Source organism: Pantherophis guttatus, chromosome 1 (genome assembly GCF_059756535.1).
Source record: "Pantherophis guttatus breed Tessera chromosome 1, ASM5975653v1, whole genome shotgun sequence".
In the NCBI taxonomy this organism is placed as follows: domain Eukaryota; kingdom Metazoa; phylum Chordata; class Lepidosauria; order Squamata; family Colubridae; genus Pantherophis; species Pantherophis guttatus.
Genome location: NC_142063.1, coordinates 34801504 through 34929398, shown reverse-complemented (window position 1 = coordinate 34929398; position 127895 = coordinate 34801504). Strand labels below are relative to the sequence as shown.

The window sequence follows — 127895 nt, the reverse complement described above, 5'->3', positions numbered from 1 at the left end:
TATATGTGTTGGGGGAGGGGGGATTTAAACTGACCCGCTTCTGGAACAAGATCTCTTATTGGGATGGGGGAGTGCCTGCAAATGACAAATACAGAAAAACCGGCAAATAAACAACTCTGCCCTTTAACATCTCTCATTTGTCTCTAGATACCGGAGTAAGGAAAAAGAGAACTTCTGCATCTAAAAATCCCATTCATTATACAGAAGAGCACATCAAATTCCTGTCCTTCCCCAAATAAAATAGTGGTACTCTGATGTCCTTTGTTTGGAAGTAGGAGTTTCTATGGGGAGAGATCAAAAAGGTGAAGAGGACAGCTGCAACTGTGTGATTGAAGAGCTACCTTTTTATGCATATTGTGCAACACATGGACAAGGGGGGGTGGAGCTTTAAGCATAGGCCACCATCTTGACTTTGAGCATAGGCCACCTGCCCTTACGCCAACATACATCCCACACAAGCTCCTAGTTAGACATTTGGAGAGACATTTTTATTCATCTATTTATTTACTCATCAATTTCTACATCTCACCTAGACAACTGACTTTTTACAATAAAAAGATATAATAGGAAAGTATAAATAGGAAATTCAACACAAAATGTAAGCGATTATGATTAAAATATTAACAGTTAAGTTGAAAAGTGGCGAGAACATCCTCATGACACCAGCTGTCCCCAAGGTTGCATATTACTCTCTGACACCAATGCCAGTTGGCAAAGCCAGGCCAGAAGGGTGGGGGGGCTGCTGTCTATGGGGGTAAAGAGTCGGGGCAATGACAGAGAAGATACTCTTTCTGGATCCTATCGTTGAAATGCTTTAAAAATCCACAAGGTATCCTCCCTGCCTGACCAGGTAGGGCAGGACAATATAATTAAGATGAGATGTTCCTCAAGTAATCAGATCCCATTCCATGAAGGCATGTTGATGTCAAAACTGGGGAAGAAGGAAAGTGCAAAATGCTCATAGAATAGGCAGTTGCTAAAAGAAAAGTAGCTGACCAGTGTCTGGGGTGGAGTATGCCTGTGTCTGCCAACATATCGTCTAATAATAAGTTACTTTAGTGGGTTAACATTAACTTATATATTATATTATTATATGTATTAAATAGTGTAAGCTGATGTACCTGATAGTCTGGGAACAAGATGAAAACATTGCATGCCAGATTATGATTCTACACTGGTGAAATGCAAGCAGGGAAAGATTTTAGATTCAGTCCTAATCAGGCGTCTGAATCTTCCAGACAGCAAGCCATTTTCATAGGGGAACAACAAATATTCCACAATCTGGGAGGGTCTGGCAAGCACAGTCCTGCCCTCTGTCACGTATTTGAGTCCCACTGTATAAATGCATGCCCAAATAGAGTTCTGGTCTGACCTTAAACCCTTTTGAGGGGTGCAAAAAAGTTTCTCCAACCTAAATAGGAAAAGCATCTGCAGAGGTGCGGAAATTCAGAAAATATGAAAGAAGGAATGCCTGGTATATTTATGATAAGTCCCAGAGATCTGCTTGTGTGTTTAAACTTCCAGTTCTGTTCTGAAGATAAATGAGAGCAATGATTGGGGAGGAGCTGCCTTGATCTGCTTTGTAAAAACGTAGCAATTTTGCATGGAGGTAAAGTTATTCAAAGCACAGATATTAGTATGTGTGGAATTTATAATGCAATGTATAACATATGCATGTTATATGGGCAGCCTTCCCATTTTGTTCTCTAGTGTGCCCTACTAGCATCAAATATTAAATGGAGGTATTAGTGAAGTTTGAATTTCTGCATTTAATCTCTAAATCCCATATTACTTTATTTCTGGTGTCTGCGTGTGTGTGTGTGTGTGTGTGTGTGTGTGTGTGTGTGTTAAATTTAACTGGGTTGGCTGACTCCATATTTTAAACTGTTTATGCACAGTACTGGTAATTAGATTTTAAAATGCCACTTTTTGGTCTACCAATTCATTCTAAACCAAAACATTGAAGATAAGTGCAATGCACAAAATGTGCAAGGAAGGGTGGAGCCATGCTTTTATATTTTTTATTGCTTTTATTGTAATATATATTATAGCATTATCAAAAGTTGTTCTTTTGTTTTATGACTCCTGAGCAAAGCAGGAGACTCATATAATAAGCTTGTGAAAAGAATTTTACTCCTGACTCATTTTCTCCTGTTAGAAGGATGATTCATTCTCAGATGGAACCTGACCTCAGCAAGTTACATGCTTCTACAAGAATGGTATACCCATGTTAGGAGCTAAAACTTCACTTTCCTGAAGATAACATAGCTTTGCCCCTGAGCAAAGCTTTAGTTTAGCTGAGGAACTTTGATAAACAGCCACTCTTGCCTTTATATATACAGAGCCACATTTTAATTATAAATTTTAAGCTTCTCTTTTTCCACTTTCGTCCATATTCCGAGCTGCCTATACTGCCTAGCAAATTTTAAATGATTTGGCAGAGACAAGAAAACTACAATTTTGCCAATTTCATATTGATTTCAGTAGCAACTCCTAGTTAGCAAATCTTCCACAGCTGCTTGCTATGCATATTGTAAACATCCTTTTCTAAGAGGTTGTAGATTAAATGCATTTGTACAAATACAATAAGGCAGGCATTATTCTTTATCCCCAAATAATGCTCTAAACCAATATGAATGTTTCATTCCATAGATTCCATCCTTGACTGACTTTAAACAGATTGCGTGACTGAAACATTTTGCCTAAATTTTGGACTTCCTTGCGTCTTCCTCAGCCATTTCTTTTTGCACCATCTTGTTTGTCCCACAACTGTGAAGAACATGATGATACTACACTCTCTTGCACAATTTTCATTAATGTCAGTCGAATTATTGATGAACTATAGATGTTCATCATTTTTTCCCTCTGGAATAAACAGGATTGCTTTCATTTATTTAATACTTTGATCATTGAATTCATTAGGGTAGATTCATTGCTTGAAGGGTTTTTTATTGTATACAATCTATTATTCCAACTGGCACAGTTTTTCCATATTTTCTCTCTCCATTTCAAGTTGGGCATACAGTATTATAGATCAACACCGTAACCTTTTGAGCCCATCTATTGCCATCCATGCGTAACATGGATTTCATGCACATCATATCATCTCACGCACCTATGTATTTTGGAGTTGTGCTACTTTAATGGCATCTTTAAAATTGGGTCTGCAACAAATTTCTGCATTTGATTTAATCTCCGAGATGAGTAATTTTGATCTCATTGTCCACTGTGTTGTTCAAAGCTGCTCTACTTCTTATTTTCTTAGGTTCCATAATTAGCAGCTGTAGATCATCATTGTAGAACTATGCCACGGGGGTGGGGGGTGCATTTGCTTTGGTATTTCCCATCTGTTGTAGGATAGGTTTTATGTTGTTAAAGCAGTGGTGAAATCCAATTTTTTTCACTATCAGTTCTGTGGGCGTGGCTTGGTGGATATGGCTTGGTGGGAGTGGCAGGGGAAGAATACTGCAAAGTCTCCATTCCCACCCCACTCCAGGGGAAGGATACTGCAAAATCCCAATTCCTTCCCCATTCCTGGAGGAAGGATATTGCAAAATCTCCATTCCCACCCCACTCTGGGGCCAGCCAGAGGTGGTATTTGCCGGTTCGCCAAACTACTCAAAATTTCCGCTACCGGTTCTCCAGAATCTGTCAGAACCTGCTGGATTTCTCCCCTGAGTTAAAGCACAACATATACTATCACTTTTGGTCCTGATTTTTCACCTCCATTTCTGCATTGCCCAAAGCTGCCTTGAGGACCTGTTCAAGGCTCATCATGGTGTAAGGCTGAGGAAAATGCCTGGAACTGTTTGGCTGAGTTTGCACAATATACTGAGCTACGAAGTATCCTATTGCATTATATTTAGCAGGTTATGCAAGCTCAACCGGTATAGTTGGCTTTCAGTTCACTGCATCGTAAAGGCCCAGAAAATTAGGTTGAGTAAATCATGATTTAAGTTAACCATGCTTTTATGCTATCCTGATAGTACACTTACCATAACACTCCCTCTTGGATTTTCTCCCCACCTCCTCATAGGATTATTTCACACAAAATAGAAGTAATAGGCAAACAGTGGCAGATCACAGAATGCCGCCCAAATATTATTATGTTCTGCTATTTTCTGTAGCAGATGCCAGTTGAAAAAAAAACCTTTCTTGGTTGGCATCAGTACCCCTTGCTTATTTTTAGTAATTTTTCATCCATGCAGCTCTTTGTAAGAATTCACACATCATCTGGTCCATATTTCTTACATCAACTCTTTAAGGCAGAATAGACAACTTGAATCCCTGAATCAGATGTCCTTGGTTTAAAGCCCTTCCTATCTCTGGCAATAGTAATCATCTGTTCCTTTGATATCATAAAGCAAGGAGTCCCGAAGGTACTTTTTTTCAAAAGACAATTGGACTTTCTTTGTTTTTTCTTGAAGACATTTTGCTTCTCATCCAAGAAGCTTCTTCAGTTCTGACTAAATGGTGGGGAATGGAAGTCAAAACTGAAGAAGCTTCTTGGATGAGAAAGTACAGTTGCCTCTTGAAAAAGCACCTTTGGGACAACCATGACCTGGATGACTGAGAATCTAGACAGGCACTAAAGCAAGGAGGAAAAAGGAAGGGGAGAATGGATCTATCCACTTTTGTTTGGTCCTACCCACCTCCAGCAGGCAGCCTCTACACAGTGCCCCAGAAAAAACAATGTGTTCAGCAAAAAATACTTTCCTTACTTGATATGAGTGTTTTTAAATTGACTAACTAACTAACTAACTAACATGGCCCTTAATATCTCTGGATTACAGGTTTTTTTAGTAACTCGCATTGGTACTAATATATTCCCAACATTAACTGGTCCTTCATAATTCTAAAGGCATCATTCTTCCTACATCTCTATATGCATCTTGTAAAAAACTGTAACATTTTAACGTAATCACAAAGGACATCTGTCCTATCCTTCATGTCTGGAAGACAATCAGGAGCTGATTCTTCTAGTATAGATATTGCAAAACCAATACATTCTGCATAGTGATTCTAGAGAATGTTTTTATATCTCTTCAGAGAAAAATCAGCTGATACATCCAGCCAGCACAGACTGATTTGGACAAACATGAAAGAGGATTATTAATCAATTAAACCTTTGCTAGCTGATTAACCAAGTAAGATTTAGTCAAATAGCTAATTAATTAGTTCATTCTGCATTTCTTCCACATTGTGCCATAGAGGATAGAAAGCAGATCTTTCTGTTAGATCATTTGAAGCCAATGGCTATTGTAGCTCCTTCTTTCTCGCAACTGACTGCAGCTATCATTTATAATTTATCAAATTTTCAAAATTGCTATCTGGATTTGCTTTTTCTTTCCCTTTCCCATGTATTCTTCACTGCATCACATCTATTAAACTGGGGCCCACGGATAGGAAATAGCCTTTTTTAAAATCTCTGTACATATAATTTGAAGAATGTAGCTTCTTTTATAAATTAATGATGCAATACATTTGAGATATATACTCGAAGTTTCATTTAAATGTACTTTTTTTCTATGTTCATTAAAAACTATTAACTATTAAATGTACAGCATAGATGACTTAGAAAAATGCAATTCCCTCATATAAAAGGGAATGTGTCTGTAATTCCCACTGTAATGGTCTTGTTGGAAGAAATCTCCTTCTAGGTTCTGCTCCAAGTGGGAAAACAGACACTGGAAACATGGAGACTGCTTGGAAAGATGGTTTAATGGTGGACAGGATCACATGGCTTGAGTTCCTGAACAGAAAAAGGAGCAGATACAGTAAATCTTCGGGTTTTTATGCTCTCTCTGGCTCTGCACTTCCTGGGGCCCAGAAAGAGTACTCCGATTGGTTGTCAGATTCCCAGGGGGTGGGGGTCTTGCTGGCTGATAGTCACATGTGCTTCCCAGGTCACATGTGGTGAGTTTCTGCTGCTATTGTGTAGAGGGCTAATCCTATCTTTGTTGGATCTTTGGCAATTCCTACTATGGCTCTGCCTGAAGGAGGCAGATCTTTGTTATGTAGAATAGACTGGCCCAGGCCTTAATGGCCCATTGACAAAGGGTGGGGGGCAGGAAGGTGGGAGCTGCTTTGTCTGTAAAATATGCTTCTCCATTTCTCATCCAGGGAAATATAATATTCTGCCTTTTTCATATTTCCTAAACTATTTCACTCTTCCAGGAAAGGGGTGGGTGCTAACTTCCTACAGTCTCCTAGAAAACCTGACTCTTTCCCAGGATCTGGAATAGAGAATAGTTGTTGAGCCCATCAGGTGTATTTCCTGGAATGTTTCCAGACATGTATACTTTTCTGTTTATTACTGTCTTTTAAAACTGTATCTATATTCTTTATAGTGTGTGATGGAATGTAGTGGGCTGGATTCCCAGAAGGGAGTGGGGCATTCCAGAGGAATAAGAGGCAGCTCAGCCCAGATAGTTTGTGTGAGACAAACAGGGTAAAGAAGACAAGTCCTCCCTAGTAGTTCCCAAAATATATGTTTGATGTAGCTAGTAGAGTGCTTCAGTTTGGCAAGATTCTGCCTATACTGTGGAACAATAAAGAAATCGACCTGAAGGAATCGCCATGTTTCTTTCTTGGTTTGGGGGCCTGACAGTAAGCCAAGTAAAGTCACTCTGGAATCAAACAGCCTTAAATTATCAACCAGTAAATGAAATAAGTAAATAAGATAGCATTTACCAGGGGCAGGGTTTGTTTTAAAAATAAGCAATTATATTGAAATAGAGGATTATATATATACTGAGTAGGAACATGCATTCTGTGTACTATCGATTGTCTAAGTAAACCAAACACAAGGTTCCTTATATTTACAGGCCCAGACAGTCTAAAGATGGATTATGCTACTTTCAAGTAACCAAGTAGCTGTGCTGAACTATAGTTTAGCAAATAAAACTATTCCCTGCTTTCATACAACACTTTGATCTATAAAATAATCAGTACAGATAATTTAGATTCCTGTACTCACAAGGTGATTAAAATGTCATTACTTAATGCCCCCTTCTAACTCTGGGATTTGAAACTAGGATAAAATTAACTTTACAAGATAAAGCAAGCACACAAACAAAAGTGCCATCCATAGAATCTGAATAATGTAGGAATAGAGCATTAACAGAGGGATACAATCAAGATCAAGTGAGGTACTAATACCACACTATAAAGCCTTAGTAAGAACACACCTAGAATACCAGTTTTGGTCACCACACTATAAAAAAAAGATGTTGAGACTCTAGAAAAAGTGCAGAGAAGAGCAACCAGAATGATTAGGGGACTGGAAACTGAAAAATATGAAGAATGGTTACAGGAACTGGGCATGGCTAGTCTAGTGAAGAGAAGGACCAGGGGAGACATGATAGCAGTGTTCTAATATTTGAGGGGTTGTCACAGAGAGGAAGGGGTCAAGCTATTTTCCAAGGCACCTGAAGGCCAGACAAGGAATAATGGATGGAAACTGATCAAGGAGAGATTCAATCTAGAAATAAGGAGAAATTTTCCAACAGTGAGAACAATCAACCAATGGAACAGCTTGCCTTCAGACATTGTGGGAGCTTCATCACTGGAGGCTTTCAAGAAGAGATTGGACTGCCATTTGTTAGAAATGGTGTAAGGTCTCCTGCTTGGACGGGGGGTTGGACTAGATCAGCGGTGTCAAACTCAAGGCCTGGAGGCCGGATCCGGCCCACGGAATGCTTAGAGCTGGCCTGTGGGTCCACCCTGGAAACAGTGAAGGACCGGCCTGTGGTGCCTCTGCCAGCAAAAACAGAGTTCGGAAGAGCCACACCCAACTCTCCCAAGCTCCCTTTTCGGCTGCCATGGTTTCCTGCAACCCTCTGCAAGTGAAAACGAAGATCGAGAGGGCCGCACACTTCGTTTTTGCTGGCAGAGGGTTCGGATCACCACAGGCGCCATCAACATAAGTGGCATTGAGCTGGCCACACACCCTGTCCATGCCCCCCCCCAAAGGTCAAACACAACCCTAATGCGGCCCTCAATGAAATCAAGTTTGACACCCCTGGACTAGATGACCTACAAGGTCCCTTCCAACTCTGTTAATCTGTTAAAAATAGCTGACTATCAGATCATGTCTATGATTGCAGATGAGCTGCCTTCAGCATGCCAAAAGCAGTGGATAGGAACCAGGGATGGGTTCTACTTACCTTTACTACCTTTACCGATTCGCAACAGGATCGCGTAAAAGACACTCTGAGTAAAAGACACTCTTTTACTCAGTAAAAGAGTGTCTTGCTACATTTGTATTGAACACAACAGAACCGAATAACAGAATTAGAAGGGATGTTGGGGGTCTTCGACCCCCTGCTCAAGCAGGAGACCCTACACTATTCCAGACAAGTGGCTGTCTAGTCTCTTCTTACACATTACGTCATTACACATTGTCTTCCACATTAAATAACACTCCTGTCTAAAGTAGGTATCCTCTTGCCTATGTCTCTTACGATTTTAATATAGATACTTTTACCTGTTTGAAAACCATACCGTTACATTCCATTGAAATATTTTTTAAAATTGCAAAACCAGTACGTCAACAGAAACTTTAAATGTGTCTGATTGAAGCAATTGAGTCAGTTGGACTAAAGCAAACCATGGTTTAACAGACATAATTTACAAACTTAGTCTATATGAGTAGCCAAAGTTCCAGTTTAAACTGCTTTATTAGTCATAAATAATTCATGCATGAGTAGAAATACCTTCAGATATTCAAATTACAAATACTTAAAGTTAGTTCCCAGCATTTTTGGGCTGAATACCTATAGCAGTTAAACTGGTACAAACGAAACATGTGTTTATAATATTTGTCCTCATGAGGATTTTTCATTTATTATTTTGGGCAGCACTATGACATTTAATAGTATTAAACTGGCCATATTTTCTCAGGCATGAATAATGGATAAAATCAAAAGCTGATTAGAAAGCTGCCAAGAGATTTAATACATGGGCATTGTATCCCTCATACTAGCATGTATTACTGGGGATTTTCAATATAGTCTCCTTCAGTCGTAGCCCGTGAAACTGCCACAGATTGGTGACTGGCACTGCTTTGAACAGCCCTGCTAGAGCCTGTGGTTATTTCTTGTGACAATTCTGAAGAGACACTTCCTTCGAGATGCTCTCCATTTTCCTTCTCATCCTCCGTGCTTCCAATTGGTAAAAGTGTATGCGGGACAAACTTGGTGCGTTGAGACCCAATAATGCCAATCCTGTTGCAGGAGAAAAGACAGGGATGTTAAATACACTCAAGAGTTTAATATGCAATCTTCAACTCATTGGAGGAAAGCAACTATAAATGTAGTGAAGTATATGAAAATAAAGCAAGTTAATTAGGTAGAAGAGAGGCAAGAATCTTCTCATCACTCAAATAGGATTGGCAAAACTTTGTAATATCTGTTTCATCATAACTGAAAACTGGATTGAATAAATAAAAAAATAGCCACTTAAGGGATCTAAGCAGTTGAGTAGTTGATAAGAACATTAGAATATGACAAGGGAGATACAAGTTTAAATTTGTGCTTAGGCACAAATTCAGAGACTTAAGACAATCAACATCTTTTGGAATATCTCACACGAAGTGCTATGAAGATCAAAGGAGAAAGAGGATGGGAGAAAGCATATAAATTGTCCTGGGCTTCTTAAAGAAAGGTTGGCATAAAAACAGAGATACATGAGAAGTGGTTGAGTTTCTGGCTTTTTCCACATGCTCTTAGTAAAACTCATCAAAATGAGAAATATATCACAAAAGCCAAGCTGTTCAGTTGACTGAACATTTCTAGCCAAAATATATTTGATATTGAATATATCTACCTTGTTAGTATTTCTCCCAAACTAAGTATCAGCATGAAATGTGTTACTTTTTTCTTGATTTTCCTACCTCTACCATCTGTTCAAGATGAACTTAAAATGGGGAAAAGATTCTGGGAATTCCAGATAAATAGGAGAAAGGTGTTCTGAGAGCCATTTTTTTTTAACCAACCAAGAGCTTATTTGTCTACCATATTTTAAGCATAAGCCTACAAACATAATGTGTAAAAAAAATGAGTTTGAAAATATGAATCACGTAGATGTATTTATTGAAAATAAACCTATCTGCAGTTGTTCCATTTGGATGTGGAACCGGTAGCAGCACATGGATTGGCCATTGGCAGGAGTCTGGCTGGCAGTGCTGGTGAGAGGGCCTTTTTGCCTGTTGGGATTGTCTGGCCAGTATGCATTCTGTTGAGATATCTAGACTGCAATGGCAACAGCATTATGCAAACATCAGCAACTTGATGCCAATGTGGCTTATGCCAGAGATGGACAGCGTGGTGTGTGGTCTGTAATTTTGAATGCAGCCTGGAACTTGAAGTAATCTTGGATTTCCCCTTTTGGAGTGTTAGCCCTCTGGAAAGCCATTTAAACATGCTTTTTTCCACTGGCCTTGGAGATCCCAAGAGGTGCCTGCATGATGACTGTTCAAGATTAAGTGATGTTTCTTTTCCTGCTTTCTTTGGTTTTATTTGTTTATTTTACATATGTTTTATTTAGTTTTGATTGTCTTTAGATTGTTATGGTATGGAATTTTGTTGTGTTGTACGTCACCTGGAAACACATGAGATAGGTAGCTATATAAATATGCTAAATAAAATTAAATGAACAGGTTGACACTACATGTGTGATACTGAAGTTATTTCTTACTTGGTGCGTGACACAATAGAAAACAACTCTGGCAATTCTTCTGGGATATAACGTGGGGCAGTTTTGCTGGGACGAAGATAATGGTCCTGAAACAGATATTGAGCACTATCTTTAGCCAGAGGCAGTAAAGTACTAAGCACTGGTGATCGCTGATCCATGACACTTCTTATGGCTGGCTGCTTAACATCTGTTCTCCTATAAAAAAAATAACAACATCAGAAAAAAGTCATAATGGGAGTTGTCAAATAAGAAAGCAAATTTTTTTTTTTTCCCTAAGATCAATGGAGCCAGACATGGTAACATTGTCACATTCAACTAACAAGAGCAAAGCATACTTTTTCTATCCTGGAACAAATTGTCATATATATTTCAACATAGTTCAATATGGATTTGGAAAAACTGGGTGTGGCAAGCATATAGTGATTAGCAGACATGGTATCTCCTTCCAATCCCTGATGTAGTTTTATAACTTTGAAGAAGGTGTAAGTTAAAGAAACGATATTTAAGCAAACATGGCTACATTTTTTAAAAAATAAACAAAAACCAACCTAAAATATGAAGACAGAGGCAATATGCAGCCTATTCCAGCATTTTGAAATGTTATGCTTGTGTGAGCAAGCATGCATGTATGAAACTCTAGCTATAACATCTTTAATTTCTGTTATAAGTTTTCCCTGTTAAAATTGACAAAATGGTAGGTTGGGTCAGAGAGAAAGAGAATTTAAGACTTACTTGCGAAAGGCAAATGTGGCTTTCATGAATTGTTTGGTAATATCTGTTTTCATTTCCTTGCTAGATTTGGTTCTCTCTCTTAAAGCAGAATTGAATATGTTTGACCGGAGCAATCTACCAACTTCTTGCTGGATTTCCTTGAGATTTTTCTGTCTGAATGTCACAAAAGCTACGTAGGATGCGAAGTTGTACAAGCACTAAAAGCAAGCAGGAATATAACTCTTTTTCTCTACTTAAAGTACATTTACAAATAAAAATTACAACTATACTGAATGAACATAGAGCCTTGGTGGCGCAGCAGACTAAAGTGCTGTTAAGTAGCACCAGCTGCCTGCAATTATTGCAAGTTCACATCTCACCAGGCTCAAGGTTGACTCAGCCTTCCATCCTTTTGAGGTAGGTAAAATGAGGACCCGGATTGTGGGGGCAATAAGCTGACTTTGTATAAAAAAGAACACCGCTTTGGGGGGGGCAAAAGCCCTACTAAGCAGTATATACAAAAGTATGAAGGCTATTGCTTAACGCATTGTTAGCCGCCCTGAGTCTCTGGAGAAGGGAGGCATATAAATCGAACCAACCAACCAACCAACCAACCAACCAACCAACCAACCAATCAATCAATCAATCAATCAATCAATCAATAAATAAATAAATAAATAGGGAGGATAGCATTTTTAGTCTTTTCAGCATATAGAGACTAATAAAAACTTCTTTTTCAGTTTAAGACATGTTGGTCATAAATGGCTTTTATTATTCATTGACTTTCTAGTGGCATATGTGATACATTACAGCTCAAAACCTGCTCCATCTGATTTTCCCCCCTTTATAATCACACAAAATTTAAATACAATTAATTTTATCTTGGAGTATATGTTAGCCTCTACTTACTTCAAAGAATTCCCTGTCTTTTCGAGATGATGATATTTTCTTTCTAAAACAAGGAAAAGAAGTAGCAAAGTATTAATCATAAAACCCTCTCTCAATTTTCTGCAATTGTCTTGTACAAGAGTATATTACAGAAGTGCTTCTTTTATATTACACTTCTGTAATATACTTCAAGAGTATATTACAGAAGTGCTTCAACGACAGCAATTGGAACCAGAATTTCCATCACTAAGCAACACAGTTGTAAAGCATGATGTCACATGACTGAACTACTTAGCGAAGGAAATTCTGGCACTCCCAGTTGCCATCATTAAGCTAATCATTGTGAGTTACTAAGTGAGGACATCATGCCACCATTTGTGACCTTCCCCCAGCTTCCCCTTTGATTTTGCTTGAAGGAAGCTGGCAAAGAAGGTCACAAATGGCCACTGGGATGCTTCAGTGGCCATAAAGCAGGCACGCGGGGTGAAGCATCCCAGTGGCCATTTGTGGCCAGTCATTACTACCTCTCATTCAGCGCCATCACAAATTCGAAAGGTCTTTCAACAGAAGAACCACCTGTAATCTACTGCATCTGAAAGCAAGAGAAAGTTTTGATAGTCATATGCAAATATAAACAGTCCCTTGTTTCCTATTCCATATGTTCATATCTTCAGTACACTGAAACAAAGATTTTTCTTGGGGAGAGGAATTGTTCCAGCAATAGGAAGCATCCTATTGCCTTAAAAAGGGAGGATATGAAAGGGTCCCTGAAAGGATTAGAGCATATACAGTGGGTGCCTAACTTGACCTTTGATTCCCTGCTGAAGCTGAGCTCCATTGTAACCTAATGTGCCAACTGCAGAGATAAAGCCTCTAGGTGAATTGCCAAGTAGCTAAAATAACTTCTTATGAAATGCAAAATGTGGATTCTGCTTGTTTGCTGTAACTTAAAATGTGTATTCTCAGCAACCTAATGAGAGATAGCATTCCCTAACAAAACTTGAGTTATATGCCAGAAAATGTATTTCTTTCCCCTTCTAAGGTCCATTGTTTTCAGAATGCTGAGAAAAATCATGAGGTTTGCATAATATGAAATAATGTTGCTATAGCAATGGCTATTTGTGTAAGCTGTGCAAACTATAAGAAGTTTGGAAAAGTTTTTTTTTCCTCGCGCGCCTGCTTTTCTCTCTGCCTGCTGTTTTAGGGGGATGACTAAAAAGGGTCGCCCAGTTTTGCTTTCTGCATAAAATAAAAACTGATTATCAGTAGCCTCGTGTTCAGAGTTTCATTGGACTTATTAGGTTCTGAGATGCATTCAAAAACCTTACAGTATCCACTGCATCTGAAAGCAAGAGAAAGTTTTGATAGTCATATGCAAATATAAACATCCCCTTGTTTCCTATTCCATATGTTCATATCTTTAGTACACTGAAACAAAGATTTTCCTTGGGGAGAGGAGAACAATTGTTTTAAAATATTGTTTATCCCTTAATATTTTTATAAATTGTTTCTAGGCTTCACATACTGTACCTTTTCCTTTACCCATCAGACATCTATGGAGGTTCTCAATCATCCAGATCATGGTTGTCCAAAAGGTGCTGACTAAAGGGCAACTGGACTCTCTTGGTTTTTTCCTTAATAACGTTTCACTTCTCATCCAAGGAACGGAAGAGGCTTCTTGGATGAGAAGGTGAAATGTTTTTCAAGGGAAAAAAAATCAGGGAAGTCCAATTGCCTTTTGAACAGCAACCTTTGTGTTACCCATCAGACCACTACAAAGATCCCTTACTTCCTCAGGTGATTTATTTCAAGACACTCTTCACTTTTAACTTTCCCTTTTCTGTAACTATGTGGTGGGAGTGGATTGGGGTGGGGAAATAATTAAATCCCTGAAATCCATTCTTCAAAGCTAGACTTTCCAGCTAGGTCACTAAGCAACCTTACTCATGTAGCTTCTTGCATGGATAGCACTGGGATGGGCTTCCACCTAAAATTAACAACAGAGTCAGCATGCTTCTTTCAGCCTAATCAAGAAAAGGAAGAACACTCCCCAACCGCAAGCAATGAGGCTGGCTTAATCCAATGTTGCTGAATGTGCACCTGGGTAATATTTCCATGTAAAAGGTGTGGCATCCATTTTGTATATTTACAAATAATTAGATATACAATGTACGGAGGGGCTAGAATGGGATCTGGTTTTAAAAATAAAATCAATACATGGAAAGTTGCACCGAATGGTCTGGCAAGATGAGATTCTGATTGGATGAGACCCTGATTAGAATAAAATTATTGGGAAGAGAGGTTGCTGAAAGGAACAGTTCCTTTCACTTGCTGAGAACTCCCAACATTATTTCCCATTCAGTTACCTTCATTATAACCACTAACCAGCACCGAGTTTCCCTCATTTTGATGTGGAAAATGTATTAATATTGTTTAAAATCCAACTCCTTCATCGTTTCTGACAGCTGAAATTATTCTCTATGAAGCTTTCAACACCACACCTAGTTTGGCTTTGCAAATCTGCTGGGGTGCCTCTCACAAATAATCAAGCGGCTTTCTCATTCTAAACCAGTTCACACATGTAGCACAAACAATAGCACAATGAGATAATGAAATCTTAAGGTGACAAAACTAAATAGCACTGCTTCAGCTTCTTATGCTAAATACACATTCACATATCCTCCCCGTAGATAAAAACACCACTGAAGAATCCTATCACAACTTTCCCAAGGTCCCTTAGAGATATGGACTTCAACTCTCAGAATTCCCCAGAGGGAATTGCCATTGATAAGAATTCTAAGAACTAAACTCCACATATTTGGGAGAACAGAACGGGAATCCTAACATACCAGGGATGAATGGGATTAAAAGCTTCCTTACTATTGTGATATGATTTTATTGGACTATACTAAGACGTGTTAGTACTTGTTGACCAAAAGTTTCTTATAGCAGCCTAGACAAAAGGACAGAAAAGATCCGTACATATTTAGTAGATGTATACAGTAGTGGCCAAAACTGTGAAAACCTTTTGGGAAAAGTGTATTTTCTAAAACTAGCTAATAACACTACTTTTTTTTTAGTAGTACCATAAAATTATATATCAATGGAAAGATAATTTAATCAAGAATGTAATGCAATAACTTTTATGAAGAATTTGCTATTAGAATAGCAGTTACAGTATAAAGAAGAAAAGTGAAACATATAGAAAAAATGAAATATATAAAAATTATCACCACAGAGAAAACGAGATATACAAAAATTATCACATCAGTTAATACTTAGTTGGGTAACCTTTAGCATGAATGACGGCTTTACAATGTCTTCCCATGGATGAACCAAGTCTTTTAGTTCTGCAGCTGTTGTAATGTGAAACCAAGATTGAATGATTGCTTATATTAACTGGGTTTTATTGCTGGGTCGTTTCTGAATAACAAGTTTCTTTAGTTGGCTCCATAGATTTTCAATTGGGTTAAGGTCTGGGCTATTCCCAAGCCATTCCAGCAATGGAATATGATTATCTTGAAACTCCCCAAAAAAGTGGTGTTATTAGCCATCAAACCTCAAAAATACACTTTTCCAAAAAGGTTTCCACAATTTTGGCCACTACTGTAGATGAGAAATGAGCAAAGAGCGATCTGGGTTATATGCAATCCTGAAAGTCAGGGTTTGCAGACCAAAAAGGCTTCTTTAACCATGATTACTGAAAACTAACAACACAGATTTATACCACTTCATTTGGGAAACATGAATACTGCAGTTTTAAAATATAAAGTCAGCAAATAATAATAATAATAATAATAATAATAATAATAATAATAATAGTGAAAGAAAAGAAAAGTGAAGAACCAATGATTAAGGAAGTAAATAAAGGAGGCCTTTTAAAGACAACTAAAACAAAAGCAGAATATAAGAAAGAAGTAATTGAGCAGCGAGCCGAAAATTGGAAACACAAAGCTCTGCATGGCCAATACTTGAAAAGTATTGAAGGCAAAGCTGACCAGAAACTAACTTGGAACTGGTTAAGATCAGGAGTACTGAAAAAAGAAACAGAAAGCTTTATTTTGGCAGCTCAAGAACAAGCCCTAGCCACAAACTGTATGAAGGCAAAAATTCAACATGTTACCACCAACAGCAAATGCCGCCTCTGCAATGAAAAAGAAGAGACAGTTGACCACCTGATCAGTGGGTGCAGCAAAATTTCACAAACTGACTACCTACAACGCCATGACCGTGTTGCTAAAATCATTCACTGGAAATTGTGCCAGAAGTTTGGATTTGAGTACAGCAAAAACCACTGGGAACATCAGGTTGAGAAAGTTTTAGAGAATGAGAAACTCAAGATCTTGTGGGACTTTAGGATTCAGACTGACAGGCACTTGGTCCACAACACACCTGACATAACAATAGTTGAAAAGAAAAAAGTATGGTTCATTGACATTGCAATACCTGGTGATGCACGAATTGAAGATAAGCAGCAAGAAAAAATCACAAAGTACCGCGACTTACAAATTGAAGTTGAGCGACTGTGGAAAAAGAAATCGTGTGTTGTCCCAATTGTAATTGGAGCCCTCGGAGCAATACCCAAAGGGCTACCCCGCTATTTAGAAATTCTAAATTTGCCGGACTTGAACATTTTGACTCTACAAAAAACCACCTTACTCGGAACAGCTTACATCCTCCGACGATACCTTAACAGTTCCTAGGTCCTTGGTTAGGACTCGAGCTGCTGAGCTATTAACCAGCCTCAAAAGCTGTGAATCTCACTAAAGATTAACCAATAAATAATAAATAATAATGTGATTTCACCCATAGGAAGTCCTCACTGTGTAAAAAATAGTAAGGTTGCCCATCCTAGTCTTTATGAATAAATGATAAAAGGTCCAGGTAAGGAACCTGGATAGCTCAACAGACAGAGCTCTGTAATTTAACACCAGCTGTCTGCAATTAAAGTAAGATCGAATCTCAAGGTTGACTCAGCCTTCCATCCTTTCTAAGATAGGTAAATTGAGGACCCAGTTTGTGGGGGCAATAAGCTGACTTTGTATAAACATACAAAAGTATGAAGGCTATTGCTTAACGCACTGTAAGCCGCCCTGAGTCTCCGGAGAAGGGCGGCATATAAATCAAATTTAAAAAAAAAAATGGGTAGAATTACTTTTACATAAAGGAAAAATACTCACAAATGAAAGCCAATTTTTCATGTCTCAGGATAATGATGCGAGATCGAATTTGAGTCGATCACTGGGTCCAGACATTTACTCTTCCAAGCTTTCAGACTCATGCTGGGCTCCAGCATTAGTTCAAAAACCCAGAAGAGTAAATCTCAGGTCCTGGTAACCAACTCAAATTCGATCTCGCAGGAAAAATACTGCTCAGGACACCTGCATAATATTTCATTTGCTCAACTATTTCTATAGTATGCCCTTGAATCTTCCTCTCTTATCATTTTGTCTTGGAGGGCATTTTTTGTTTTGTTTTTTGCTGCTTTCCCATGCGTCCTCTACTGCTCTCTTTGGTCTTTCTGCTAATCATTGGCCTTGCTGACAATATTTGATTTGTGCCCCAAGCTTACACTGGCTAAGAGGGTATCTTTCCTGCCACACTAATCGTCATTAAAGACAGGAAAATGCATGTGAATGCATTAGAAAGGAGCTTAGTTCAGGGTATGCTTTTATTTTTATCCTCCTTTAGTAAAAATGAAGCAACTATTAGTACTTTAAAGATTAACCCATCTATAAGTTTTCATGGACAGGAATCCACTTCAAGATAGTCACAAATGATTAGCCTGAGTTATGTGTTATATATACATGAACCAATCTAGGGGAAGGAAGGAGGATGAACTATAAATGGTGAGATTTATGAAAAAATAACATGTAGTATATATAGGCAGTGATAATTTTCTCATTAATTGTGACCTTTCACAAAATTGTTGTTGAGAGATAACACAGATGTTCTTTCAGAGGTAATACATATCATGTGTTATTTAAAATAGCATTTCATGGGTTGAATAATTAAGTTCAGGTTAAGTATTTCCCAGACAGTCATAAAAGTTAAGGAAACTAATGAAAGGGCCTTTTCGTAGTACCAAGCCCCAATGCTAGTCCACACCCTTGAGCAGGTGGAAAATTGTCCTAACTTGATTTGCTATTTGCAATCTCTCATCTGTCTTTTTCCAAAGTAATGATTTCACAAATGCTGAAGCAGCTTTTGAATGGTATGAGGAAAAAAGGAGGAGGTTATTTAAGGGAGTCTAAAGTATACATTTCATTCATGGGTTGGGACCAGGTGAAAGCTATGTTAAGAGGATAAACTCACATTTATGCTGTAATTAAGTGCAAATGAGGATAAAGCTCTAAACATAAGCTGGTGGTATGCTGTCCAGAGTCAGATTCAGTGAGATGGGTGGCCATGTAAATTTGCTAAACAGTTTTGTCTTGGTTTTTTTTTTTGTTGTTTTTTTTTTTTTTTGCTAAAGCAGACACAGGTAGTCCTCAATTTACAAACACAATTGACCCCAAAATTTATGTTGCTAAATGAGAAATTTGTTAAGTGAGTTTTGCCCCATTTTACGACTTTTCTTGCCACATTTGTTAAGGGAATCACTGCAATTGTTAAGTTAGTTACACAGTGATTCACCGTTAAGTGAATCTGGCTTCCCCATTGACTTTGCTTGTCAGAAGGTCACAAAAGGTGACCCTGGGACACTGCAACTGTCATAACACCCAGGGGGAGGGCCTTCTCTGTGGGAGCCCCTGCCCTGTGGAATGAACTGCCCCCGGAAATGCGCAAGATCTCCAACCTCCGTGTATTTCACTGTGCCCTCAAGACCCTGCTGTTCCGCCAAGCCGGGCTATCAATTTAATGATTTTTAAATTGGGTTTTAAATTTTTGGGGTTTTAAATTTCAGCCGAATTATGTAATAATTTTAATTATTTTAACTGATGTTTGTCTTTGTGTTTTTTAATAGGCTGTACACCGCCCTGAGTCCTTCGGGAGAAGGGCGGTATAGAAATAAAATTATTTATTTATTTATTTATTTATTTATTTATTTATTTATTTATTTATTTATTTATTTATTTATAAATGGGAGTCAATTGTCAAGCATCCGAATGTAAATCACATGACCATGGGGATGCTGCAGGGGTCATAAGAATGAAAAATGGTCATAAGTCACTTTTTTCAGTGCTGACTTGGAATGACTTGGATGACTTGGAATGGTCACTAAGTGAACTGTTGTAAGTCAAGGACTACCTGTAATAGAACTACAATATGCACAACAACCCAGTAGGTTGGAAAGCAGCACCTAGCCAACTTTGACTAATCTCAAAAAGTTCAGTTGAATTGGACCTGTTTAGTGCTTCATTGGGAGACCAACAGGGGATCACAGTTCTGTAGGCTGTATTGGGAATCAAAGAGACTGGCTTGGAAGAAGATAATGACAAATCACTCCCATATTCCAGTCAAGAGAATTGTATGGAAATCCATAAAGTTAACATAAGTTGAATGTGACTCAAAAGAGACTTTTGTTTTTTCAGTCTAATACATAAGAAGAGTATGAACAACCTAGACAACTAACACTTTTTTTCCAAGTCCAAGGCTCTGAATGTTTTAAATGTTTTTACAATCTGATAGCAAAATGCTGCTAATAAACATGCCTGCACCTCTTCAGATCCTTACAATGCATTCACAATAAACAGGCTACCTGGCAGTTTCCCTCAGATCCTGACAGAAAAATCAGTGTTAAAGATTTTGGAGCTGTATTATGAAACACAAGACAGGAACCAAACTGAAAGGTTTGCCTACCCCTAACTGGAAGGCTCATTACCCATTGATTATCAGAAACTTATCCTTCAAAGAATAATGGGAAGGTTAGGCTTCAATCATTAATTTTCTTAAGAAAATCATTACTGCGTTTGTCCATTAAAAAACAAATATACTCTAGCTGGGTTCTACCTTTTCAACTTCTCTGAAAATGCCTGACCTTTGTTTAAATATTGCAAACTTTGGGGTTTTTTCCTGCTTGTTGTTGCTGGATTTGGGGCTACCTGGATTTGGGGCTACACGTCAGGACATTTGTCGCCTCAGGAAGCTGTTTTTAGACAAGAAAAACCAGTCTGGTGAAGCCAGACTGGTGGACTTACGGTCAAATAATATATTTTAACTTTGGTGATCCTATCCTTAGTCTAAGGAGGAGTTAGAATCAGAAAGACATGTCTGCCATTTGTTTACATATTTACAATTGAAAGAAAGATTTAAAGCAGACAAAAAGAGTTATGAGTTTGATTTTGTGAAAAATGAATTGGAATTGTGTGGTAGTCATGAATATATTATTGCTAAAGTTTATAAATTGTTATTGAATTTTAATTTGGAAAATGAACACATAAAGCACTGCATGATTCAGTGGGCAAGGAATTTTGAATATAATTTCATGCTTCAACAATGGGAAAATATGTGAATGAAAGGTTTAAAATTTACATTAAATTGTAACTTAAAATAAAATTTTTATAAGATGATGTATTGTTGGTATTTAACACTAGATAAGTTGTCAAGAACATATAAAGGTATTTCAAATAAATGTTGGAAGTGTAAAAGTAAAGAAGGGACCTTTTACTACTGATGGTGGACATGTGACAAAGCAAAGAAATGTTGGAGTAGGATTCAAATCTTAATACCGAAGATTCTCAAAGTGAATATAAAGATAAAACCAGAAACTTTTCTTTTGGGTTTAATGGAAAAAGACTTGGGGAAAAAAAATTGGTACTTTGATGTTATATATGTTGAAAGCAGCAAGATTACTTTACGCACAAAAATGGAAGGACACTTTGATTCCCACAATGGATGAATGGCTGCAGAAGTTGATGGAGTTAGCCGAGGTGGCCAAACTGACTGCTTTGATTAAAGACAAAAATACAACTACTTTTCAGGGGTGGGTTTTAAATTTTTTTACTACCGGTTCTGTGGGCGTGGCTTATTTTGTGGGGGTGGCTTGGTGGGGGGTAATGTGACTGGGGGGGTGGCCAACTTTTTTTTTTTTACTTTTAAAAGCATTTTTTTCTACAACCTTAAGAAGTTGCAGGAAAAAAATGCTTTTAAAAGCCTCTGACGATCAGGCAACTCAGCTGGGATTGCCAGAAGCTTTTAAAAGCACTTTTTCCCCCACAACCTCTTTGGCCGAAGAGGTTGCAGAAAAAAATGCTTTTAAAAGCCTCTGACGATCCCAGCTGAGCCGTGCGATCATCAGAGCCTTTTTTTTTACTTTTAAAAGCATTTTTTCGGCTGAAGAGGTTGTAGAAAAAATGCTTTTAAAAGAAAAAAAAGCCTCTGATGAAATGGGCGGGGTAAGTGAGCGGCGACCGGGCCGGGAACCGGTTCGGGGGCATGGCCAGCCAATGTTATTACCGGTTCTCCAAACTACTACAAATTTTTACTACCAGTTCTTGCGAACCGGTAGCAACCCACCACTGCTACTTTTGTTTGTACTTGGAAGCCGCTTCTGGACTTTGTTCTCGAGGTGGAAAAAAATGAAACTTTGACTTTGGGTTTTACCAGTTAGATCAGTTTGTTGTTATAGAAACGGCTAGTTTATGCTACTATGTAAAAGTAAAAAAGGTCTGATGTTATTATGTTATTCTACTGCACCAAAGGGAGTTGGAAGTCAATGCCTTTTCTTTCTTCTTCCCCTTTTTCCCACACTTTTCCCTCCCCTACCTTTTCTACTATTTTATTTTGTATTTTTGTATCTTATAGTATTAATAAATAAATAAACTAAATTGATGACAACCCTCATTGGTTGGCTGTGTATACTTCCTAGTAAGGGTCCCAAAAATTGGGACTTCACTTCACTTCACAAAACTGCCTGCTGTCATTTCTCTTTTCCATCCCTTCTTCCACTCAGAAAATAGTTTATCTGCCTTCAATTCTCGATTGCCTATAGCCATTTATACATAGTGCATATGACTTGACATCACATTTAGATCATAACATGACATCACATTTAGAACCACATTATTTCAGAAGGTCTATCCAGGGAAAGAGTTCAGCATGCAATTACCCACACACATTCATGAAATGTGGTGGTGGAGGTTGATTTATAACCCTTGTGCATTGTCTCACCACTTCTTTCATTCTTTCCACACAAAAAATATTCATGAGGAAAAGACAGAATAGGTGCAGGTCTTCTGATGGGCAATATGAGGAAACATCCATTTGGAATCACTCAGAGAAAATATTTTCTAGGCACAACCATTTCCTTACTTTCCACAAGCCATGTGATGCTGATCAGACATTCCCAGTCCAAGGATAAGCATACAGTACATTTCAGCAAGGTGCTTTTTGGTCACTGCGAGCTTTATTTGGTTTTCCTTCGTTTCTTTTTTTTCTAGGATGCTGGGCTTTCTGTTTGACAAAATATATATATAAAAATTAAAGGATTTTTTAATTTATTTCTGTTCTGGGGAACATTTTCTTGAAAGTATCTATACAAAGCTGAATACATATTGATAGATAGGTCTGATAGAACAAGCAAAAGGTGAGTTGAGCTACCCATTCTCTTCTTTTATGACACCTTTTCTCTTCATCTCTTCCTGATACTTTGTTCTTTCCCTCCACATGCGGTAGGCTGTAGCGGGAGAGATATATTGCTCTGAACTGATCATTTGCAGACACTTTTTCAAATCAAATAAAGACATAGAGTCAGATGTGGTCTAGGCTGTTCAACCCACGCTTAGTGCATTTCCAATCTTCTAATCCCAATTAGAAAATCAGAAAAGTTATCAACACTGGGAATTTCTGAGTTAATAAAAGAAAACATTGTAAACACCGCATCATAAAAGTCACCTACCCAATTTATTAAGACTCCAATGATTAAAATAGTTTACATATATACCAGATTATCATTAATAGTAGAACTATAATGCATCTCAAACAAGAAGCAGAAAGGATAGTACTACAATGCCCTACATAGGTCAAGAGAAGGAAGAAAACATTAATGCTGACATTTTCAAAATCCTAGCAGGGTTATTGCAAAAGCTGGAAGTTGTGATCCAACACAGCATAAAACATTTACTGATGCAAGTAAATGTTTGTTCTATGACTGAATTCATCATGCAAAACTTCCCTTCAGGATTGTTTAAACTAAATTAACTAATTTAATTTAAACTAAATCAGGGTCAGTCCTGCCATAAGGTATCCATCAGGCTGTAATTTTAATATGATAAAAGGAAAAATAGTCAAACACATGGTGAATGTTCACATTAATTGTAATTAAATTTAAAATTAATTAAGTCAACTTTTTTCATTCTGAACCTATATACAGTACTTTTTCGTCTCAATCCCATCCCCTTTTTGGAATGCATCCCACAGCCCATCCCTTGCTCAGTGCAGGAATCCAAGCTAGCATCCTTGAGAACCATCTTTTGCTCAAACTCATTCAGAGAACAGTGTTCACCACTTCTTTGTCAATAATTGGTTCTGTGTTTATATAACTTAAAGCCTTTAAGATGATCCCCTAACATTCAACAATAAATTGACTTCTTGTAATGGTAGTTTAGGAACAACGTTTGGTATCCAGAACTATTTCTGTTTGTCTATCTTAAAGTTGGAAGCCCAGAGTTAGACACAGTACATGAGCTAGAGGACTTTTAGCCTTGCTTTAAGTTTAATATTGAATATTTCAGGGAAACAGCCAGGTCATTATTACAGGTAGTCCTTGACTTACAACAGTTCATTTAATGACCATTCAAAGTTACAAGAGCACTGAAAAAAGTAATTTATGACCATTTTTCACACTTATGACTGCTGGAGCATCTCCATGGTCAGGTGATCAAAATTCAGACACTTGGTGACTGACTCATATTTATGATGGTTGCAGTGTCCCAGGGTCATGTAAATAACCTTTTGTGACCTTCTGACAAGCAAAGTCAATGGGAAGCCAGATTCACTTAACAACCATGGTACTAACTGAACAACTGCAGTTGCACTTGCAAAATGGGGCAAAACTCACTTAACAAATGTCTCACTTAGAAATATAAATGTTGGGCTCAATTGCGGGTGTAAGTCGAGGACTACCTGTAGTTATTTCATTTTTGTACACTAGAAATACATATTCAGATCCAGATACTGGCTTGACCACCTTTAAAACAGGATTGGATAAATCATACCAATTTTCAAAGTTGTGTTCGAAGAAACCTAAAAAGGACCAAAGGATAGAGAATCGGAGAGGTAGACCAATAAGAGGTGGTGAATCAAATATCTTAAAGAGGACACTGCAAATACCTGAAGAAAAAATAAGGTCATGAAGGAATGGGAGGTTAAAAACTACAGTATATGGATGGAGCTCCAGGAGGCACTGTGGAACTTCAAAATATATGGCTCTAACCCAGGGGTGGGTTCTAAAATTTTTTACTACCAGTTCTGTGGGCGTGGCTTATTTTGTGGGCATGGCTTGATGGTCATGTGACAATTATTTAGGATTTAGCAGAGGTACTGGTCTACCAGGCTTTTAACTGCTTGCAGAGCTGTACCGATCTACCCATTTATTTTTGCAGGGACTGGTCTACCCATTTATTTTTGCAGGCACCGGTCTACTCATTTGTTTTCTTTTAACACTGATCAGCTGTAGGGCGACCCTCTGAAGCCCTGCGGCAAGAGTTTAAACAGTTTTTTCCCCTCTAGCCATCAGCTGGGACTCAGGAGGCAGCAATAGATTGGGGGTGGGGCCAAATAAAAGGTAAGAATAATGCGGGGGGTGGGGGTTGGGGGGGTCAGAAACAGTTCGGTGACATAATATCGTCACCGCTACCGGCTCAGCGGAACCGGGCCGAACCGGGAGGAACCCACCACTGCTCTAACCAGCAAGTCTGTCATAAGATCATCAAGAAGAGAACACAGAGCCTGAAAGCATTTCATCATTTACCTATTCTCTCTATTATATAAGGTGACCTATTGCATAGCACTGTTGTCCATATAGCTTGATTCTTGTATCTTCTCTTCCCACATGATGAGATATTGGCACTACAGAGAATTAAAGTAGAGAGCTTCCTAATATCAGGTATTCCTTGAAGCACTGAGCCCTAGCCATCCCTCCCTAAACAAGGCAGGTCTTTATCATCATGCTAAATAAAATAAAAATTAATTACAAGACTATCAAATTGTGGGCTAAGAAGAGTATATTTTGTAACCTACATTACTATGTACTATTTGTTATTTCCCCGGGTCATAAAGCAATATCACTGGAGCCAATTTGATGAGTAAAATTTATCTTAGCCTCTTCTCTGACTTCAGCAGGTATTTCAGAATCACAAAGGGCTAGAAACTTGTTTTTCAAGCTGAGTTTCTCAGGGTAGAATTAAGTAATTTACACTTTAAAACACCTTGCTCCCACAAATTGATTAAATTTTCATTTTGAGTTAAATCTAAATCTACATTCTTGCTACAGAATTTGAAATCTTTGACACTGAAAAATCCGTGCAGATTTGTAAAATGGGACAAGGGTATTTTATTCTGAGCAACCTGGTCTCCAAATGCTAGACCTTCCATTGATGGAGAAAGCTCTTTGCATAGTCTAGTAAAGATCAAACCGGGAAATCCTCTGAGTGCACAAACTCTAAAGAAAGAGAATACCTTTGCCTTAGTACCAAGACTTCACCATACAATATTATGTACATACTGTAGTTATGGGAGTCTGCTTAGGAAAGCATAAAAGTTACTCACCCCATAAAAGACTTGGGTTTTATCTCCAGGGTTATTTTCTCCAGATAAAAGGAAATGTAGTACAACAAAGCCATGAGGAAATCATCCAACTGCTTACACCTAGAACAAAATTAAAAGTCACATATTGCGAAAGAGATTTTTACTTGGAACAGGGTACTAGGATTTGGGAAATAATATTTGCTTCAGGAGCAATGATTTTACCATCCTCATTCATATCAATGATACATTTTAATCCCACCAATTCAGTTATTTGGGCAAGGATACAAAACATCCAATGTGTATATCCAAACCACTTTTCAAATCACTTGATAGTTCTTATACTCTCCATAGTTGCTCTTTCCATGCTCCTAAATTCAGCATAAGCATACCCTTACTTTCATCTTTGAACCCTCTGCCTCTTCCAGTCTGATACATCTCTCCCCTTATTGTTTCTCCATCCAGCACCACTCCTGCTCATCAAAAATCCGCCTTACCTGAAGACTGAGATGCAACCTTCCAAAAGTTGATATCAAATTACAATGATTAATAAGAGATTTTTAAAATATAAATTTGAATTTGTCTTTTGAATTTAGCAGTCCTAAGCAGGTGACTATATATTGCATAGGCCAGTGATGGCTAACCTTTTTGCTGTTGGGTGCCAAAAATGGGGGAAATTTAGGGGGGTCGTGTTCGTGCCCACATCCATAATTCAATGCCTCTGCCCCACCGTGCATGCATGTACAATGTGACAGCAAAAAGGTGGGCCCAGTAGGCCCGTTTGTCACTCTCCCCATGTTCCAGAGGCTTTTTTGAGGCCTGGGGAGGGTGAAAACAGCCTCCCCTCCACCCCAGATGCCAGAAATAGCCCATTTCCTGACTTCTGGTGGCCCGGAAGGCCCATTTTTCACTCTCCCCAGGCTCCAGAGGCTTTCTTGGAACCTGGGGAGGGCAAAACCAGTCTTCCCCACTTTTCTGGATGCCCTCCGGAGGCTGGAAACGCTCCATTTCCCACCCGTAAGGCCTGAAAATCAGCAGGCCGGCCCACACATGGTGCTGGAGCTGAGCTAGGGCAACGCTCGCGTGCCCACAGATATGGTTCCGTGTGCCACCTGTGGCACACGTGCCATAAGTTCGCCATCATGGGCATAGGCCTTCTAGCTGATAGAATGGAGGCAAGAATATGCTAGCTTGTAAAATAATCTCTAAATTAAAGATCCTAGCTTGCACATAATAGCCTAAATACATTTGGGGGTAAAACTGGCCTGTGCTCCCCTTGTGGCATACTGCCTATTCTTATCACTAGCAGTAGTATGTCGTATGGCCATGACTGAGACTAGTATTCTCATTGACTAAAAAAGTTATGGAAAATATACCAAGGTCATAATGAGCAGCAGCAGGCTATATCTATAGCTCACCTGGTGCTGTCCATAACCTATGGATAGCTGCAATCCAGAATGCAAGAAGAGAATAGTAAAAGGAATAGTGAATAGTGAAATTAAGAGCTCATGTGGTAACCATGGCACAAAGATATCCTGTTAACCATTGTTAAATTTATCTGTAACCTTTGATTGATCCTGAGTCTACTGTGGAGGCAGCTTTCATCTGTCTTTTGCTGGTCCAGTGTTAAAAAAGTGTTTTCCTTCTTCTCCGGAAACAATCTTTGACACCTCTGTGACAATGTGGTTGATGACACTATCAGAGTCAGGGATCTATCCAGCTCCCATTGGATGTTTTGGGCTTCTGAAGGCAATCGCCTTCCCTCTGGCTCTGAATACTGCCATGCCGGAGCTGTTCTGCTTTCAGGGATAGGAGAGTCCAATTCTTTCAAAATACGCTCTCCCCACTCTCACCACATCTAAGTTCTATGGAGCAGCTCCATGCAATCAATTACCTAGTGAAGAAAGAAATATCTCTCTATGCGTCTCTTGCCACAACTGCCAGATTTGACAACAGATCCCCAGGCTGCCAGGGCTCAGAGAAATGGCGAGAGAAGTTAGGGACAAACTGACTTCCCCATCAAGTCAATGATCATGTAGAATTGAACTGTGCAGTTGGGTGCCTATTGGAAGAACTGGATTCCCATTGCCTGCATTGGTCAGCCAGCCTGAAAGATTGCTGACACCTGCTGTGGAGGGGGAGCACACTCCAGAGTCTCTGTGTGTGTACATTTAAACCTGAGTTTAGCACTCCTATGGAAAATATCAATATTTAATAATAGTTTTAAAAACAGCTGACAGGTACAGTAATTGCAAGAAAGGGGGATCTTCCCATTGTAACTGCCCTACCCCATCATCTTTTCTAAAACTGTTTTTAATCATATGTTCAGTACTCTCTAAAACAGCACTAGACCCTTGTTCAAAAGTAGAACCCAAACACTTGAGAGCTGCTAAAAGAGCCATGTAGTGAAGTGAACTTTCTTGTTCAACTATGCCACCCCAATAAGGCCTGTTGGCTCATCTCAGAGCATCTGACAGGTATGCTGGGTGGCTGAAGACTTTGGACTTCATTGCCCACTGATTCAGATACAAGTACTGTGTCTGTCTGATCTGTGGTTAGGTTAGAGTTTCTTAGTAAAATGCCTCCCCCATAGTGTGGGTTGGGAGTGCCCAATAAAGCAGAGATAGTATAATTTCTCCTGCCTGTATATTTAAAACTTTTTAAGTACAGATTTACTGGTCTTTAAGAAGAGCTAAAGGTTCTTGTCTAAAAATAATGCCACTATTGATTGGTCCAGGAGGTAGAAGAAAGGTGAGATGGAACAGCTCTTTCCTTTACATCACACCACACCTGCCTGACAGGCCAGTGTTTAAATTTGCCTTGCTCCTTTTCTAAGGCCTTAAGGACTGGTTTTGTCAATATTCTTGGGATCTAGATGTGGGACACAGGCTATGCAATAGTTATCTGGATTCTGGTTTTTATCCATGTGATTTATGCTGGTTATGTGAATGTTCTTTTTATTATGTTTGACTGTATTTCTAACTCTACTAACTGTCTAGAGTAATGAATTTGATGTAGGCAGTCATCTAAAGTGAATGAATGAATGAAGCTACATTTATGTCAAAAGGAGACCAACTGCCAGCTGATATACTGTACATGTGCCCGAAATATTGATGCCAAACCAAAGCAAACCCACCAGTCTAATTTGTTTCCTCCCCAATCCTAGTTTCAATGCATGTTAACAAGAGAAGAGTCTTTTTTTCCAATATCATCCTGGATAGCAAGTTTGCTATTACATGTCCAAAACACGTTGGTCAGTCAAAATACTTTTTAAAACACCTTTAAAGATCTCTTTCTCTTGCAGAGAGTTTCTAGTGAGGCAAGGCACATTTTCCCGCTCCATGCAGATTGCACGGGCATTACAGCCAAAAAGCAGTTGTATGTGAAGTCCAATCTGCCAGAATTCTCTCTGGAACAAAGAGAGATCTGAAGATTGCTCATATGTATTCCTCAACAGCTGATTTTTGTGAACACACAGCAGAAATTGATGCCTCTGCAGCCATTTGCCATCAGCTGAGAGTCATGGGTTCCATCATGCTCTGAGCTATAAATGCAGCTTTTCATGGACTTAAGGTTTCATCAGATCTCATCTTTTTAATCACTTTGGAATTTATTTTTTGTACAGCTTCTTTGAGATTGATAAACCTTCAGAACTGCAAGCCTACAAGTTGCTGGGTGTGTTTTCCTTCAATCTGTTTCAAAAGAAAGGAAACTAAATCTTATTATCTTTGTAATATGTTTTTTGTAACTGGCAATATACAGCAAAGTACTTTAGGGTTTAAAAAGTTCAAATGCTAACTAAGCCTTTGTGAAACTGATTTAAAGAAAGACTTTGAAATTAATTAGATTCTCTCCTGTGGGAAAGGTCTGTTTTGTTTACATTTTGCAAACAAGACTTTGAAGATCTATTACTAAAGGATATGACAGCAACTTTAAAGGAAATGTTTGATTTGTGAGCATATGAAGTGCTTCAGCTTTTCAACTCTCTCCTGGAACTTAAAGTTGCTACTGAAGATGAACAAATTCCTTTGAAGACAATAAAAATGGTCTTTCAGAGGGACTTAAAAATTACAACAAAGAGATCAAAATACTGAATTTGCAAGTGGAACTGGATGAATATTTAAAAATCCAAAGGAACATACAAATAATGTACTTTAAAAGTGATGTGGACTATCCTTTTACATTTAAATATAAGAGATGTATTGGAATTACTTAATAGAAATTACGAATGGTTTTGGATAAATATGATGAACTTCAGGAGAAAAGGCAAAGAGAATATAAAAAACAGAAGTTAGAATGTATCTATAGGATTTAAGAATGGCTGGGAGGAAAAAGGAAAAAAGCTACAAAATTGATTTATTTGACAGTGATTAAATAATGAGTTGCTATCTTTGGTGATATTTAATGGGTATCTGGATTGAATTGTTTCTCCTTTAGAAATATTCAATGATATAATGGATTAGTTTGTAACATTTATGCTATCAACTTTTGAATATTTAAATAAGGGGTTATTTCTGGTAATGTTTAAATTGAATAAATCAATAAATGTTTAATAGCTTTCAATTCCATTATTTTTGTAATGTTTAATTCTTAAGAGAGGGACAAAGAGGATTTAGAGTAAATGGAAAGGAGGTTTATATATTTAGAATCTTATCAATTTTACTGATTTTTACTGGATCTCTGTTGATAAGAGGAGCTGAAGATTTAAAAAGGGTTTTATAGAAAATGAGGTGAGGTATAGAATTATGATCTGTTTATATTTAACAGTCAACAATAAATTGTTGTATTGATATTGTTTGCTGATGATAAAGAGGAAAGTTTATTTTTCTTACTATCTTTTTTGGGAGAGGGCCATTTTTCCTATGTATGTATGTATGTATGTATGTATGTATGTATGTATGTATGTATCTATCTATCTATCTATCTATCTATCTATCTATCTATCTATCTATCCATCCATCCATCCATCCATCCATCCATCCATCCAGAGAGAGGGGGGTATTGGGTTTCTTTGTTGTGTCTATTTAATATAATTCTTAATAAAAAAAGAAAGTGAACACTATTAAATAAATATGAAACAACTAGATTACCTACATTTATTTAATTTCATCTTAATTCAATTTATATTTAAACTAGCTGTATACCCGTGCTTCACTACAAAACTATGTGATCGGGCTTGATAAATCGACACTTAGAGTTTGAAAATTAATGAATAGATATGATCGGCCTCTCCTCTCCCTCAGGCTAGCCCTACAGAAGCCTCTCTTCTCTCTTTCTCTCCCTCAGGCTGGCCCCATAGACCCCCTCCTCTCCCCTTCTCTCCCTCAGGCTGGCCCCACAAAAGCCTCTTCTCTCCTCTCCCTCAGGCTGGCTTGACAGAAGCCTCCCTTATCCTCTCCCCTTCTCTCCCTCAAGCTGGCCCCATAGATATCTCCCCTTCTCTCCTTCAGACTGGCCCCACAGAAGCCTCTCCTCTCTCCTTCTCTCCCTCAGGCTGGCCCCACAAAAGCCTCTTCTCTCCTCTCCCTCAGGCTGGCTTGACAGAAGCCTCTCTTATCCTACCCCCTTCTCTCCCTCAGGCTGGCCCCATAGACCTTCTCCTCTCCCCTTCTCTCCCTCAGGCTGGCCCCAAAGAAGCCTCTCCTCTCCCCTTCTCTCCCTCAGCTCACAGAAACGTCTCCTATCCTATCCTCTTCTCTCCCTCAGGCTTTCTACCCCCTCCTCTCCATGAAGTTTGCCCCACAGAAGCCTGTCCTATGCTATCCCATTCTCTCCAGAGTAGAACGTCTAACTAATTAGCATCAGAGCCTGTTATAATAATATAGGAAATACTAATGCTCTGATGGTCATTTCAAAAAATCCTTTCTTTGTGAGCAACTAGAAGCCAAGAGGAACATACATGGCAAATTTCAAGTTTGTAGGCTTTACAGTTCTGGAGATTTTTGTGATTAATTCGTGAGTGGTTTTGGCTTTTATATATACTGTATAGATGTAGTTTTTATCTTGCCTCCACCACTTCTTTGTTTGACCTCTTTAAACCACAGACTAGCAGGAGAAAGATTCTGTATCCTACCTTTATAATAGAGTCAAAGCATATACAAATAAAGTGACACCATACTGATCTCTTATTTATCCCAGTATCTTATCCTTTCTATTTTTTCCCTTGTGTAGTTTATTACAGTTAAAGCTGGAAAGATAGAAGATAAAATGTCCAGAAATGAAATGAGCTCAGAGTTTGTTTGGGGTTTGGTTCTGTTTTTGTAACAGCATTGTCTGATGTGATGGCATTAAGCACTGTCCATAGGAGTTATTAGTGAAATACATCAATGATAGTTGGTGGAAGTTGTGAAGGACAAAGATTTTAAGGGTCTTTGGACCCCCTGTCAGATATGAATGGATGTAACAGAGGTTAATGGCTACAAGAGACAGCAACAGGCTCAGCCTTCACAGTGGTCTCCTGAGCTATTCGGGATACCTTATGTTATCAGTCTGATCAGGAGCCAGACTGGAGGGGGCTGCTGATTGGTAGTTTGGAGGGGTGGTGGCAAAGTGTTGGGAATCAGTTGTTCAATGGTGCACAGCTGTAAAAGACACAGCTGTAGAAAAAGATGCTTGGTTCAAATGAGACCTTAATCATCTTAGAATAAAAAAGTAACATTGGTCTTGGATCCAGTTGTGCCTGCTCAGGTGTTACTAATTTGTTGGTTAAATGTGTATGCCACTTGACTCCCAACACCTGTAGGCAGTTTCTTATCCTGGGATCCTAGCAGCTTCCTGGTTTTCAAAGTAACACCTGGAGATTAAAATGGAAATTAACTCCTGAAGACATTTTGAGAGATGTTGGAGAAAGATGAAAAACAAAGCTAAAGAAGAGCCACAGTGACACAGTGGTTAGAATGCAGTACTGCAGGTACTTCTGCTGACTGTTGGCTGCCTACGATTTGGCAGATCGAATTTTCTTCCATCCTTCCGAGGTGGGTAAAATGAGGACCCAGATTGTTGGGAGCAATATGCTGACTCTGTAAACCGTTTAGAGAGTGCTGTAAAAGCACTGTGAAGCGTTATATAAGTCTAAGTGCTAGTGCTAGTGCCAGTGCTAAGCATCAGTGAGAGTTTCTTGTCAAAATGAGGGAAACAAAACAATTATTTTTTTATTCTTATCATGCTTATAGGTAGCCAACAAATGGCCCTGTTCAAGATCACCCACTTCTTCCTGGGTAAAGAAAGACCAGAGAAATATCTGCAGTACCACTGTGAGCAATGTTCAAGGCATCGGTTGGATAAAGTTGCTTACATCCATTCTGAGATGTACTCTGGCAATGTAAGTCTGTGGAATTGAGAGATAAATTCTGGGTAGATTATCTGGGAAATGTTTAATTCTACTGATCCTAAGAAAGTTGAGAGGGTCTTTGGTGCTATAAATATTGCCATCCGATTATTAAATCTACTGTATGTGCCTCCTGACTGTTCCAGGCCTTGTGGGAGATGATGTATGGTTGGATCAAGCATTGGTAAATTAACTGATTTGCTTTAACTTAACAGCTTCTTGATTTGCTCATAAATGAAAACACACAAGCTTCTAATCATGTGACAGAAATACTCAATATGTACCTCATAACTAAGGAGAAAGAAGAAACGTGAATGGAATCATCTTCATGTGCCAGAAATAAAGCAGCATCTGAAAATATTCACAAAGAAAGAAAAGTATAATGAGCCAGTATGCTTAATCCAACCTTTCCAGAATTTGGAAGTATCTGCCAAGGCCCTCCACTTTGCAAGAAGCAGAAATTTGGGAACACCTGTTATAAGAAACCTAATCTAATGCTCAGGGCACAATGGACCTGATTTTCTTGCACAATGTCACTGTTTACCTGCCTTCTTTAAACCAATAAAAAAATTTAAATGGGACGGAAAGCTGCATCCTTTATAGAAGAACCCAGATACATACACAAAGGTGATAAAATCTATAGGGTAAAGTCATTTTAGAGCTTAGTCTTAGAGCAATACAGAACGATCTGTGATCTATAGGGCAGGGATTGGTATCTTGCCCAAACACCCCCAAAACCCGCACCTGGGATGAACCCCATCTCCTCCAGATATGTGAAATTACACATATCATCATATCCAGCCACCAGGGCAATTAAAATCTTACAAAAAGTTGGCTTATATCATTTTTTAAAACTATATCCAACTGTTCTTCATAACAACTCAGGACAGTCTACTTATTTTACTTCCTCAAAACACTGAAAAAATAAGCTCCGAAAAACCATAGCTATGACACTTCAAAGCTCATTAAAGATTTTCATGAACTGCAGTAATTCAGCTCATTAAAACAGCAGCATCTTTTTTTTTTCAAAATCACATGGAAGCTTGAAAAAAAATCATCTGCTTTAATAAATAAAGATTCTGTTTGGATGATCTTCAAACCATTTCTGAATTATTTTCCAAGGTGGAAAATAACTACCTCTCCCAAATCAACAAAAAACCTTTACAAGGAAATTGCAATTTGAATTAGGTTTAAGAATAGAATAGAATATAATTAATATAATTAATTAAGAATAGAATATAATAAAGAATATAATTCTTTATTGGCCAAGTGTGATTGGACACACAAGGAATTTGTCTTGATGCATATGCTCTCAGTATACATAAAAGAAAAGATACATTAGTCAAGAATCATATGGTACAACACTTAGTGATAGTCATAGGGAACAAATAAGCAATCAAATCATATTAGGAAACAGTCAATATAAATTGTAAGGATACCAGCAATAAGGTTACAGTCATACAGTCATAAGTGGGAGGAGATGGGTGATAGGAACGATGAGAAGATTAATAGTAATGCAGACTTAATAACTAGTTTGACAGTGTTGAGAGAATTATTTGTTTAGCAGAGTGATGGCTTCGGGAAAAAACTGTTCTTGTGTCTAGTTGTTCTGGTGTGCAGTGCTCTATAGCGTTGTTTTGAGGATAGGAGTTGAAACTGTTTATGTCTAGGATGCAAGCGGTTTGTAAATATTTTCACAGCCCTCTTTTTGTCTTGTGCAGTATACAGGTCCTCAATGGAAGGCAGGTTGATAGTAATTGTTTTTTCTGCACTTCTAATTATCCTTTGAAGTCTGTGTCTGTCTTGTTGGGTTGCAGAACCAAACCAGACAGTTATAGAGGTGCAGATGACAGACTCAATAATTCCTCTGTAGAACTGGATCAGCAGCTCTTTGGGCAGTTTGAGCTTTCTAAGTTGGTACAGAAAGAACATTCTTTGTCGTGCTTTTTTGATGATGTTTTTGATCTTAGGTGTTCATTTTAGGTCTTGAGATATGGTAGAACCTAGAAATTTGAAAGTTTCTACTGTTGATACTGTGTTGTCTAGTATTGTAAGAGGTGGTAGTATGGGAGGGTTTCTCCTAAAGTCCACCACCATTTCTATGGTTTTGAGTGTGTTCAATTCCAGATTGTTCTGGTCATACCCCGAGGCTAGTTGTTCAACCTCCCGTCTGTATGCGGATTCATTGTTGTCTCGAATGAGACCGATCACTGTTGTGTCATTTGCTAACTTCAGTAGTTTAACAGATGGATTGTTTGAGATGCAGTCATTGGTATATAGAGAGAAGTGAAGAGAACACATAGCCTTGTGGGGTCCCTGTGCTAATTGTACAGGTATCTGATGTGATTCTGCTTAGCTTCACCTGCTGCTTCCTGTCTGTTAGGCTGAACTTTGGACCAAGCTAGTTTTATTATAAATGCCTATTTCTGGTACACATAATAATGAAAGATACAATTCTTTCTTTTTAAAAAAGAGAAAATATGTATTGAAATAATAAAATAGTACCACTATCATTTCTATTTTTAAAAAATGAAATACATCAATATGGAATATAAAGACACACTGTTTTCCCTAACATTTTGAAATAATACAATTCTGGAAGAACTCCCTTATATGATATTTGAGAATTAAAATGAACTTTCATTAAGAAAAATCAGGAAAGTTAAATATGTGTAACAATTCAATCTTATCCCGATTCCTCGCAGGAGAAAAGCGACAAAGTATTTAAGGAAAGCATTATCATTAAGGAATGTTCATATTCTATTTATTAATCCCAAACTTCCCATGAATCTGCTTTATGAAAGCATATGCTCTATCCCAATCATAAAAATAAGTGAAACTTAGAAGATACTGAGAGGTCTGTGAAGAGGCAGATAAAGCAGGATGTAACACAGAGTAGTTTTCTTTTATCCTCTGATAGTTTTGTGCTCTTTAATCATAATTATTTGCAGGGCTGGCATCTTTCAGTTGAACACCTGTTCTCTGCACCTTCAGCACTGCACAGAAATGGGCAACTATCTTTTTTAATAGAAGACAACATTTCTACAGAAGGAATATAAACAAATAAGAAATCTTTCAAACCATTTCAGATATGGCAACAAAATGAGTGGAATCTGGATAGTGTTAAGAAGGAAAAAAAACTGTCCTCAATTTAGGTTCAATTTGTGAGGTGTACATAGTCATATCCATGGAGTTTTCTTAGCAACTGTAGCATATACTAGTGGTTTGTCACTGCCTTTCTTCAGAATGTTTTTTTCAACTTGTCAGTGCAGTTTATGGCCTTGGAATTTCTAAACAGTTTCCATCCAAATACAAACTGGCTTGGCATGACTTTGTTTCCAAGCCTAACCAAGTTTCCAAGCCCAGTCATTCAGTGTAAACATCTTCCCTTACTCACACTTAACATCTTCTAGAGTTATGAGTTCAGACAGTGCTCTCTTGGTTGGCCGAGGGGTTTTGTCTTCTCCAGAAGAAACACTCAAGGTAAACAGATTTCGAAAATAATGAGGACCTGACCTACAGTTAAAAAAAGAATAACTCTTTGTTGTACCTATTTAAAGGCAAAACACACACAACAGTTCTACGTAATTCAGGTACATGAAAAACTGAGGTAGTATTGGAATAGATTACATAAAGTGAAGAAAGTCTGAGTTTCTCTGTTTCAATTCATATCCTATTTATACAAAACATGCTTATGGTGTGCAATAATGTATGGCCCAATTCTCATTATTTAGTTGTAGAACTTTGCATCAATGAAAATGGAGTAAAACAAAATTACTGATAATTAACATAAAAAGGAAAGATAGATAAGTCTTGAACCACTAAAAATCATACAAAAATTTAAAAATTTTCTTGCTTCTTTATCTACCCAACAGTGTCTTTTTCTAGATTTAATTTACTCCGGATGTGGGTAATGTTTTTTAACCTAGATGATCACATATTGCTTTTGTGCTTTCCTTCACAGAAGCTTATGCCACCTATTTTGCCTCTTAATCTCCTTCCCACCCCCACCCCTAAAAAATCTGAAGAAATTGCATCTCTGTGTGCATGTAAGAGAGAGATAAATGGGTGCTTTAACTTTTGGATGCTTTCCAAAGGCCACAACATGGGTTTAAAATATCAGATCTATTCACTCTAAGGTGGCTATGATCAATAATCAACTCAAAGATTGGAATTGCTAGAAACATTTTATATATATATTAAGGCACATGATCAATGGCAGCCCAACATCAGGGGTTTTCACCTTGTGTCTCAATTCAGCAGAATTTCTCTGGCAGTAAAGTTCTAAAGAAGAATACATTGGATCACAATCATGCACATACTATCTATATGAAACAGAGATGCTATTGCTCTCCTTTTGAGAAATGGATGCAAGCTAGCATCTTGCTCAGACATGTCATATTCATGACTGAGGAGAAACACATACTACATATAGTATCCCATAACATTGTAATGCCTTAGGCAAAAACTTCAACAGCTTCATATTCAATCACCCATCCCTCAAATGATAGAAATGTAATAGTTGACTACCAATCCTCTATCCTTTAATAAAGCAGTCCCAATCCGGTAAAAATAATAATTTGAATTCACAGCCAAAGTTATAGACAAGTTTTACTTATTAGCCAACATTAACATTTTTAATCCCTATAAATCCACTCAGAGCAAGATCACATAGATCACCCTATATCAAATATTATTTATCCAAATTGCATCTGTTATAACCTGGACCAGTTCAAGATATCAGGCACAGAAAATTGAATTCATCTGCTAACTATTTGAGATATCAGAAATATTTTCCATATATTTCTATGCTAAGCAATAATCATCCCCAAAAGTACAATCTTCTGCACCAACATCACCAGACAGTCCTTGCTCAGTATTTGAATCCAGGACCTCTCACATCCTAACTGAGATTCATCCACTGCAAATCATTGCTAGATAGCCAAACTTTTCTTGGTTTTGAAACATTATCACCTTTCTAGTGGCTTTGCTCCAAGTTCCTGAAATTGGATAGTCTTGCCTTTCTTATTTTTCTCCTTACTGTCCTTAGGTTCTTCCTTAAGCTGGGCACTGCAGTATAAAAAGTCAAATAATTATGAACAGAAAATTCATATGAATAGAGTAATGCATGCAACTAAAAAATGAAATTAGTAGACTGTTCTGCATATTAGTATCTCAGATGGATTGGATTGAGAACTCATAACTCCTAGACAGCACAGGGATCTCTATTGTGGCTGCAGATAAGAGGAGCAGTAGTGGGTGCTAGACAATGAAACTGGATGGTATGTATTATGTGGGAATAATTGCTTGACTGGTTTAAAATATCCTGTGCCACTACTACTAATTTTCTTACCAACCAGCTTGTTTGGGGAATAAAGATATAATCCTACCAAAACTGAGAAACTATGAGCCTTGACTTATAATAGCACATACAGTACGTTCAGTAGATAATAGAAAGGTTTATGAGACTAGAAATTCAACACATTGGCAAGTTGGAAAAGGCTGGGTTAAAAATATTTCTATTGCTCTCAGCCACTGGAAAATAACTTATAGAAGTATTAATGATTGATACTTTCAGTATTGCTCATTGTTGATTTGAATTTTCACTGATTTACATGGTTTGTAAATTAGAAGCAGTATAAAACTTGGTAAATTTAAAAATAAAGGTGAAAGTCAGAGAGGCAACTGAATCCTTACCATGAAAATTCGAGTGTTCTAGTATCTTCTTTCCAGTACCACAAGCCAGGGTTAATTATAGTCAACTGAAAATATTTAAAATAGACCATAGCTTAGAAATAAGTTAAACTCAGTCACTGAGATGTCAAATTTGCAGCCAGGAACAAAATGAATTCACTTGCTAGCAGTGTAGATTATTTTATTTATTTATATTCCACCTTTATTATTTATCAGGTATTATTACTTATAAGTTAATTCAGGCAATCACCTGAAGTGCCAAACCTTATAGGGGCAAGCTGCCTATGTCTTAATTATCTTGAAGAGAAAGTCTGTCTGCATTTCAGGAGGGTATGGACAGCACAGTACAACATTTTCCTGAATTTTATTCAGATTATGCAACTATAATGTTCTTTAATTTAGCTTCCAAAAGTGGGGGGGGGCATTCAGAAGACAAGCATTTCACTGCCAAATGCTCTTTATTTGAGCTATACAAATTTAGACAGTAGCAAAGAGGTACGACTTTCAATATCTTTAAAATCCTGTTCTATAAACTATCCGGAATTAGAAAAAAAGTTCTCCATATCAGTAGTGATGGGAAAGTCTCAGGGGTGAAATGCTCCCAGTTTGGACCGGATCGCCCGATCCGGTAGCGATGGCGGCAGGTGGTTTGGAGAACCGGTAGCAAAAATCCCTGCGCCCCCCCCCCCCATGCCCAGCTGAGCCGCACAATCATCAGAGGCTTTTTTTTTTTTTTTACTTTTAAAAGCATTTTTTCTACAACCTCTTCCGACAAAAAAATGCTTTTAAAAGTAAAAAAAAAAAGCCTCTGATGATCGCGCGGCTCAGCTGGGATCCTCAGAGGCTTTTCAAAGCATTTTTTTCTGCAACCTCTTGGCCGAAGAGGTGGTAAAAAAAGATGCTTTGAAAAGTCTCAGACAATCCCATTTTTTAAAATGCCTCTCTGACGATCCCAGCTGAGTTGCCTAATCAGCAGAGGCTTTTCAAAGCATTAGAAAAAATGCTTTGAAAAGTTAAAAAAAAAAAAGTTGGCCACGCCCACTCAGTCACATTCCCCCCACCACCAAGCCACGCCCACAGAACCGGTAGTAACACATTTTACATTTCACCCCTGGAAAGTCTGCTCCACTTGTCTAAAGCGTTTTATATTTTGCCTATTTTTTATTTTGTTTAAAATACCAGCCTGGAGGTAACTCTTAAAATGACTGTTCAAAGGAAAACTTTTTGATTTCAATGGGTCTTGTCTCAAAGGTGCTTTTTCAAAAGGCAACTGGACTTGGGGTTTTTTTGCCTTTTGGAAAAGCACCTTTGATATCATAAGCCCCATTGATTGTGGAGATTCTCATACAAACTCAAACAGAGTCCTTTTTAAAAGCCCTGGGACATGAAAGAATCATTTCCCAGGGTATTCTCATCCTAAAGCCTCCTCCTAAGAAGTGCAGGTCCAAGCAGCCCCATTCAAAGGCTCACTTACCGGCAAGTAAACTCCCTTAGGCAGCTCCAAAAACTGTAGCTGGGACATGCTGCAGGGGTTGTTTACCAGAGTATCCTGGCAACCACTCTCTTGGCATGTGTGAGCTGCCCCCACTGTTACAGTGGTTATGTCAGCTGTGTAGGCAGCTTCATTCTGAGATGCATTTCCTGCCTCTCTAGGAGTTGTCTTCAGTTGCTTCTGTGAGGTAGGTAGGTAGGTAGGTAGGTAGGTAGGTAGATAGATAGATAGATAGATAGATAGATAGATAGATAGATAGATAGATATAGGGATAGATATAGGGATAGAGATAGAGATACTCTTAATGATGGCTTATCACTGTTAACTGCATTTTCATTAAACTTCTTGAAACATGGTGTCAGAGGTCTGAATCCATGTCTTCCTGATACATTTGAGGCAAACTCCCGGAAGCCAAGCAGTTGAAGCATGGCAGCTGCTAACAGGATACCTCTGCCTTGAGGCAATGAGGGTGAGTGGAGACTGCAGCAGCAATTCGGATATGTTTAGGGAATTTGAAGTTTATTCGTTATCTACAGGCTTGAATGATAAGCCGCCAGCAGTACAAGCCGCCACATTAAGGAGATTGATGGGCGGTGAATGCCTCCACATTTATAAACACAACTTAACCATCACTGAGGAGCAAAAAAGCGACATCAAAGCTATCCTAGATGTTTTAGAGCAGCGGTCACCAACTGGTGGTCCGCGAGAAAATTTTGGTGGTCCGCAGAAAAATTATTTGTATTTTTTATATTGCACTAAATCAGGGGTCCTCAAACTACAGCCCCTGAGCCGGATACATGCAATGAATGTTTGTGTTGCTGCAGAGAGTCTCCCCCTCTGGGTCTTTTTGTGCAGGTCGGAGTGGGGCAGAAATTCTGACTTAGGGTCTTCTTCAGCCTCCTGGTTTGGGGCTTTGGGCGAAGGCTGGAGGGAAGTGCCGCTGGTGGAAAGGAGCCAGAGGTCCTTGTTCCAGTGGGACAGCATCATGGCCTGGAACTGGCTGACCAACTTAGCCCGCTGAGCCTCCAGGTGCTGGTACTGGCCTTGCACTCCTGCAGGTCTTCCGTCTGCTTGGAAAGCCTATGCTCGTAGTCCTCAGTGAGGTGCTTCTGCTGAGCCTCCTTCTTGGTCAGATCCAATTTGAACTGAGCCAGCTGTTTTGCCAAGTCTTTCTCATGGTGGCTGCTTAGCTCCAGCAACTGCTTCCTGTTGGGGCCCTAAGGAGCTCAGCGGGCAAGTGAGGAGTGGTGAGTAGAGGCTGGCAAGGTGTCCCTCAACATGAGTGACATCGAGTTGGCCATGCCCACCCAGTCACATGACCACCTTGCCATGCCCACCCAGCTGGTCATTAGGCAGATCGTATTAGTGGTCTGTGGGATTTAAAATTATGAATTTAGTGGTCCCTGAGGTCCGAAAGGTTGGTGACCCCTGCTTTAGAGGTTTATTTTAGACTTCTTAAAAATGTCATTCATAAAAGATATATATTCGGCAGCTGCAAGCAAGAAGAAGGTGAAACAATAGATATCTTCATCACACACTTAAGGGAAAAGGCTACAAGCTGTGACTATGGCCCTTTAAGGGATGAACTCATTCAGGACAAAATAGTTTGGGGCTTTACCAGTGAAAGCACATGCCGCCACCTCTTGAGGGAGCATAATTTAAGCTTACAAGCAGCAATTTTATATATATATATAATTTGATTTATATGCCGCCCTTCTCCGGAGACTCAGGGCGGCTTACAATGCGTTAAGCAATAGCCTTCATACTTTTGTATATTTATACAAAGTCAGTTTATTGCCCCCACAAACTGGGTCCTCAATTGAGATGTGTCAGACTATAGAACTTATTGACAAATGGCTGAGAGCTCTAGAGCGGGTTAATGATTGTGTCAATACAGTCTCTAAACAATAGCCAAGTATGACGAATTATCAACACAAGCACCAGCATAAAATGCAGCTTTAAAATTCATTTGCAAATAATTCTGCCGCACCTGTCAGTGGTGTGTCAGCCATTGAGACGCCTTCTGGACAAAGATGCAGTTTGGCACTGGCTTCCCAAGCATGACCAGGCAGTACAGGAGACAAAACGCTTGGTCACCATTGCTCCAGTGTTAAAATATTATGATGTTACAAAGACCGTTACTATTCAAACTGACTCGAGCAAAAATGGCCTAGGATGTTGCCTATTGCAAGAAGGTCAGCCGGTTGCATATGCATCCAGAGCGCTCTCTTCTGCCGAGTTGAATTATGCTCAAATTGAAAAAGAATTCTTAAGTATTGTATTTGCCTGCCAGTATTTCGATCATTATCTTTATGCCCGGGATACAATCAAGAAGCCCCTTTTGTGTGCTCCTAAACGGCTGCAGAGCATGATGCTTAGCTTACAGAATTACAACCTCAATGTTGTCTACAAGCCAGGACGTGAAATGTATATCAGTGATGCCCTGAGTAGGGCTATGTTAGATCAGGTGACACTTGGAGGAGAACACGAGCATCAGATGGTTTGCTGGTTGCAACAGGAGCAAACTTTCTTTGCCGAAGTTAATCAAGGAGAATATCTTAATGTCACAAATCAGTGCCTATGTCAGCTTAGGCAGCACACAGGTACTGATGTAGCTTTACAGGCACTGAAGGCTATCATTCTGAGTGGGTGGCTGGATGAGAAGGAGGCAGTTCCTGCAATAGTGAGGGAATATTGGTCTTTTAGAGATGAGATCACCGTACAAAATGGAATCTTGTACAAGGGTCCAAGAGTCATAGTGCCAAAGTCACTGAGAGCAGAGATGCTGTTGCGCATACACTCGAGCCATATTGGTGGAGAGGCATGCTATAGACAAGCCCATGACACGCTTTACTGGCCCAACATGCAAGGCGAAATCAAGGACTTTGTTAGCAATTGTTCCACCTGCAATGAATATGCATATTCGCAACAAAAAGAAACCATGATGTCACATGAGATACCATCACCCCCTTGGCAGATTGCTAGTATGGACTTGTTCAACTATGCAGGAAAAGAGTACCTAATATTAGTTGATCATTACTCTGACTTTTGGGAAATCGAACCCCTTCCTGAGTGTTCGGCTGAGACTACCATTAAGAGATGCAAGACTCAGTTTGCACGTCTTAGCCAACCAGATAAAGTGATCTCGATAATGGTCCTCAGTTTATGAGCCTGCAATTTAGGAAATTTGCCGCTGAGTGGGAGTTCGAGCATGTGACCTCTTCACCGCGTCATCCACAAGCCAACGGCAAAGCTGAATCAGCTGTGAAGATCGCTAAGAATCTATGTAGGAAAGCTCACAGTGAAGGTAAAGACCCATGAAAAGCCATTCTACATTGGAGAAATACCCCAACTGAGGGCATGGTCTAGCACAGAGACTGATGTCAAGGAGACTAAAGACACCCTTACCAGTGGCAAAAAGCTGCTTGAGCCCTCTGTGATGCAAGAGGTTCCAGGAAAGTTACGGCTGAAGAGACAAGCGGTCAAGGCAAGATATGATAAATCAGCTAGAGATTTCCCAGAATTAAAGATTGGGGAATGGATTTGGATGAGACCGCTGCCTGGAGATCGAACAGGCCACTGGAAAATGGGTAGCTGATTACAACAAGTGGCTCCACGCTCCTATTTAGTGGACATTGAAGGAACTCTATATCATCATTTTAATTTGTCTGGGCCAAATTGTTTAATTCGATTTTACTTTGTTTTTAAACTTTGTATCTATGTATTTTTATTGTTTCGCTGTTCACCACCCTGAGTCCTTCGGGAGTAGGGCAGTATATAAATAAAATAAATAAAATAAATAAATAAATCATCGCAATCGGGTAGATTTGCGCATAGCTGAGCAGCCCGATTTTACATATCCTGTGGACAGGCCAGATGCATCTGGTATTACTATGCCACACTTACCCATTGACAATAAGGAATGCACAGGGGTGGGGCCTCAGACCAATGTTGATGAGAGCTTGGAGTAAGCGGATATACCCGATAGCAGTCAAATGCCGGACACCCCAGTAAGTGGCGAGAAGATACCAGCGGTCTCAGTGAGGTCGGAGAAGCCCGTAGTGCAAAGAGAGCCAGTTGGCGCAAAAGGGCCAGTCGTCACCTGTAGTGGCAGATGTTCGTGACCACCTGACAGACTTAATCTGTAGAAAGTGTTGATATTCTCCTCTTTTACAATCTGAACTTTTACAATGTTTTATAATGTTTTATAATGTTTTATGTTTTATAATGTTTTATAATGTTTTACAATGCTTATAATGTTTTATGATGTTTCTAATATGTGTTAGTTTGTGTTAATATGAAAAGGAGATGATGTTACAGTTGTTTTCATCGGAACTTTTACAATGTTTTACAATGCTTATAATATTGTTTATGTAATATGAAAAGGGAAGATGCTACAGTGGTTATGTCAGCTGTGTAGGCAGCTTTATTCTGAGATGCATTTCCTGTCTCTCTAGGAGTTGCCTCCAGTTGCTCCTGTGAGGTATTTCCGGTTCCTGTCATATATATATATGTGTATGTATGTATGTATGTATGTATGTATGTATGTATGTACATATGTGTGTGTGTGTGTGTGTGTGTGTGTGTGTGTGTGTGTGTGTGTGTAGGTCTTTGGTCATTCGGGTTTTCTCCTGCATTTTCTTACGCCATAAGAAAATTACCAAATAACCAAAGACCTACATATAAACACCCACGAAAACCTCAGAAAACAAATGTATATGTATAGGTATATGTATATGTATACTCTTAATGATGGCTTATCACTGTTAACTGCATTTTGATTAAACTTCTTGAAACACCCACTCCCCCATCTCACTGCCCCTCCCTCAGGTCCCCTCGCACTGCGGAAGAGCAAAACTGCCTGGCCGCGGGTGGCAGTTTAAACAGTTTTGAAATGGGGGCGGGGGGCAGGGGGAGGAGGAGAGAGGTCTCCTAAGAGTAATATGCAGAAAAAATTACAAAAATGGTGGCGGCTGAATGAAATAGAACATTGCCCTTTCCTTTAAATTTGTGATTTTTGCTTACCCCACCCCACCACCATCACCCCACATATATATACACTCGTCTGTAACAAAGAACTTAGTGACTGAATCATCTTGGTATAGATGCTGAACTTCAGGACTGGCATATTTTATTCTGGAAAAGCACTAAATAACTTTGGGCCAGTCGTTTCTTGGGCCAACCTCCCTCTCGCTGTGCGAATCAGCTTGGAAAAAGAAGCACTGCCGTGGGGCACCTTGAGTTCCTTCAGGAAAGACGAATCTTAGTTCTCTGCTTTAATCCAACCCTTCCTAATATTACTTAGCTGAGTCAAGGCACGTAAGTACACATAATTCTCTGCTTTCCTCAGTTCAATGCCTCCGGAATTCACTGGAGTAGTATTTAACAACAATAATCCGTATGTCGATGAAGCAATATTATTCCGAACAATAATCAATGTTCTACATGGAGACAGCAAAAAGAAAAAGGACAGGAGAAAATCCCAGAAATCAAAAACCTGCATATAGAAGTCGAACGCAGAAGGACTGTGATAAAAGAAAGCAAAGATAATACTAATAGTAATAGGTGCCTTGAGTGCAATCCCAAAATATCTGGAACACCATTTGAACACCAGTGGTGATCAATAGAATTGCCATTAGTAAATTGCAAAAGGTAGCTTTACTTTGAACAGCTGATATGCTGCTATATAACTTCAGCATCACCAAACATTCACTTATCCCAGGTCTTTAAAAACTCTACAATGGAATACAAATGCCAAAAACATCTGTCAGACTCTATGACCGACCATAATATATAACTTTAATAATTTTAACAATAACTTACTATAATTAAACACCTGCCTGCCTTAGGTTCTTGGGAAGGAGTGGTCTAATTCAATCTAAATATCTGGCTGACTCTGTGACCAGCTATAATAATAGTTGGACTCCCAGAATACCCAGGCAGCTATTCTAAGAACTGTGATCCAATAGTTTGGAAAGCTACTGTTTCAACAGATCCACCTATTCAGCAACAAGCTTGATTGAGAAGAGAAAGTATAAAGGATATGTTGGAAAAATCAGGATACACTTGACAGCTGCTTTATTTCAAAATAAATTTATCTTTAGGTACTGTAATTTGTGGGTTGTGTTGTATTTTGGAGTGTTGTTTTCACTTTGCCTTCAGGGTATAGGTTTTTCTCTTCCTTTTATAAACCTCATATAAAAATGTGATGCTCCCTGCTTTAGAAATTTAACAAATATAGATTTGATGCCAAATACTGTTTTTAGATGTGCCAGACACATACCAGTATTTACAGAGGATGATGTAGACTTGTGTAGTAGATATAAGATAAAAGAAGCAAGTAGTTGTCTAAAAAATAATGAAACCAAGCAAGAATGTGCCTACTGTTATCATATGCTAAAAAGATACAAGTAAAGGAAGGGGGTGTTGGCAGTGGTTTTGGGCAGCCACCCACCCAACTTGGGCTTTTTTTAATAAAGAAAAATATGATTCTTACCCAGTGTTATCCGACATCTTTTCCAGCTGGAACAAAACAGGGACAAGTTAGAAAGCATAGAAGTGCAGGCACAATTCTGATAACAGAGAGGAACCCCTGACAAGAAGTATCTTTGAGGTCACCAAATTGATTACTACAATAATAATCCAGGCCCTCAATGAATTTTCATGTTTTATTTTTTTAAATGTCATTAGAATGTAGTTTCACAATCATACAGATGTATCAAAGCACATTCTCTTGCCAATCAGTGTTAAAGGACTTGGATAAAAAGCAAGTATTATAAAAATGTATAAAACATGTGTTTTCTTCATAATCATGAATGTTAAATGGATCTTGCTACATATGCTTAGAATCCATGACTGCAGAAAAGAGTTAGAAGGAATGCACATTGCTTCAATCAGAAGAAGGCCAAGTGACTTTAGAGTTTGCCTATTTCTATTCTTAAATTTAAGTCATCTTTTTAACGTACATCACCATGTACAACTATGCCATATCTGTAAAATTTGCTCAAGCTTTCATTGCTCCTTTGTTTTAGTTCTTTGACCTTTCCTGAGAAGACCACAGTGTTCTTTTGTGTTTGCAGTTGCTATTGCTATTGCCAAAGATATTCTGGACGTTTGGCAGCAACAATGCATATTTATTAAGAACAGACAGAGAAACTGATAGGGAAACAAGTTAAGCCTTGTAATTGCAATGAAAGCAGAATCCAAACAGAAATGTTCCTTCATCTGCTTCTGTTTGTTAAGGCTACAGTATCATGCCCATTCATTAGACCAATAACTGTTAAAATAAATTGAATCAAAATGCACTCCCAATTAAATCAGTATCCAACTAGATGCTCTTGCACATACTTCCCAGAAGCTAGATTTGAGAAAGCTGTTGACTTTGATTCTGGACACAATATAGATTTGGTATTTAGTAGCCAAGTATAGTTTCATCTGTCAAAATTTAATTCCCTTTTTAAATTATTCCAACTTGGAAACTACCAATCCTCAGTAGAAAACTTCTGTTTTTAAATTTGCTTTATAAAGATGGTTGTTTTCAAGTATCCCAGACAATACATTGCAAATCTTTATAAAGTCCAACTCCTAAGAGCAGTTCAACAATAGCATCACCCAAAGAGGTAGGTGGCTTTTTTTCACCTGATGTCTTCATGCTGAGGCTAGATGTCTGCCTGGGATGGTTTTGCTTGGATCCTTGCAGCAAAGATGGGGAATGGGGAGTAGAGGGGTTGGACTCAATGGCCTAAATAGTACCTACTGATTGTTATTTTATTTATCTGGTTTATAATTTTATATACCTTTAGCGTATCTTCCTTACTAATGCTTCAGACATTTTAGCTTTCATTTTCTATCATGTTTCTGCATTTCTCAGTTGCAACTGAGAAATACTGTGTATTTCATCAATATTAATATCAATATAATACAAACACACAGAAGCAACCTAGCATTAAGAAGAAATTTCCTAACTGTGAGAACAATTAACTTGACTTCAGAAATTGTGGATGCTCCATCACTGGAGGCGTTTAAGAAGAGCCTGGACAGCCACTTGTCTGAAATAGTATAGAGTCTCCTGCTTCTACAGGGGGTTGCAGATCCCTTCCAACTCTGTTATTATGTTATCTGATTGTCCATTATGAAATCAATGCTATAGAAAAGTCTAGCAGAATATTCATTATCCATCATATTCTTGCTATGGCAGTTTGAAATTGGGAAAGTTTTTAAGTAACAAAATAAAATGGTATATGGGCATTACAAATACGTGATATATCATATGTATGTATGTGTATATATACATGTACGTAAGAGAGAGATGTCTTTTACCTACTTGTTTTAACATATCACAACACCCAGATGCTAAAAGATGATCAGCTCCCCTTGTTGGCAAAGAAGATATAACAAGCTATTTTGATTTTTTGGCATACCTATAAACCATCTATTATGAAAATTAAAAGGAATACCTGATTAACTTTAGTTTCAATAGGGATATATTAACAAGTGAAACAGGGAAATAATTCTTAAATTACAGTCAGGTCCAGAAATATTGGGACATCGACACAATTCTAACATCTTTGGCTCTATACACCACCACAACGGAGTTGGAATGAAACAAAAACAATGTGCGTTAACTGCAGACTGTCAGCTTTAATTTGAGGATATGTACATCCAACTCAGGTGAACGGTGTAGGACTTACAGCAGTTTGTATATGTGCCTCCCACTTGTTAAGGGATCAAAAGTAATGGGACAATTGGCTTCTCAGCTGTTCCATGGCCAGGTGTGTGATATTCCCTCATTACCCCAATTATAATATGCAGATAAAAGGCCCAGAGTTCATTTCAAGTGTGCTATTTGCATTTGGAATCTGTTGCTGTCAACTCTCAAGATGAGATCCAAAGAGCTGTCACTATCCGTGAAGCAAGCCATCATTAGGCTGAAGAAACAAAACAAACCCATCAGAGAGATAGCAAGAACATTAGGCGTGGCCAAAACAACTGTTTGAAACATTCTCAAAAAGAAGGAATGCACCGGTGAGCTCAGCAACACCAAAAGACCTGGGAGACCACGGAAAACAAGTGTGGTGGATGACCGAAGAATTCTTTCCCTGGTGAAGAAAGCACCCTTCACAACAGTTGGCCAGATCAAGAACACTCTCCAGGAGGTAGGTGTATGTGTGTCGAAGTCAGCAATCAAGAGAAGACTTCACCAGAGTGAATACAGAGGGTTCACCACAAGATGTAAACCATTGGTGAGCTTCAAAAACAGGAAGGCCAGATTAGAGTTTGCCAAACATCATCTAACAAAGCCTTCACAGTTCTGGAACAAGATCCTATGGACAGATGAGACCAAAATCAACTTGTACCAGAGTGATGGGAAGAGAAGAGTATGGAGAAGGAAAGGAATTGCTCATGATCCTAAGCATACCACCTCATCAGTGAAGCATGGTGGTGGTAGTGTCATGGTGTGGGCATGTATGGCTGCCAATGGAACTGGTTCTCTTGTATTTATTGATGATGTGACTGCTGACAAAAGCAGCAGGATGAATTCTGAAGTGTTTTGGGCAATATTATCTGCTCACATTCAGCCAAATGCTGCAGAACTCATTGAACGGCGCTTCACAGTGCAGATGGACAATGACCCAAAGCATACTGCAAAAGCAACCAAAGAGGTTTTGAAGGGACAGAAGTGGAATGTTATGCAATGGCCAAGTCAATCACCTGACCTGAATCCCATTGAGCATGCATTTCACTTGCTGAAGACAAAACTGAAGGGAAAATGCCCCAGGAACAAGCAGGAACTGAAGACAGTTGCAGTAGAGGCCTGGCAGAGCATCACCAGGGATGAAACCCAGCGTCTGGTGATGTCTATGTGTTCCAGACTTCAGGCTGTGATTGACTGCAAAGGATTTGCAACCAAGTATTAAGAAGGGAAAGTTTGATTTATGATTATTATTCTGTCCCATTACTTTTGGTCCCTTAACAAGTGAGAGGCACATATGCAAACTGCTGTAAGTCCTACACCGTTCACCTGAGTTGGATGTACATACCCTCAAATTAAAGCTGACAGTCTGCAGTTAAGGTACATTGTGTTTGTTTCATTCCAACTCCTTTGTGGTGGTGTATAGAGCCAAAGATGTTAGAATTGTGTCAATGTCCCAATATTTCTGGACCTGACTGTAGCTCTTCTGTTACTTGTTTCACTAGATAATCACCACTATGTGCTATTCTGTCAAAGATTGACAAGCTTCCATCATGAAATATATCCAAACTTTGTCTCTTTAACCACATGCTGACAGTCCTTACACCTCTTCATTTGAATCAAACAGATGCCCATGAAGAAATCTCAATTTTGGGTAAGAGAAGGTGAGCCCTAACTTCTTAATTACCTCCTGAATGGATTGTGAAGTGTGAGACCTAGCATTGTCAAATTGCAGCAAAAATTCTTTTTTGTGCTCCAAGCTGTGTTTAACAATTGTTTCAAAGATTTCAGTTTTGAGTTGATCCTAGTGCCAGGTTCAAAGAAATCCATGTGAATAACACCTCCTGCATGCCAAAAAGCTATATGTTATTTTCCTGCCAAAGCCTGGGTTTTATCTCCCCCCACATCACAGGTGAACTTTTGTAATGATATTCATTGGATATTCATTGTTGGATCATAATGATAAGCTCATGTTTCGCTGCCTGACACAATGTTTTGAATAAATTATTTGCCTTGTTCTTCTAACAGGACACAATTGTTGGAAAATGTCAACTCTTGAACTTTCATTTCTGTTATTCACATACAAGAAACCTGTTAGGATATGGTTTGAGCCTAACTAAGTTGTCCAGGCAATATAAGTGTACTGTAACTTTAATCTGTAAATGTATTATGTTACTTTAAAGGTATTCATTGTAATGCTGAGTCATGCTGTAATTAGGTAATGCTTGTTTGTTAGAGTATTTAAGCAAGGTATTGTAACGTATTGATGATGAAGCTGATGTGATATGCTACCAGAGTATGATATGCTGCCATTGAGAGGAGTTGCTATCTGCTAATCATCGTTTGATGGATCTGCTACCATCGTGGTTTGTGAACCAGAGTGAGTTTGTTATTCTAACCAACTAATGTTTGTTTGGTAAGAAGATATCTGTAACTACTGGACTGATTCAACTGGCAAAGACTTGGAATTTGTTTAAAGACTATGAGACTGTTTTTCTACTATAAAGTAAGCTTTTGATAAACCAGTTTGCATATCTCTTATTCATTACTCTCAGCAACGTTTCCTTGTGCATTTACTCTGCTGGTTGGTAACACAACACCAATATCCTTAACAAAACCCATCTTGCACAAAACAGTCCAGTAGTGAAGACATCAATAACATGAGCCATATGTTCTTGTGAAAAGGCAAGCTTGAAAGCAGTTTCCCTTTGAGTAATCCATCAGTTGTTATTAACCAGTTCATCAACCTGTTTCATGCAAAATGTGTTGGTCCTTGACACAAGAGATCTAAATTATTTTTGATTAAACAAATCAGTTATCTGTTTATTTCCTTTTCATTTCTTGGCTCAATGATGCACAGAATTCATATCAACAGTCATTACCATAAACTACTTGCATTCAGCAGTAAATTTCAGTTGAAGCTCTTTCTCACAGCAGCTTCCATAAACTGAAGCAAAAGATGATATTCTAAAGACATCAGTTTCTAGCATATCAGCACATCTGTTGGAGACTTATAATATTCAACCTTTGTACATATTCAAAATTATACCTGCTTATCAATGGACATTGGAAAGGATATGAATAGATGGGACATTTATAACTTTATATATCTGGTTAATAAGACGATGTCAGCTCTGGCTTTCCAGAGAATATTCATTCAGAACTACCTTTATACTGAACTGAACCCTGCTAAATTAATTCCCAGTAAAGCAGCTGCCATTTATTTATTTCTGTGCCAGCTGATTACCTGCCAAATGCTGTCTTCTGTTCTCTAAAAGCAGTTCCTAGCCTTAGGAATGGAACCTAAGAATTTTCTCTTACGAAATTCATTCTGAGTTATTGCTCTGTACTTTTCCATTTGATCATATCATCTTCTATGCCCTTTGCTTTTTGGTTAGGAAGAGTAAGAGAAAGGTTTGTCAGGAAGAGAAATTCTCATAATTGGATTAAGGTTGCAAGCCAAGGGTTTACTGTTCTGTGACCAAATACATAATTTGGAATGCTCATAGGTTATAGTAAAAAAACAAAAAAAAAACCCAGAATGGCAACTGCAATAGTTAAAACAAAGCTTTGCCTGTTTTTTAAGTATGTCACACATGAAAGCATATTTTGTATTCTCTTCAAATCATTTCTCATTACTGTCTTGCAACAGATATCCAGAGATTTTAAATTTAGAGAAGTGAATAGTGTTTAGCTTGCATCTTAAAGTATAACATAAGCCATTTCACACTATAGAGATACTGCTTTACATGATTAACAAGACCAGCCCTCCTCAATCCTGCAGGCATGGGAAGGGCTTTAAAGAACTTTTGAGTTTAATAGTGAATGACAACTTTGGTTTGTATCAAAGTCTTCAGCTCAATAACCTCAGAAAGAACTTAAATTTAGAAAAACTGGAATAACCAGCTGGTCTTTATTTTCTTCTTTGTAAAAGGTTTGCCATCCATTTTAATGTTTCTGGGAATTTGTTTTGTGACTAGTCTATCAAGAAATAACCTTTAATCATAAACATACCATTTGGAGACACTGCTGAAATAGACTGTGTTCTAGCAAATTACTTAGCATTGTTATCCGTAATTGAAATTTTGACTTTTGCAAACTCTTCCCATTTATTATATGCTGAGTGCTTTGGGCCTTTCTAATCCTTATTAATCCTTGATCATCACTCTTTACATAATTAAAAGTACACATTTTGTAGATGAAGACCTAAAAATAAGAAAGTAAATTAATCAAGATTACAGAAAAAACTACATCACTTAGATGAGGTTTTATCTCAAATCTAGTTTTATTTCATTGCCCATATCTCACTGCCCATAATTTTAACTGACTGTGCATTTGCTGTAGAAATTCTATGAGAATAGTAAAATGTAAATGGCAGTGTATTAGTAGGCATTTTATTTATAGGGAAAGGTTAAAATGATATACAAAAGTGAAGGGCAATTAAAGCAGAGAATTTGAGAAAAGAAAGAGAACTGTTTCTTTCATTTGTCAACATACATCCAAAATAAGTTCAAGACTTATTGCAATGATAGTCTTTTGCATCAAAACCAAGAGATTGTCTGGAAACTTAAAAACTAATATTTATTTTGGCCAAATGTATTGTTGACCACAATATTTATCAATCATGCATACAGTATGTGATCCACAAAAGCTTATGTTAACTAGGGAACTCTGCTGTTGAGTTGAAATTCCCACTTCTTAAAAGTTGATGAGAAACACTGCTATAACATCCAACTTTTTGCAAAATGTAAAGTGGAGCTAGTGGCAGGAAACACAAATGTCAGGTGAAATGTACTCCTTTAAAAATTACAAGTAGTCCTTGCTTAACAACTGTCCTGTTTTGTGACTGTTTGAATTTACCATGGCACTGAAAAAGTAGCTTTATAGTCCTTGAATTTATGACTGTTGCAGCATCCCTACTGTCAGTTGACTGCAATTTGGGCGCTTCATAATAATGCACATTTAAACAGTCACAGCATTCCCCAATCATGAAATCACCACTTGTGAGCTTCACACCTGGCTTCTGACAAGCAAAGTAAGAGAAGGCAGCAGGCCAGCTTAATTACAGCAGATGAATCGTTTAATGACCATAGCGAAACTGATGTTGGAAATCTGATAGAGTCACATAATTTTTCACTTAATGACCACATTGATTAGTGATGGAGTTGCCAGTCCAAATTGCCAAGTCAACAATACAGAGTTAAGTAAGGACTCTGTACTGTTTACAAAAAGGTTTTCCAAATTTCAACCACAAGATCAAGATAGGAAAGGCGTCCAAGAGCAGGATTCTGGCTTTCTCAACTATGTATTATGTATAAAAGAACAGCACACAGACTTACTTTTTTACAAAATGTATATGGCCACCTGTCTTAAACTGTTAAACAGCTAATTCTGGGCAGTTAACTAATAATATGTATCTATAAAAAGCCAATAAAAATGGTGTAGAATACAGTGAAGAATATTCTTTATACTATAACCAGAATGCTTCAGAACAATTCATACACCAACAGGAATACTGGCTTCCACAAATCCTGAGGAATCAAATCTTCTGTCTACCAGAAGCCCAAGAATGTTATGAGAATATTTACCCAAGAAGCTCTTTCATATCAAGACTTTAAGATGGTCATAGAATTGTGTCCAAGTGGCTTAATTGGATTTTGAACATGGTGGAAACATAATTTACCTGGTGTCTTGAACATTTCTAGAATCAGACTAATAAATTTGCATAACATGTAGTGATAGCGATCTTAAGATACTGAAAAACATCAGCTGGTTCATTTGTTTGGTATGTTTCAGTTTCAAATATTTTTATTTCAGCATTCACAAGTTTTTGATCTGGTCAGAAAAGGTTTAAAAAAACAGTAACATTTGCTGACATGCAAATATGATCAAGCTGGGGCTAGCAGCAATTTCCAGGCATGCATACAATTAAAGTTTCCTATTAATAGGGTGGACCCTGTTTGCTTTTTGCAAACAGTTTAACAAACCTGTTTATCCAAGAGGATGTTTCATTAGCCTCCTTGCTAGAACTGATCTGATCTATGCATACACACCCTAGCATACAATAGTACAAATCTGTATATAAGAATTCAGTGCAATTGGGGATTTTTCCAAAAGGAAACAATCTAGGGTAATAAACATGTTTGCTCATGAAGTAGGAATAGGAAGTATTGTAGAAGAGTTTGCAAAATATGACTATAAAAGTCAGATATTTTCTTACTACTAGCAGATTATGGATCAATATTCCTGTGTGCTTCTCTGTAGAGAGGAAACAGCTGGCTTATCACAATAAGGTGTAATATCTTGAATATGCCACAATTGGCTTATGATTTAGCAAAATATGTTGCTTAAGCCAATGTCTAAAGTCTCTCTTTTTTCTTGCAGTTCTGCATAGAAGTGAACATACGAGTTTTACAAAAAAATTCTGAAGAAAGAATTCTGCTTATTTAATACACATTAGTGAAAATATACCATACTAGTTTTGTTGCTCTAAAGATAAGGTAATTTATGAGGCTGCTGTGATAGAAAAAAAAAAACATGCAGGAGCAGGTTAAGATTGAATTTTGGAATTCTCTACCATAAAACACACCCCAAAAGCATTTTAATATTTTTAATTGTAAAACTGCCAACGGTGGCAAAAAGTATAGTAATACCTTGCCATTAATACACATTTGATTTCACTGTTATTGTATATACGCTGTATATACAGTACAAGGGCAGAGGTGTACAAGCAGCTTGTCAGGGATGTAAATGGCTGTGGCTACTAGTTACGGTAAATACATATTCTGTGACAAGCTTGACGTATTAACTAACCCCACATAGCTGTTAGAATTGGGCACTTTTGAACTAAAACAAATCACACTGGGCCAGTAATAATTTGCATGGTAGTTTTTAAGAGAATAATCCTGTTACCATATTATGTTATAGTATTCCAAGAAATTGGGAGTCCCAATACAATTTAATAAAAGAAAACGAGTGAAGATGCCAAATTCTAGCCAAGACAAAGTTGCACCTGAACTATTGCACCTGAAGAACCAATTTGAAGTAATGATTAAGGCACCAGGTTGCAACTGGGAAGCCATGAATTCTAGTCCTACCATTGGTATAAAGTCAGCTAGGTGACCTTGGGCCAGTCACTCTCAGCCCAAGGCAATGGCAAGCCACTTCTGAAATCTTGCCAAGAAAACTGAAAGGAACTTGACTCAGCAATTGCCGGGAATTGAAGGAACACACACACACACAAAATCTGTACCTGAAGATTCAAATATGCTGTACATAGGAAAGGACATTGACCTGCCAAATGTTGGTGATACATGACCAATTTATCCCTATATTTCCACTAAAAGAAACTGCATAAACATGGTAAAGGATACAAAGAGTGAGGACTTAACCAAACTTGTATTACATACAAAATTGGGAAACTTTCTCTAAAATATCCATTTTGCATCAGTTTAAATTCCCTATGGGAAACTATTTTGCTACTTCCAAGTGATGAGGTCTAGCCCTTAAATTATCTAACATAGCAATACCTGCTACATATCTATCCTACAGGTTTAAGTGAGACCTTCCTGCACTATTAGAAAGGATCACTGATCTAATTTTTTAAAAATATATTTCTTTTGATCTTTTGGTAAAATAACTAAATCCAAGGAAAGATAGATTTTTTTTTTGTACATTTAATAGTGTTGAAGATGCTTTTCTCAGTCATGGGCCACTTGCAACTGAAATAAAAACTTGCTTTTATTAATATTCCCTTATTCGTATCCATATTAAATGGCAGATGAATCTTATAAATTGTTTACAGTAGACCCGAATCAGCAAAGATACAAAAGCATTTAGCATACATATTAAAGTAGTCTATATTCTGAAAATGTTCTGTCATTTAAATGAACTTTACTATCCTATGTGAATGAATGCATTTTAGCCTGGGTATTGAATTAACCCAAGGGGAAGTGTCAAAATGCACCGAACCAGAAACTTAGCAAGATTTGTTTATAGAACAGTCAGCCCACAAAAAAACTATGACTAATGCTAACTAAACATTGGTTAGACTTAGCTAATTCTTTTGTTTGCCAGTCTAAACATACTATATGAATAACGTCTATAACTAGCTATTAGTTTAATTATATTAATTATAGAGAAAAGGTTGTGCATGTGTGTACAATAAATATACCCTGCATAAATTTATATTGTTCCAAAAAAGCAATTATCCACACATACATGCAAATAAATTTAAACTGTTATATGATTTGAAAAAGCTATTGGAAATGATTTGTGGTACCCAAAATATTTTAAGATCTTTATCAATCTTTTCTCTATCATACATATCACTGATCAAGTTACTCAGATGCTTCAGGTATTTTAGAAAAAAATATTAGATTGCCAAGTTTTAAAAGATAGTTGGTGTGATCAAGTGTTAAGCTGTAACAGCCAAGTTCAGCCACCTTTCCATAGAAAATTGTTAAGTTAATCATGGAAGGGGACTTGCAATTCTCTATACATTGAATTTCTAACAGCTCCAAGTAGCTTGTTTGACCAAGTGCTGTGGAAGTTGTACCTCAGTATCTAAAGAGTTGACTTTTCTTATTCAACTTGGGCTATCCTAGCAGAACATTAGTAACCTGGAATAGATTATTAAATATGGGTTGACCTCAATAAATAGCATTTTGATTTTCCCATTTGATGATAATCAGAACAATCACACCAAAGGTCTCGAAGGACACCAAATGTTAATAGTTCCTAACCTGCAGCTGCAGCCCTGGGCACATTTTGTCATGAATTATATCCAAGCATGCACATATTTTTCAATGGTTTCTTAGGTATATGCAAAAGCTAGAATACTTAACTATATTTCAAAGATTTTATTAACCTCAGCTATTTCCCATGTGTCAGGATCTCCCTGTAAAATGTTATCCATTTAGCTTCTTTTATCAAGCCACTCGCATCCACTTTCTAAAGCTCAGCTTAAGTTTTTGTCCTATATAATTGGTAACTTTTATGCTGACATTAGCTGTTCAACTGGTTATGGCAGCAAAATTAATTAGAAATGGTTCTGTATTTTAATGAATCTAGCCAGTCTCTGCTTTTGAAGCTTTTTTTAAACTTTAAAGCAAGTGATATTTGGATTATTACAGGATTTAGCAGGCTAGTGCATAATTTTAATTAAAGGAAAGCAAGACTTAATTGCTGCTAATTGGCAAAGACAAAGATGGCACTTATGTCAGAATACATCTGCTAACTAGCATGTAGTGTCAGACTGAGCATGGCAATGTAATGCACCCCCTTCTGCCTGCCAAATTTCTGCTTAGTAAACTTATTGTCACTATTATCAGACAGTGCATTCTGAAAATTCAAAACCCCATGAAAATATTCTACCTGCAATATCTTTTAACATCAGCACATGATAAAATATTTAACCTCGACCATTAGAGCTGTTACTGTTAAGTAAAAGCAACACATAGGGCTCCCTGCATGCTATTAAAAACTTACACTTAGAAAGAAAGGGAAAAAAAAGGAAATGTATGCTTCAAATAACTTTTATTACCAAAATTTCAAAATAATCAGACCAAAAAGTTGCCAAAAAATAACATAAGGCTTTTTTTAATGTTTAACATTTTCCATACTCTTCTGAAATGTTCTTCCCTCAATCGTAATGCTCAAGTAGATATTTACAACAGTGAACAGAAAAACCAAACATCCACCAACTAGCATAGGTATCTTAATACTAAGACAAACTTTATCTGCAACAAAATGAGCTGGCAATGCTTTCCAATAAAGTAGAGAGCAAGATAATACCTCCTCCCTTACACACCCACAGGCTCCATGGGGAAAGAGTAGAGCAGATGGCAATTGCTCATACAGTCCAGTCCATGGTAGCTTAATCTACTTCTTCAATAGTGGGACCACCACCTGGAGCACCAGCACCAGCAGCTCCTGCACCCTGGTACAATTTGGCAATGATGGGGTTACAAAGCTTCTCTAGCTCCTTCTGCTTATGCTCAAATTCTTCCTTCTCTGCCATCTGGTTTCGATCGAGCCAGTTGATCACCTCTTGGCACTTTTCAAGCACCCTCTGCCTGTCTTGCTCACTAATCTTGCCTTTCAGCTTGTCATCCTCCACAGTCTGCTTGATGTTGTATGCATAGGATTCCAGGGCATTTTTGGAAACTACTCGTTCTCGGTTAGCCTCATCCTCTGCCTTGTAACGCTCTGCTTCTTGCACCATGCGGTCAATGTCATCTTTGCTGAGGCGGCCTTTGTCATTAGTTATTGTAATCTTGTTCTCCTTTCCTGTGCTCTTGTCCACTGCAGTAACATTGAGGATACCATTTGCATCTATGTCAAATGTCACCTCAATTTGGGGCACACCACGAGGTGCAGGTGGAATACCTGTCAGGTCAAACTTGCCCAGCAGATTGTTGTCCTTGGTCATGGCTCTCTCACCCTCATACACTTGTACCAGCACACTACTCTGGTTGTCTGAATAGGTAGTGAAGGTCTGAGTTTGCTTGGTGGGAATAGTTGTGTTGCGCTTGATTAAGGCAGTCATCACACCACCAGCAGTCTCAATACCCAGAGAAAGTGGTGCTACATCAAGCAGCAGGAGGTCTTGCACATTTTCTGATTTGTCACCCATCAGAATAGCAGCCTGCACAGCAGCACCATATGCTACAGCTTCATCGGGATTTATGCTTTTGTTTAGCTCTTTTCCATTAAAGAAGTCTTGGAGCAACTTTTGGATCTTGGGAATACGAGTTGAGCCACCAACCAGAACAATTTCATTAATCTGTCCTTTGTCTAGCTTAGCATCACGAAGAGCCTTCTCCACAGGTTCAAGAGTACCACGGAAGAGATCAGCATTGAGCTCCTCAAAACGAGCACGGGTAATGGATGTATAGAAATCAATGCCATCAAATAATGAGTCAATCTCAATAGAAGCCTGGGTGGAGGAGCTCAGGGTACGTTTGGCTCTCTCACAGGCTGTGCGGAGCCGTCGAACTGCTCGCTTGTTGCCAGCAATGTCACGCTTATGCTTGCGCTTGAATTCCTCCACAAAGTGACTCACCATGCGATTGTCAAAGTCCTCCCCACCCAAGTGGGTATCTCCAGCAGTAGATTTCACTTCAAAGATGCCATCTTCAATGGTCAAAATGGAAACATCAAATGTGCCACCACCCAAGTCAAAGATCAGCACGTTCTTCTCACCTGCTCTGCTCCCTTTTTTATCCAAACCATAGGCAATGGCAGCGGCCGTGGGCTCATTAATGATGCGCAATACGTTGAGACCTGTAATGGTACCTGCATCTTTGGTGGCTTGGCGTTGGGAGTCATTGAAGTATGCAGGTACAGTAATTACAGCACTCTGGACTTTGCAACCCAAGTAAGCCTCGGCTATTTCCTTCATTTTGGTCAATACCATAGAGGAAATTTCTTCAGGAAAGAAATTCTTGTTCTCACCCTTGTACTCGACTTGCACCTTGGGCTTCCCAGCTTCACTCACCACACGGAAAGGCCAGTGCTTCATATCGGACTGCACCGTAGGGTCATCAAATTTGCGGCCGATGAGACGCTTGGCATCGAAGATGGTGTTGTTGGGATTCATAGCCACTTGATTCTTGGCTGCATCTCCGATGAGGCGTTCAGTGTCCGTAAAGGCAACATAGCTCGGTGTAGTGCGGTTGCCTTGGTCGTTGGCGATAATCTCCACTTTCCCGTGCTGGAAAACTCCGACGCAGGAGTATGTGGTGCCCAAGTCGATGCCTATGGCAGGCGCTTTGCCCGACATGGTTGCAGGAACGCGATCAAGATATCCCTCTAAAACTTCGAGGATTAAAATGAAAGTTTTCAGGAGCCGGCCGTTACACGCCAACAACGGACAACCTCAGCGATTTGCCGTTGCGTTCGCCTCAGCTTCCTTTTATACTCGTAGTGCACCAGCTTCTGGAATCTGCCAGAAGCCAATTGCCCAATCACGTCATTCTTTACCGATGTCTAACCAATCCCTTTGGTATGTCCTTGCCCCTTCTTCCGTCACAGTTGGAAATTTCCAGAGGAGGCGCGCTCCGTCTAGAAGGATTGATGTCACCAGCGACCAATAAAGATTCGGGACGCTCTCCTTGGGCGGTCTCGAACCGCCTTCTGGGCGGTCGTTACGCCCTTCCCTCCAGTGACTGGAGTGGTTAAACTCGTTTTGTATGTTTAAGTTCCTTTCGGGGTTCAGCCCTTCCTTTCGCTTCTAGCGGCGCCTGGAAGATTCGGGGCGCGCACCGGGGGGGGGAGGGGGCGGGGGCGATGTCTGCCGGCTGGAGGAGGAAGGGACGGTTGAGGAAAAAAGTGTTCTCTGAGGAAAAAAATCAGCTCCCTAACGGGAAAATGACTTAACTATCGCAAACTTGAGCCATCATGTCGAGACCCAGGGCCAGACGCAACATTGCTTCTGAGCATATACTGAGTTTGCTTCCTCTCACGCGCGCTGTTATTATTGACTGACAAGTTATATGTCTTTTACATCAAACTACTGTATCACAAACACACACAGGTCTTTTTTTAAAGCAAGTTTATTGGTTCATGCAATTTTTTTCCGCATAGAAAATCATTATTTTTCAGCCTCTTCAGAATATAAAGAGAGAGCAAGTGTAGTTGTTCAGGTGCTGGGCTAGAAGGCTGGAGACAGTTTGTTCTGGGCTTCCCTTGCTGGGTGACTGAGCACTTGCTGTTCCCCAGCCCAACCCTCCAGAAAGTTGTGTAGAGAAAATAGACAGGGATATTTAGTTTTGAAATAATAGAAAATATTATTTTAATATTTAGTTGACCAAACATGTACTTTGAAAAAGTGATAAAATATAATAATAGTGGCTATTGGCACACTGGGTGCCATGCCAAAAAAATTTGGGCAGCATTTAGAAAATCTGTGCATTGGCAAAATATTTATCTTTCAATTATAAAAGGCCATACTGCTTGATCTGCATGAATACTACTACATGAAGACATCCTATATTCTTGGGAAGAATTCAATGTGTATGAAGGCTAATTCCAACCAAGGAATTGACAGCTGTGATCTCACATTGTAGTGTATATGATAATAGTGGTAATAGATCTCAGGTTTACTGATAGTATCTTCAAAAGAAATAATAAGATTTTTCACACAGTGCATAATTAAATGTACCGAATTCTGTACTACAAAGTGTGGCTGCTGGCTTAGAACATAAAAGATACCGAGGAGAATAAGTAAATGAAAGACAAGGGGATTTTGCATATTGGATGTAAGCCAAGATAGCTACATAAAACTTCAGAGTGTATATTTCTGAACTACATAGAAAGAGACAGTGCTTTTAGGACCCTGGGGTGGGCTTTCTGCACTTAGAATATTCTAAACTGAGGATTCACTCTCATGTCTTCTAACTGGCACAAATATATCCTGGTAACCATTTTTATGACATGAACTCATGAATATGTCTTCATAGGCAGCTTAAAATCATTTTTAGCTGCTGTAGTTTTAAAGTAAACTACTTTCCCCCTCCTTAACCAACAGAGTTCTAACAGGTTTCATCAACCTGGGGTCGGGGACTGAAACTTGCTTAGATCCCATCGATCATTTTAGACTGCTGTGGGAATGTGCCCTTTATTTCAGTTACTGAGATCTGCTCTCCATTACCATTTTGATTAGGCTAAAAGGAAGAGTCTATGTCTGGCATTTCAATGCCTCAGCAAAGATGAAACTCAGAATCGAGATCTATTTAACCACTATTCAACCCCGGAATTATTTAAAAAATGGTATGTACAGAATCCATTTTCCTTCACAGAAACATAATTTGAAAGTTCCTTAACCATTTTGTACCTGAGTGAAAAACTTTTGGAGTTAATTAAATCTCTCAAGTTAGATAAATAGCCATGTCAGCATGTAGTGCTAAAATAGGTCAAGTCGTACTTTTCCTAAAAATAATATGAGAGCAGCAAGGACCTAAAGTCAATGAAGGATTGAAGCTACAGCAAGTGTAGGGCAATTTAGACTAAAATTAAGGTAGCAGCACTGCAGATAAAAGAAATCAGGGCAATATAGTAGTAACTTGTACCATGTAAGTTTAATAATGTTTTATAGGTTATTGTAATAACATGATTGTGAAACATAAATAAAATACCAGTCTTTAGAGGAAGCCTTTGTTTGAGTTAACAAATACTATGAATAAACAATAAACTGTTGTTTTCTTGCCTTTATACTGCACTCTACACTATATATACCCTGTATTTTATACTGCACCCTATAATTCTCTGGGCACTGAAGTCAGTCATTTAAATATGATTAAATATTATATTAAATAGATAGTCACTTAAATATAAGCCAGCAGTGTGCTGCAACCCCCAAAAAAGCCCTTTTGTGTACTTGTGGACTTGTGGACTTCAACTCCCAAAATTGCCAGCATCGCTGACTCAAGAATTCTGGGAGTTGAAGTCCACAAATTAAAAGGGCCATCATTCCCCGCTCCTGCTATGAGAGTCACCTTGCAGCGAGATAGATGGCAAACACATTTAATAAATAATTTTTAAAAATTTATCAATGGAACCTGGAGCATGCAACATTGACAAATCATGTAGGAGAGGCAACTTTTGGAAGTAGTCTTGCAGGAATGTAGACCCTATCTTGCATATACTGTACAGCTTCTAAGGTGATGACTGCATGTTTAGAGTTTTTAGAACATTTTGAATACTGAGAGCAAGCTTATTCTTTGTGGTTTCTTATGTAAATAAATGACAAAAAAGGAACCTTAAGCTTTGCAAAAGAATAACAAATCTTCAGAGAGGAAAATAATTTTACCTTTTTTGTTGTAGTGCAAGAAATTATCTGATGGTGAATTTCTGGTAAAACCAGAAAAGAAATGTGATTAGTTCTGCACAGTATGTGCTGGGAATGTGTATAAAAAAATTAAGCATTAAAATGTCATTCTCTCTGAAAAGGAAAAAAAAGAAAATCTTTGTCTAAGCAGATTCTTTAAAATTGTTTATTCTTTCAACAAGCATTTCCATCACATAGAAGAAAGCATTCACATACACATTTTAAATCGTGTCAAACTCGATTGTGTCACGTGACATATCGTGATGTATCGTGATGTTTTTTCCTTTCTGGAGCCCAGGTGGGTGTGGCCTGCACATGACACATCTGACCCATGGGCCACCAGTTTGACACCCCTGTTTTAGACCATAGTTAATTAATGTTATTTCAAATGAAAGTGTATTATTTTGTTACAAATATAGTCTCTCACTTCATATACTGAAGCCATATGTTTAATGTATCATAAGGAGAAAGAAATCAGAAAATAGGAAAAGGGTGTTCCCACTTAAATAATTTAATTATTTTAATTAATTTATCATCCCTTCTAATTTAAATTTTCATAAAAGGTGGTTCACAATCCCAAATAAAAAAAATCACACTATAGGTATTTGAAATAATCAGAACAAGGTAAAGTTATATTTTAACTCTTTTGGGGAAGAAATAATAAAATTACCTCACTAATTATTTCCCATATTATATCATTTTAAATTCATCTTGTGGAGGGAATTGCATGAATTTTAGTAGTAGTAATTTTTATTACAGTCACAGGTCATAGAAATTAAGTATATATTTTTATATATTGATCATTCTTGAATTTGCTTCAACTTTTTGTGTTATGCTAATGTGAAGTGGAACTTCCTTATATGCAATTAATGCAATTACCTTACAATTGCTAAACTTTGTTTTCATTTTTGCAAAGCTATTATTAAATTTTCATACTGATCTGATAAAATAACTTCTGCCTGTGAGGGTTCTAAACAATTGATGGGATTTACAAACTTAGGTGGGAGTAAATCCCATTATGTTTATTGAAACTTACTTTAAATAGATTTGTATAGGATTTCAACATTAGCTTTGGTATTAAAATTAAAATAGCATTTTTACACCTCATATTGGATGTTTTAGCACATATTTTAGGGCATATGAGATGTTTTTAGCACACACACTTTAGAATAACCAAGGTTTTTCAGAACATGCTTGCATGCTGTGTTTATGATATGCAGAATGTCAATATACAATTTATCTCTGAATATCAGATGTAAGACACAGTGAAGGCATGAAATCTCCAGCAATAAGAAAATTCCATATTGATAATTGTATTATATTAGGTTAGATGAATACTGATCAGTGGTGGGTTTCAGCAGGTTCTGACCAGTTCTGGAGAACCGGTAGCGGAAATTTTGAGTAGTTCGGAGAACCGGTAGTAAAAGTTATGACTGGCCCCGTTCCCATCTATTCTCTACCTCCCAAGTCCCAGCTGATCGGGAGGAAATAGGGATTTATTTATTTTTTAATTTGATTTATATGCTGCCCTTCTCCGGAGACTCAGGGCGGCTTACAGTGCGTTAAGCAATAGCCTTCATACTTTTGTATATTTTATACAAAGTCAGCTTATTGCCCCCACAAACTGGGTCCTCAATTTACCTACCTTAGAAAGGATGGAAGGCTGAGTCAATCTTGAGCCTGGCAAGATTCGAACTTACTTTAATTGCAGACAGCTGGTGTTAAATTACAGTGCTTTAGTCTGCAGAGCTATCCAGGCTCTGGATTTTGCAGTACCATTCCCCTGGAGTGGGGAGAGAATGGAGAATGGAGATCCTTCCCCTGCCACGCTCACCAAACCACGCCCACCAAGCCATGCCATGCCCACCAAGCCACGTCCACAGAACCGGTAGTAAAAAATTTTGAAACCCACCACTGATACTGATATATATGCAGCAGAATATATAGAATAGACAGCAGAAAGTTTTTATTTCATTTCAATTTATTCTAATTTGATGACAATTATAATACCAGCTTCATCAAACAAACAAGCATCTAGATTTTTTTTCATGATACGTTCTGTGGAGTTTTCCATTTCAGTAAGCTCATTTTTCATTATCTGAACCAGGGGTGTCAAACTCCCATCGTCACGTGACATATTGCAACTTTCCCCCTTCACTAAAACAGGTGGGCGTGGCCAGCGTGTGATGCATCTGGCCCCTGGGCCATGAGTTTGACACCCATGACCTGGACAATTTTCTTTGCGTATTGTCTTTACTTGGGATTGCGATAAATTATGAATATATTTTATGTAATTTTGTACCCACTCCTCTATGTAATTATTTTCTGCCACAAATAAGGATAGCAAATTTAATATTTTCTTACTGCATATCATTTTCAAAGTAATTTCATTTTTGTTAACTGACTGGTTATACAGTAAACTTGATCATAGGCAATGCTATGCTAGAATTTTAAGCTAACAAAGTAAAAAAAAACATATCTTACTAATAAGTGTGCTAACAGGTATATAGAAGAGAAAAAAAAAGACTGGGATTTGGCCATGCCATGCTGTGCTCTGCTGTGATGCTGGGCACTAGTGATGGATTGAAGAACATCAACCTTAAAAAAAATCTAGCACTTATTTTCTTAAAGTATATAGTGACTCAGACTAGTCATGCTAACTTGTGTCCACCTACATGAGAGTGGATAGATTAAAAAAAAGCCGGTGCTGGTCTTTGTTAATAAAGTCTTGTGATGGGTCACTGATTGTAAACTAATAGGCACTTTTTGTTAATTAACAGAAAGAAGATTTGAATACCTGGAGGAGAGACTATTTCTGAGGCCGAGTATGTTTGTCTGTCTTGCTTGGGCCATGATTGGGTACACTCAAGCCTTTGTGTTTAATAGGATCAGGACTATGGCAATTGTTAAAGACTGAAATTTAGAAAAAATTTCAACTTCAACAAGAATTGCTTTGCTTTTTATGAGCAAGGATGACACCATGTGGTAGCAATAGGTAGATGGCAAGAATCTAAAAGAAAGAAAACCTCAGTGCTACTTTTCTCAACAAATGAATTAAAGTAATTAAAGAATCACATCAGATTAATTTGAGCTTGACCCCCACTGTTAATGGCATTTTTTCCAATTTTACAGAGAAAGAACAAGTGATTAGGAATAGTTATAGTATCCATATATTTAATTATTGTATCATATAGTATCATTTTCAAGCCATGGTATAAGACAATGTTATATATATCATACATGAGTCTTTCTTTTGGTTTATTTTATTTATTAAAGATAATTGAATTATATGACATTCTAGATAAAAATTGCCTTTAGAATTTTCTTGAAGGATTTTTGATTGTAACCCAGGGGGAAAAATATTTTGAAATAGTTGTATCCACCCATTTTCAGTTTCTTCTCCATTCATATTTTCTTGTTATAATAATAGCCATGATTTCATATTGCTAAGTTTTCAGGAAGCTTATTAACCAATATCTGAGTAACCTTGGTTCAGTTATTCTATGCCACCTAGGATTTGGTCAGCTGTTAAACTAATCAAGTGTTCATTGTAAAGTTTGAAAAAAAAATAGTATACGAGTTACTTGTCATGTTGTCAGAGAAAGTATGAATACAGATGTTGCCAAAACAAGACACAAATAGAAACTGGGCCTCATGCTCAAAAGGTGGGAGTTGAGAAGTCCATTACAGTATGTGGGACAAGCAAGAAAAGAAAGCCCCAAAGGATTTAAAATACTGATTTTATAAATAGGGTTTATTCTTCAGACACAGTAATCACTGGAATTATTTTGTCATGTCTTCCAATATTTTCTTCAATAAGAACTACTTATCAGAAAATCTTGGATTCTTTGGACCTTGCCTAATTGCTTCCAATCCTATCTGTAGGTTGAAGCTTGACACAGCATTACAAGAGGCTAGCCATTTATTGAGTGAAATTCTAAAAAAAATAAGAAAAGACCTTGGTAGCAACTACATCAACAGTTATTTAATGTTTTTTTTTTATTAGTGAAACCTATTATTGTTTGTTAACGTCTTTACCTTAAATTGCAGTTAATATTACATAGGCTGGTTGAAATGTCAAAAACAGAAAACCCCCTAAGTCAAGCTTCATTCTTTTCTAACTGTGGTCTTATGCTAGATCCCTTTGGAGAAATCCTGATGTATGTTAGTGTGATATGGCATTGATTCAACCAGAGCCCTGTCGCTGCTGCTTTTAATGTGAAGCACAACTTTCAAGACTAACCTTCTGCTTAGGCAGAATTCCAAATTAAAGCATTAAGGCAAATGGTTGTCTAACACAGGAGAATCCACCGTCTCTCATAATTCCACTAACAAACTCCTTACTATTAATATTCAATATTGAATAATGATCTAATATGCAATTAGATTGTTGCCAAATCTAGATACATTTTACAAACTATGTGATAGGACCTATCAAAATTTTGACAATTCCCTCCCACCTCATCACTGTAGACAGTCTACACTGATATTTATCATTTAAGAGTCTTATTAACAGTGCATGGTTACTTTTTCAGTTTAACATAGATGATATTTTATATACCATCTTCAGTGTTTTCTCCACTGCTGTAGATAAGGAAATATACCAGCTGGATAGCCGCCTAGCAACCAATTTTGGGTGAGTGATCTCTTCTGGATAGAGGAATTGTGGAAATCCTTCCAGAGCTGTTGTGGATTGTATTAAATATCTGTTGGATAGTCTCCTGGATCTGGAATTGGACTTGGCTGTGCTATTCTATGCTGAAGCAATTGCTGTGGCTATCTATCAATCAGCGGGCTTGATGTTTTATCTTTAGTATATAAATACTGTAACTCTGCAAGCTTTGAAGATATAAAGATGCTTCAAGGAAAATGAGGATGTCTTTAAAGTATATGTTTTCCCAGGAAGAAAAGTGGTATAGGCTGTATGATACTTTCAGAATTTTGGTATTTCTTAAAAAAATACTATACTATTCATTTGGTTAGAGTATTCTGGAAGCTTCCCCATTAATTGCTGAAAGAAATCTTTATGATTCACATGAAGTGTATAATCCAAAATCCAGTTTTGACCACCAGTCATTTATAAGTAGGCATAAACATGAATTCTAAACTAACACAATTATTTGGAAGAATATACATTGAACTCAGATGATTTATTTTGAATAAAATTGAAGACTTCCACGACTCTGTAATCTGATTACATGTAAACCATCATGTAGTTTTGTTTAGCAACAATATAGAAAAGATTTGCCATTCCCTTTTGAGATATTTTTGTCCTTTCTAGTCTAGCCTACAGCCTTGGGATTTCCTAGTGATCTCTCATCGTAGTAACCAGATGCAAACCTGCTTAATTTTCTTCAAAACCAGCAGCTAGAATATCTTTGAAAAATGAATAAAACTATGTACTGTATAAAGAGCTTTGTACATTGCAAAAAGTGTAAATGTTTGTCACATATGAGCCAACGTAGCACATTCCTGAAGTTATATACATTGATTGCACGCCTATTTCTTTCTAAACTAGTTTCTACATCAGGCACAGCAGCTCATTTTTTTTTTGACATTTGATGCAATAGCAGCATAACTAGAGCAAACTATAACAATAACGTGCAGAAATACTGGAAGCAGTGCAATGGTATGGGATTCTTTGGTAGATTGCAACAGGCATTGGCAATGTGACAGACAGGCTTCCCAGACTCCCAACACTCCACACATACACACTATACATACATACCAACCCCTTACACTTGCACTTTGGTTCTGCTTATCTGCTCTTTCTTTTACATGGAAGGAACATGGAGTAATTGCACCAGTCCTGCCAAGGATGGAGCAGGAATGGTTTTCTCCCCTTTTATTGGATTAAAAAAGGGATGAAAATCCATATTCTTTTTCCTTAGAGCATGACTTTTATTGCTGCCTATGGAGGTAATTTTTTCTCTCTTGCAACAAGTGGCCTTGAATGATCATGACACTATCAATCACAGGTAATGGTGGCTTTGTATCTATCTGGGAATGTTTCCATGCAACTCTATCATCCCATATATGCATGTGCCATGAGCTTATGTATGTCTCCCAAAGCATGATGTAGACTTACATCATTTGGCTTAAAAAAGTGCCTATCCCTGGAAAAGTGATACAACCAAAAAGTCTTAGCCTCAAATTCCTAATGGGAATTGTGTGTATTGTAGAGACCTGGATTCTACAGTCTTTACTGAAGATAAAAATGGGTTGGGTGGAGAAAACCACATCCTGCTCAGTAGGAGGATCTGGATGTGTTGGTGTTGAAGGAATAGCAGTCAAATGAGAGGAAGGACTAGTAATCTATTCTTATAACATAGTTGGGCAGTTAACTAACAAGTGTAGGACTGTTAATCCTTGCAGCGTGGAAAAAGGGAGTGTTTTGGAATTATATGGTTCTTGTCCTTAAAAAAATAAGGTAAATTAAAAAGATTTTTTTTAATGTCCAGGATGGTTCAGGCAGTTGTTTTCATTTTTCATTTCACACATTTTTCACACACATCTTATTCCTCAATAATATAGTCCAGAATTTAGCCTACAAAATAATCATTCTGCTGCTTTCAAATTAAGGAACTTAATGCTTAAGAAACTATAAGCAACAAGCACTAGGAAGGTTAAGCCAATCCACTGCACTCCAAATGCTGAACTACAATTCTCAGTATTTTTAGTATTAGCATATTGGCTAATGTGGAATTGTCCTTCAGCAACATCTGGAACCCCACAAGCTATCTCTAAACTAGGAGTTTTTAGCTTTAAAAAGTGAAGCTACAGAAGAGGGAAGATCCCTATCCCCATGATAAGAGTGATTCAATCATCCTTAGTTTCAAAGTGAATACAGGAAAAAAGATGAGCACTGTAGAAAAAAGAAAAATGCATAGTTGCTTCTCTAAGAAACCAAAGCAGCATCAACACTCCTCTCTTAACATGAAATTTACAGAATCATTTTTCAAAGTTGACAAGCACTGCAGACTGACATTTCAATTATTTCTGCCCATCCTCAGTAAACAATTCAAACCAACTTTCAATTCTGGAGTTTCCAGAATTGGAAAGGATTGAAGAAATAGGAAAGCCCCTAAAATTTATACAGATAAGAGAACTCCTTGACAAAAGCATCCAATTAAAAAGATATTCTGTCTCTTAGGAATAAAATAGATTGCTGTCTAGACTATCAGGTAAAGCCAACCAGAAAAAAAGAAAACATGACATTTAAAAAAAAATGAGGATAAACATGATTCCAAATTGCACATTTTCCCATTAAACTGAATTGATGTATTCAAATTCACTTGTGGCCTACCCTAAAATATCTGGAAGGCAAAAGGTTGTTTGCTTTTGGTTTAAGTTCTATTCCAGATATTTTATGAATTATCTTATGGGCACATTTATGGGAACTTCACATATTTTCAGCTGCAGCACATCTTTAGAGCAGATTACAACAGTGTAAAATTATACAGGAAATACAAATATGTAAAATGATTCTGAAGTATGAAACTCATGTGCAGTCCTCATTTCATCTCAAGATACTGTTGCAGAAGTAACAAAATGCACTAATTATGCTGGATACATGAAATGCAAATGACAAGATATCAAAGATAACCTTATATTCTTATAACAGAAGCAAAAAACCTCCTGCAACTCAGTATGTCCATGAATTTCTATATACCTAAATATGGTGGATTCTGTTGTAGATAGTATCCAGTAATTATTTCTTGGCCTTAAAGACTATCCTTGCATATTTTAAAATCTATGTAATTTAAATTGTTCACAAGAAAAAAAGGAAAAAGAAAACACCCATAGAAATATAAAAGCAGGCATCCTATGTTGATGGAATTGAGAAGCTTTTTAATAGAAGCTAGTGACTAGAGTAATACTACAGCGTGCTTTTAAAACTTGAGGGTTTAAAAATAATAGCTTGAATACTCTGGCAAAAAAAAAAACCAACAAAAAGATAACGAGACAAAAATAAAAATGCAATAATGAAACATTAGGTACTGTTTATGCTATGTACTGTAGTTTAAGACCCTATAATGAAGATAAAAACAGACATTTAAAAACTGGCTGATCAATTTTTTTATGCACTACTGTTCGTTTTGCTTTGGTGTTCCATTTGCTTTTGTTCTAGGTCTTGTCAAACAAGCATTATGTGGTCATGTTCGTTTCAAATGCTTAGCATTATAATGAGATCGCATATCTTTTCTCAGATTAAATTTGGCTCCACAAACCCCACATGTGTACAGATGAACATCCATGTGCTGTTCAAGTTGTTCATTATTTGGAAAAATCTGGAAACAAACTTGACAAATTGTCTCCCCAGGTGATAGATGGGATATCATATGCCGAACATGATCATGTTTTCGGAAGTTCCCTTGGTCACAAATGGAGCAGATATACCTGGCCATGCCTTTGTGCATGTCATTATGAAGGCGCAGCTGACGCTCTCGTAAAAACTGCTTCCCACATGTCTGACAAACAAATTGTTTTTCCTTGGTGTGTACAGTATAATGTTCTCGCAAATGACAACGCTGATAAAACCCTTTCCCACAAAGAGTACAGAAATGCTTGCGTCGGTGATCCCTTTCGTTCTCTTCCATAATTGCATTCTTAAACAGATCTTGTTCCAAACAACTGGACATATGTTCAACTACCAAATTCTCTGTTTCAAAACGTAATCCACAGTTAGGACATCGGAAAGGGCATGCTGAATCCCTGTACAGTTGTTTTTTGGGGAGTGTGTTCATCTGAAAATGGCTGTCTCCAAACTCATCTAACATGTCTACGTACATCATTTCTTGGTTTTCAGATTGTTCTTCAGGACTCTCTTCCAAGTCAATTTTCTCCTCCATATTCCTCAAACCATTGGTGGTTAAGTCTTGTGGCTCTCCACAAGTCTGTGCATGATCCTGTAACTGCCGTCCTTTTACTAATATTTGGCCACATTTTCCACAGGCACATATATTTTCTATGTGTTTGGATAAGTAATGAGAAGACAAATCTTCTTCTGTGATTGTCAGACCACACAGTTCACAAGATGCATTTTCCGTCACCTCCTTGGCTTTATTTGCACTGACTTTATTTGCAAGGACTCTGGTACTTTTAATATATTTCCTAGCTTGCTCACCAATAAGCATGTGGGGTTTTAAAAGAGCCTTTCTAACACTTCTATTTTCACTGACATCTTCCTCAATGTAGTATCTATAAACAGGTTCATCATCATCTAGCTCTTCATTATCAGTGGAATCATTGCCATTTGTTACTTTAACAATATTAAACTCCTTCAGGTCATTTGTAGGGTTATCATCTGGTTCCATTTTGACAATAATCCTTTTCCTTTCTGTGGCTCTACTTCGCTCTTCATTTAACGGCTCTGATGAGGCACCCCTGCTTTTTCCACTTGTTATATTTGATGTTGTGGATGAAGAACTCTCAGCAGATTGGTTTGCACTTGCTTGATATTTCTCCAATTGGGAAACTGACATTTTAGAAGTAGAGTCCCTTTCACTGCTGTCCTTCTCAGACCCCAAATACCTGGGGTTCTGATAAGAATGCCTATTAGTGCATGACATGATATGCTCATCTAACAGCCTCTCACAGCTGAAACTGAAGCCACAGCCATCACAGGTAAAACTTCTTCCAAAGCGCCGTGAATTGGGCACTCTGTCTTTGGCACCTGAGAGTTTTGACACAGTGGTCCTTTTGCAATTCTCCAAAGGTTGCTCAGAGAAATTGTTTAATTGCAAAGCTTCATCATCAACCTCTCTGCTTTGGGAAGTACTGACAGTAGAACTTGGTGGCTCAGCACCCCACTTGTTTGCTTCACTCTTGTTTTTAGCCTGTGTATCTTCATACATCCGAACACCAAAAATCATTTTGCTGTTTTGAGTGCTGGAAGCAGAAGAAGAGCACTGTAAACTAGAGGAATTTGTATCTTGTATATCTTCCAGACATTCTGGCACATTGTAGAGCTGTAGGGAGTTCATGGCTACTTTAAATTGCTCAAAGTTAGCTGGGGCTGTCATGATTTTCCCTAAATACATAAATTGTAAAATGAGATCAAAGCACTCAGCTGTAATCTTCATGTTGCTGAGGTTCAACTGTGCTGTGCTTTGCTGCTGGCTCATGAAAAACATCCTAAAATAAGAACTGCAAGCAGCCAAGACAGCCTTATGTGCCTGGAAGTAGATATCATCAATTGCAATACAGCAATCACAGAGAAATCCCCATTCTCTTTGGTTGTTGAGTTGTTGAAGGACATAATTGCTATGGCTAGTCCTTGCCATCTTGTGCTTGAATCACAACCTGTGCCAATAGAAATGGAGAAAAGGACAAGTATTAGTTATGTTTAGAGAAAAGACATAATCAGATGCCACCATACATCATATGACCCTAACTATTTACCACATTCCCAGAGATGACAACAAAACTAGAGAAAATTAGAAATATGCACTCGAGGTCCCAAATATTTTAAATTGTATTCCTTCCTCTGTTTTTTTTTCTTTAGCAACTACACCTTCATAGGCATGGGGGAGGGATGCCAAGGAAGATTAGCAATAAGCAAAGAGATAAGAGTGTCTTATCTAGAAGAAGGAACTGATACTACAACTTTACCTACAATTTTCTGATTTTTTCTGCCTCTACAGAAAGCCTTCAGATCTATAGTAACAAAGTTTAGATTCAAATTTAAGTTAAATATATAGACAGCTCTCATTTCCAAAGAAATATATGCATAATAAATTATGCTGTATTAATTACAAGAGTAAGAAGGCCAAGGACTCCTGATCATGAAAAGGGCACATATGTATACAAGACATTTTGGCCATAGTTGCCATCTGCTCTTGAAGCAGGAGCTGAGAGTCCAAGATCTCAGATTGAGCACTAGTCTTGAATGGAAAAGTATAACTTCATCCAAACTAAAAATGGAAAATTCCCAGATCTGTGGGGCCTTAAAATCCATACTCTGACTCAGTAAGATTAAGTTGGAGTCAGTTTCATCATATAAAACTTGCACAACATATCTCAAGGTCAATGGGTAGTGTATGAATGATACTGAATCTCAAACCAACAGATGAACTCATCTAGCAGTTTCATGCAAATTTTACATAGTTGGAGAATGTCAAACCCTGTGACACCAGACACTGGAAAGACTAAGGAGCAATCACTCCCGATTCCCCTACCCCAACAGCATCAACTACAACTGGCCATTAAGGAACGAGAACCACTGTAAAACAATGAATCCTAACTCCCCGCCCTCCTAAAATAATCCCCAAATCTTTCAACTAGCCTAAAAGGATACCTTTTAGTGGTCAAAAGCCACTGAGGAGGAGAAGGAACAGAAAGACAGAATTACCACCCCCATTCCAGCTCTGCCAAAGGTCATAAAAAATGTGACAGATGCTACATCTGTTTTAAATCCTTAAAGGTTCTTCCAAAGTGGTTTATAAGCAACATAAATTGCTATATATAAATGTATTATTTAAAAATAAGCAAAAAAAACTTCTAGAATCTTTTCCTTAGACTAGAGCAATGTTAGTGATGTTCAACTGAGCAGTCTACTGAAATGGTTATTTAATTTCTCAATTTTGAGATTTGCTCCACAATTTACACTGATGGCCTGCTGGTTCTAACTAAACCAGCTTTCCCTAACCTAAGTTTATATTTAAGATTGGAATTCAAATCATGCTGACTGAGGTTGATAACAATTGTAGCCAAAACATTTCTATGGGTTCAAAATGGAGAAGCTGCAATAGGCAACAATGAATTCTTTATCTGGGTCAGTGCATATCAGGTCTTGCACTCTCTAAGCACAGGAGAAACATTTTAGTTTGTTTTTCCAATCTCTTCAGCTTTTTCCCCACCCTCTTTCCCCTCTCTCTTCCCATAATTGACTTCTCCATCCCTTGTCTCTTCAGAGTTATTTATAATTAGTGTTATATAACCCTGATAACGTAAAGTATTTGTTGTCCTTAGAACAGACTTTGAATGCTTTGGTTGGACAATTCATATCATACTAAATGTGTGTTTCTGTGTGTGTATGCATCCCCTCTCCAAAACTTAAATGTTTGTGTGTGTATGTACATTGTCACACACACACAGAAAGAGTGGGTGTGGTATAGTATACTGTAATGTATTAGCCCATTTTTGCAATTGTGGTGCGTTGTTTTTAATGTCAGCATTGGGGGTTGCAGAGAATATGGCTGCGTTATAATGAATTATAATGATGTCACAAGAAGCGAAGAAGCAGACATTTTAGGATTGGGGTTTTTATTTTGCTTTTTATTTATTCTTACTTTTAGAGTATTGGGATTTCAAAGGTTTAGGGCAGGGGTCCTCAAACTTTATAAACAGGGGGCCAATTTATGGTCCGTCAGACTGTTGGTGGGCCAGACTGGCTGGTGTGGGTGTGGTTAGGTCATGTGACTAGGTGGGCGTGGCCAATTTAGCAGTACATTAAACAATGCACACAAATTAAACTTTAATTTGTTTTGCTCCTGGGGGTGTTTTGTTTGCTTTTGTTTGCATGTTGCTCTTTTGGTTGACTTTTCTTTTTACTAGATCGTTTTTCAGATGTTTAGGAGTCTAGTGGTCCACTTCAGGAAACTCAGTTCTGCAGCAATTCTTCTCAGCCTCAAGGAATTTACAATCAACAAGTCTCTCTCTCTACCTTTTTCCCTCTCTATCTCTCTCTTTTTCTCTCTCTGTCCTGTCTCTTTCCCTCCCTCCCTCCCTCCCTCTTTCTCTCTCTTTCTGTCTATCTATCTATCTTTCTGTCTGTCTGTCTCTGTCTCTTTTTTTCTTCCTCTTTGTCTACCTTCTGGAGGCAGGAGAGGTTAAAAACCGGGCGTGCAGATGCCCTGTGAGGCCTCTGTGGGCCCCGTTTTTGGCCGCAGAGTGCTACTGGAGGCGGGGGAGGCCAAAAACGGGTATCATTACATTTAAAGTTATAGGGCAGCCTTCTCCAGCCTGTTTGTTCCCCAAGTGTGTGAACTTCAACTACCAAAATTCTCAGCAATGGCTATATTGATAAATGAATTCTTGGAAGAGTTTCATATATTTAGAGGATATCTCCTTGGGAAAAGGCTGACTTACGAGTATCATGTGAGTCCAGAATCAGGGCAGAATGTGGTTGAAGTAAAGCACCACTAACTTTATGATCTTCAAGATGAATATGAAAAACCTATGATCAGATTTGCCAACAATTTTAAAGAAATCACTGGCAATGAGATAGCAGACAACTGAGATAAATCAATCAATCTAAGTTGTTATCTTTTTTCTCCAACGGGTCTAATAGCAGAGCAGGAAAGAGAGAAATATGCATTTTGATGTTGAAAATATTACAGTGGGAGTAAAATTTCAAACATCCTACCTTCAATGCCACTGCCTAACTCCAATTCCACTTGCGTTCTGTGTCTGTCTTTGTTTTGCAATAAACCATGGTGACTACAATTACAGATACATCATCATGTCCTTATTGGCCCTTAGCTATTTACTACAGCAGTTCAGCTTAACTGTTGTCTATTCCACAGCACATTACATTTACACAAGACAACAATTTTAATAGAAGAAAATTCATATCTCCCTAAAATTGCACAGGAGACAAGAGATACTTTGTCCTGCAAAAAGAGACCAGGTAGGATTCAATGAATCACTTGATAAAATATTCTGAGCAAGCAACCTACCCTGTTCCTGCAGCTCTGTCTCATCTGATCTGCTCACTAAACTTTGCTATCATCTTTGTAGGTCTCTTCTGCACTTCTTCCAGTCTGTCAACATCCTTTTAAGCATGGGTGGGGAAGAGCTGTGATACTTTATCTGAGGCTTCTGTTAATGCATACATACAAAATTTTAAATTAATGGCAAGAAAGAAAACTGTCTGAAATAGTGGATTTTCACAAAGATCCCCATCTTTCCTATTTCCCCTTCTGCGTCAATTGCTTAAGCAGCAGCAGGAGCAGCAGCAGTAGTTTCAGTTCATATACTTCTGGTGACATCATAGACCCGAGATGGCAAACTTATGGCACGCGTGCCACAGGTGGCACGCGGAGCCATATCTATGGGCACGTGAATGTTGCCCTAGCTCAGCTCCAGCGTGCATGCGTACACCAGCCAGTTGATTTTCAGGCCTTTTGGGCCCACCAGAAATCAGGAAATGGGCCATTTCTGGCCTCCGGGAGGGTGGGGAAGGCCATTTTTGCCCTCCCCAGGTTCCTAGAAAGCCTCTGGAGCCTGGGGAGGGCAAAAACAGGCCTACCGGGCCATCACATGCCAAAAGCGGGGGGAGTGCGGGGGGGTGTCGCACGTGGATGCACAGGGGTGGGGCACATTAAATTATGGGTGTGGGCATGTGCACACTCAACCCCCGCGCTCCCCCCCCTTTTGGCACGCGATGGCAAGGTTAGCCATCACTGTCATAGACTATAGTTTGCCAAGAATTCAGTGGAGGAGAAATGGACAAAGTCATACACATACATGCTATATGTGATAAGGAAGTCACAAAGAAAAATAAATTCTCCCTCCGAGAAATAATGCAGAGAGATATGACTGGTCTTTGTGCTACTTCTTTATCAGCAATGTGGTTTTGTGATGGCTTTACTCATCTCCTTCATCCTCCCCTCCAACAATTCATGTGAGGAATTATTATTTTTTTAAAAAGGAGATCTGGTTAGAATATTTGCAGTTACTTAATTGTGACAACTCTGGATGGCTTATTGTGCTACCTTGGCACTGAAAGTATGTCCCAGGCTCGAGAAACCCACAAAACTACATATACCAACTAGAAGTCAAATGATCTAACTTTTTATGAGAAATTAAGTCTAAAGAAATATTGAAAAAAGACAGTGAATTTTAATGACCAAAGTATAGAGGATATAAGTTTTTAATGCTTCAGTTCTGATAGTTAAATTTCTGATAGTTCAGCATCTGGTCTTAGTTTAATGCTAAGGCACACTAAACCATTAACCATTAATGGGCAGCAACCAAGACTTAATACTATTGGTTACTTTCCAAATATCAACATATGATTTACTTTTCCATTATTCCATCTACTAAGCAAGCTTTCTTATGACAAATAAATATTCAAATCAGAATTAACTTTTGGAATATTAATTCACCATTCATAAACTATTTAAGTTAAGCAGCTGATGAAATATGAGTGGAAGGTCACAGATACTGTGATGGTTATTTTAGAACAATTGGATATTGTATGGAAGATATGTTTTTCAGCGACCAGATACATAATCTCTGACCACTGTGTGTCAATGGCTGAAGAAGAGTAACAACGGAAACTCAAAAGCTTGCCATCTTCTGAAATGTGACATTGCATGATTGTGAATTCTGGATATTTCAAGGTCCCTATGCTTTGCAGACAATTCTGTAGTTCTCTAGATGAGAACATCTTGCAGATGTTAAATTGCAACTCCCAGGATCTTTCATCACTGGCTATACTACCTTAGTGGAATTTTAAAGCTCTTAGAGCAGTGATGGCGAACCTTTTCAGCACCGTGCCAAAACCGGAACGCGTGTCCATGCAGTGCCTAAAAACGGCCCAGAAAACAGTCTGAAAATAGCCCGAAAAATGGCCTGGAAACAGCCTGGGTTTTGGCCATTTTTCAGGCTGTTTTCCAGTGCCTTTGAAGACCAGTTGGCTGGCACGCATATGCGTGCTGGGAACCAGAAGAGCAGCTGTGGATGGCAAATGTGCCCACAGAGAGGGCTCTGATTGCCACCTCTGGCACAGTGCCATAGGTTTGCCATCACAGCATTACAGGGTCACACATTCATCTCTGTTCTAATTAGATTTGATGGCTAATGGATGTTAAAAAGTCACATGGACCACAAGATGGGAGGCAAATAAATCTGATAGATAGCTAGATAGATATTACAAGAATGAGTGCAAGAATGCAAGGAAGACATTTTCTGTTAAAAATACACGTAACAGATTAACACTTATATCTAAGAAAACAGCACTGACAAATCCAGTATTTAAGATTATACAATATCTATAAACAATGTGCTAGAAAACTAAATACTGTACAGATATCTATTTTAGAAATCAGAAGTAAAAATTAATCAAAATAAATACATTAATACTAATGTAATTCAAACAGTTTGTCACAGCTTTCTAAGAAATTCTTTTCAATCCAAAGAAGGTATTTAAACAAGGTCAAAATCATTGGATACATAGATTGTGGGCTCTGAGCTAACTTGAAAGAACACCAGTGAAAATCAGTGAGATTGCTTCACAGTAGCTGCCAATCATTATAGTAATGGCGGATCATAATATTTATCATGGATTATAATTTAGTACGGTATGTGAGTCCAAGTAATTGTGATTTATTCACTAACCTATAGTAAGTTAACAGTGTGTTAGTGTGTAGGTAAACCAAGGGTATCTGTCCTTGCTGATTGGTAACTTTTCACTAGACCTGCATCAACTTATTCAGTTAGAATTGTCAGAAATTGAATCTAGAGTCTTGAACCCATGTAACTTGCTATTGACTTAATGTTCCTTCCTAGTCATGTTTTATGGTTATCATATAACTAAGTATTTTCTATCTGAAATGAATGTTTACATTTTCATTAAAATTCAAATACTGTGCATACTAAGGGATATACATTTTAAAAGATACATTTGTCAGCTTTTTAAGATCAGGAAACAATACTACAGAACTGAAGCACTACTTTATTCTTGCAGGGTATAATTTCACATTTTTGGAAGCCAGAGTTTTTCTATCTCCCCATTTTAATACCAAGGCCATCAAAGCAGGGAAATCCTTGAGGATTTTTTTCCCCACTGCCTCCTCTCTTTCAGAACTGAGCTGTTGCACACGGCCTTCAAGGCTATCATCACATTCCTCTACATTTGAACTCTGTACAAGAGTGATGTGTACACATAAGGCAGGCAATCTTGTCAAATGTTAGCCTTCTGTCTTTCTTTATCTCCTCGGTTTTTGACGACTGAAATGTTTCTAAGTTTCATTTCCAGAGAAAAACTTCATCCGGTATTGAAGATCCAACAACTGGAGATGGGGGATGTTCTCCATGAAATGATGCCAAGATTTCATTTAAATTCAAAGACAATTTTAAAAAACTAAAGCAGTTTCAATATATATCTGAGTAGAGAAAAAGTACTCATTAGGAAGAACACAAAAGTTTAACCTGCTACTATCTATGGCAGGGGTCTCCAAACTATATACTTTATAGCAGGGGTCTCCAAACTTTAAGCCTGGCGGACTTCAACTCCCAGAATTCCCCAGCCAGCAAAGCTATTAATTAATTAAAGCTATTAATTCTGGGAGTTGAAGTCCGCCAGGCTTAAAGTTGCCAAGGTTGGAGACCCCTGATTTATGCTACCCATAAAGTTATACAGTATTTTTATACACCTGTTTGAGACTGACGTGCCAAGCAGCGTCCTTCCGATTTTTGCTCATTTATCTATTTCTCTTTAAACCCCAACAAAGTGCAAATTAACTGCTGGGGAACCTGACCAGCGTAGCGTTTTACAAATGGCAGCTTTTCGGCCAAAAACAGCCGGCGACAGCAACGCTCCCACAGCCTTTCCGACCCCAAGTACAACTTTTTGTCCTGAGCGCTGGAAAGAAAAAAATCCGCCCGGCTCTTTTTGCGCTTCTCGGTTAAAAAAGCCGATGGCGGTACGAGGCGCCAGCCACATGGTGCAATCATCAGGGGAGGAGAAGCAAGAGCAGCCTTGAATCGCAGCTAGGAGTGGCTTCCGCTGGAAAGCCCCACCACTAGGCCGGGCGAGCGGGCGGGCTGGCGCCGCCTTTCCCTCTGGTGCTCGGCGCGCAACAGAGGGCCGTGAACAAGGAAAAATTCTCCGGCGCTTCGCTTTCTCAAAAGGCGGGCGACAGCAGAGGCATATTCCCTCAGCCATTCCCCCCCGCTCTCCTCTTCCAGCAATCGGCCACGCTGCTCCGCTCCCGCCCGGGGACCCTTCCCGCCACTCCTCCGCTCGGCCTCCCGAGGCCTGGAGCCGTCGCAGCGCCCAACTCTCGACTCCCGTTGCTGCGCAACAGAGATCACCTCCAGGGGCCTACCCCGTTCTTTGCGCTGGCGAGCCTCGCGTCCCCTTTCTTACCTGCCGCCAAAGCGCTGGGGAGGTGTTGGAGCAGAGGAGAAGGGCCCCGGCTGTTCTGCCGGCGCGGCCGCCGCCTCCTCCTCTGCTGCAGCAACAAAGGACTTCCGCCCCCGGCCGCGCCTGCTGCCGCTGCTCTCTTACTGCAGAAGAAACTCAGGGCTTTGCCGCGACCGCACTGAGCCGGACCCCTCCCCCCGGCTGGCGGCCAGCAAGCGGCGCCTGGCCCTGCTTGCTGCGGCTGGTGCGGTCGTGGCCAATGTACAGGCACGACGCGGCCCGTCGCTCTTTTTCTCTGCCTTTTCCTAGGGACCGCGGGGCAATCGGCCGGCCCTCGGCGTATCGGCAGGAAGCAGCCCGGTGCCATCCCGTTGTCGCCAGGCTCGCGTTCGTGTCGCCAAGACGGGAGGAGAGAGCGTGGTTTCTGGCGCCCGGGATGCTGCTTCTTCGCCTGGACCAGCGGTCAGGATTAGGGAAGGCAGATGCATCGTCGTTTGCTTCTTTCCCAGGAAAGGCTATTATTCATATTTAGTTAGAGCAAAGCGATGTTTCCCACGGTACTTCGCTAATTCCACCATTTTACCAAAAACCTGTTTCTGAGTTGTAAGAAAATATTGGGTCTGCATATTGAACGATTCGTTGAACTATAGTTCTTTTCATAAATCACGTTGGGTTGGGATCAAGCAGAATGGTACAGTATTAATCATGTTTAACTAAGTTTAACAGAGTAAGCAAAACTTTACACTTCAGAATATGTGAACTAGGCATATGGATCCTGAATTTATTTCTTTCAGACTGAAAATGCTCAGGAGCCTCTCCCATTCTCTCCTTTTCTGTAATAAATGTATATTCTGGCTCTCAAAGATGTTGCTTTTGGGGTGGGTGGGTTTCCTCAATCCCCTGTAAGAATAATAACTGTAATGGGCACCTTTAAAAGGAAAAATAACACAAATAATTATTGCATATAATGTTCTATTTTCCTTATAAATCAAATCAGCATACGTAGTAATTTCATTTGATTTTATCCTCACAACCACTATGCAAACTAAGCTGGCCTGAGAGTAACTGACCTTCCTAAATAATTCTATGTGCAAAACTTATTTTTTACAAAAAATAATTGGCACAACCATAGACATAGAACTCTGAAAGTGGGTCTCACTAATAGTGTATGATACTTTGCTACTAATGTTGCCCAGTGCAGGTTTGAGACAGACAGGAGAGTTGGGTGAATGCACGATAAGGCATCAAACTAGAATCCAACAGTTTGAGAGTTCTAGTCCTGCTTTGGGCATGAAGTCAGATGGATGATCTTGGGCCAGTAACTTTCTCTCAGTCCTAGGAAGGAAGCAATGGCAAACCACCTCTGAAAAACCTTGCCAAGAAAATTTCAGGAACTTGGTTCAGCTGTCTCAAAAAAACCGATACGATTGAACAGGATATATATGTGTATATGCATGCATTGCAAATGTTGAAAGAAAGAGAATCTACATAATCATTTCCAATCCAAAACCTTACAGTTCCCTCTCTCACCTTTCCTCTAGTCCAGGGATTACCAAATGTTGAGACCCCCTTTAAGAGGAGGGTCTCTTTAACACTTGTGGACTTCAATTCCCAGAATTCCTCAGCCAACCAAGTTTGAAATTTGCCAAGTTGGCCCCTGCTCTAGTCACCAAAGCTGCCTTTTTCTGAGACTGGAAAGATCAGATTTTGAAACAGGTAGCAAATCATTTTGGAGAAGGGCTACAGGAAGAGGGACAATGATACAAAACACTCAAAGTCAAGTGAAAAGGATTTTTTGGGTTTTGGAGGCATTAGGGTGAGGGTCTTTTGTACTTTACTCCATGAAATCTGTTTTATTGTTTTACACTAAGTTTTCCAGTATTTAATACTTATGGTTGAACCAGGTACATTCCCATATTGTCCCGGTTCCCATCCCTTTCTTTGTCCAAAATGTATTAACTTATCACAATTTTCTGGGTTCATATAACATACTTAAATATATGGGATGTTTTTGCACAATATATTAGACTAAAATGCAGTTACCCTAGTCTGTAGTTTACCTTTCCAATTCTTTCAACAGGAGGAAAATAAATGATAAAAAAATACAGTTGGAAAAACTAACCTACCTCCATTCCACTGTTTCCTACAGTGCTGCCTGAATGCAATATACACACTTTGGTTATTATATTATCTGAATATTAAAACAAGTCTTCTTCCTCTGTAACAGACATAAATTAACAATTTCCCCTTTGTAATCCATTTCTGCAGTCATCAGATAAAAATGCAGTCAAGTGATAAAATTTGTCCTCTTAATTTTCTTCAAAAGAAATGCTGTAATCTAAAGTTTGATGTCCCATTAACAGTTTAAATGTGTTGTAGCCCCCCCCCCCCTTGAAGTGATATAGGCCGAGCAATAAGATCACAAGAGCTTTGCTGGATCAAGTCTTAGACTCATATAATCCAGCATATTATGTTGCAGTGGTTAAATCAATGCATTTGAGATGCTCACAAGCGTTATCTTGAGTCTCACTGCATTGAGTTTCTATTGCCTAAAATGTTAACATTCTGAGTGAGGAAGAAAAACTTACGTATCTCCATTCGACCTATATTGCATGGTTTTAAATGTATAATTTTGTTGGCATGCATGTAGGACTCATTTCTGCCTTCATGATGTACCTGATCTCTTACTCTTGACCACTAAGTTTGCTCAGGAGCTTTTGATGAAGGAACTCATCAAACTCAGGAGTGATGATGAAGGATCTCACCTTTTTGAAAACACATCTCTTGAGTTATCTACGTGTTTTAAAAAAAAATCTAGTGAGATATACATTTATGGAAACCACAGCGGCTCCTTTTCAAGAAGGCTATGATTTTGGTATTCATTAATATTTACCATTACAGTACTTCCCTAGAGCAGATACTATACTAACAAGAATATTTATTATTCTGGTTCCTTTTTGAATATTGGAATCAAATTGGTTTCAGTCCTCAGGAACAAATCTCAAAATTAAAAAAATACATGTCTTTCTATCTAGGGCTAGGCAATACTATCTGAACTGAGATTTATTTATTTTTGGTTGATTAACTTGGCTGATAATTTTTAATCTTTTTTTACCTCTGATTTCATCCCCAATCATTTGATCTGATTCTCCACCAAAAAACTCAGGTTTAGCACAGATCTAAATCTGTCCTAAATCTTTAATAATGAAAACAAGCATAGAATTCAAATCAGTCCCTTCTGCTGTTTCCTTATCCTCCTGTAGCACTCTGTTAAAACCCCAGCCTGAGATGTTTTTAATCAGTTACCTATTCTAAATTACTTGAAAGGTTTTTGTTGTTTGTTTTAATGTTGTTTTCCAGGAGCTCTTCAAAGTCAAAGACATTTCCTCCCAAATATCTTAATTGTAGAAGCCAGTCTCCCTTGGATCATGTGCCAAAGTATAATCTGAGTCCAAATCAATTCTTTTGTTTCATCCCATTGTTCAATATTATAACGCTTAAGTTTTAACTACTTGTGTGTTTTATTTGTTTGTAGTACCTATTTCTTCACTGCCAAGACGGAGTTGACTCTTGGTTAAACATATAATTGGAAAATAAGATTTTCTTTAAACAAGAGTGTACAACATGATGCATTAGAGCTGAACTCCTTTCGTGCAAAATCTGAAACTCCATCCAAACACAATGATAAAGAAACATTATTTGTGTCATAAGGCTCGGAACATTTGGAAATTATAATTATTAAAATAGGCTGAAAAGACTTCCCTCTGAAACCAAGGAAGAACTTCTCCCAAACTTCTTGGTTTGGCCCAGATGTGTGTCACAGTACATTGCCCACTATATTCAGTCTCCCCTGCCCCCAAGTTAAGTGAGGTTTCTGGCCACTGAATAGTTGTTTTTCCTTGTCCAACAGTTCCAACAGCTTCAGATTGAACTGTGTATTTCTAGTGGTTAAGGCACCAGGCTAGAAACTAGGAGACTGGCTGAGTTCTAGTCCCATCTTAGCCATTAAAGCCAGCTGGGTGACTTTGGGCCAGTCATTCTCTCTGCCCATCTCACTTTATAGAGTTGTGGGGAAAATAGGAGGAGGAAAGTGTGTTGGATATATTCACCACTTTATTTGTGAAAATAAAGGCATGAAACAAAAATAAAACACAACACAGCCAATGTTACTGTGTTGGCTCTTCCTATGGTTACAGATGTTGTCTATAAATTTAAGGGTGCATGGCATTTCCAAAAGTAGACAGCCAATTGCATTAGGTTAACCTCTGTTTTATGTTACAGTGAGACAAGGAAGCTCTTCAGATGGGAACTGTGTTACTTCACTTCTTTTGAAATGCCATAAGCCAAAAGTTTAGGCGGTGGAGTACGGGAGCTCTTGCTCAGTATGGACATTGGGGCCTTGGCCTTCTATCCTGTGAGCTTTCAAACCACATTCAACATGTAGCCCTTATTGAAACTACATCTGCATGGAGGGATTCTTTTCTGTTCCTCCTTAGAAGGTAACACTTGGGCCAGGGTCATTTGCCAGTTCCACCACTGAAAATAGAATAGAATAGAATAGAATTATTTATTGGCTAAGTGTGATTGGACACACAAGGAATTTGTCTTTGGTGTATATGCTCTCAGTGCACATAAGGAGAATAAAATACATTCATCAAAAATAAAAAAGATACACTTAGTGATAATCAAGGTTACTAATAAGCTATCAGATCGTATTAGGAAACAAATAAAAATATAAATTGAAAGATACAAGCAACATGGTTATAGTAATAAGTTGGAAGAGATAGATACTAGTAAGGAAGAGAAGAATAATAGTAATAGTCTTAGTAAATTATTTGACAGTGTTGTGGGAATTAGTTGTTAAGCAGAGTGATGGCATTCGGGAAAAAATTGTCCTTGTATCTAGTTTTTCTGTTGTGCAGTGCCCTATAGCATTGTTTTGAGGGTAGAAGTTGAAACAATTTATGTCCAGGATGTGAGGGGTCTATTTTCACAGCCCTCTTTTTGACTCATGCAGTATACAGATCCTCAATGGAGGGCAGGTTGGTAGCAATTGTTTTTTCTGCAGTTCTAATTATCCGTTGAAGTTTGTGTTTGTCTTGTTTGGTTGCAGAGCCAAATCAGACAGTTATGAAGGTGCAGATGACAGACTCAATAATTCCTCTGTAGAACTGGAACAGCAGCTCTTTGGGCAATTTGAGCTTTCTGAGTTGGTGCAGAAAGAAAATTCTTCGTTGAGCTTTTTTGATGACGTTTTTGATGTTGGGTGTCCATTTTAAGTCTTGAGATATGATAGAACCTAGAAACCTGAAGGAGTCTACTGTTGATACTGTGTTGTCTAGTATTGTAAGAGGTGGTAGTATAGGAGGTTTTCTTCTAAAATCCACCACCATTTCTACGGTTTTGAGTGTATTTAGTTCAAGATTGTTCTAGTTGCATCACAAGGCTAGTTGTTCAACCTCCCGTCTGTATGCAGATTCATCGTCTTGAATGAGACCAATCACTGTTGTATCATCTGCAAACTTCAGTATTTTAACAGAGGGATCTTTTGAGAGGCAATCACTGGTGTATAGAGAGAAGAGTAGTGGAGAGAGCACACAACCCTCGGGAGCTCCTGTGCTAATTGTGCAGGTATATATAAGTAGAATATAACAGAATAACAGAGTTTGGAAGGGGCCTTGGAGGTCTTCCAGTCCAACCTGTGCTCAAGCAGGAAGCCCTAAACCCATGATGGCGAACCTATGGCACGCGTGCCACTGGTGGCACATGGAGCCATATCTGTGGGCACGCGAGCATTGCCCTAGCTCAGCTCCAGCACCAGCTGATTTTTGAGCCTTCCGGAAAGTTGGGAAACGGACCATTTCCGGCCTCCATATGGCCTCTGGAGGGGTGGGGAAGGCTGTTTTCGCCCTCCTCAGGCTCCTAGAAAGCCTCTGGAGCCTGGGGAGGGCGAAACAGGCCTACCGAGTCCACCATGCCATCGTGTGCTAAAAGCGGGGGGAGTGCGGGGGGGTCATGCGTGCATGCGTGGGGAGTGGGGCACATTGAATTATGGGTGTGGGCACACATGCCTGCAACCCCCCCCCCGTGCTCCCCCCGCTTTTGACACGCAAGGGCAAAAAGGTTAACCATCACTGCCCTATACCATTTCAGACAAATGGTTGTCCAATCTCTTCTTAAAAACCTCCAGTGTTGGGAGCGCCCAAAACCTCTGGAGGCAAGTCATTTCCCTGATTTAATTGTTTTATCAGGAAATTTCTCCTTATTTCAAGGTTGGATCTCTTCTTAATTAGTTTCCATCCTTTGCTGCTTCTCCTGCCTTCAGGTACTTTGGAGAACAGGCAGACCCCCCCTCTTCTTTGTGGCAGCCCCTTAGATATTGGAACAGTGCTGCTATCATGTCACCCCCCCCCCAGTTCTTCTTTATATTAAATTTGACATACCCAATATCTCCCTTCTTGCTCTCTTTCAAAAACATTTAAAAAAAAGAGTTACTATCCAGAAGGACCCTAATCAGCCTAGAGCGGTGCAATTCAGCCCTTGTCCTTTTTTTCAGCCAGCGGTCACGACTTCCACCTTCTACTTTAGAAGTGAGGTTCTTCTTTTCCTTCTGCCTAGGAAAGTGGGGGGTGGGGGTGGTAGTGGAAGTGATGGTCGCGCGCACGCGCGGCAGCGAGAGAGAGAGAAAGCGGCTTGCGTGTATATCCCCCCCCCCCAGTTGTGCCGCCGTCGCCTCCCGCTTTCCTGTGTCAAGGGCGGATCGGGGTAAGGAATCAACCGGCCGAGGTACCGGCCGGTTGCACTGCTGGCGCCGGATTTGCCTGGGTGCGTTTGGGGGTCAGTAAGGAGAGGCGGATGCGCCCTCTCTTTGTGCCAACACTCCGCCCCCCCCTCCTCCCGCCTTAGCTTTCCCCAGGGAGGCCGGAGAGGGTCTTTTTGGAGCCTAGAGCCGCTTGCGGCCTCTGACCACCGCTGGGCTAGCAGAGCGCAGAAAGACGAACCGGACGGACCCTTAAGAGAGGCTGCACGCTTGGCCGCCGGCTTGTCTCAGTCCACGCAGACACGGTCGTGCATTTGGCGGCGTTGGCGGCGTTTTTGCAGATCCTGTGGGCGGCGGCAAGGCGGCTTGGAAAACCGAGCGGCGTCTTGCTGGAGGAGGGCGTCGCTTTCTCCGACCTCCCACCTTCGGGGCTTTCCCCCGAGCGAGCGAGGGAGTCGGGGAGTTCAACAAGCCCGCTCCTGCCTTGGTGGCTTTTTAAGAGGCGGCGGCGGCGGCGGCTCCTTGGAGGAGTTCGAGTCGAGCCGTTTTAGGGGCCGTGCAGCTGCCAACCTGCTGGTTACGAGTAGTTCACTTCTCTCTCTCCCCCCCCCACCCCTTCCGGAAGCTTGTTTGGTTTTATCAGCTGAGGCTTCGCCAACTTGGCGCCCTCCAGATGTTGGGTCTGCGACTCCCATCTTTCCTTGCCAGGGAAGGTGGAGAGCGCCATGTTCCACTAGGACTGGAGAGGATAAAACACTGGGACCCCGGGAAAGGGGAAACTGCTCTTCTGACCGGCACTTTTATGACATTAATTGGAAAATTATTGCGCTTAGATTCTGACTTTTAAGTTTAGGTTAATATCTGTGCGTTGTATTAAAACAAAACTTACTGTATTGAAAGTCTAAGATCCAAATAATTGTATTGGGGAGAGAAAAAGAGACCGACCCTGTCAGCGCAAATGAATTTGATTTGGAAAGATCTGTAAAGATTCCTTCAGTAGGAATCTAGTGGTTTTACTCTGATTATTATGCAATAGCAAGAGTACCTTTTTGTACTCTTTTGTTTTGTTTACGTGCTATACGTGGGACAGATTTTTAAAAATCTTTTAAGAAGCTATCTCCCAGAATTGGATAAAGAATTGCTTTCTTGTGGTACTGGACTTGGGTTGCTTCTCTTTTAGTTCATAATTCATATTTTGTTTTGTGAAGTATTGTCACTAATTTTTATTTTTTAAAAATAGTTTTATTAAACTTTAAAAATGCAGACTAAAACCCTAATACAAGCTGAAAAGTACAAAAAGCAAAAAGTAGAGGGAGAAGAAAAAAAATAAAAGGATTTTTTTCTTTATATATTATATCTTTTATTTTTTTACTGTAACTCAGAAGCAAGTTACATTTATGCTGCCAAAGATACTGACTGGATTCAGAGAATGCAAAAATATTGTGTAAACTCATTTGCATAGCTTCAGAAAACTGTTGTGACTTAACCATGGTTTGGCTGGTCATAAGTAAATGTGTCATGCCAACATAGCTTCTGAAGGGTGAAATTTAAATGCTGACCTCATTTTTCAGGTTCAATCTCCCAAATGTTAAGGTGGTAACAAGGGGAGTAGATTTTATTTCCCTCCAGGATGTTTCTTACACTCCAGGCTGAATCATTTAAGCGTGCCATCCTGTTTATTCTTATTCAAAAGTATCATCATATTTGTTGGAGTTTACTCCATGAAATGTACTAAGAATTTAATACATTTAATAATATACCTTTACCAAGATGCAGTACAAAGAAAAAAACCCTATAATAATTACAAGGCAATCCAACTAAATTATGTTTGAACCCAGTAAACAAATATTAAACAACCGACACAACAATATATTTAAAACAATGCCCTGCAATAGCATTGAATTGGTAGACATAATCATAATTCTGGGCTCTGGTTTTAAGTTTCCTGCCTATTCTTTCAATATATTAAACTAGGCTAGTGATATGGTGAAAGTCTTCACCTGGTTCCTTAGACAATTAGAAGGAGAGGCTAAATCTTAATAGTGGCTATGAATCTGCAGGCCTTCCAAATATAGAGATGCTCCATCTGTAGCTCTGAAGATAATTTGCAGTCGCTCTAGCTTGAATAGTATCTGAAGGCCGTAATCATCAGAGCAAGTACAAGTACAGCCAGTGTGCCAATTGTTCTTTCCATAGATCGGTAGTCATTACATGTGATCACTCATATTTTTGTCATTTCATGTGTTATTGCAACTGTTGCATGAGAGCTGCTGTATTCGGTTTATGGTCATTTACTCACATACAGCCCTAGAAAATAGGTACACTCAAATCACCTTCAATCGAATGCTGATCCACAAACGATTTTTTAGAATACGTCAGGGGTGTCAAACTTGCAGTTCGTGGGCTGGATGCGTCACGTGCTGGTCCCGATACAACATATGACAACGATGTGACAACGACGTGAGTTTGACACCCCTGGAATACATGGTGACCCAGTGAATTTAAATAACAGCAAACTATACTGGTTACAATGTATATACTAGGGGTGGTATTCACTTAACTTCGCTACAGGTTTGCAAATGTGAGCGTGCGCCTCCACGCATGCGCAGAGCCTTCTGCACATGCGCAGAGGGTCAAAAATGGATGTGATGACTCCGGGCGGGTGGGCGGAGCCTCCCACTGCCAGCACTGCTGGATCGTGCAATCCGGATAAAGCCGGCTGAATTTCACCACTATTATATACCGTACATATATTTGCTTTTTCACATGTGTGTGGTATATGTACGTGTGCACATACATACAAACTTAGCCACAATTAACCTTAACTCTGCTGGCAGGCACTAGCTAGAGGGATGAAAAGTGCCAAGTCTGGATCCAAAACCACTCCAAGGTCTTCAGGACCCCTTTATCTCCCAGAGTCCTTGCTTTGTTGAGTCACAAGACTGGCTGCTAGTCTGGCCTTGTTGATTTACAAGTCTGGTAGCTCTAATGGAATTTGGGGAGGGGTCTCCCAAGTTCTCAAACCCAATTTCTTTCGTCTGGTTTAGGTGACATTTTTCCTTCGTTTCCTTAATGACTTGGTTCCTTCTTATTTATTTCCTGAAGGGATCTTTTAGATAAGAGCCTGGTCCACCTTGCTTACCTGCCTTCATCATTTTTAGGTATGGAAGCTTCAGCCTAATCTTAAACAACTCACTGTACATGGGGCTGTTCATTCAGAAGTTTAGATCATGTGGCTGCCTGTATAGTTATTGACATATCTAAATTTAACCATGGAACAGTTCTATTCATTGGAGCAGCATTGGCTGCTAGTTAATTTCTGGGGCACAATTCAAGGTTCTGGTTGTCATCTACATGATTTGGTACCTGGCTATCTTCAAGAGCATCTACTCCAAAATGAATCTGTCCATCCAGTAAGATAAGGAAGAGAGGGCTTGTGGAGGTCCTGCTCCCAAGGGGATTCCATCTGCAGAGTTTGGCTTTAATAGTTGCCTTTTCACATCCAAACATCCTCTTGCAATTGAGCTATTGCAGATCCATGAAAACATGGCCCCTTGAGAGAGCACGTGGCAGGTGCTAAGGCCTGACTTTCTCCTGGTGGATGGCACTGTTTCTGTTTTGAGATTACACAATTGAATTATACACCGTTTCAATTTTTTATGACTTTATACCAGTTAGAGGTGCAGGAATAAAGTAGCACAGAAATCCAGGCAAATTAACATATACATTTCTTCTTTCAAGATCTCTCACTGTCAGAATAGGAAATGTAGTAGTGGAAAACTTTTCCAGACTCCAATATAAATTTTCCTAATGGGGGAAAGGAAATAAAGGAATGGTGGCAGGGAGAGTTCCAGAAAAAGCTATAAATTACAAGGCTCCCATTCTTTCCCAGCTCCTGACTTAACAGAAGGGAAGAAATATAAAAAAATACGCAGCCAGAAGGGAATGCCCACATCCTTGTTTTTGTCCTCTGCTCAGCAAACATCAGCTTGAATGGTATGTTAAACACAATCAGTTGCCCAGTTATCCAGGTTAAGTCTTCCATATAAGTGGCCACCATTATATGAAAAAAGATGTCACCCACCCATCTTTTCCCTTGAAATCCTACCATAACCAGTTAGGGCAGAACTGGACAATATGTGGCCTTAGGGCTTCATCTGGTCTCCTAATATCCTTCATTGTGGTCCTCAAAGCTGTCTCCTTTCTTAATAGTGGTAGACAGGAAATAAGAAAACTAAGCACTTCAATATTTCACCACCTGTTTTAAAACTTTTAAAAGTGTCCCCATTCAAAAGAACAGAAGATTCTCAGTCATCCAAGTCATAGTTGTCTCAAAGGTGGTTGTTTTGAAAATGCAACTGGACTGTTTTTTGTTGTTTGTTTTTTTGAGGAAGAAGAAGAAAAAGACGCTTCACTTCCCATCCAGGAAGCTTCACAGTTGTATTGGATGGTGGGGGAAATGGAAGGATACCTGTTTGTACTGGTGACTCCCCCACCATCCAGTACAACTGATGAAGATTCCGGGATGGGAAGCAAAACATCTTTTTCTTCCAAAAAAACAATAAACAGCCCCCTCCCCCTATTCAGTAGCCTTTTTAAAAAACAACCATCTTCAAGACAACTATTAGATTAGACTAACAGGGTTGGAAGGGACCTTGTAAGTCATCTAGTCCAAAACCCCCCCCCCCACATCCAAGCAGGAGACTCTACACCATATCTGACAAATTGCAGTCCAATCTCTTCCTGAAAGCCTCCAGTGGTGAAGCTCCCACAATTTCCAAAGGCAACTGCTGTTCCATTGGTTGATTGTTCTCACTGTCAGAAAATTTCTCCTTATTTCTAGGTTGAATCTCTACTTGATCAGTTTCCATCCATTCTTCTTTGTCTGGCCTTCGGGTGCCTTGGAAAACAGCTTGACTAAGACTATGACCTGGATGATTGAGACTCTTCATAGACATTTCCCTATTCAAAAGGAAGTACAAAACCAATATCACCCAGTTTACTTCATTGCTTCAGTGAATATAACTCTAACACTGTCTTTGGCCTCTGAAAGATTGCCTGGCCCAAAATAGATACATCAAAACTCTAACTTGGTAAAGAGTCCTGAGATATTGCAATTGTATGTGAGATTGTGAGAATGACCTTGGGAGACGAGGGAAAGAGCCACACCAGGGGAACAATCAGATTAGAGGCAACTTCGCCCTCAGCAAGAATGTGGATGTGGCAAGCATATCAGGAGGGACCCTTCCTAGTTTCTTGACTATACAGATGATGGTGGTGTGGATGGATGGATGGATGGATGGATGGATGGATGGATGGATGGATGGATGGATTGGGGAGAAATTTCCGGCTTGAAATATTCTATTAATGTAAGCTTGTAGTAAAGTAGTATTACTTTATCTGGGCATGCTTCTCATCTGTACTACCTCACAAGGCTGACATCAGCCTTACTAGTAATTACAGTGGCTCTTCCCCCTTCTCCCAAGGTCATTCCCACACACCATTACAGAGATAAAACAGGACAAGAAGATATTGTATCCCTCAAAAGACAGAGAAACAATTCTGCTTAGAAGACAGCTGTCTTCATTAACTGACAGCATCTTTTTAGCCTCTGAGATTCTGTTTTCTTGCAAGGCATACCTGATGTAATGTGTTTTGCAGTAGATTTCAGGCTTTCCTGCAGTTGCCAGCACTGAAGTTAGCATGTTCCTTGAGAGAACTTCTTTTGTCTCCTAGAAGCACAATGGATACAGCAAGCCACAGCCTGATCCTCCTGCAACAACTCAACATGCAGCGAGAATTTGGCTTCCTTTGTGACTGCACAGTTGCAATTGGAGATGTCTACTTCAAAGCTCATCGAGCTGTCCTGGCTGCTTTTTCCAACTATTTTAAGATGATATTCATTCATCAGACAAGGTAAGTCAGTGTCCTTTTTTGAAGAACATTTAAGACTCACATTGACTTTTTGATGGGAGCTTCAGAAATTACAGTTCTCACGTGATCTTTAGCATTTTATTTGCTGGCCTCTATATATATCATGGAAATTTCTGGTGGGCATGACTTCAAATAACCTATCTGTTTATCCTCCAAATGGCCTGCAAAATAAAGATAGTAAATTAGGAGCTCAGATAAAAGGGATCATTTTAGTGATGGACAAGATGATCTTCATTTTAATTATTATATAGATTATTATATAGGAGCATTTTTTGAATTTGGCAACTTTAGGATGTGTGACTGAAAATTCTGGGAAATAAAGTTTACACGTCTTAAAATTGCCAAGTTTGATAAATATTGGTTTAAAGGATACAGTTATATATCAGAAAACAGACTTACTATGAGAAGATTCTGTTTCATAGCAGAAGAGTTTTTGGAGGGTCCCACTGTTGGATGGTTCTTCTCCCATCCAATCATAGGTCTGTGTGAGTCTGTGGCCATTTATGTTTTGGTTGCAGTGACAACAGAAGCATATCTGGTGTTTGTTTATTGCCTGGAAACTGTGACCTTCATGGAAAATCTTCCACAAGCTCAGTGTTCCTATTGGAAAGACTGTTGTGAACTTTCCCCTCCTCTTTAGCTGAAAATAGGGATGTTATCTTTGATTTAATCTGGGAGGAAACTCAGCAAAAAGGGCAAGCAGGCCGTGGGAGAAGTTGGGCAGGGACTTGTAACTTTTAAGAAATGTATGCTTCCTCCTGTCTATCAGTGTACTAGGTGTGAATCTTCCTCCCTCTTTTTCTTCTTCTTTTCTTCACAATTACAAATAATCCTTTCTGGGTGCTAAATTTTATGAGTTGGGTTGTCTGGTTTTGAGGCAAGAAAAAATTCCCAAGCTTTTCTTTCTCATCTCTCTTATGTTCAAAGGACAGCACTGCTGTCACTCCTAACAGCATCAAGTCGCCACTCTTGAGTGGGGAAAACACTTCTATTAGCGTCACTCCTGAGAGCTGTTAAGAGCAATGTGGGAATGGGGGAGCAGTTTTCAAAACAACACACTTCCCTCGTGGGTGTCACCAGGGAGAAATCAGGATGGTGGCCGCAGTCTCCAGATGACACTGTTCTTGTAATCTCAAGCCAGGAGGAAAGCATAACAATCATTTGTATGTAAATTAGCCTAGAGTATCTGCCAGCTTTTCTTCTTAGATATGCAGTGACATTTTAATATATTTTCATGACCAATATTTTCCTAATATTTTTTTCCATTTTATGCACCTATATATGACCGTTACTTTGGAATTCCATTTTATGCATTAATAGAAGGGCCTCCGAATCCTTGAAATTGTATATCTTAATTAACATATTGGTTCTTAAGGCTCCTTTGAGACATACTGAATATGCTTGTCTTCATTCTTCTATAAACAGAGCTTTAACCATGATGTTCTTACTTAACTCTCACTTTTGTTTCAAGCAGTGAATGCATAAAGATTCAGCCCACTGATATCCAACCTGACATATTCAGCTACTTGCTTCATATAATGTACACTGGCAAAGGACCTAAACAGATGGTCAATCATACGCGACTAGAAGAAGGCATCCGTTTCCTGCATGCTGACTATCTTTCCCGCATGGCAATTGAAATGAACCAGATGCTTTCTCCAGAGGTTGTGCAGTCTTCAAACCTTTATGGGATTCAGATCTCAACCACACACAAGGCTATGAAGGAGAATCTCCAAGCAAAAGAAAATTTAACCAATATTGGTAGCAGAGCCACTAATCAGGGAGATCACCCTCAGCTCCAGCTATCTCTGGCAATTGGGCTGGATGATGGGTCTTTGGACCAGCAGGTTTCCCATCCTTCTACCAAGACACCTGGGAAACCACCAGAGGAGGCTGCAAATCCACCTGTGACTATAAAGCAAGAGAAGACTGATGCAGAGCCAGTTGTGTCTCAGAGTCACACATCATCCTCCCCAAATCCCAGGGGTCCATCCTTTTCCAAAGAAAACCTCAAAGTTCATTTATGCCAGTACTGCGGGGAACATTTTGAATCCAGGAACAATTTATGTGAACACCTGTTTACTCATGTGTCAGAATCATTGCCCTTCAGGGTTCCCACCTCCATCTTGGAAAGCAATAACCTTAGCCAACTACAGCCACTCAGTGAAAACTGTGAAGCTACTGAAAGCCACCGACTCAGTTCCTTCCTTCAGAAAGAAAACGAGCACTACTCGGAATATCCCAGCCACCCCAACTTAGAGGCACTGCCAATTGGCCAGCTGTCACTAGTGTCCAAGGACACAGAACCTGTGGAACTAAACTGTAACTTTTCCTTTTCACGGAAAAGAAAGATCAGCTGCACTGTTTGTGGTCACAAATTTCTCCGAAAAAACCAGCTTCTTGAACACATGTATACGCACAAAGGTAAACACTTCAAATTTGCCCGATACCAGCGGGTTGGCAACACGGCAGCCGTCAAGTTTCAGCCATATGGTGACAATTGGATCCCAAGTATGGTGAAAAGCGGCACTATCTCACAAGCTCAGGTGGAGTCACAAAACACATTGGATCCTGACCTCTCTCAAGAGAGCATTGATACCATACTTGTGGAATAGTTCTCTCCTTTTCCATTCTCTTTGACCTGCAAGTTTGTAGCCTGTGCATTCATGCATTCAGCCCTATTGTATGAATACTGTTGAAGGAGTTATTTGTTCTTCTGAAATACACCCTGTTTATGTTCCTAGTTGGTGGGTCAGCTATTTTCCAGAATATCCCCAGTAATGTATGCCATCAGGAATGCATTTGGAAAAAGCATATGATATAGCCAGATCTTTGTACATATTTTTGTACATAAAATATGTAAAATATTTTGTACATAAAATATTGCTGAGAAATACAATCAGAGCCAATGAAAGAATGGAAATTTCACATGCAGGAAGTATTTGGTTCAGACTGATTGCTGGAACTTAAAAGACCATGGAATGCTATTCTCTGTCAACATTGGGTTGTGATACATGTTCTGCTCAGTCCACTGTTGTGGAAGATGTGATAGTCACAGATATTTTTAATAATAACCATATAATGCTGGCATGTCACCTGTAGAGTTTTCCATGATACATCAGGTTGGGAGGACAACAAAGGGAAATTGCAGTACTCATAAAAGAAAATGGTTATTGTAAATCATATTTAATTTAAATTAAATATGTTTTAAATTAATATTCTGTTTAATGTTCTTCAGTTTAAAGAAGGGTTATAGCATGTCACTGATTAGTTCACTAGTTATGATGAAATTAGATTAAACAATTCAAGTTCTGTAAAATAATTCTTTTGTTCAGTTGCATTATTTCTTGTGCCAGGCTAGAAATTGTTACACACCGAAATGTAATTTTAATAAAATGACTTCGTTATCAGCATGTGGGAGGTTGATCCAAGGCACAGCACTCAAGATACCTTTTGGGAATCTTCTATTTTTTTTATTAACACAGCAAAGCAAAAGAAATTTTCAGTTTCAGTGTTTTATTGCAGCATCTTAGCCAGACAAACTAAATTGCTTTTCTGTTCCATTCCCACCTTACTTACTGATAAGTAGCCAGGAAGCTACAATAATACTATAAAGCAAAGCAATATCAACAAATATATATAATTCTAAACATTTCTACTAATGTGATCAAGTACTTTCTACTTCTGAAAAAGTTTACCTTGTTACCTCTGGGTCAAAATTATTTGCTCAATATGAGCACTCTTATGTTTACATCAATGTTTATCAGACACAGCAACTTAACTTGTGAGGACTTCCAACTCCCAGAATTTCCCCAATCAATTTGCTTTAAATTGTTGAGATTAGGAAGTACTAGTTTACATTCTATCCTTATTTCTTATATAGAAGTAAAATGGGTTGATTACACTGCCTAGCATTCTCTCAAAATTTCAAAACTGTGTCTCGCTTATTTTGGCCATGTCACTGGAGAAAGCAATTATGCTTGGAAAAGTTAGGGGTAAAAGGAAACCAGGCCACCAAAGAACGTATGTGAATCATATGGTTCATACCACCACATATTCCATTACTTGCCCTCCTTGCATCTGCTATAGACACGTATACTAGAGAGTGGGTGTTCCATTTTCTTTCTGGTACAGTGCAATTTAATTGATACTTAATGCTGTTATGGTTAAGGTGATAACCATAGAGTGGGTTACAACACTGAAAGCATCTTGCTTTCTAAAGCATTAAAGCATGTACCAATTGATTCTGGTAATAATTCTATGTTTTAAATTCTTCACTCATTATTAAAAATTAAGGAAAGAAACTCAGTAATTCTGTATTGTGGATTCTCATGTTACTTTTCTTAAAAAAAAAATATTGAGTATTTTACATTTTAAAACCAAACACACAATAGCAAAAGAAATCAAGAGACAAAAACAAAAAACAAAAACACACGCACATCAGACGTTAAAATACAATACTGACAACAGACATATACAATTTTACAACTTTCTGCATCGACTTTTGTCTTTACTCTTAGCTTTTATCCTCCTGCTCCTCCTCTTTATTTTTAAATATTCATAATTAACTGTTTTGTTAGCAGGATCATTATTTACATTTATATCCAGTATGTTAATATCAAATTTCTCTCATGTTACTTTTCTATAACAGCTCGTACCAGATCTTTGTATGACTGGTTTCCCAAGCATCTTCTGCAGAATTAAGGGTTAGTTTGGATGAAGACTCTGACATAAAAATGAAAGTTACGATGGATTTGTGGAGAGTTGGCAACAGGGGTGAAATCCAGCAGGTTCTGACAGGTTCTGGAGAACCGGTAGCAGAAATATTGAGTAGTTCGGAGAACTGGCAAATACCACCTCTGGCTGGCCCCAGAGTGGGGTGGGAATGGAGATTTTGAAATATCCTTCCCCTGGAGTGGGATGGGAATGGAGATTTTGTAGTATCCTTCCCTTGCCACGCCCACCAAGCCACACCATGCACACCAAGCCATGCCCACAGAACCGGTAGTAAAAAAATTTGGATTTCACCACTGGTTGGCAATGTATAAATTTGATCACTCAACAACATAACTAGTGATAGAATATATACTTTGCATACAGACATTTCTAAGTTCTGTTCCTAAACTCCCCAGCTAAAAAGTTTGGTAGAAAGTAGTGGGAGAGACAGGTAGAATCAGTGACAAAGGAACGGTTTTTCCAGTGTGGTCTTTTGTTCTGATACGTACAGGTAGTCCTCAGGTTACAAGCCCTTGTTTTCTGTCTTTCTGTTATTTTCATTCTATTTAGTGACCGTTCAGAATTACAACAGTGCTGAACAAGGGGGACTAATGACTGGTCCTTAGAATTCTGGCTATTGTAGCATCTCTGCAGTCACATGACTGGATTACAGGCATTTGGTGCCCAGCTTGTAATTACAGTGTTTCAGCTAGCCACAATCATGTGATTTCCAATGTTCACAAGCAAAGCCAATGGGGAAGCTTGCAGGAATTCAGAAGTCACTCCTGCTGCTTTTTTGCCCACCTGTGCTCTGCAGAGCCTGTCCAGAGCACTCCTCTACAGCATTTGCACACCCGCTGAGCTGCTTCTTTAAATCTGGGACTCCTGCCTCTACCTGCTTAACCCATGTGGTCCTGGAGTTACAACGTCATCTGGGAGTACTGAGATTTCTGTCGCTAAATGATATGGTTACATGATGTCGTGCGTTATGACTGCATCACTTAGCCATGGAAATTCCAATTGTCATTGTAATCTAAGGATTTCAATGTATTAAATCTACCTGTATTTCCTGCAGTGAGCAGGAGCATAGATGATCATCACAGAAATCTTTTTGTTAACAAGAACATGGTATTGGTATTTTCCCCATACATACTTTTTAAGATTTTCTACAAATACCCTGCATTTGTTCATATATGCAAAAGAGTGATATCTTTGCAAAGCAATGTATAATTTTTAAAATATAAAATTGCAGTTGATTGCAGAAATAGTGTCCTTGGAGAAACTTTTTAGAATTTATTTATTTTATTTATTTATTTTATTCAATTTGTATACCGCCCTTCTCCTAGTGGACTCAGGGCAGTGCACAGCCAGAACTAAAACACATACCAATACCAAAGAATTAAGGCCTTTTTAGAGGATGCAAGATCATGTTTTGTGCACTGGCCTAGTAGGAAGACAGAGGTGCTGGGAGCGTCCTTCAGATTCTAGTTATCCTTCTCTGGCTACAGCTGCAAATACTGTGACTTTGCATCTTGCCTTCAGTTTCATTTCAGCACAAACTTTCTCAGAACGATAGGAGTTTGTTGGCCATTAGATGGCAGCCAAGTGCTATGAAAAATTAGTTCTTCCAGTTTTAAACTCTGCCAATGATGTTTTCCACCTTCATTGAATCATGTGCTTTCACTAAAAATTAACCTATCCCTCACTTCCTGTGTTATTTTTCAGCACAATAGATGTTGAAATTTATAAAGAAATAATTGTGGGTAGTCCTTGAATAACAATGGTAATTGGGGCCAGAATTTCCCTCACTAAACAACGCAGTCGTAAAGCATAATGTCATACGACAGCATCACTTAGCAATGTCAGTCCCAGCAGATTCCATTGCCATTGTTAAACAAGGTTTGTAGGTTATTAATCTTGCAAACTATCTGCCAGCTTCCAACAACCAAAGTCTGTGGGGAAGACAGCAGGAAGTTCAAAGCTCTAAGAAGCTCACAAGCCGATGCTAAGTGGTTGTTGCAAGGTGCAGGAGGGCATACGAGGTCATATGTAAACATGACAGGGCTTGGGGTGGCTGCTACAGGGTGTGCAAGGGGTGGATCTGGCACAAGCATGGTGGGGTGGGTGTAGTTGCTGCTGGTGGAAGACACCAGAGCGATCTGTGATCTATGCCAGTTTCCCAATTGACTTTGTAGGAAGTCAGCAGGGAAGATCACAAATGGAGATCACATGACCACAGGACACTACAACTGTTGTAAGTGGCAGCTGGTTGCCAAGTGCCCAGACTCTGATCACATACCAAAGAGTGCTGGGACAACTAGAACTTTGAAGTCTGATTGTAACTACCCTGTTTCCCCAAAAATAAGACCCAACCGGAAAATAAGTCCTAGCATGATTTTTCAGGATGCTCATAATATAAGCCCTACCCCCAAAATAAACCCCAGTTAAGATTGTCAGCCAGATGGATGCATTAGGACTGCATTTCCCCCAAAATAAGACCTAACCAGAAAATAAGAGCTAATGAGTCTTTTGGAGCGAAAATTAATATAAGACCCGGTCTTATTTTGGGGGAAACACAATACCACCCATTCAGCTCAGTCCTATCTTCCAATGGAAACCCCATTCCCTAATAGCACTGATGATGTTACCCAATTTGGATAACAAAGCATATACAAGAAAACAGCCAAGCTCAGACAGCATCAAGGATCCCTCACTGAAAAAATGGTTGTGAAACCGAGGATTACCTGCATGTATCTCACTACAGCTTAGTTCTTGGTAACTCCAGGGACACCTCCATGCAGCTTCTGATATTACTCCAGATCATCTGAGTGCTGCTAACCTCTCCAAAGCAGCCCACAAATTAAAGCGTCTCTTCTGCATGTTTCTTCAACATGATGGCCTCCAGATGTGTTCGTCTATATGGTTTGTGGGTGCTGGTGGCTAAGAATTCCAAGAGCTGTCATTCCAACCTACTTCAAAGGTACTAAGCCAAGCATCGATGGTCCATGTTAAGTCTAAGATTAGATTTAACTAAGAGTATTTGTTTTTGAAAGCTCATTTTCTCCAAATAGCTCTTGCCTTCCTTCTGGCTTGCAACTTTATATTAACTATTTTGCAAAGCTGGCTGCAGAGCTGCTTTGCTTTTTTCCTACTGTGCTCTTTGTGCTGCCACAATACAGCTGAAAGGTGGGTGAATTGTTCCATTGCTCAGTTCATTTTCAGGAATAACTCTTTAGTATGACTTAACACACAGCTTGAACACCTTTTTATCTTTAAATACAAAAACCAGTGAAAATATTGGAATGCCTGTCTGTGTATCTGGGTGTACCGTGACATTTGAAACAATTTGAATGGAAAAACAAATTATCGCCTGTAATAGTTACAAACTCCAAAAAGGCAGATTCCCCCTGTGTTCTCTAACTTTTAGATTGCACCTTTTCTGAATGCATAGCTATGTAGTTTAAAAAAAACATGTAGAGATGTAGCAAGCAGCAAAGTGGCTAGGTTCAAACCAGGGCGAACATATTATTCCTTTCAAATAATTGCACTTTCATATGCAATCATAAAAATTAAGTGGTACTTTGGTCATGTATTAAACTTTCATTCATTATCATTGTGCTGCGTGTTGGTACCTTAGCTTAGCTTCATATCTTCCATTGCACTGATTTCCATTTTTTATTCTTTTATTCTTTTCTGTTATTCTTTTCATTCGTATGGTAGTAATTAGTACAGAGAAATTGTTACCACAAGCAAATACAGTACATCCGTTTTAAATAGAGTGATCATACTGAGGCTGCAAACATCTAGACAACTGCCAAATGGCAGTAAAAGAATACCTCCAATGTCCATCTAGCAAACATCACAATTTTGGCAACCCAGATTTGGTAACCATTCTCAAGGTTCTTCACTGCTTGTTGTGTGGAAATGCAGGACCTGCTTCATACCTGGAGATACATGAGGGACAAGATGCACCATTATGGGATAAGCCTTGCAGATTAATACCCTGGAGGCTCTAGTTATCATTCTTGGAAATCATGAGGAGGTAATGGTCCTAATATTAGTGGAGGGCACCAGATTGAAAAACATGGCTTCATTTAATAATCACCACCACTATTTTCTATGCCCCTGCCCTTGAAGCGTATCTGGAAGCTTCAGCTGGTACAAAATGTGGTGGCACAGAAATAGCACCCATTATATCTCTGCTCTGCTAGCTACATTGGTTGTTAATTTGCTTCTGGGTCCAATTCAAGGTGCTGATATTGACTTCTAATTGGCATGGACCATCGGATGGTCCAGCAGAAAAGGCATGTTGCAGATTCTGTCTCTGGAGGAATTACATCTGGTGGGACTTGAGAAATGGACTATTTTTGCCATAGCATCCTCACTGTGGAATATCATCACCCTGCCCGAGGTTGAATTGACTCCATCTTTGATACCCTTCTATAAGTCCCTCAAAACATGATTGTGTCAACAGGCTTGGGGATCACAAAGTAAGGATGAAATAATGAAGTGGTTGCATTGTCTGTAAATTCAAATCCCCTCTGCTAATCTAGTAATGAATACTGACATTAACTCTAACACTTACTTTTAAAAAAAAATATTGATTTATAAAAAGCAAAAAAGCCACCGATGTAGTAGTATGAAAATATTATTTTAGGAGTTTAATAAACAGGTGGTTCTCATTTAGCAATTGCCTTGTTTAAGGACCACAGTTGTGGCAGTGAGGAAGTGACCAATGCTCATATTATGACGGCCACAGTGTGTTTACTATTGGTCGGTATGTGTAGAATTGGTGCAGATGTTTTTAATAGTAGATGTTTTTTATTGTACGCTGCCCGCAGTCATATCTTGTAAGATGAATGGCTATATAAATATGATGAATAAATACAATATTGGAGGGAGACAAAGTTTGAATGTCACTTTACAAACTTTAAGACTTTTATCCTGTTTCCCTGAAAATAAGACATTCCCTGATAATAAGCCCAATCGGGCTTTTGAGAGCATGCACTACAATAAGCCCCCCCTGAAAATAAGCCCTCCCCAAAAATATTTAAACACATGTGCAGTCGGTCCCCACCATTTCCTCTGGTTTCCTCCATGTGCCCCAAAATAATATGACCTCCCTGAAAATAAGGCCAAGCGCTTATTTCGGGGTTCAAAAAAATATAAGAAGGGTCTTATTTTCAGGAAAACATGGTACTTGTTATAAGAATTAATCATCAAAAAAATATTTACGTGGCTTTATCAACTTGAAAAGCCTAAGAGAAGGAACTTAATCCAGGGCAACAGGAAAGGTGTTGCTACAATAAAGTCTTGTGTGCAATTATCTTCTATGATATGATGTGTCTAATCTTTGGAAAACAATGAGCCCTCACAAGAGGATCATGTTTTCTAAATTAAAATAATAGCTATGGCCTCATTTACACCAGAAAGGAAATGGAACAGAGGGAGTTTTAACAGCCAGGTGGTAGGCTGCTTAGATTTCTCCAGTGCATCCTAAAACAACGTTGAACCATTTCTTACAGATTGCAAAACAAGAATATCAGTGGGTGAAGGTTAAATAAACCTAATTTACATTTCCCAATTTCAATATTTTAAAATTTATATCCCATTTACTCCTATATTACAGCTGCAGGCAATTCATTACATTTAACAATCAGTAACATTTTAAAACCCATTAAAATTGAGCAGCTTAAAAACAGCAGAGTACAAGACTGGATACGGTTTTTAATTTGCTTCTAACCTGTAACAAGGATGGATTCAGCTTCAGGTCCAGAAACAAAGAACATGCCAATGTGTCACTGGGGAGACCCAGTGGTGAAATCTAAAATTTGTTACTACGGGTTCTGTGGCCGTGGCTTGGTGGTGGTGGGTAATGTGACTGGGTGGGCGTGGCCATTTTTTTTTTACTTTTGAAATCATTTTTTCTACAACCTCTTTGGCGAAGAGGTTGTAAAAAAATGCTTTCAAAAGGCTTTGACAATCCCAGCTGAGTTGCCTGATCAGCAGAGGCTTTTTTTCTTTTAAATGCCTCTGATGATCAGGCAACTCAGCTAGGCTCCTCAGAGGCTTTTAAAAGCATTTTTTCTACAACCTCTGAAGAAGTTGTAGAAAAAATGCTTTTAAAAGCCTTTGAGGATCCCAGCTGAGCCGCGCGATCATCAGAGGCTTTCTTTTTTTTACTTTTAAAAGCATTTTTTCGGCCAAAAAGGTTGTAGAAAAAAATGCTTTTAAAAGTTAAAAAAAAAAACTCTGATGATTGTGTGACCGGTTCTCCGAACCACCCGCCTCCATCACTACTGGATCGGGTGATCTGGTCCGAAGGGGAGCATTTCACCCCTGGGAGACCCCCAAAAACATGTTCCAAGGGCAAACTGTATGGGAATAATTTAAACCCAAATCATGGAATTGGCAATCTCACTGTGCTAGCTAGTGAACTACAACTGTGAAAAACTGGAATAATGTTGGCCTTCACCATAGCGTTGATGAGCTTCCCCCTTGACTCAAATGACACCATATATTAAATGCATTTTATTCCTCCATTTATTCCTATTTTTGGTTTGCAAATTGCAGCAGGGGTGGGAGAGTGGGTGGGAGGCAGGATTGGTTACTTCATTTTAATCGAATGAAGTAGAGGGAAGAGCTCCAATGTATTGAAGTTGGAAAGAAATGACTACACCCCCTCTCCCCTTCTCTTTATGCTACAACCATGCCCCTGATTGTTTTCCATCCTAGTAGCTTATTTATAGTAAGTTCACACAAAAGCCAAATTATATAGTTTATGAAATGTGTACTTCACCCCTAGCTGGGCAAAACTATGCTTCTGTAATTTATCCTTTCTGCTCTGGTAAGCTTCTACTTTTGCTGAGGCGATTGAAAAAGTATCACAGATCGGTGACCATTAATTACTAAAACACCAATAATGTGGCTGTTGCATAGATAAATGAAGATAAATATATCTTGCAGCCATTGGCTGATTGGAAAAAAACTTCAAAATTCATTAATTGGGTTTTTTTTTTAAAAAAAAAAAGACTGCTAGTATCAGGAATCTTTTAATGTGCTCTGAGCACTGCTGAACATTGCTTAAATTGTCCTCCTCCTGCTAGCTAGCGGCATTCAGCTGCTTCACTGTTTTAGACTCAGACCCAGTACAACATAAAAAGCAGCTGCTTTGTTCAACTTCACTTAATTTTTGTGTGAACCAGTAGTGGGATTTTGATCTGTGGTTTTATACAATGCTTCACTATTACATTACTAAATGACAGGGTAAGAGATGAAGGAATCCAGAGGAGTTTGGGGATTTTAAGAGCAATTTACTCCAAATAAAGACTAAAGCAGACTTCACTGTTAGGTTGTAAAGTTAGCTGAAGCAGCATGGAATAGATAAGCAAATAGTGGCAATATTTATGTGTGAACAGTGGTACAATTTGGATGTGATGGAACTGCACACTGTGCTGAGAAACAGCTGCTCTGGATAATGAGACAAACCCAATGCAAGTAGTCATTGGCCACAATTGAGCCTGGAATTTTGGTTGTAAGTCATTACAGTTATAAGGCAAGTTACCATGTGACCAGACTCAATTTTACAACCATTTTTACAATGCTCATTAAGCAAGTCACCAGTCATTAAGTGAATCACACGGTTGTAAGTCCAAATCCATCTTATCCAATGGCTATTTATTGCCAGAAAGTGGCAAAAAACATGGCTAAACATAATCATTAGGCTTCAAGATGCTGCAACAGATTGTAAATGCGAACCAGTTGCCAAATGCCCAAAAAGATGATCATGTGACCACAGGGTGGTGCGGCAGTTGTAACTTCTTGGATAGATCATAAGTAACTTTTCAAGTCCTTCATAACTTCGAACATTTGTTAAATGGCGAGTCGTAAAGTGAAGACTACCTCTGATAGGTTGCTAAGGAAATGCTACCAGTAAATCTATGTCCAAAGATAGACTTTGGGAGGATTTTTCATTTACTTAGAAATGGTTAAATGAAACATGACAAAAAATAAATGTGGATTATCCAAAGTGATTGCATCTCTTGAAACGTCTTTCCAAATGTGGGAGATTAACTATCTATGCTTGCTTGTATGACCTTTCAGGGCCTTTCACTGGGAATGTTACTTCATATGTCCTTGTGTGTCATTGCAGATTATCTCTGCAGATAATCTCCTTAGAATAAAGGAACCAACCCATATCTCGATACCAAAGTGGTAAAGGACACTGAGGTATTTTCTTAGTATAATTCTACCAACATACTGTATAAATAAGCTAAATAAATAAAACACTTCCCATCTCAATTCCACTGCCATTATATACAGATGGATCAAAGCAAGCTATTCCCTTTTGGGCTGCCCATGCTAATTATGCACAGGGATTGTTTCCAATGGCTCTAGAAAATTCTGAGACCTTTTGATATGCATAGATGGATTCATCATGTAAACTATTTTTGTTGTTCATCTCTCTCTCCCTCCTTATTTTTATTTGCCTTTTGCTCCAATTTTGCCAATTAGCTGATTTTGATCCCTGCTTTGATCTTAATAAACAACATCAAACCATATTTTTGCTAGATGCACTGAGAAGTGCATGTGTTCATTGCAATCTAGAGACAGGAATTTACAGTAAGTGTGTGGAGTGCAAACCAAGCTGGAAATTACCCACAGGAATTTTCCAACAGTTACTTTAATAGGAAACAAAATGCACAACCTTGCATTTATGGTGCATATTGCTGTCACGCTCTCACAAACAACTTTAGGGTCAGGATAGAAATAGCTGCACAGCCTTTCCCAGCTTCATGTACAGTAGAACTGCCATATTTGTGCTGTAATCATCCAATCATTAATTGATGGCAGTAAAGAATTAATAGTTTCCTGTATTTCTTTGATTTATTAAGTCAATTTCTGTAGCCGCCCTCTCAAAACTGGCATGGTCGTCTAGCGGCCGCAATATAATAGTCCTATACACCGATGAGCTGTGCCTCATGTGGCTATACACAAGACACAAATATTTCATGTGGACCAGGGGTGGGTTCTACTTACCTTTACTACCGGTTCGCATCGTGCCCTCGCACTCTTCTGTGCATGCGCAGATCAACTTTGATGACATCTGGGTTAGTGGGTGGAGCCTCCCGCCAGTTTTACTACCGGTTTTTGCGAACCGGTCCAAACCGGGGGCAACCCACCACTGATGTGGACGTACAGCCAGTCTGTTACTATGGATTTTGTAATTTCTGAACCCAGCATTTCTTCTCAAGCATTCCTCTGTTTTTCCTTAGTGGAATAGGGCCAGGGGAGTACAGAATAGGTTACAAGCCACAGTAATCTTCCCTTGAAAGCCAGTTATTTGTCTCATATGGCTCATGTATGGATTTGGGTGTGTGCACATGTGCCTTTAAGTCAGTATTGATTCTTGGCAACAGCATGGACTAGTTCCAGTAGTTTTCTTGGAAACATTTTAGAGATGGTTTGCCATTGCCTACTTCCTAGGGTTGAGACTGAGTGCTTGGCCCAATGTCATCCAGCTGGCTTTGTACCTAAGGTGAGACTAGAGCTCATCTCCCAGTGTCTATCCTGATGCCATAACTGTACACCAAACTGGCTGTCTCATCCAGCTTCAGACACACCTAATTCTTCAAAGATTTCAAAAGTGACTGTACCTTCTCTTCCTGATGATAACATGAGATGCCTTCATCCAATTTATTTGGGTCCTTGGGTAATTGATACAACAGTGACATGTACAGAAAGCAAGTTTCATGTATAGCCAACTCAGGATGATCTAGATACTTTTTATTTTTAAGACTTGTATTAAAAAAACAATTGCAAACAGGTACTTTTACAAAGTATGTTGATGTGGAAATGATGGAAATCCTATGAAATATCTGTCATGGAATGTCACCAAGTTCCTTCCTTGAAAGTCTTCCAGTACCTGATAAAGAATTAACTGACTGTTCTAAAAAGCTTTTATTGATTGATTAAATGCTGTCAAGTCAGTGTCAATTCTTAATAACCACATAGATAGAATTTCTTGGATGATTTGGAGAATTTGGAGGATCAACATCTAGTGGCCTTCCCTACTTCTGTAATTTTGCTTAGAAAGTTTTGGAGTTTTGCTTTGCTTTTGCTTTTACCATATTTTATTGTTGACAACTTTCATACTTCTCTGTTTTTTCATTCATTGCAATTTATAAACATGGCCTGATATTTCTTAATTTATATTCATGGAATTTGGCTGCACTGAGTTTTCTTTGCATGATAAAGTGGGAATTAAGTTTCTGAAAACAACCTATTTAATTCAGTATACTCCAAATATCTCCCAATGCACACCAGAGGATACAAAACCCTTGAATTTAGTAAACTAGAGTGGATTTTTGCTAAAATGGTTCCTTGATGTTTTCTTTATAAATTCTCAGCTTGTTTCAGAGAGGTTGAAGTGCCTCAGTTGTAAATGGAAGAAAAATGAAGATTAGAACCAAAAAAAGCACCAGAATCCCTTCTTCTTTCTCTACTACCCTTTTATTCACTTAACTTCTTTGCTCTTCATTCTTTACCATTCAGAGAAATACTTCAGACCTCATGCAAGGATACCAATCTTTACTAGTCAAAAAGGCATGTATGTCTCTTAAGGCTGTCATGCAAGTCTGAAAAAAATGTATCTGCTTAAAGAATTGTAATATTCATTCCATTAACTAAAGGATTGTTTCCTTCTTCAAGTTGGTGAAGAAGATCAAAAAAACGGGCTGCTTTACTGGATCACAGAGATGTGGTGCTTTTATAAGATCTCAAAGACTTTCAAATTATTTCAAAATGTGTACAACCTTAAGCGGGGAAAGCAGTCCTTTACTAGAGCTCTGAACAAATCACTTGCCTTCTTCCATCACTCTATCCATCTTCCATCCTTACATGGAACTAGGGCAAGAACTATTTTAAGGCTTTTGTAGTCCTGAGTTTCTCCAACATGGGTAGATGGGAAGAGACTCACTGACCCAATTTGGGAAGGATTTCGTGAGAGACAGAGTAAAGGAGGCCAGAGCAGCCAGCTCTCAGTTGACTGTCCTGAAGCAAAGGGAATTGAAGAACTCAACAGAATGTTCCCCAGGGTCTGGAATTAGAGCGGCCTCTGAAAGATTTAGGCTTGTTCTCTCTTCTGCCCCACCCTCTCCCTCTCTCCTTCTGTCTTATTTAGATTGAATTTCGGGGAAAGGTAATTCACACTGCAATATAAACCCACTGTTTCAGCCCCAATGAGCTCTTATTATTTGAATTAAAAGTGTTTCAGAATTTGTGGTCAGTGGAAAACACTTTTAGTGGCAACAATTAAACTTTTTGTCATTATTGTAAAATTATACTAATAAAATCATTGTGGGCAGTAGTATCTTTTATGTCTTTAAAACTTACCATAACCAATGTCTCTGAATAGTCAATTGTCAATTTCTCTGAAGAAATGTTTGCTTCTCTCTTGATGGGGCTGAGATTCTTTGATAAAGTGATCGGTAGGACTTCAGAAACATTGAAGTCATCTACTATGTGAAAAAATATGCTTTTTGGGTACTGTTGCTCAATCTAATTTCTGTTTTGGATGGGGGTGTCACCAATTCCTTTTTCTTTCCTCAGCTCTTTTTGGGGAACCATTAACAGCTTGATTTAGAGCAGAGGTCTTCAAACTTGGCAGCTTTAAGACTTGTGGACTTCAACTCCCTGAATTCCAACCAACTCCCAGAATTCCAACCAGCTATGCTGGCTGGAGAATTCTGGGAGTTGAAGTCCACAAGTCTTAAAGCTGCCAAGTTTGGGGACCCCTGATTTAGATCCATTTGTTTAATAAATTGAGTTTCTCCTACCCTGAGCCAGATTTCTCCAACTTACTCACCTCCAGATGTGGAACACCAGTTCCTGTAATTTCAGCTAAAAATTAAGAAAGGCCAAACTTATCCGAAAGGCAGTGGGTTAAAAAAAAAACCTGCTCAATCATTGACAATAATACTTGAATAACTTGGTATTTGCAAATGAAATAAATAAATTGAGAAGAAAGGAAAGGGAGAGAATGGGCGTCTTTCCTAGATCTACTATAGAGAGTAAACCATTAAGACATGTCACCATGCAGCAAAAGACCCTCCCCACCTTGTTTTTACAAGCTGTTTATACAATATACATCCATTATACCAACATGCAAAATTAAGTTAATCACAGATATTGCAAATATCTCAAGGAATTAAGACCCTCCCTAATCTCTCATGCTAAGTTTAAATACTTCAGAACATCTGGCACATTTCCTCGCAGCATTAATACTGAACTGGTCATTAAGGATGGATCAAGCAGTGCTGGCAATGGGCAAAGAAAATCCAAATGGTACTTTGTTTCCTAGCACAAGCCAATTTGTTCAAATGCTTCCATTTGCCTGATACAGTAGCAGGCCCGCCTCTAATTTACAAAGAGGCTCCTGTGATCATAAAACACTGTTTTGTTTATTTTGCTCCAAAGCCATTTCATTGACAAGCTGCTCAACAGATGACTGAATGGCTGTCTTCACAAGCGAGGCAGCTGTTTCAATCAACAGCATTTCATATTGCTCTGAAGTCCAGTGTTCCTGGCTGTTGGTGCCAAAGGAAGATGGGACCTGGGAGCATGCCTGGTCTTCCTTTGCGTAGTTGCACCCTGCAGTAGAAGCTTTGTTTTTGCTAGTTTTTTTCTTCCCTTTTTGCTTGATGGCTTGGGGAAATGCAAACATTTCACAGGTAGGGGCTGATTCTTCTTCCTCATCCTGATCATCTTCAGCTTCAGTGATCATGATTACAATGCCGGCCCCAGGAATGGTAAACTGGTTTACTTCATTTTTCTCTTCCTCATCAAAACAAACCGGTATGTCTGAAGCCTCGTCTTCCATTACGGATGGGCTGCAATGCAACATCACTTCAATGGAATGACCTTCCTTCGCAGCAGCATCCTCACTTTTGGCCACAACATCAATGCCTGCCCCAAATGGCTGTGACTTGGTCTCTTTGGTTCCCTCTCTTCCTATAAGTTGTTGTTCACTTTCAGGCAGGTCCTGAGGAATGGGAGGACTGATCTCAACATTAAAACTGAACTTCTGATTTTCCAGCTCTTCAAAGTTTCCATAGAGGGTTCCATGATGTAACTGAAATATTTGCTTCTCTTCTTCAGTTACAAGTGCTGTTTCAGAATGGATTATTTCTGATGGAACTCCACAGTCAATATAACAATTGGGATCAGGAAATGCGTTCTCTCTATTGGAGAGTGACGCATTTTCCGTATTTGTCATGGCTCCACTGTCACTTTCTTCTTCCTGAAGACCTCTGCTGGGAGATAGTTTTGTATCAAGTGGAACTTCCATAGCCACCATCTCTGGCTCTTCATTACTTTTGTTGTTCAGGATGCTTGCTGTATCATTTCCTTTTTTCTCGCAGTCAGGCTGTTCTATTATTTCAGAGTGGCTGGCCCTTTTTTTGTTTCGGGAGAGTTTTAGGCAGGGAATTTTAGAACCAGAACTCGCATGGTCCTTAGGAAATCGTGTCCTGCCAGAATCTCCTATGTCCACATCTAGATGTACGTGAGAACAAGCCTGTGTTTGTTTCTTCAGAGAGGATTTGGATCTTCTTCTTAATGTCACTAGTCGTTTGAAAGCCAGCCAAGCCCCTCCTGAAGTCCAAAATGGATTTGAAACCTCTGTTTCATTGTGCCCGATGTCAGAAGACTGGTTAGCAGGCCTTAAGCTAAGTGAATTGGATTCATGGTTCTCATCCTTCTCTTCTCCCTTCTCACAATACTTTTTCCTTTTCTTAAAGCAAAAGATAGAAGCCTTTTTGTCTGGACTGTCAGGAGCGATAATTGGATCAGTTGTATTTGAAGTTTCCAATTGTTGCTCAGTGTCCATCTGAATTCCTTTTGCTGAATGTTCCATATTTTGGGCTTCCATTCTAACGTCTGTAAAATTGGTTCCTTTGCTGTTTCATTGGAAAGACACAATTGAGACTGATCTACAATAAAAGAATATCACTTGGTTATGGTTTCTTTTTGGCAATTGTATTTTGGAGATGATATGTTAAACCATTTATTTGGAAGCATAATTCCCAATAGTTATTAGAGAAAGGAAATCACCATGAATCTTGTTCAGATGTATGTCAGTAAGTTATTAATAAAGTCAATTTATTATAATTCAAAATTGGCCTCAAGGTGTTAGCTAAAAAAACAGAAGAAGAGGTTTTTTTAATAGCTAACTCGTAACAGTGCTCTTCTCTTCCTGAAGGAATTACACATGTATTTTGATGTGGTGGTGATATCCCATCACAAGTTCAACATTTAAATGTTTTAAATAGGTTGAAAATCAACACACAAAGTGCCTCCTATTCCATTAGTGAGGGACACAAGAGACAACAGCCATTTGCAAATCTACTTATGGCTTCCCAGTCAAAGATTTAGTTTGGAAACTCATTCAAAACACAGCAGCGGAAAAGGCTTTTTTCCTGATCAATTATGGAATGAAATTTCCCCAGGACCTTGCACATTGACTTTTTTTACTGCCTTTCAATCCATTTTCCAGCTAGTGCTTCTTTGGTTGTAAATGTGATCATTTTCTTCCTCAGTGGAATGGCATTGCAGGCATCTGCAGGAGGGGAGGGAAAGAAAAGGGAGGAAAAAAATGAATAGCAGCATGCTAAATTCACCCACACAAACAAATCTTCCAAAGAATTACCGGTAAGCTATTTTGTTAAGGAAGTGCTTACAATCTTGCCTAAATGGCTTCTCACCCCGCATGATATCCACAAAGCAGGATACCATTCCTCTTTATAGGAATGTAAGTAAGTGGAATACAGGAAGATCCTGAATTTGAATTACCCTGTACAGCCGGGTTGATAAAACTGAAGCTTCCAGATGTGCAAACAAGAAGAGAAAACGGTTGTAGCACCGTCATCAGCTTATGAACTTCAAAAGGGATAAATAATGTGTCTTTAGAATTTATATGTTGCTGAAATTGCCTCCAGTTTCAGGCAGATCTAGACAACATGGACAATGGTAAGGGATAATGAGACTAGCTGTCCAACAAAATTAATTTATTGATTTCTTTGTACAGGTAGTCCTCGACTTACAACCACAATTGAGCCCAACATTTATGTTGTTAAGTGAGAAATTTGAAAGTGATTTTAGCTCCGTTTTACGACTTTTCTGGCCACATTTGGGAAGTGAATCAGTGCTGTTGTTAAATTAGCAATGCCGTTGTTAAGTGAATCTGGCTTTCCCATTGACGTCGCGTGTCAGAAGGTCACAAAAGGGGTCACGTGACCCAGGGACATTGCAAACATCATAAATATGAACCCCTTGTCAAGCATCTGAATGTAAATCACATGACCACGGGAATGTGGCAACGGTCATTAAGTGTGAAAAATGGTCCTAAAAAAGTCACTTTTTTTCAGTCCCATAGTAACTTCGAACAGTCACTAATTGAACTGTAGTAAGTCAAGGACTATCTGTATTTATTAAATATATATGCCACCCATCCCATGACCCAAATCAACCCTATTTACAATTATAAATCAATGAATACAAAGAGTCTAGGCAGCATCCAGATTAGCATAAAAATGCAATATAAAAAATACATTAGAAGGCCACATATTTCCCATTCCTTGTTTGCACATTATGCATACAGAACAATCGGCAAGTAAGTCAGGCTTTTTGCTAGCATCCCCTATTACAGTCTGCAATGGCACTCTAGGGACTCAGGCAAAGAATATTTTGGATTGGAAATGTTTGGGATTACATCTGCAGCCTGCAATGCCCATCGTTTGCTACCCGTCATTCAGTTTTTACTTTTTTTTTTTGCATTTAACTCCAAGCTGACGTTCAGTTTTTATTCTGCAATGCTGGATCATCAAGCTTTTCAGGGGCCTGTTACCCCAATGAAAATAAATGTATGAGGTAGCATGGCTTTTTGTTGGTTGGTGAATCGATTGTTAGATTTTTAGCCTATTTTTCAGTGGTGAAATCCAGGTTCTGTGGGCGTGGCTTGGTGGGCATGGCTTGGTGGGTGTGGTAGGGGAAGGATACTGCAAAATCTCCCTTCCCATCCCACTGCAGGAGAAGGATACTACAAAATCTCCATTCCCACCCCGCTCCTGAAGGAAGGATTGTTATGTAGGTTCAAGGATCAAGCCCAGTAACTCATAGAAGTCATTCCTTTTCTATTAAATATATTTATTGTTTCTTTTTTTCTTCTTAACAGGTATCATGACAGGAGAGAGAGAGAGATGAAGGAGCGGGATGGGGCTTATATACTAAGGAGGCGGAGTCAAGGTAAGGAGGAGTTATGAGGGGGTGGTTATTGGAAAAGGGAATTAATATTTACATTCTTTTGATATATATATCAATCAATCACAGGGTTAGTCATTTACATATGACAAGGATATTGCAAAATCTCCATTCCCACCCCACTCTGAGGCCAGCCAGAGGTAGTATTTGCCGGTTCTCTGAACTGCTCAAAATTTCCGCTACCGGTTCTCCAGAACCTGTCAGAACCTGCTGGATTTCACCCCTGCTATTTTTTTTCCAGGAGCACAAGACACCTTAGCATCTCTCTTTGTTTTATCCCCACAATTACCCTGTGTAGTGGATTTAGGCTAAGAGAGCATTTGGCCCGAAGTCAGCCAGTAAGTTTCTATGGATGAAGATGGGCTTGGACCTGTGTCTCCTGAAGTCTAGTCTAACACCTTAATTATTACAGTACATCACCCTGGATCTCACTGCCTTGTTTGGAAACTCCAACATTTTGTGAAATTGGGTAAATCTGATTTTAGCCATTCTCTGTTTGAGGAATAAAAAATTGAGGCAATGCAGCAGCCCCAGGACAAAGCATTTCATCTCTGCGCTAGTTGTTTTCCTTTACTAAGCCCGATCCAGAAATAAGTAAATACAGGTAGTCGACTTACAACAGTTCATTTAGTGACCATTCAAAGTTACAACATCACTGAAAAAAAGTGACTCATGACCATTTTTTACACTTACAACCGTAGTAGCATCCCCATGGTCATGTGATCAAAATTCAGATGCCTGGCAACTAGTTCATATTTATGATGGCTGCAGTCTCAGGATCATGTGATCCTTTTTTGCCGCCTTCTGACAAAGTCAATGGGGAAGCCAGATTCACTTAACAACCATATTACTAATTTATCAGCTGATTCACTTAACAACTGTGGCAAGAAAGATCATAAAATGGGGCAAAGTTCATTTAACAATTGTCTCACATAACAACATAAATTTGGGTGTCAATTGTGGTTATAAGTTGACAACTACCTGTGAGTAAATAAAATAAAAACATAAGCAATCCTGCTGTTGGCTTGAACATATAGCAGGGGTGTCAAACTCGATTTCATTGAAGGATGCATCAGGGTTGTGTTTTACCTGGGGGGGGGGCTGGGGTGGTCATGGTCAGGGAGGGTGTGGCCAGCTCGATGTCACTTGTGCCAGGGGTGCCTGTGGTGGCCCGAGCGCTTTACCAGCGAAAATGGGCTCCCAAGCTCCATTTTCAGCCATGACGGCAGTGGTGAAATCTAAAATTTGTTACTACCAGTTCTGTGGCTTGGTTGGGGGGGGGTGGTAATGTGACTGGGTGGGCATGGCCAATTTTTTTTCTTTTAAAACCATTTTTTCTACAACCTCTTTGGCGAAGAGGTTGTAAAAAAATGGGTTCAAAAGGCTCTGACGATCCCAGCTGAGCTGCCTGATCGGCAGAGGCTTTTTTTCTTTTAAAAGCCTCTGCCGATCAGGCAACTCAGCTTGGATCGTCAGAGGCATTTAAAAGAAAAAAAGCCTCTGCCGATCAGACAACTCAGCTTGGATCGTCAGAGGCTTTTAAAAGAAAAAAAGCCTCTGTCGATCAGGCAACTCAGCTGGGATCATCAGCTGATGATCCCTTTGACGATCCCAGCTGAGCCGCGCGATCATCAGAGTCTTTTTTTTACTTTTAAAAGCATTTTTTCGGCCGAAGAGGTTATAGAAAAAATGCTTTTAAAAATTAAAAGAAAAAGCCTCTGATGATTGTGCGGCTCAGCTGGGCATGGGGGGGGAGGGATTTTTGCTACCGGTTCGCCGAACCACCCGCCTCCATCGCTACCAGTCCGAACCGGGAGCATTTCACCCCTGCATGACGGCCTCCTACAACCCTCTGCCAGTGAAAACGGAGCTCAGGACAGCCATGGGCTGTGGGCCTGTCCTTTGCTGTTTTCAGGGCAGCCCCGCGGGCCAGATCTAAGCACCCCGTGGGCAGATCTGGCCTGCTGGACTTGAGTCTTACACCCTAACTTAGAGCATTCATCAAGGGTGCCTTGCTGCTTACTGCTTACCCTTGATTGCATAGTTCCTGGTTCACTCATTCACAAATTATGGAGGTCTGATATAGTGCATCAAAAAATTATTCTGTCCTAGATAGCAATTCACTACTCCTAGCTCCATGCTGTAGCAGATACAAAAGAGCTTGGAAGTCCCTAATTTCTAAGAATATTCTCTACATACCAAATTGTATTTAAACTGCCTGTCTGATTCATTACGGGACGACCCAAGGTATGGCAAGCCAACAGTTTCATAGGGTGCTTCCCTAAAGTCTCTTTACACCAAAACATTTTGACCCAATCTTCAACATAGAGGGTGCTACACTTTAAAAAAGACAATACAAATTCTAGGAGGGATGCTTTATTTATAGGCTCAGTTCCCTTTCCATAGCAACTGCTGCATGAATCATTAAGCCCCTGAAATACGCCCATTCAATGCATCCTTAGGTCTGAAACTCTTCATCCAGAGCTATTAAGAGCCCCAAAATTCAGTGGGAGGATACATATCTGGCATTTTAAAAGGTCCTGGATTCACTCCTCAGCATTTTGAGGTGCATGTGTTAGAAACGTAAAATGATTCTGTCAAGAAATTGAATTTTCTGCTCTCAAGGGATCCATGGAGAGATGAATGCTCCTAGGAATGAACTCAGGACAGTATTTATAATTCTTCCAAAATACACGGCTAATCTAATTTAAAAATATGGCCAAGAATCTAAAGCGCACCCCCCCAGTGGTGGGATTTAACCGGTGTAATAACCAGTTCATTGAGAGCACATTTCGCATGCGCAGTCCATTAGAAAAGTCTGTTACAAGCAGTGTTAAAAACACTAAAAACAGCTGAGGTGTGGCAATCCAGTCTGCCACACCAATCAGCTGGGCTTCAAACGAACAAAATAAAGGTAGGTATAGCGCAGGGCGGGTGGGCCCAGCTGAAGGTCGGAGCAAACTGGTTTGCTGTCAGCTGATAGTTAGAGCAACTGGCTCGCCCGAACCAGACCGAATAGTCTGAATCCCACCCCTGGGCCCCCCTCCCTTTATAAACAGAAATATCCCACACGTTGACAGCAAGTGGGATTCTCTTTTGACACTTTTTCGCTTGTGTACCTCATGGAAACTCCATGTGATCATTCAGCATCAACATCACAAGATAGTTTAAGGAAGCATACTCCCCCTCCGCCCAAAAGTAAATACATTTTTGGCATTAAAGCCAAGAATCCTAATTCCTGTTCAAGTCACTAAGATGGGTGGTTGTATTAATCAAATCATAACCATCCAATCCAATCCATCAATCAATATAGGTAGTCCTCGACTTACAACCACAATTGAGCCCAATATTTCTGTTGCTAAGTGAGACATTTGTTAAGTGAGTTTTCCCCATTTTACGACCTTTCTTGCCACAGTTGTTAAGTGACTCATTGCAATTGATAAGTTGGTAACCCAGTTGTTAAGGGAATTCGGCTTCGCCATTGACTTTGCTTTTCAGAAGGTCGCAAAAGGGGATCACGTTTGGAATGCTCCAAACATCAGTTGACAAGTGCCTGAATTTTGATCATGTGACCATGGGGATGCTGTAACGGTCGTAAGTGTGAAAAATGGTCATAAGTCACATTTTCAGTGCCGTTGTAACTTTGAATGGTCACTAAATGAACTGTTGTAAGTCGAGGACTACCTGTATTTAAAACTAAGCCAAACTTCACTCTATCCTTGACAGTTCTGTCAATTTTTTCTCCTGTCTTTTTCTGTATTGGGATGGCGCAGTGGCTCAGTGGTTATAAATGCTGAGCTTGTCAGCTGGAAAGCTGGCAGCCCAGGTTCAAGACCCAAGCGCCATGTCATGGGGTGAGCTCCCATCCTCGCCTCACCTCCTGCCAACCTAGCAATTCAAAAGCATGCAAAATGCAAGTAGATAAATAGATACCACTTCGGTGGGAAGGTAACATGACAGCGGAAATGTCTTCGGACAACACTGGCTCAATGGCCTTGAAATGGAGAGCAGCACCACCTCCTAGAGCCGGCAAAGACTAATGGGATAAAATCAGCAGGGACTCCTCTTTTGTACTTTTTCTATATTTATTGTATTTTTAAGAAAAAAAATCAGCAGGCATGGTATTCATTGAAAAATGAGCTGAAAATTGGTTATATCTGCACTCACCCACACATCTTTAACTTCTTTCTGAAATCTAGAAGAACTGCTGCCAGAACTGCTGATAACTATAGGCTAAATGAATGACTAAAACAGCTTCCAATGATAAAGACCATGTACAGGTCCAATATTATAGCAAAAGTCACAGCTGGCTTTTAAATAGATTAAAACTTAAATTTCCGAACAGTCGTGTATTTCAAACAGGATTTGCTGCCATTATATGATATATTTAAAAATATGTCAAGGGAATTATAGCAATTATAAAGCACTTATTGTAAAAGAAATGTATTTGTATATGTATACCAAGTATATATACTTGGTATATATATGCTCTGAATATCATCTTTTCTGTCATCTAATTATCTGTTGATCCATCCAACCTTCCATCCATCATGTTGCTCAGGTAACATCAGGAGGCTCTCTGGCTCAGCGATGGTATACAGTACATGCAGAAGGGCCCAGGTCTGAGTTCAGATCCTCCATTACAAACCTCTATAGTACTGTACTCATTTTGAAGACTACTACCTAAGACCAAGAAGAATCATTGTTCCCAGATAGGATTTGATTATTAGATGTGGGATAAGTGGGTGAATTGGTGGCATCCTTCTCTGTGGGCCATGGCAGCTAAAACAGCTGGAAACTGTAGTTTAGCCTCATTTGGAGGGTCACCCTGCCCAAAAGGTATGACTATAAAACACACCCCTTCAAACAAGGGCATTTACACTTGCAGTCCAGACAAGATATGGCCGGACTACCTGTGTGATGAGCCAGGACAAGGCACGAAGGTCACCCAGCCAGCTGAGAGTTCAAACTCCCCTTTAATGCTCCAAATTTCCCCTCAAACGCTCCCACGTTCTTGACAAGTCCCAGAGCAAAGTGCGTGCACACTCACACGGCAGCCTCTGGCTGTGCCCAATCCATCAAAATAAGGGAACAGGGAAACGAGTCCACGAAACAAGGAACAAACAATGAGTCCACAAAGTAAGGAATAAGGTACTGAGTCCACGAAGTCAGGAAGAAGCAAGCAGTCCTGCAAATTCCAAATGTCTGTACTGGCACATCAAACGCTACCAATTCAGTGTTTGTTCCCAACAAATGCCCCTCCCCACAGCAGCTCCTTAAATCTCAGTCCCCAGGTGCACCTTGTAAAGAGAAACGGGGCACTCTCCTCCCAAGTCATCCGGTCGGCCTGTGCTGTTCCCGCCTTCTCTCCACTCTCCGTGCTCGGGGAACAGGAGGGGGCGGTCCTTGCTCATCGCCTGAGCTCGGTCACTCATCATGTCCACTGCTTGCCCTCTCTTTGTCATCCTGCCCCCGTTCCACCCTGCTAACAAGTTGTCCCAATCCTGAGAGGCCCTGGGCTGCCTCAGCCTGCTCCTCCCCAAATTCCTCCGAAGCCAATGAAACCACCCACTTGATCTCCGTGAGCTCCAGCTCCAGCTTGTCCTCTTCCACAGATTCAGGCTCCAATGGGGACATGAAAACCTGTGACCAGTTATTGTTACTGATGAAGCATATATACTTATTATTCACATTATCTTTGCTCTCATGAAGTTTGTTGCATGGTATTAAGAATGGAACAGAATCAGGAAGAACACTATAATTGGTATGAGGCAGTGGTGGGTTCCTCCTGGTTCAGCCCGGTTCTCCCGAGCCGGTAGCGGTAACGATATGATGTCACCGAACCGGTTCTGCCCCCCCATCCCCCCGTGCCCCCCACCCCCTGCGTTATTCTTACCTTTTATTTGGTCCCACCCCCAATCTATTGCTGCCTCCTGAGTCCCAGCTGATGGCTAGAGGAAAAAAACTGTTTAAACTCTTGCCGCGGGGCTTCAAAGGGCCGCCCTACAGCTGATCAGTGTTAAAAGAAAACAAATGAGTAGACCAGTGCCTGCAAAAATACATGAGTAGATCAGTGTCTGCAAAAATAAATGGGTAGACCAGTGCCTGCAAAAATACATGAGTAGATCAGTGCCTGCAAAAATAAATGGATAGACCAGTGCCTGCAAAAAATAAATGGGTAGACCAATGCCTGCAAAAAATAAATGGGTAGATTGGTACAGCTCTGTAAGCAGTTAAAAGCCTGGTAGACCAGTACCTCTGCTAAATCCTAAATAATTGTCACATGACCATCAAGCCACACCCACAAAATAAGCCACGCCCACAGAACCAGTAGTAAAAAAATTTAGAACCCACCCCTCGTATGAGGTAGTGAGAAAAGGTTATGCAAAATACTTAGTCGCAAAGTAAATATACCATACTGCAAACATGCATTTGAATGAATGCTTCTTTATTTCATAGTCCATACAAGCAGGTCTACCCATTCCAACCATTACTGTGCACTGGCTCCAATGAGGGAAAGTAGCAGCTTGTAATTATCTATTGTTATATCTATTAAGAGAGCCAGTCTGGTATAGTGTTTAAAGCACCAGGCTAGAAACTAGTAGTCACAAATCCAGCTGGGTGACCTTGGGCCAGTCACTTTCTTTCATGCCTAGGACACAGGCAATGGCAAGGGATCTGTCCCTGCAGTCACCAGGATACAAAGGCACATACAGAAGTCTATTAACCAAGTACTATATATGCCTTTTTCATACGTTTTTTTGTTTCAGTAAGACTTCAGTAAGTAGTAAGTACTAAAGACTAGCAGAAGATTGCTCAATGGCTTTCAAGAGTAGTTATTAGCCACACTTACCAACTGTGCTAAAGACTATCATTGGGATTCTGCTACTGATGTTCCATTAATAAATTAGTCCACAACCTCAAAGTTTTCACTTCTAGCAAAAAGGAAAAAAAGTTGGTCATCAAAGGAGGTATTACAGAATTCAACATTCATTAAATTATTATCTGAAATTTTTCAGTCTCTTTTGTACAATTTCAGATGTCACTAATGGATTGTTTTTCTCATAGATAAACCTATTTTTGTGGTTTTTTTGTACACTACTAAGAAGAGAAACCTTTGTTCTGTGCTAAATTTCTGAGTGCTCAATTTCATTGAAGAATTCTATCACTAACAGGATTTTTTTTTTTTACTTTTCTACTCCTATAATGCCATGTATTACTTCATGTACTCCTATTATATCTCCTGTTTGTCCTTAACCTAAAAAGTCCATCAGCCTTCTATCCTTCCAAGGTCAGTAAAATGAGGATCCAGATTGTTGGGCACAATATGCTGACTCTGTAAACCACTTAAAGATAAAGGTTCCCCTCGCATATATGTGCTAGTCGTTCCTGACTCTAGGGGGTGGTGCTTATCTCCATTTCAAAGCCGAAGAGCCAGCGCTGTCCGAACATGTCTCCGTGGTCATGTGGCCGGCATGACTAAATGCCAAAGCCACATGGAACTCTGTTACCTTCCCATCAAAGATGGTCCCTGTTTTTCTACTTGCATTTTTTACGTGCTTTCAAACTGCTAGGTTGGCAGAAGCTGGGAGACGTAACGAGAGCTCACCCCATTACGCAGCACTAGGGATTCAAACCACTGAACTGCCGATCTTTCGATCGACAAGCTCAGCGTCTTAGCCACTGAGCCACCACATCCCTGTGAACCACTTAGAGAGGGCTGTAAAGCACTATGAAGCGATATATGTCTAAGTGTTACTATTATACATCCAATCCAAATAGCAACTTGTAGATTTATATAATTTTTAAAGTATCCAAATGCTTTCAGATACAGAATTTGCTCTTTCCTCTCAGACCATAACTATAAACCAGGATCAGGGGATCCAAAATCTTACTTGAAAATCCCCAGTCAGGAAAGCAGCATAAAAATGAAAGTGGGGAACCTTATGTGGATAATTTTACCCTTCAGTGTCCCCATGCTTGGAGAGACTTTTTGAAGTTCTTCATTGTCCCAATTTATTTTAAAACTAGGGAGGCACAATTTCAGTTCAAGCACAAACTTTTTTTCAAAGTATCCAGTTCAATATTCAGTTGCACAGAAAGAAAACAAGCAACATAAATAAAATACATATGTGAACACATTCACATTTGCCCTGTTAAAAAACCATTGGCTATTTGATGTTTGTAAATGATGTTTCAGCTTTAGCTAATAATATTCTTATGTACTCCTTTTCAATGCTTGTAGCTGGTTTCTATATACTATATATTTGGACTAATAGGAAAAAAGAAACAAAGGCTGGGGAAATTGGCCACACTAAAATAGCATGGTCAAGAATGGAAAAATCCTTCTTCAAACATGGGGAAAGCTTTATAACACATCACATAATTTATTACCAGCCCAGAATTATTGTCACTGACATAAGTCACTTGTTACATTAAGCTATGATGTGGTAAGTTTACTTTGAGTTAACCTGATAAATGAACCCATCCATTATAAACCAAGCAACTATGAATCACTTAGCTAACATGATTTTGAAAATCCCAGGACCACTGACTGACCCATTAGAATTTGAAGCAAGTACTTAAATATATTAATGCTTTGAACTTCATTCAAGATAGTGCTTCTTCATCAGAAATGCAGTAAAGCACCATCTTAATAACCCTCATTTTGGAAATTAAAATTTTCCCATCATCAGCTCTTCTAATATTACTCATCAAAAGAATTATTATTACTAACGATGTATATACCCCGAACTTGAACGAATAGACATGAAAGCTAAATCATAGTTATAGACATAAATTTATGCCTTGTAGCTCCAGTGTAACATTTGGAGTCCGGTATCACAAAACTACATAGTTAAATCAGTCTTCCTTATCGTTATAAGAGGTAGAATAAAAATTACTACAAATCTCATGTTTAAAAAAGTGAATATAAATGCACATTTTCAGAGTTCACTAGAAAACATCTGACATCCCAAAGAAACCCTAAGGATTCTTAAGTTTTTTTCCCCCTTGAGTATTTAAATCCATCTGCCCTGTTTAAAAAACCACTGGCTATTTGATGTTTGTAAACGATGTTTCAGCTTTAGCTAATAATATTCTTATGTACTCCTTTTCAATGCTTGTAACTGGTTTCTATATATTGTTCAGTGCACCATACCTATCTTCATACACAATTCAGCAACAAAAATAGGAATTACTACTATTACTTATCAAGGCCTAGCCCTAGCATCAAGTTGTGAGTCAGATACCATACTCAGTCAACAGTATTGTGATAGGTTAGCTATGGTAATTAATCAAGGCTTACACCTAGTAAGGATATAAATGAAATGGTTTATACTAAATATGATTTGGTATGATGTAAGGGTTACAGTAGATACGAGGATTGGTTCCCTTCTAGAATCTGATGGACCTTGAGATAACAATAAATTTATAAAGGTGAAGCAAGAGAAAATAAGGAGCAATCAATCATAAAATGTGGTTTCTGGGTTGTACATCTGAAAACTCAGTTCACAGTTAATACAAAGCATGTCCTGTTCTGATAATGTGAATTAAGCCATATTTTTGTTAATATGTGTTCCTTATTACTTACACCGAAGGCTATTTTTTGAACCTTCCCACTGAGTACTCTTAAATAGAGACATCAGAGTATGAAATCAGTTAGATGTCAAACAAATATTCCAAGTAATGACAGAGCAGATTATGTTAAGAGGCATTTTTATGATAAATGCTTATATAAACTAAAGACAGAAAACTCCATATGGAAGAGACGTTCTCACTGTTCACACAGGTGGGAAGAACAGTTATATAATGCTCTCTGCTATGGCATACATTATCTATCACTTAATCACATTAAAAATATACTCCTGGCTTCATTATGGTAATTACTTTTACTCATTCATTTATATATGCTTTTAATAGGATTAACATTTTATCAGATTCAAGGTGGATTCCATTTAATTTTATTAGGTCGCAGGCAGCCTTCCTGCGGCAGCCTTAACAATGGGCACAAGTAGCATCCATGTAGAGCAGTGTTTCTCAACCTTGGTAGCTTGAAGATGGATGGACTTCAACTCCCAGAATCCAATTCTGGGAGTTGAAGTCCACCCATCTTCAAGCTACCAAGGTTGAGAAACACTGATGTAGAGTATTTCTTCGGTTATTCCTTCTTAGATGGATATCTGATTTGCTTTCTTTCTCTTTATTTCTGAATAGTCAAGATTAATATTAGAGGCAAGGGCTTCTGCAGGGTATGGTTCAAAAAAATCAAGATGGCAGCTGCAATCGAAGCTCCATTTGTTATGTGTACAGGTAAGCCCTCGACCTATGACCACAACTGGGCCCAAGATTTATGTTGCTAAGTGAAACATTTGTCAGGTGAGTTTGGCCCCATTTTAGGACCGTTCTTGCCATAGTCGTTAAGTGATTCATTGCTGTTAAGTTAGTAACACAGTTGTTAAGTGAATCTGGCTTCCCTATTGACTTTGCTTGTCAGGAGGTCACAAAAGGTGATCAGATGACCCCAGGAAACTGCAACTGTCATAAATATGAGTCAGTTGCCAAGCATCTGAATTTAGATCTCGTGGCCATGGGGATTGCTGCAACGGTCGTAAGGGTGAAAAACGGTCATAAGTCACTTTTTTCAGTGCCGTTATAACTTTGAATGGTCACTAAATGAAGTGTTGTAACTCGAGGACTACCTGTATAACATGTGTAATATCTTTATCTTTCTTTATCTTTTATTAGATTTGTATACCGCCCTTCTCCTTTCGGACTCAGGGCGGTGAACAGCCAGAATAAAAACATTTGTACACAAAAGTTAAAATAATTTTTAAAAATAATTAAATGAAATTTGGCCCATAATTTAAAACATTTCAATTAAAAATCAGTATCAAACGTTAAAACCAACATGGAATCAGGCCAGCCCGGCTAACTGGAAAAAGTAAGTTTTTAGGGCCCGACGAAAAGTCCGGAGGTCTGGGATCGCTCTTATCTCTGGGGGTTGATCGTTCCAGAGGGTAGGTGCTACCACAGAGAAGGCTCTCCCCCTGGGGGTCGCCAGCCAACATTGTCTGGCTGACGGCACCCTGAGGAGGCCCTCTCTGTGGGAGCGAACTGGCCGGTGGGAGGCAATTGGTGGCAGAAGGCGGTCCCATAAGTACCCCAGCCCTAAGCCATGGAGCGCTTTAAAGGTGGTCACCAACACCTTGACGCGCACCCGGAAGTCCACCGGAAGCCAATGCAGCAGTAATAGATATAACAAACAGGCAGAGCTTCAATTGCTGGGTCAGGGCCACTCTCTTGATTTTTTTTTATCATTCTGGTAGAAACCTCTGATTAGAGCTGCGATTATATCTGAAGGCTATGATGACTTTTTCGCTTTTATAGGTGATCAGCAAATATTGAAAATCTATAGCGTTGCGTGGCTTTCCTTCTCATGCAGTAGATAATTGCATAAAAGAGATCACGGCTGGCTTTTCCCATTTCCCCCATGCCCCTCCCCAGGGAAGGCGTTTTCACCAAGCCTGTCCTGTGCTATGGACAAAAGCTTTCTCTGCACTGAAGCCCATCTTAGGACTGGGTTCCCATTCACCCAAGGGCCCATTGCATGGTAGGCGCTTGCCATTAAGGCCTCTTCCTCCCAACACATGGATGGTGTAACTCTGCTGTTCTCCTTCAGTAGGGTTCACTATAGGACAGAAAGGGCCAGAGAGAGTCCACATGAGCCAACCCATGGTCCCTAATCAGGGGTGAAATCCATCAAGTTCTGACAGGTTCTGGAGATCCGGTAGCGGAAATTTTGAGCAGTTTGGAGAACCGGCAAATGCCACCTCTGGCTGGCCCCAGAGTGGGGAGGGAATGGAGATTTTGCAATAGCCTTCCCCCAGGAGTGGGGTGGGAATGAAGATTTTGCATTATCCTTCCCCTGCCACACCCACCAAGCCACACCAAGCCATGCCCACAGAACCGGTAGTAAAAAAATTTGGATTTCACCATTGTCCCTGATGCATCAAAGCAATTAGTAAAAAAAAAAGCCTAAGCTTTCTTGACAT

General features: G+C 39.2%; 5 protein-coding genes and 2 long non-coding RNA genes across 18 annotated transcripts in view; 3 read left to right on the top strand and 4 right to left on the bottom strand.

Moving 5' to 3' along the window:
• Positions 1-8662: 8662 nt before the first annotated feature.
• PPP1R36 (protein phosphatase 1 regulatory subunit 36) lies at positions 8663-40641 on the bottom strand. The gene is made up of 11 exons (XM_034433591.3): positions 40479-40641; positions 39008-39072; positions 38285-38380; positions 36708-36826; positions 33595-33661; positions 26008-26106; positions 22552-22692; positions 12319-12361; positions 11431-11627; positions 10699-10893; positions 8663-9227 (listed from the first exon to the last, which is right to left on the bottom strand). The coding sequence occupies exons 1-11, from the start codon at positions 40524-40526 to the stop codon at positions 8993-8995; spliced, it is 1305 nt and encodes a 434-aa protein (XP_034289482.1). The 5' UTR covers positions 40527-40641; the 3' UTR covers positions 8663-8992.
• LOC148116381 (uncharacterized) lies at positions 29598-33891 on the top strand. The gene is made up of 3 exons (XR_015728338.1): positions 29598-29658; positions 33156-33304; positions 33526-33891. It is a non-coding gene; the product is annotated as an uncharacterized LOC148116381 (long non-coding RNA).
• Positions 40642-58708: 18067 nt separating the features above from the next.
• On the bottom strand, positions 58709-61079 carry HSPA2 (heat shock protein family A (Hsp70) member 2). The gene has a single exon (XM_034433580.2). The coding sequence runs from the start codon at positions 60971-60973 to the stop codon at positions 59066-59068; it is 1908 nt and encodes a 635-aa protein (XP_034289471.1). The 5' UTR covers positions 60974-61079; the 3' UTR covers positions 58709-59065.
• A 402-nt stretch (positions 61080-61481) lies between these two features.
• On the top strand, positions 61482-69199 carry LOC117675178 (uncharacterized). The gene is made up of 3 exons (XR_004594153.3): positions 61482-62961; positions 66799-66843; positions 68609-69199. It is a non-coding gene; the product is annotated as an uncharacterized LOC117675178 (long non-coding RNA).
• On the bottom strand, positions 69150-82696 carry ZBTB1 (zinc finger and BTB domain containing 1). Of its 2 annotated transcripts, XM_034433577.3 has the most exons (3): positions 82119-82696; positions 77701-77842; positions 69150-74323 (listed from the first exon to the last, which is right to left on the bottom strand). In XM_034433577.3, exon 3 carries the CDS (start codon positions 74302-74304, stop codon positions 72175-72177), a length of 2130 nt encoding a protein of 709 aa, XP_034289468.1. In that variant the 5' UTR covers positions 74305-74323; positions 77701-77842; positions 82119-82696; the 3' UTR covers positions 69150-72174. The 2 variants fall into 2 exon arrangements, with proteins under 2 accessions (XP_034289468.1, XP_034289469.1); XM_034433578.3 differs by lacking the exon at positions 77701-77842 and having other exon boundaries at positions 82119-82611.
• Positions 82697-82790: 94 nt separating this feature from the next.
• Positions 82791-98128, top strand: ZBTB25 (zinc finger and BTB domain containing 25). 9 transcript variants are annotated; one of them, XM_087871590.1, is made up of 4 exons: positions 88787-88880; positions 92768-92871; positions 94612-94791; positions 96284-98128. In XM_087871590.1, exons 3-4 carry the CDS (start codon positions 94619-94621, stop codon positions 97422-97424), a joined length of 1314 nt encoding a protein of 437 aa, XP_087727716.1. In that variant the 5' UTR covers positions 88787-88880; positions 92768-92871; positions 94612-94618; the 3' UTR covers positions 97425-98128. The 9 variants fall into 9 exon arrangements, with proteins under 9 accessions (XP_087727712.1, XP_034289481.1, XP_034289480.1 ...); XM_087871585.1 differs by having other exon boundaries at positions 88788-88880; positions 96281-98128; XM_087871586.1 differs by lacking the exons at positions 88787-88880; positions 92768-92871 and adding an exon at positions 82791-82806 and having other exon boundaries at positions 96281-98128.
• An 11162-nt stretch (positions 98129-109290) lies between these two features.
• AKAP5 (A-kinase anchoring protein 5) overlaps positions 109291-127895 on the bottom strand; it is a 21645-nt gene continuing 3040 nt past the window's right edge. For 2 of the 3 annotated variants that reach the window (XM_034433576.3, XM_087871577.1), the window contains 2 exons: positions 114036-114142; positions 109291-113516 (listed from right to left, as the gene is read on the bottom strand). In XM_034433576.3, coding sequence (XP_034289467.2) covers positions 111968-113455 — 1488 coding nt within the window. In that variant the 5' untranslated portion in view covers positions 113456-113516; positions 114036-114142 and the 3' untranslated portion in view covers positions 109291-111967. Of the gene's footprint in view, positions 114143-127895 lie in introns of all 3 variants that reach the window. The other variant, XM_034433575.3, reaches the window with a different exon arrangement.

Excerpts from the sequence above, each read along its gene's own strand:
- ZBTB1 (XM_034433577.3), bottom strand. The coding sequence starts at position 74,304 with ATGGCAAGGACTAGCCATAGCAATTATGTCCTTCAACAACTCAACAAC.
- PPP1R36 (XM_034433591.3), bottom strand. The coding sequence starts at position 40,526 with ATGTCCCAGCTACAGTTTTTGGAGCTGCCTAAGGGAGTTTACTTGCCG. Across the intron at positions 33,662-36,707 it reads AACTCTAGAAGATGTTAAGT|ATGCTGCTTTATTTCTGGCA; the intron begins GTGAGTAAGGGA and ends GAATATTTTCAG. Across the intron at positions 9,228-10,698 it reads TCTATTGTGTCACGCACCAA|GATTGGCATTATTGGGTCTC; the intron begins GTAAGAAATAAC and ends CTCCTGCAACAG.
- HSPA2 (XM_034433580.2), bottom strand. The coding sequence starts at position 60,973 with ATGTCGGGCAAAGCGCCTGCCATAGGCATCGACTTGGGCACCACATAC.
- ZBTB25 (XM_087871586.1), top strand. The coding sequence starts at position 94,619 with ATGGATACAGCAAGCCACAGCCTGATCCTCCTGCAACAACTCAACATG. Across the intron at positions 94,792-96,280 it reads ATATTCATTCATCAGACAAG|CAGTGAATGCATAAAGATTC; the intron begins GTAAGTCAGTGT and ends TTTTGTTTCAAG.